This window comes from Ammospiza nelsoni, chromosome 18 (genome assembly GCF_027579445.1).
Source record: "Ammospiza nelsoni isolate bAmmNel1 chromosome 18, bAmmNel1.pri, whole genome shotgun sequence".
In the NCBI taxonomy this organism is placed as follows: Eukaryota; Metazoa; Chordata; class Aves; order Passeriformes; family Passerellidae; genus Ammospiza; species Ammospiza nelsoni.
The window spans coordinates 8,353,458-8,489,445 of NC_080650.1; the positions used below are offsets into that span (position 1 = coordinate 8,353,458).

Here is a 135,988-nt window from a genome sequence, read left to right on the forward strand (position 1 = left end):
GAGTGACATTTCTATTGCAGAGCACACACCACCGGGAGATTCCCTGACGCTGCAGCACAGCAGTGTAATGTGCATTCCAATGCACTGCTCTCTCTGCAGCACACACAGCCTGGCTGTGCTCTCCCAGCAATCAGCTCTCCTCCCCTAGAGCTGGGGGAAGATTTGTTACAGGCTTTGGTGGTAGTAAGATCAAGTACTAAATCCATGAGTAACAACTGATGTTAGTTGTATTCACTACAGCCTATTCGTCTTGAATAATCAGCATTATATATCTTGTGCATCATTCTGTCTCTGCAATCCTGCATCATGTTCACACCCCAGTCAGAAATGGGGGCATTATCTTTCAATTGTTGGATAAAACTGAATTATAACATCATTTTTACTTTATGGCTGAGATGTTCAGACACTTTAACATGGGATAAGTAAAGTGAAGGAAAGGCTCACATTGGTTATTTGGACTCCTGCAAAAATCTTAGCAATGTATTGGAATCTCTTTTATAGATTCCTGTCCTACCCACTACAAAGACTTCAGCTGTAAAGTATCATGTATATTAACAAACACAACAAAACAACGAGGTCAGATGCCCTTAATTACACCAGTTTAAATCCAGAGTTACTTTGATAAAATCAATTGGATTATTGATGTTTACAACGCTATACTGGGGAGCAGAATTTGACACTTAATCTCTCTCACATGGGTTGCTGCCCTGCAGCAAACTGCAGGTCCTAGTAAGCTGTTCAGATGCCCTCAATGTAATCTGTAGCAACTGCTCTGCATCCAGCAAATTAGGATAATGATCTAACACTGAGCACTAACAACAATTAAGCCAAGGCATGCACTGTTCTCTAGAGCAGTAGAACATGCCCAGATCCTCTGCAGTACATTGCACAAACCAGCTGTATATCAATAGAAGCATCAAAAGCAAGATCCTGTCCCTGCAATACCACTGGCTTTATTCTGCCTCCCAGCATTCACTGGGCCTGATTCTGCCTGTCTCATCTAAGGTATGGGCATGATGATGCACTCACTTCTCTCCAGCTGGACAATCAGAGCTGGCCTGGAACACACTGCTACCCACGGCTGTGGAATCATGCACACAAATGAAAATTGTGAAATGCATTCATCCACCTTTTGTGTCCCTTTCTAGTAATGTCATTTACCAAACTTTCTGAAATGTTCCTTGAATGTACATAGGCTTCATCTGTACCAAAACTTCTTTTTTTCACAATGACTATAGATTTTGAAACATAACACTTTCTTGCCTTTTTCTAAAAACAAATTATCAAAAACTCCAGTCTTTTCACTGTGACTCTAGAGAGAAAAAATTGTAAATCAAAGCCACAAAGAAAAAAAGTACATTCTAATAAAGACACTAAGTTCTACTTTAGATGCCTATGGCTTCTGATTGTCCCCATACCAGTACAAAGATGGCAGCAACACGTGTTCAACCAGAGCATACTTTAAAGCCATTCTGTGCCACAGTAAAAAGGAATACATGGTGTAAATCATAATCCCAAAGACTGATGCTGAAATTGCCTCAGATGTCTCACAACTGGATATAGCTCAGCTATTACATATTAATTTGGCTAAAACCCTTGCTTTCCTAGGATTCAAACTGCAGGCAAAATGCAGGGGGATGACTTTTATGCAGGTAGGTGGGCTCCTTTTTCATCCTGGACCTCTGCTGAGTTAAAGGTTTATAAGCCACAGCAAGCTTGCCACTATCACTATTCAAAACTGATGCCATCTTAAAATAGCACAAAGGCAGATCTCAAAGAAAATAGCACTGTTTCCTTTCCTGCAGTCAGCTGTGTATATGCCATTCTCATGTTACACAGATGGACTGAACAATGCTCTTGTCATTTATCTACAGATACCACTGCTGTACCTAAATGCTGTCACTACTTGGCTGCAGTGCCTCCATTGTAGCAGTTACCTTTTCAGCCCTTACTCATCATAAATTACTCCCTAAATGAGAATATGTTTGTTTAGTTTGTATGCAAGAGACTTGTGCTTTGAAAGAATCCTTCTCTAAGATATTTAGGTACTGGAAAAGGCTGCTCTGGGTCAGTGCAGATCTGTTTCGCTAATTATTGGAGAAGAAAAGCTTCCAGATATTCAAGTATTTACCACAAAACATAAAAAATTAACATCAACATTCTAACAAGTTCAGAAAAATAATTTCTCCTTCAAGTACTCTCAGCTTTCCTTCCCATTCCAAATCCAAGTCAGAGTGCCACAGACAGTGCAGCACAGCTCCACCTGTGTGCACAGTGGTGCCTTTGCCACACTTCTGAGCGAGTGAAGTTCTGCTCAGCAGCTCAGGATTTCATTCATTCCGAGATTTCAGTGCCTCATAAACTGCATTTTTGTTTGTTTGTTCGTTTTCCTTTTTGCTAAACAATCCCTTGCAAAGATGTAGATGTGTGGAGCTTCACAGTGGGCAAATTACAAACTCCTTCCTAGCAGGCACAAGGCAGAGGTCGATGACTTGACATACACGGTTCTTGTAGCTTTATCATTATATTTCACTTCATCCTTTTTTATCCAGCTCTTGATGTTCCCAGCATTTAAAGACAATGAGCAGGTATCAAGTACTGCAGCTTCAACATTCAATTGACTTACACAGGGAATTTGAAGCCCACCTTGGTTTTCCTGCCTTAGAAACTTCTCTTTACTTTGGATCCTGCTGAATTCCTTGCCAAGTGCTACATTTTGTCAAGACGTTCTGCAACACATGACTCTGGAATATTTTCTTTAGCTGTTTTAAAGATGTTACCTATCAAATATAGGTTTATAATCAGCATTTAAAATCCATTATCTCCTTCCTCTTCTACTGTAAAATGCAGAGAGGGGGGTTCCTTACCATCATCATGCTAGTCCTTCATTTCACATGCTTCTGGATTTTTTTTAATATTCTCTGCAATTGAAATAATTCTCCATTATTGCCCCCCTCTCCAACTTAAATAATCGTTTTTTGTGTAAGCTGCCTCATGTTTCTAAGAATAATCATTTCTCCCTGAACATTTTTATTTTTATAATGTTTTGTGAACACAGAATGCCTGAGAACAGACCCAGAACCCCCTGTGAAGGCTGGAGAGGAAATGTCCAGACCTTAACCAGGAGCAGCTCTGGCTGCTGAGACTGCTGACACTCTAAATCAGCAGTTATCAACCTTTTCCAGGTTGCAGATGCAAAAAAATTCCCATTGGCCATCCCAGGCTTTTTTAGCAAATCTAAGCACACTGTCAACAGGCTCACTTTCCTTTTGGCGCTTTCAGAACCTCTGGGAGCCTCCAGACCGCAGATTATAAATCATTAAATCAATTGTCTTAAAAAGAGGTGCAAATTTCTCATTCAGCTCAACAAGGTGTTAACAGCACGGTGCAGCAACAGCAACCCAGGTGTCAGCACTCCCAAACTGCCTGACACAATGATCACCAACAGAGACATTAGATAATTTTGCCATTGTGCAAGGATTTGAGGATCACAGCTGGTATCAACATCTGTATTTTTCAGCCCAACCTCTGACACTGGTGTCCTAATTCAAAGCAAAAAGTTTAGCGAAATTCTGTTTCTCTTCCTATGTCCCTGATTAGCATTAATATATGTAAATTTTTTATGCAAATACATGACATTTAAAGGTAAAAAACTCTGCTCTATATAATAATTACATACACTTTTAAAAGAGGTTTTTAAAGACCTATAATTATGAGATAGAAGAGAGAGCATATAACTGTTATATTTACACGTCCTACATAAGTTCAAATGGATATTGTAGCTAAGATAGATAAGAAAAGATTTATCTTCTTAAGTTCTGATTGAGCAAGACACTTTAATATGTAAGTAATTTTAAACATATAAATAAAACTGAGAAATACTGGTTCCTTTTCTAAAGAAAATTTTGGGGAAGTTTTTAATTTCCAAGAAAAAACTTCATTTCACTAATGATAAATCAGATATTTAAACAAAGAATTTTCAAAACTATCAAATTTCTTTCCCACAAAAGGAAATTTTATTTTCATTTTTTGCCTTCAAAAGGGAAGAGACAGATCAGAAAGTTTCAGCTAATAAAAATACACTACAAAATTATACTTTTTCCATTTTCCCCCTGCAAGCACAGCAGTAAACGTGAAGCTTAACCATGCTGAAGTGCTGTGCTGAAACAAAGGCTGGATGGGTTTCCTCAGACGGGCGCGTTCGGGCAGCTCCCCGCGGTCCGGGCTCTGCAGCCCAGCATCCCCGGGGCACTCGGGCCTTGCCGGGAGCTGCAGCCCGGCCGCTGCGCGGGGTCCCAGCTGCTGCTCCGATTCATTCGTGCCTGACCTAACCCGCGCTGGGCTCGGGGCTCGCTCCCTTCACCGGGCTGTGCCGGAGCCAATGCCCCGTGCTGGGTATCACACGGATAACGGGGGCAGACACGGGGGCACACCAGGCCCAGCCCAGCTGCGGATAACTTCGATTTGCCTAAAAGGATCAGTAAATCCATGGACAAATCACCAAGTAATATCCTAACAAGAAGACAATGATGATGAGATGGATGTGCTAAAGGCAGTGGAGAGTGTGACCAGCCTTGCCCCCATCGGCCCCAAGGAGCCTCTGTGTTTATCGGGGCAGCACAGCTGGGGCACCAGGCAGCCACAGAGCCGGCAGGCTGCAGAGGCTTCAGCCAGGTCACTCATCTTCCCTTCCTGGTTTAACACCGACCAGGCTGCTCAGTTTTGCTTTAAACTTGAGCAGAGAATTAGGCCATGCCCTCCTCAAGAAACAGCACGGGAAATATGAAAAACGTACACAAAATTAATCCAGGCCAGTGACAACCTGAGGATGGGGGGGAGGGAGAAGGATTTATTCATTTTCATGACAATAGCCATAGAGAAAAGAAATGCTCTCTTGCCTCTCCCCAGGGACTTGAATTGAATTCCCAGGGCTGCCAATCAGATCAAGAATTTAACACGATTTATTCTGTGGGGAGCCTGTCTGGAGCCAGTGTGTCAGCATCTGGATGATGCCCTGAGCCTGCACAAGCAGAGCAGCCAGAATCATGGATCTGCCTGGCTTGACATGCAGAGAGAGATTCTGGACACATGCACAGAGAAACAGCTTCTCCCTCATTTATGGCAACATAAAGCTGGAGAGTCAGAGAAGCCTGTATTATTTAATTAAAACTCAAACGGTAGAACACAAGTTTCAGACCAGAAATCATTGGTAGTGCTGTAGATGACACTCCCACAACCCAGGATCTTGGCTCAGGCTCAATGACTGGCAATAGACTGGTCAAAGTGGTTCCCATTTGGAATAGTGTTTTGGTACCAAAGAGGGCAGGAGAAGAGACCCAGCACATGATGAGGCTGACTTTTCTTCTGGGACAGTTTGCAAAGAGTTAAACTGCAGCTTATGTGACTTTTAGCCACAGCTTGCAAAATTAATTCATGTTTCAGGCTGCAGAGCACCATGAACCACTCAGAGTGCCATGGGGATGATAAGCTCTTAGGTCAATTACTGCACAGATGTGCCCCAGTTTGGCTGTCTCTCATTTTAGTAATAATGCTACATATATATTCCTATATATTTAGCCTATACAGATTCATTGCAGAGAAAGCTGTAATCTATGACCCAAATATTCCCAAGTTTGTATATTTATTATACAAAGTTTGCATGGCTGTTTCTACAGAAACAAACAGGACCATATGGGTATTTCTGTCACTAGCAGTTCAATCTTTCCCTCACTGCAGTTTCATTTCTTCTACTGTGGTTAAATGCTCAACAAGAAAACATAACACTGCAAAGAATGCCAAGTCCCCTTTTGTTCTTTCCTTGGGCATTTCTAACTGTGGCGTTTTCATATGTTGCTTAAAGCATGGCACAGCAAATGCAAGACAGTATATTCTACCAAAAGTTCTGGAAAGACTTTCTGCCAGTCAGAGACTGTTCCGAATTTCCTCAGAAACTGAAGAGCTGAGGGAAAGGATCTCCCACTGCAAACATGAAACCCAGTCTTGGACTGCAAAACACTCAGCAGAATTTCAGAGACAACTGGTTATCAAGAACTGGCTACTACAGCACACAGTGAATGATAGATGCATCATGTGCAAAAGTACCATTGGTGCTGCCTCATCTTTCCAGTGCATCAGCAAGAATACAAGAAGAATTCATATTCCATCTGTGCAGGAAACATTTCAGCTACTACCAAGGACTGCAATGAGTAGTACCAGTGATGAGAAGAGATGCCATCACTTATGTTGCTTATTTGCCTACATTGAGCTCGAATTATTTTGATAACATCTATAAATGGATGCATACCATCCATTGGGAAATCCTCATCTTTCTTTTTTAAGGGAAGAATGTTTCTCTATAGAAATTAAGAGTTGGAGGGGCAATGTTTCATTGAAAGCACCATGGAAAAGATTATGCAAATAACTGCCAGAAAGGCAGGCTGTATTTTCCTGCAACTTACAGAGTGATCCAAACTGAGAACTCTGTATTATTGTTATTCACCCATTTAAGGTCCTATTTTCACTTCAGTTTCCATAGAAACCTGTTGTCCTAAATCTGCAGCACTTATAGCCTTTTAGTGTCATGGGTTCTTTCTTTACAGCTCTAATTACACCATCATCCACAAGGGGAAATGGCTGGGATGCTTTTCCCACCACAGAAACATTCAGGAAGTGCTGCTCTGTAGATAGAGGGAATATAAAACCTAATCATAAACCTTCAGACATCGTCCTTTTTGGACAATTCCCCTATGTCACAGCTGTATGTTTTATTGTTTGGGTTTTGAACACGGGCCATGGCAGAAATAAGAATTGAATTGGCAGAGAAAAAAAAAGATTTGGGTTTTTGCCTTTTTTCTGTCTTTTCTGGTCTATATTAAAGAGCAATTATATACAACTGAAGAAAATGAAAAAAAAAAACTTGTAAATTAACTACACTGGTGTCACATGGATGTTAAATACATAAGGTTGAACAAAGCTGTCAAGGCATATGGTCCAGAAAGACCTCCCACTGCCAAAGGAATGAAGCTCTGCCCTTTTAATTTACTTCAGCTCTCAGGTCTGCATATAATTTTCTTCTCAGCATATGAGGGGTTAAGGTTCCCACCTATGCATTCCAGATAGACTCAATAAGAGTTTTTCACTGTGCTAATATAAAACACACAGAGACCTTTGTCTTCCTGCATGCTGGTAAAATACCCGTTGTGCTATGCAGATTATTATTGTTATTATTATTTCTGGCACTGTCACTTCCAGCTATGGTGCTTCAAAGCAATGATATTAAAAACATAAAGGCAGGCAGCCCTTTGGAAATAAGGAATTGCAACAGCAACGCAAAGAACTTTTTATAGCACCCATTATTGAAACATCTGGAGGAAGTATCATCTAATGGCTAGTGAAGAGAGCTAAAGAGCCAGGACTCCTATGCTCTGCTTCTAGGTCTGTCACTGTCACTGATTTCCCATAGCCCTGGGCAGGTACCTTAAAAAGTTCCATAAAAGTGGCATCTACCCAACCTTTCTCCTTTATGAGAGGTAAAGAAGTAATCCAAGATCTGCTGAAACTTTCCTTTATTAGCAATGACAAAAGATGTGTGTACCCGCAGTCAGTTTTCTGCTGTCACTGCAGAGGTACTGCAGAGGACACAGTGGCCATTATCACCCAGAGGCAGCACTCACCTCCCACACCTGCTACTGACTCCTCCCATCTCTTCTGTCTTTACTGGGGCTGTGTTTCCATCAGTTTGCAAAAGGAACGCTTCTTGTGAGCATTTCCCACTTTTCTCCAACACCAACAATTTTGCTGTGGCCAACAACTGAAACTGTTTAAACAGACACTCAGCTTAGCCTGGGGCTCTTCCAGTGACCAGTGTAGGGAGTAACATCAGTGGGTGAGGTATTATCTTTTACTAGAACAGCTCAGTTTGGGGTTTTTTTGTATTTAGGAGGTGCTCAATGCTCAGAGTGTGCCTGCTTCAGGTGAAAAGCAGGACAGAAAATAGAAGACAAAAAAAAAAAAAAAGACATCTGTGGCATTATCTGTGGCATTCCTGACATCAAAAATAGTAGCATCGTGTATAGGGCAATTGCAGTTCTGTTTACTGGCTCCATAGCAATCAGAAAACTGCCTAGATTTCCAAATCTTGTTCACCTGGCATCTCAAAATTGTTTTAAAATAGAAGCTGTTGAGACAAAGGTAATCCTAAGGTGGCAGGTGGAGAGGATACAAAACACAACCCTGTTTTTTTGCTCTATTCATAACACAGTGTGGTCCTCACTTACAGTTTATCACTGTACAGACCTCAAGACAAAAGAGCAGAAACACAAAAACCATGACATCCTGGCCATACACACACTGCTCCAAGCAAATGCAGCAAAAGAAACATCAGGAATATTTATTTGGCTCCTTTTGTCATTGCTGTGCTTTTGCCATAATTTCTGTGAATAATGAAGCTTCATGCTTTCCATGCTTGTCTACATCAGCAAAAAGCCACTTGCCTAAGATTTTTACAGAAACAGAACAACAAAACTAATCCCAGCAAAATCTGCACCACAACTATTTTCAGTGTTAGGGAATGTACATCATTAGTCATTTCACCACAGTGACTGCAGTTTACCAAGTGCAGGCAGCTGTTTAAAAGACAACCTACAACAAAACAAAAAAATCATTCCCTACCCTTCAAAATGGTATAGAAATTCAGCTTTTGAAAAATGAGCAGATTCAAGAAATTTACATGGATGGAGTAGAGCTACATTTGTCAGGTAAATTATCTTTTTGTTTGGTATTCTACATCCTGACACTCTCCAGAAGCAAGGAGCTGCCATGTTTTACCAATATTTCCTGAACAAAAGGAGCTTCCAAGCCAAACCAGAGGTCATGCTGACCCCACTAGCTAAGGCTTTTAATCCTCACAAGCCATGTGCAGTCTGATACAACTTTGCCCTCATCAAACTGTTACCTATTCCAAGTGTTTGCAGATGTTTTCCAGCTGTGTCAGAGGCTACCATTATGACTTTGTTGTTAATGACACTTGAATGGTTTCCTTTAAAAATAGTTCAGGCCCACTTACACTCCAGCTCTGGGGGTGAAGCAGAATGCAGGCTCAGTGTTCCAAGCCTGCTCTGCCAATTGTTGCCATGCAAAACAAAAGCAGCTCTCACATAGGATGAGCAGGATGTGGGAACCAAATCACTGCTTGGGCACTGGCAGCCCTTGCAAAGATATTTCCAAGCTATGCCTGGCGAGAAGAAGAGGCCACCAAATAGCTTGTTTCCAATCAGCTTATGCTTCACCATTGAAGCACTGTGCTGTGGGGTACATGAGGATACATCTACAGGGATAAAATACTGGCTGGAAAGCACTCAGGAACAAAAGAACAAAACATGCCTGTTTTCTCTTGGGAAAAGCAAGAATATGGTAGTAACATTTAATGCAGAAGAGGTGATAGATAAACCAGGTACTACAGGTATAGGCAATAGCTCATCCTATAGAGAGAGTGTGGGGGAACCCCTTGTCTCTTGTTGCTGGAGGGACAATTAACAAAACTGTTCTCCTTGGGGTCAATAAGTTCTGGTTTTACCCATGCTGGGTGGGGACATTAATCCCAGAATTAATACAAGCATGGGAGAGTTCTCTCCGCTTCCTTGGTCAACAAGTCAGCCTGAGCCTGAGCTCTGCACTGCACTGATCTTAGTACTGCATTCAGTGTTTGTGCCCAGGCAATAGACAAAAGACCAGTCACAGAGACTCAGTCTTCTTTCATTTGGTCCCATTTCCTGACATGACACACTGTGGAGAACACGGCCATGGACAGGGGTTAGAGCATGCAGGAGGAGCTGTGCTGTGGGTTAGAAGTGTATGTGAAAACATCTAAGACATGAGAGTTTCTCACAAGAGAAACTCAGCAGCTCCAATATGGAGTTTCTCCTTCAGAATTCAAGTTAATTATGGCTTACCTCACTTCTCCCCTCAGAAATCCCCTTTGTCCTTTCCACTGCCATGCTATTAAGTGTATCGTGCTCAGCAGTGACAGGTGACAAATGAAGCTTAAGTTGGTTCACCACACTGACCCTTCTTGGCAGCGTTTACCCAGCTGGGCCTGACCTTTTCCTGCCAGCTAAGCAAATTTCCCTTCTCTGAAATTCTGCTCACAGGGTGCTGCTTTGTGGCAAAGAACCAGAGTATAAGCTACTCACTTCCCACTGCGGGGTTCAGAGGAGTCCTCTTCTAGCACCTCAGTTAAAATCATCAAGAAAGCAGATACAGCAGAATGTGAAGAATATTCTTTTGATAAATGAATTATAATGATAAGATTTTTTTTCCAGGAGAAAGGGCCTGAGGGGAAAATGGACAATTGCTGCAATGCCATCCATCCCTCCAAGCAAAGGTAGTATGTCTCTCATTAAAATACTGAATTTTCTGTACAGCTGTCAGCAAGCACAAGTTTTCCAAATGAACTGGTCAGCAATAATCTGCTTTCATGAAAATGTGCAAAGAAGGGAGCAGGAGGGGTGATTTGTGCCCAGTACAAAAATAAACCACAAAGACATCCCATGCAGCAGACACACAAAGCTGAGCTCTGCACATCAGAACGCTCCCCAGAGAAGGAGTCAAAGAATCAAAGCAAAGAAGCAGTGATACAAATAGCCTGACTTTTTCAAACAAATCAAAGGCCAGAAAACAAGCCCCTCTCAACCCCAGGGACCAAGACAGAAAAGATCTAATAAAGAATTCAAATGCTATAATCACATAATCCAATAAGCTACAGTTAAACCAAAACACCTCTTTAGCAAACGTCTGTAAGTGGGACAGGAAAGGCTCCGAAATGCTCGGCATGGATGGCTCCCTTCACTTCTCCCTGTTAACACATCACCTCCTGTCACTGAGACAGATGAGAAAGGTTCATTCTTGGTTTCAAATCCCTGCACAGGAAAATGGGAAAAGGGAGAAGAGCATCTCAACAAAAACAGCCAGCACAGACTGACCAGTCACTGTGAGCTGAGCAGTGTAGAATGTGTGCTGGACTGACTTGCCACAGTGAAAGATGGTTAAGGTATCTGTGTGGGAAGGATGAGAAGGGGTAGAGGTTGAGACAGACAAAGAGAAAAAACCACCATGCCCTCCAGATTTCTGGGGACGTGAGTCCCTTTCTCTATCTTCCAACAATATTCCACCCCTTGTTTTCATTTTATTCTGGATATGTTCCCTCCTCTCTTCCAGTCCCACACAGTATTTTCCTCCTTGTAATCTCTGAATCTCTCCCTCTTGTATTATCTAGGACTCCATCAGTCATTCAGCCCAAGTACCTGCTTCCCCAGGTGTGTCTCTTCCATCACCTCCCTGCCAAGTCTGGCAAACAGGGAAATGGCTCACTTCACCATTGTACAGCAGTGGCAGCTGCACTGATTATTGTGAGTCTGAGGCAGGCTGACTCTGATGCTTTCATACAGCAATCACACATGTCACAGAAAGAAGCTTTCCATTCCACTTTGGCGTCAGTCAGGAACTCTGTCCCTCCTTTGACATGCTGGGTAGGTCTATCCCCTTCTCCTTCCATGCTCAGACATGTGGGCAGGAGTAGACTTAGGGGACAATTCTGACCTCATCTGAATAAGCAGATCCAGACTCACAAACCTTTCTTTAACAGAAGGGCCATCCTTGGCCTGACTGGAGTAATAAGGAAGAAAAAGTTTTGCTGACGTATGCATCCCTTAGGTATTTGCTCTTATACCAGCCCCTGAGTACAGTTAGTGAGCAGAGAGCAGTAAATCTCTCTGAAACACAGCAGGGGATGGCAGCACCAGAAAGGGTCATTTCCTCTTGCAGAGACTAGAGCAGGCAAGTGCTGTTCAGTGGGGATAAAGGCAAAGGAAAGGGGCCCCCGGCTCCTCTGATACACTTGTACGTACAGATGCTTCTGCAGAATCCCAATATTGCCCGGTGAACCTGTACTTTAGTAGAACTAACATTTGCAAATACATCAACCTTTTACTGGAAGAATTCCACTCTCAGGACTTTCTTTCCTGTGCAGCCTCCTGTCATTAGCCTCTCTTCTACAGCACAAGCCTTGTGCTAATCCCTGTTTTTTCTGAGCACAGTATTCCTATGTGATACCTTACAAAGTGCTTTGCTAAAATCTAGCTAGATGATGTCTGCTGATAAATCAAGACAGTTTAGTTTTCTTATTAAAGAAATACATTAAATCAATTGTAGACCTGTGAACAGTATAGAACTGGTAGACTCAAATGTTGCTGTAGAGTCTTAGAACACAACATGTATGCTCATGCCAGCAGCAGTTTTGGATATGATGCCTCAGTTTTCACAGCAAGTATAAAGTGTAGGCACCTACACAAAATTCTGGCAAGGCATGAGGAAGAATGCTGGAGTTCAGTGAAAAAGCACTTTTTCTTTTCTGTAAGTAATCATTATGGAGAGGAGCACAACTCACTGTAGCCATTACAATTTGAAGAGTGGGAATCAACTTACTGGAAAAGGTTGGGCACTAACCCAGACACAACTCCCATCTGGAACTAGGCCAAAAAGGGTCATCAGCTCTTTTGAACTCCTTGCTTTATGCTATATGAAATCACTTTTTGTTGATGCAAAACATGACAGTACTTGCTAGGGTATTCAAGAAAAATCCATTACCTTGATGTGCCACATACACATCTCTGCCACAGAGCAGAATGTGTGAGCACGCTCGCAGCAATTGTACAGTGAATTTCAGAAAGAGGGTTATAGCAGAAATGGGAGGGAAGTGCTGAATAGTTGTACATGATCTTTTACATGGTGAGTTATCAGTTGATTTATATAGCAAGTGCAACAGAATTAGTTCATGATAAATTCATGAGGCATGTGCTTTTGATCATGCCATGCTCTTCTCACTGCCATTTTCAGCTCCCTCTGTATTCACCTTCTGGAGACATTATTCTACCTCATGTGGTGAACTAGTGCTATGGACAATAAGGACTAGTCTGCATTGGTTGCCTCTGCTGAAATGTCACATTCTGGAAGGGAAGAGGTACTTTAAGAAGTCAGAAGTCCAGGAGATGTAAGTGCAAGTAGGCTGCTTGGAGGGGCTAAATCTCTCCTAACATGCTCAAGCATGCACATTCATATAAGGAAAAAAGAGCTGATGTGGACAAGTTTTCAATCAGCTGGCTTTAGTCAAAGGTGCTCTGTACTCGACATGCACAAAAGTACTCCCAGCTTCACAAGGCACTTCATGGGCAGATGACCTTCCCTGCTAAACTGGGAGAGATGAACTCTTTACTGAAAGAGAGAAGTCGATAGAAGTCTATAGATTTAAAAGCTCTTGTTTAAGCCTTAGATGTCATAAATTCCTCAGTCTACATTCATTCCCAGTTCATGATTACTCTGAATAAATATGACTACACCTAAGGCACTGCAGCCATGGCGTCCTGCACAGGTGGGCCATCAGATACCAACCAGACTTTGGAAAGGTTGTGCAGCCCACATAGTGGTACTGTACTGCTTTGAATAGACACCTTTGGATCAACATTAAAGATGATTAAGAGCACACTGGGGCATTCCCCATTCTCAGCCTTAGATCTGCTCCCATTGAAGCCAGCAGTAATTCTGGTGAACATTACATGTGAGCTCCATGGAAGCAGGGAAGATAACTCTATTCAAGCCAAATACTGCTTTAGAGTTTGGAATTGCTCAGTATCCAGAAATAATGTTCCATAGCTGGTTTTAGGGCACAAACGCATCCCTGGGTTATTTTTACTGGGACAACTGCACAGTAGGAATAGTCAGGATGGCATTACTACAGTGGCATGACAGTAACAGTTGCATGACAAAGTGATGCAACCTAGAGAGCAGCCCAAACCAGCATATCTAGAAATCACAGTCTGCTTCTTCACCTCAGCAAATAGTGACCTCTGGGAAGATTGCTGCTTTTCAGCACAAACAGAACTTGATAGGAAGAACAGAGTCATGGAAAGATCTCTGGCATCTGAACCAACTGCTGTGGTTTGAAGAACTGTCATGAGAGCACGTTTCAGAATCAAAAGGCTGTGTCCACTATGGAGTAAGGAGCACTGGCTTGGAGCAAGCAACCACACTGGAGCATGCATGTTTTAGTGAGAGAGTACCCAGATCTGATATGTCACAGAAAGGTCTATGTCTCATTTTCCCCATCTGTAAAACTAAACAGCCCAGACACGTAGTCAGGCAAGGAATTGCATGAGCTAAGGATTGTGTGTTAAGCTTGCACATTCTTGCTGGAAGGGATAGGCCAACCAGGAGGCGTTTCCTGATATCAAATATATGGAACACCTCCGTTGGTAAAGTGAGTCCAGGTACTCAGGTTTGATTTAGTGTGTACAGTATAAGAATCCCTGTACTTTTAAACATCCTCAGTAACAAAGACACAATAATTAGCATAATTGTCAATTCAGCCTCTAATAATGTACAATGTGCTCATTAACCCAATTAACCCCACACAGCACAACAACCATCACAAACAACACAACTGATGCAGTGAAGGGGAATGGCTGCTTGACAGCCCTGCCACATCCCAGCACGATGAGATGACACTGGCAAGGGCTGAAGGCAACTCCCAGAGGCAGGACCCCCAGCCAGCCTGGAGATGGGGCACGCTGCCACCTGAGCTGGTGCGTCAGCCATGTGCTCTGCTCCCTTCAGCCCTGTCCCAGGGCAATTGAGGAGTTTCTACTCCCACAAGGTTTTTCCTGATACATTTAATTAAGCAACACCCACATATGCACACCCCACTTCTCAACCCCCCCTCTTGCTGAAAGAGTCTCGGGTGGGATTCACTCGCCTGCTTTTGCTGCTGCTTAATTCAGTCAGGTTGGTAAATAATTCAGCAAGCACTCAGCCAACAAACAAACAGGCAGGCAGCACAAATGGCCAGACAGGGAGATGAAAGAATGAGAGACAGAAAGAAAAACCAAATGGGAGAGTGACAGCTTTTGCTGGAGCTCTTTTTCTACAGGCAGTACTTCAAGTTTTGCCTACTTCTTCATCCTCTGTGCTTACACTCTCATCCCATGAAGAATCAGGCAAGTTTGTGCAACTGACACTGCCATTACCTACTGACTGCTCACTGGTTGGGGCCCCACTGAATGACCACACAACCTTGTGATTAAAGTTTAGGAAAAGCTTCAGTAGTACCTTGCTTATGCTCTTCAGCTTTGAAACCTTTCAAGAAGGGGACCAGCAGCTCTTGGGCTACAGCTGGGCATGTAGGAATCTGCATCACTGACTCAAGTCTTTTTAGGCCTCTGTTTTTCCAGCTGTAGAAGAGAAGATGAAAATCGTTCCCTACTGGCATCCCAGCAGGCCTAACAAACAGAAGCAATGCTAGGGGTCTGAGAGTCCTTCAGATGAAATGCCAAGGCTTAGCAAAACCTTTAGAATTCTCTGACTGCATCAGTGAATATATCAAAAGACAGTATTATCAAGCACCAAAAATATTAATTCCAGCCTTCCATAAAAACTGATAACCATAAAAAATATATCCCAATCACAGCAAAGGTTTGGGATGATTCAAGGTAAACACTCCACTATCTGTCTATAAAAAACAAACAGTAAACCAAAACATGTGGAGTAGAATTTTCTGTGGTGCTTAACCTTACAATAATAAGGAAGCTTTAACAAATGGTATTTTGAAAATGTTTTCTACACACATAATAAATTAGCATAAGACAACCTTATTAACACAGCTAGTTTGTTTGAGCTAGATATGTGAGCACTCTGTGAGAAAATAATTTTATGAAGTGAATAAGGAAACGTCTATGCACCACAAGTTCACTAAAACAGAATCCAAATCACAAGCACTATTGGGAGCCACAGTTATAACAAGACCACCCATCTCTCAAACTGCTGGGACACCTCTAGGCCAGGACTAGTGAGAGACACAATGACAACCAGATTTAGGGTAGCTTGCACACAATGTGCTCATTAGGTAAATGTCCTGAGTCTTGCTGACTCCTTCCTATAAGGTATTTAACAGCTTTGCATGTGAGGATTGTCCTGAAGTGGTAGTGGAAAGACGTGAATTTCAAAGGAGACAAAGCATTGTACAAACATCTCTTAGATTATCAATTCTCTCAATCTATGCTCGGAGCCACATAATTACATGATAGTTGCCATGTTTCAGTATGCAGAAATGCCCTTGCAAGAGCATAAGACAAGCAGGTTGGTTTATTAACATGCTTCATGTGAACATACTCTGAGTCTCATGGAAAGGGACAAAAAAGAGCAACAGAAGGATAACCTCAGTAGGTGTGCATAGAAAGTAATTACAGCAGAATGAAATGTTTTCAGGCTGTGGAATAAAAAAGCATTTCCTCTACCAAAATAGAGAATGAGGTAGCAAGCAAGAGCCACAGCTCAATGACCAGCTGCAGACATTTACCTGCTAGACCCTGTGCAATTTAGGGTGAGAGCCCAGAAAGATGACCCAGGGAGAAACAGGTCCCTTCTGCTGGTGGGTAAGAGCAGTCAGTCAATGGTTAGAAAGCGACATGCTCCTGGAAAGAAGGCTGCCCAAATAGTGGCTGAGCCACCATTACACTGTGGTGACTGTTAAGCCAGGTATGACAGCAGCATGGCAATGTGTGCCAGCCAACTCCCTGGCAGCTCTTTAGTTACCTACCAGCCACAGAGAAAATGGGTTAAAAGAGAAGTGGGGCTGCTGCTGACCAGGTCTGGATACTGTTCTGGAGTTCATGCCCAGATCCACTTGGTGTAAGCTCTCAAGTCATGTGAAACCTTCTTATAGCAGTTCTGCACAGGGTTAGGCAAACCCCTTCTGGTTTTGACTCAAGGAGGCTCCTATTGCCCAAATCTTGCTCTGAGATTTTGTTTCAAATACACACAGGTGCACCAAGTGTAACTATGGCCAAAATCAGCCTGGTTGCAAGTCAAATGTTTAGATGGTTTCCACCCCAAATCATAAATCCCACTCTGTCATCTGGAAATGAGCCCATTCCGCTCAGACCTCAGCTTGCAGGGAAAAGCTGACTCCAGTTCACAGAAAGGGTCGCAAATCCAGTCCGTGTTCTGGGTTTGTAACCCCCAAAATAAGCAAAATCGCCTTGGCTTTGGGTTCATCTGGACCTTGTTGCCAGCGTCATGGTGTCATCTAGTGGTGACAGCTTGTACGGGCACACACACTGTACCCACCTCCACAAACATCCCCACGGAGAGTAGTGCAGTTGCAGTCCGGTAAATGTCTTCCAAAGTACACCACCTTTTCCAAAGGCAGAACAGCTCCATCATTTCAGTAAAAGCACCTCGAGGAGAGCTTTTTCGCAAAGGCTCCCAAATAAAGTGAAGGGCAAACTTTGCATCAGTTCTACACAACTAGAAGACAATCTCCTGGGGAAAGGTCAAGCCACAGTAACTTTAAGGGACAACAGCCAGAAGCAAATTCAGTTGTGAATATGTTTGATATTCAAAAGTAATTTTCAGTATAGAACTTGCATCTCTTGAAATGTCCCTTTTACCTACATTGTAATAATGCTCAAAAATCATAGTAATAGATACAAGAGGAAAAAAGGCTCCAATTTCAATTTGTACTTTGAGAGCTCTCTTGCACAGGCAGCCATACCCAGGTATCAAGAAAGGGCAGCTGATTTTTGGGCTCCAAGTTTATGTCATACAGGGGGCAAGCTCAAGAACAGTGCAGCTGAAGCAGCTCCCAAAGTCACAGAACATCTTTTTCAAGAGGTCAAGTGCCTTAGGTCTCACTTCAAGCATTTCTAGAGGGATTTGACCCACCATATATTCTGTGTCAGAGTTCTGGCAACATGAGTTCCTTCTCCTCGGTGAAGCTTGAAACTGATGTACCTGCTCTTAAACCTTGTCTCGTTTTAATTCAATGAAATTTAAGCCTAGGAGTTTTACCTTTCAGCTAAAACAAAGTAGGAACACAAACATGATTGGTTTTCCAGGCTCAGCTGATGAGTAGGAACAGAGACACCATGAGCCCCTGAGTTCCCATAACCTCAGGCACTGCACTGAGTCACTTGTCCCACAAGCTGATAAGAGCTGCATCTCAAAGGAAAGAAAGCTCTGTTCAAATTGGAAGAAGGATCACAGTGTCAGCAGAGAGGCAAGAAAAAATTGCCAATTTCAGCACTATCCTGGAAATGAAGTGGGTTTTCAGGTTCCTGAGGTCTATCTGAGGTTTCATCATGGATCCAGCTCAAGTGCTTCCTTGGCATGTTTGTCTTCTTACCTAGAGCTTAATCCTTCCCTCTGATCTGGTCTTTCTGTCTGCAAGCTAATGGGCTTGAAATTACTGTATATTCATGTGTCCCTCTGAGCTCTGATCTGTGACACAACCATAGCTACAGCTGGATTTGCTTCTTTCTTTGTTGTCTAGAGTTGCAGCCTAAAGGACAGGCTTGATGCAAAAAACAATGACATTCAAATGGCAGTTCACATGTGGGCTAAGAGGGAGAAAGCACTTTTCAGAACCCTGGTTTCTTTTGAGATCTATCCTGAGACACTGAATTTTAAGCTTGGTACCAGCACAGATGAGGGCTATCCTCATGGCAGAGGACTCCACACACCCCATTCCACCTTGGTCACAGACAGCACTGGGAAGAGATTTAACTACTACATGCCTGGACTCAAAATGACCACAGGAATTATCCAAAACCAATGAACTTTTTATAGCTGCACCAAAGTGCTTTCTTCTCTTGGATCGGTTTTCTTCCCCCATCCTATTACCTGCGTTCCACTTAATCTATGAAGCTGGAAGACTTCATTATGCCATCTACCCACTAGGTCTAACATGAAGGTGAAGCCCAAGGCAAGTTTCTCAAAGGTAAGAGAGAATGCTCAGCTACTGTTATGTGTGGCAGGTTTTAATTTTTAGTAAGTACACCAACCTAGAAATAACAGATAACTTACATCAGAGCCTGCATATAGAGTACCTTTCACTCCAGAGCTTTCCAAAATTGTGCATGCACAGCAACACAGAAATGCAGCCACCTCTGGAGCTGATTACAGCTGCTGCTTGTCCAATACAGTGTGGTAGCAACAAGGAGAGCCACCACAATAAACCTCTGGGTTTTTGGCAAATGCACTATGGATTTCTGCACATTTGTTATACCAGAGGACACCCATATATTTAAAGGCTTCACCTGACAGAGCCAGCAAAACACATTTCCTTTTTGTCCCTTGGAAGGTCAAAAACCTCCCCAGCAGAATACGCTGGAATACAAACAGCGAGGCTCTTGAGCAATTTCATATCTGATATTCAGGCACTCGCTAGCTCTACCGCTCAGTGCGTGCCGTGCCAGATGTGTCACAAGGAAAGGTCACGGCAAGGTTTTTCCTGCCAGACTTGCCCGCTTTACAGGAGCAGCAGCTTTGTGCCTGCTCGGTTGCTCTGTCCTGTGCTCCAGGCACGGTGCCTTGTTTGGGAGCGCCCTCTGCCGCCCGGCCCGCAGCCCTGCGAGCCTGCAGGGGGCGAGGCCGGGCCCGTGAGCGCGATCTCGGCTACGGACGGGCAGCAGCCGGCGCCATTCAGCTTCACGCGCCTGTCAGAGGCCCTCGCTAGAGCCGGGCCCTGCGTTCAGCACCTGGGTCTGACTGCCTGAGCTCTACAAGTTTGCAAAGCACTGCCACCCACCCGGGCTGCGGAGACAATTGATTTTTTCAGGTCAACTTTACTTCAGCTCATCTCCCACACTTCACAAAGCTCTTGCCCAGTCCTTCTCATCTGGGATGTGAGGCAGAAAAAGCAGCATATGCCCCTTGCACTGGAACTGCTGGGACTCTTCCTTTGCAGCCATGGGAGGCAGCTTACTCTTCACTTCCACCCAGCCCACCTCATCTAAGTGATGGGTAACTCCTGTCTCCAAAGGAAAATAGGAAAGCTGACTAGTCCAAGATCTGGGGAGCCAGAAATGCATTTGGGGGTCAGCAGGCCTCTGAAAACTGCACCCAAGGAGTTTCTATTTAGGTGGTAAGATATCAGGTATTCTAGAAGGTTCTATTAACTTACAATCAATATACCAGGCAAATTTCTTTAGTCACTCCATCATCTTCACAACTGCAAAAATCCTGATCCTACTCTTACCCCTTTCTGTTCAAGCTGGTGTAGGCAGCCAAACCTGACACCAAGACTGAAGTTTCTGACTCCCAATGCCAGAACATAATGTGATTTTCTACTTACCTAGGTTAATACAGTTCTTCCAATAAAGTTCTTTTAAGCACAACACCCCTAAGTATCTTTATTAGATCACTCACTCATGTCCAATCAGCTCCCACACAGGCTCAAGGAATAACTTTGCAGCATGTACAGGATGCTCTGTGCAGTGAGCTCAGGTACTGCAAAGCTGTTTGGTCTGTGCTCCAGAGTCCTGTGAAGCTCTCAGCAAGGAAATGGTTTGCAGGTGTGCATGCCAGGATGCACACATACAGCCTTCACCTGTGTGCTAACAGCAAGCATCTTAAAACTTTTGAGATGTTGCATCAAAATGTAACTTGCACTGGGGAAGAGAACTACATGAGAGTAATATATGATTTTACCTCTTCTTTTTGTCATCCAGACTCAGATTCTTCTGTGAGATGCTGCTCATATACAAGAGTAGAATTCCATGACTCTTCCCTTCTTACATCTGGACAGAAGTTACCACTTCAAGTGCTCATTCCTAATCAATACATACAGCTAGAATTGTCTCCTAGATTTGCTACAATTCAGACATTTTCTCCTCTCTAAGGCAGAGCACAATTTATTTTGTCAGGCTTGTCACTGCAAAGCTGGGACTACTTGCTTAAGAACAGACTAAGACACAATCCTAGCTCTGCCAGGAAGGGTTTTTAATTCCAAAATATGTATATGGAGCATCAGGGTATGTAGCAGTCTTTGTATGGGCACTTATTATTCTAACTTCCAATTCTCTTCCCCTTTTGGCTGCCATGCTTTCCTTGAGAAGAGATACCTGAATACAGTCAGGTAACCTCTCCCTTCAGTGAACTGCCAGCCTTTGTTGTTTGCCTGTGTGATTACTCATCTGTGTCACTGTGTCACCCTCCTGTTCTGCTCTCCTGTCAGACAGCAGACGAGAAACATTTCTCAGTGCCACAGTAAGCACTGAGGCTCCCATGGCTCTGCTGACCCTGGAGATGTCTGTGTTAGAGTAACATAACTCCCAGCAACACTATCACTGCTGTTAGGCCACTGATATTGTACCAGAAATAAACACAAAGGCATCACCTACAACTACAAAGCTTTAGACACAGGGCTGCTGCAGTGGCAAGGGCCCAGCAGAAACCCAGTTCTTCTAGGGAAGCTGTACTAGCTACTAAACCAGCTGTGCCAGGGCTGCAGGTTACCAGAGCTCATCTGCTCCTGCCAGCTAAGCAGCTTATCTAATAATTACACCATGTCACCCTACCCATCTTGCTTCTTTGGGAGCAGAACCCCTGTGGCCTCCCAAATGCAGAATCCTCACAGAAACAGATGAGGCACCAAAAAACTCAAAAAAACCAACCCACAAACTCTAGGTAACAGTGTGAGGCAGAGATCCTTTGCATCCTTTGCACATGTCAGTAACAAGGTTCTATCAGAGAGCCTTCAATTAGAAAGGGTATCTGTGCATGCTCTCATTTCAGCAGATTTTAGTCCTTGTTACATGAAACAAGCAAAACTGCCAGGTCTTAACACCAAACAGCACAGGCAAAATATTTTTCAAAAACTCAAAAAATTAGTCATGCTTGAATCTGTATGTACATTCAGGACAAATTGTTTTGTTTGCTGCCGTGTTTTTTTGTTTGATTGTTTGGTTTCTGTTGGGTTTTTTGTTTGTTTGTTTTTTGGTGGGGTTTGGTTTTTTTGGTTTTTGTTTCTTTGTTTGTTTTGGATAGCATTCATGTGGAAGCAAAGGGAAAAGATGGACATATTTATGATACAAAGGGAAAAAAAAGAAAAGTGTCATGCAAACCATTCCATTGGCCACAATCCCTTCCCCCTTCTCCAGCATTTTCCAAAAGGAACTGTGGCTTCTCTTCCTCTGTTGACTCATTGCATTGGCTCCTCCACCGGGCTCCCATCCCTGCCCACATGAGCCCTGATGCTTTGCAGCATGCGCTGGGTGCCTGCAGGGGGTACCGCGACCCCGCTACCAGCCAGATCACACAGGCACGTTGTGCTAACGGAGGTGCATTGCTGCGCTTCTGTCTCTCACACACATAATGAGATTAGCATTTGAATAGTGCTGATCAAGTTACCAGTGGCTCTGAACCCCATCAGATGCAAATGTATCACTATAAATTTTGCTCCTTTCCTAAAAGCTCTTTATATGTGTGGCCAATGCAGAAAGAACTGCAGCGGGCATTGGCCCAGGAAATGTCTCTCACCATGACTGGGAATTTCTGAGAGTGGACAAACCACAGGAGCATCTTTCCCTAGATTTTTAATTTTTTTTTTTTTTTTTTAATGAGCAGTTCCCCCCCCCCCCTTTTTTAATATGTCTTTTCTCCCAAGGTTGCACAGGCATCAGGACATATTCTGGCATAAAGTTCAGAGACAAAATCCTTCACAGTACCTTCATGTAGGTCTTAATGCTATCTGGTTTAATTACCTGAGTAACTTCTGAAAGTCCTGGCAGCCTGGGGAGTCTCCAACTGCACTGATTCAGTGTCTCAGAAGCACTTGCAGTATTGGGGGGGGGTCTCAGTATTCTCGCCTCCTCAGTCTCCCTGGAGGAAAATACAGCACACAACCCACTTAGGAGGAATCTTCAGGGTACTGCCTTGCATGATTAAATGTAAACAGCCAAAACTCCTCCTCAGTGGACACTCAATTACAGGGAGTTCTCCCATGTCTGTGCTGCAGGAAGGAACCCTGAGGGGAAGGGAAGAAGGTGCAGTCAACTTGAGAAAATGAAATCTATGGATGTCAGGTGTGCACCTGACACTGCAGTGAGAACAGACATCACAGGAGCCTATAATTTCTGCTAACATGGAGATTTAACACATTCACAACATTCTGCAAGATTCATAGCAGTACAAAATGATGCATCCAGATCTCAAATGCAGCCATTTGAGTATTTAGGACCATACTGCAAACAAGTTTGCTCTTAAGAGTAACTATACTCAATTGTCTTCAGCAGCTTTCATTTCTCTGAACAAACTTAAAAGAAACTAAGATCACATCAGCTCTCCAAACAGCCTGACTGAAGCAAGCAAGCACTGTGAAGAACACTCAAACTCATTCACTTCCTGATCCAAAACCCTGGATGGCCTTAATTGCATTCTGGCAAATTCTGGGCATTCTATGCTAGAATACACACAAATTGCTATGTGGTTTGAGATTTGCAACTAGGAGTGACTTTCTGATAACCAAAGGTCCATTTATTATTTCTAATGTTATTATTCACCAGCTAACTACTCACTTCTAGCCCTAGATATTTTTAACATGGTACATTGATTTGGAGGTACAGGAAAGCACATGCACATAAGCACTGACTTGAATTAACAAAATATTAGAACTCCTCACCACCTCCCCTGAGAAGAAGCCTTCACATCTCCTCACTCCACCTGTTCCTCGTTAAAGGAAAGGTGTGAGGAAGTTTACCACATTTGTAGTGTCAATCAGCTCCTTTCCTATGGAGCATAAATAGGTTCAAGTAGCCGCAGGCACAGAGCACCAAAATTACTCCATGTCCCAGTTGGTTATATAATAAATCTGAATTAAATCAATAATTAAAGCAGTCCTTGCATGCTACTTCTCCCTGATGAGCCTCCAAACCTTTTTAGAAAGCCAGTGGCACTTCCCCATAATGAGAAAAGGGGCTCAGAGCCTGCTTCACTGTGAGCCGCCCACTGCACGGGCAAGAGACAAGACCCACTTTAACACCCATGGCAAAAGCAGGTGTAAATTCTGAATGCAGCCCACAATGGAAAAGGGACAGGCCCTCCACTGCACCATGCACAGGACACACCCTGAAGGCAGAGCCAAAACACGCTGCCCTGGCTGCCCCTCTGAGGCTCCCTAAGCTGTGAGCTCAGTGACGCTCCCTTCTCTGCAGGGACCTCCTCAGTCACCCTGGCTTCGGACTGAGGAGTTCCCCCTGAGCAACTCCTGCTGCCTGGGCCCCAGAGACACACCGGGGGACTAAAACCTCACTTAAGAGGTGCTCAGAAATGCACACTCCCAAGGGGAAGCCGAGGACACAGCCATATCATCAACCTACCATCCCCTCAGACAGAGACCACCGTGATCTGCCGCAACAGCCCAGCTTCTGAGGAACCCCCCGGACTGGGCAACTACAGCCCCAAACCATGCTCCTCGAGGTCACAGCGCTGTCCCAGAAGCGTGACCCTCAGACGAATGGAGCTGGGCGTTCCTCACACCACAGAGCCCCACCTCAGGGCTACAGAGCCCCGCCTCAGGGCCGGGCCCACCCCACGGCAAGGCCCCGCCTCAGGGCTGGGTCTCCCTCACGATACCTCCGCCCCTCAGCGCTGAGCCGTCTTCGGGGCGCTGCCCATGACCCGCTCACCCTTTATGCTTCGGGACCGTGTGTCGCGTCCCCTTCAGCCCTCCAGGGCTCGTTCTCCCTCGCGACGTCTTCATCCTTCACCCCTGGAGGCTGTGTCTCCCTCAGCCGTCGGGGCCATAACCCCGTGTCGCCCTCGCCCCTCAGGGCTGGGTGCTCCTCAGGGATGAGTGCCCATAAGGGCGAGTGCCCCTCAGGGCTGGCTGTCCCTCAGGGCCGGGTACCCCTCAGGGCTGGGTGCTCCTCAGGGCTGGCTGTCCCTCAGGGCCGAGTACCCCTCAGGGCTGGCTGTCCCTCAGGACCGTGTACCCCTCAGGGCGGGTGCCCCTCATGGCTGAAAGCCCCTCAGGGATGAGTGCCCATTAGGGCGGGCGGTTCCTCAGGGCTGGCTGCCCCTCGGGGCTGCGTACCCCTCTAGGCTGGCTGTCCCTCAGGGCTGTGCGCTCCGCAGGGCGGGTGTCCCTCCGGGCTGGGAGTCCCTCAGGGCTGTGTCCCTCCGGGCTGGCTCTCCCTCAGAGCTGTGCGCTCCTCAGGGCGGGTGTCCCTCAGGGCTGTGTCCCGCTCAGGGCTGTGTCCCGCTCAGGGCTGAGGCCGGCCCCCGTGCCCCGCGCGCTGGTGCTCGCACTCGCGCAGCAGCCGCCAGGGGGCGCGCCGGGGCCCTGCCTAGGCAGGCACCCCCTTCCCTCCCTGAGGGCACGATCCGGACACGCGGGAAAAGCACCCAAAAGGGAAAAAATCCCCCTAAAGAGGGGAAAAAATCCCCTAAAGAGGGGACAGCCCCTGTGTTGAAGAGCCCATGTAGAAGGACAAGCATGTAGATAAGGAAAAAAACCCCAAAAGACCTATGTCCCAGCCCAGGATAGAGGCCCTTAGCAACACTGGGGAGCTTTACCTTGATCCTACATTCCAGCTCTTGCACCAAACATTTATTTTACGAATAAAAAAATGTCACTTGAGACTGAAAAACAGCTGAAGAATAAATCAGATTTCTCTATTAGAAAGAAAAGGCATAATATAATGAACAGTACACAAGTGTGCAGAGTGATGTATATACAATAAAAACAGCACAGGGTGAAACATTTGCAACAGACACGAAGTCTAAGGTATTTTATTATATTTTATAGATTAAATATATCTTCAGTAGAGTCTCTTTTTAAAACACACAAAAGGAAAAAATACATTCTTCATGTACATATGAAATACTGACCATGTAGCAGGGACCATGTACAGTGCAAAATATGAATACAGCTACACAGACATCACCACCCTGGATGATTATCAAGCTCTTTCTACAGTAAAATTGGAACAAGTTAACATTTCTGTTTCCAAAGAGAAATCCATACCCTTCCCTTCCATGGCATTTTGTGCGATTGTGCAGGAAAGGGTTTAATTTACTTTTTAAAGACATTATAAAATCCTTGCATTGCATGAAAAATTATCGAACTCCTCAAGCTTTACCACTTTCACACATTCACAACTGCAATACAATTTTTATTGTGATTGCAACCCAACTCCAAAAATCCAGGGAATAACAGTAATATATATAACCTGGTATAGAGAAAGGAATGAATCAGAACTGATTGTTGCAATGGTCAGGATGTACCCAACATGTACACACACATACACAGAGGGTAGAGAGCCAGATGTGACGAGCATCTCCTGTTTGTCACGAGTTTGGAGTGAGGGCACAGGGTTGCACATTTCACTTGGGCAGTGGATCTCTAGTGTCTAGTAGGGGATGTCATTCTGGTAGTACTGGATCATGTCATATGTTCTACTCCTAAAGAAGAAAAGCAAACCAGAGGTAAGGAAAAGTTTAAAAAAACACTGCACCGATTGTCAAGAAACATTCATCAGGATCCCACAGAGACAAAACATGGGTGAAGGAAATCAGCTGCTAATCAAAACTAGCCCTCCATCCTTTGAAGGCATTGTGAAGGCCTAGTTACTGTTATGGACAGGACAAAACATCCTGCTCTTGTTTAAACTACTTTAAAAAAGTATTTCCACACTTCCCACTGTGGCAACAGCATCAGCAGTTTGGATCCTGTGTTTGGATAAGCCACAAGCACATCACACAGCATTTGCAGTTTGTTTTAGGAGAAGGAAATGCATAATGAATGAATCAAGATCATCAGGGATGCATGGAGACAGCATTATATGGAAATAAAAGTCATCTTAATTAAGGGGAATGCCAATAAATGAAAACAAAAGTGCAGGGGAAATAAGAGCATTAATAGCAGCATCTCTGATGAGTGACTGAGCGAACAAATCCCAGCTTGTTACAGATAACTCAATTATCCACGGGTAGAGCTTATTCAGGTCACAGATTAACCATGCCACAGGTAGAAAAGCTCAAGCTTGTCAGAACTAAGCTGGTTCTGGCCATTCACACAGCAGTGTCACTGCCTTCACCCCCCAGTATCAATCTGAGATTCTGAGCAGGTGCACTAGGGAGCACTGGAACCTCCACTCTAGTGGGGCTGTATCTGAGCCAGTGAGTGGCACTGGTCTCAAGCTGACCCCACAGGGAACTACACAAGAGTTTGTATTAGACTCTCCAATATATCCCACAAAGTCTGTATTATCTAGCATAATAAAAGATGCCCTTAAGATATTTAACTATTACATTTATTTAGCCTAACCAGTCTTGCTATTTTACCATCCTGGACTTAAGTCTTCCTTCCCAGCACAAAACAGAGGAGATGCTGCACATTCAGAAACAAAGCTGCTGTCCTGCACTATCAATGACTCAAATATTTTTGGCACCTGACTGATAGAACTCTACTTTTCAGCTCTGCTCAAAGCCTGATGGTCTTCCTTTAGCCATAGGGAGAAAACATGCATAGAAGCCAAACCTGTTGCTGAGGAAACAATTCTGGATGATCTTGATGATGAAAGTTGCAGCCTCCCTTTCAGTCATGTTGGGACTGAACCTGTGTCTATATGCAGAAAATCACAATCAAATAAGAGAAAATTAGTGAGGTTTCCTTTGAACGTGGTACAAATGTGTCTTTGCACAAGCTCAGCCAGGTGTGATTTCACTTCCTGCAAGTAGCTACTTCTTGTGAAACCACTTGGTACAAATGACATAACATTCTAATAAGAAACATTTTCCAGTTCACCCATATTGCTGACTTACTTCAACAGCTTGATTGTCTGCCCTCGGAAACAGGGCAGCCCTGTGTCCAACATCAGGGTAACCAGTGAGACCACAGCATCCATGTAAGGCCTAGAGAAAAAGAGGACAAAACCAGAACATTCAGACTCCTGCAGCCTTAGCAGGCAAAGCAGACAAGCTGAGGAGTTCAACCTTCAAAGGTGGATCCCACCTTTTCCTGTAATTAAATCAACACAATAATCCTCTTACATTTGCTGGTGAAGCTACACCATTGCTTGCAATCTGTCACTTTAATTAAATGTCACTCCTTTATGCTGGACTGTCAGACACTGAGAATGCTGCAAGATGAAGTCTCAAGAAGGATTATGCACAGTAATGCTTTAGCAAACAACATTTCTTTGGCATCAGAATGGTGAAGCAGTGCACCAAAATAGTACAAAAGGCTGAAACCAGCAACACCACACAGGAATATAGTGTCTTGTAATCTTAATTACTCTGGGTAATTCTTTGCTACATCAGCCCAATTTTCCTTCTCCTTCCTGTCCTGTTGCTCAGAACATTTATTATCTACCAGGCTATTACTCTGCTACTTGAGTGACACATTTGCTTTGCCACAAGAACTTGTCCAGACTGCTTCCCCTCAAGGAACCAAAATGATCTTGATTCCAAGACAGTAATTTCTTATTGTATTAACAGTGCACTAAATTGTGTCATGAAATGTGTGAAACATCACATTTATATATTGACTATATAAAATATTAAAATATAACATAAGGACAGAAAAAATACAACAAAGATAAGATGTAAAATAGCATTATTATTACATTGTTTCAAAGTTTGCAAGACTATTGGGCACAGATTCCCTACAAATCAACATTTGTTATAAATTTCTTCTCATCTGGCTTTGGGCATGCAAGAACTTCCACTTTGAGCAGCTAAGAACACCTTACCTGACTGCCAGATAGCCTCTGACACACATCTCCATAAACCATTTGAATGGTGTTGCCTCCATTTTCCCTCCCATTATCATCACCATCTCATCAGTCAGTTTAATGTCAGGCTCCCAGCCCAGGTTTCCACCAGGTGAGCTCTCAAACATGAATCCAAAATCTGTGCACAAAAGATAAACTGCCTCATAAGCTTTGTTGGTTAATTTTGTGCTGTTAAAGCTGACAGAAGCAAGAGATGTGGATTGCATGTATTAATGTAAATATTTTAACTCCAACTGGAAAATAGATTTGGTGAAGTGTAAGAATACCAACAAAAGCATCATCCCCATGACATGAGAATACATGTAAGAATGGTGATATCAAATAAACTGCTGAAATATTTGTGCAGTTCCAGAAAAGTAAAGCTAAAGCAGAGGTTACAGCCTCACACAACTATATAAATTTACTTGTCGAGTTTAATTCATACCCTTGCAGTGATGAAGGGAATCCCAAGACACATTTCTATAATTAAACACATACACACAAGTATCCATGCATGAGTACATAAACATGTGACACCCATACATATGTGTGTATATACTTTCCTGAACCTGACAAAACCTTGCAGAGCTAAATTGACACAGAAGCAGCCAACACAAACACACAACACTTGGCATGAAGGCATGAAAACCTTCCATGAATGTTTACAAACAGTGAAACCAGTATACAGATGGATCTCAAAGGGAAATGGGTTATTGTCTGTTATCAGCAACACTTAAGAGCAGAAAGCAAAGGTAATACTGACATTCAGATGTGCATATGACTGACCAATATGAATGATGTGTCCCTGTTTGTCCAGCATGATGTTGCCATTGTGCCTGTCTTTAATCTGGAGCAGGAACAGGAGCAGACTATAGGCAGCCATGCTGCGGATGAAATTATAGCGGGCCTGTACAAACAGCAAGTTAAAACAAATCAGAACAACTGACAGAATTTAATAACTGTCCATCAGGAGATGAGACAAAGCTTTTTTTCTTCCATTCATGATTAATTTGAAGCAATGTCCAATGACATTCTCCATACATGTATAGCTGCAATTACTTCTTTAGCTAACTCACTAATAGCTAAAAATGGATTATCAGCATCAGGAACTAGATACGGCATTATAGTAGTCATTATGCAATTATTTGTCATTATTTCTTATAGGTAGAATGTTTCTCAGTTGATATTTTGCTATGCTTGCCCACTGATATTTTACCTTCTGGAATGCAAGGGTAGACTCATCTCCATATTGCCTTGTAAAATAATCATACATGCCAAAGTCTGTCTGCCTGCCCAGCTGGTCACGGGATGTGCAGTCAGGAATGCACTCAATAACACCACACTGCAGGGCAAGAAAAGGAAGAGGTTTGTAAAACATGCTCCCAAATATACTTTGTTCATGGCTCTTGGCAGTCATACAGGTTCTCTGGGAAATGTGGGGAAGCCTACAGATCACCAAATACAGAATTTCTAGTTTATTAGTTAAAAAAAAAAGTATATTCTCTCTTTTAGGATTTCCATGCAACTAAAACAAACTCTGTGACTTTCCACTGCTTTGGACAACATAGTCTCAGAAATCAAACAACTAACATTTGCAAGCAGCACTGTTGCTTGCAAACTAAATTTTGCAAGCAGCAAAATTTCAGAGCCAAAAGTTTTAGAAAAGCAGGAAGCAGGAGAGGAAAGACATTTTCAGTTGCTGGTACTCCAAATATTTGGCATAAGTGATGTGAGCAGTACTTCCTTGTAGAATGGAATTTTTATGTGTGCTGGAAGAAAGTATTTTTGAATTTTCTACAGCACTACAGTTAATTGCTCACTTACCCCAGGAGCTGTGGCCACCACTCTGTATGGAAACACAAAAAGATCCAGGCCTACCAGCTGAAATATGTTCTTGAAGAGATCGATGATTTGTAAAGCTAACATGTCCTGTCAGACAAGAAAATAATTGCATAAACATTACAGGGGTTACAGGTCATAAACTGGATTATAAACATGCTCTGAAGAACTCTGAAGTGCACATTAAGTTAAGCAGGTGTGCAGATGTGAGCTTGTGTATGCACTAGGGGGGAAATCAAAAAGGGAACTGATAAATGCTGTGTGAGTGGGCAGCAAGCAACACTGATGATTTAACTGCTGACCTAAGAATGAACTGCCTATCACCCTTTGATAAAAGGGCTATTAATAATTCCAGGGATAATAACCAGCATTCCCTCTTAATCAAACTTCAATGTACAAGATCCCACCTTAGGAACTAAAGCTATATTACCAATAGCTCAATTGAAAAATAAATTCTGTGAAAAATTTTTAAGGCTTGGTAAACCTGTGTTGACAGAATGGCCTTTACTTCCAAACCAGAATTTCTCTAGGGGTACCACACAGTTCTCCCTCTCAGTACATAACTGAGATTACCAAAGTTCCAAAGGAAAATACTTCTATATTAAAATTATTTCCTTCTTATGCATTATCACCTACAAATCTGTCCCCTCTAAGTGCAAACCCCAAGAGCTTTGTACCTGTCTGCAGTCATCGCCCACTTTAAAGATTGCAGCCTGCCAGCAAACCTTCTGAGTGTCCTCATCCTCCTCTTCACTCTCATTGATGGAGTCAGAGCGACAACGCAGACCTGCAACAAGGGAACCAAGCCAAACCCAAACATGCACTTGAATTAGTCCAGGAATTTAATTTAAACCTTCTGTCACGACAAGCCCTCTGCACTCAAACCCACAGCATTCCACTGCAGGTGCAACACAGATATTTCTGCCTTACAAAGCAATTATCATAAGATAGTTCCCTTTGTCTACTGGAATTAGAACATCTCAAACCACTGTTTGTGATTTATCTAATAAATGTCTGCAATGCCTGAGAGAAAATATGCAAAAATCTGGATTTTGCTACTGTCTAAAAACCCAGAAAATGCCAGTGATTTCTATTTTAGTCTAAAGTAAATGTTATGATTTCTTCAAGAGCCCTATGTGGCTTGCTTCTTGGGACTTTAAAAAAAATTAAGTTTTCAGCATTTTCTTCTCTCTTCCTTTGATCCAGTTTAATTTCTCAGCTGAATCATGGCAGACAAAGTTCAACACAGAAGTACTTTTTGTGCAGTGGTAGAGGTCACTAAAAGCAGGCAGTTTTAAAGGCATTGCTGACTATTAATTAGTAGTATCAATGATTAAGTTGCAGTTACCTTCTTTTTCAAGCTCACTGACTCCACATCGTTTCACTTTGAATCTGGCCAGATAGGGTGCTTTTGCTGCACTAAATTACAGAAGAAACAAGATGATGATGATGAGTGCAATTAGCCAAACAAAAATTTACAGAAAAATACTTGAATGTCATTAATTAACTTAAAAAATATATATATATATATATATATATATATATATATATATATATATATGTAAATAAATATAACAAGAGCATAGTACCTCTGCATAGGAGTTCCTGATTTGTAATCAATATCCAGAACGATTGCTTCAGGATTGCTGGGCAAGTAACAGCCTGCAAAACAGCAGACAGCTGAGGACAAATCCACTGTGAGACAATCAAGTTGGACAATAACTGATGTTAGTGCCCACAACTTCAGTACATAGTTTTGAATTTATGTTAGAGAGAAACTGGAGATTACAGTCTCCAGTTAATGTCAGAGAGAAACTGGAGATTACAGTGAGCCATGAAGGATGTGGCATCCTTTGCATTAGTGAGAGATTTCCAGAAATTAATAAAATACGGTTTTGAGCTAATACTGCAGAACCTGTACCACAGAAAGGTCCAGAGAGGACATCTCTTACAACAGTCCTGAATTAGATGTGGCAGCAGCCCCAGCGGGCTGTGCCCTCAGCCACCAACACATGGTACAAGGTCTGAGACCTGTTAGAGGTCAGGAAAAGCCTCCATTAAACTCCATTTTAAAGAAAAGATTCAGGCTGGGAAAATGCATGTTCAAGATTTGTGAGTACCCTCAGACAATGACATTTCAAGGGAATGGGAGAAAGGGGAGAATTAAAGGAACTGGACGTGCTTCATTCTTGAGATAACAAGACTTCTCAAAAACACCACGTCTCTTTAAAAAAGAAGGTGGTAGAAAGCAAAAGAGTTTATTTATCCTTCCTCTTCAGACACACACTTCTACTTTTATCCACTACATGCATTACCTAACTTGCTTTTGGGTAAGTTTTGATGCACCATATAGAAATTATTGGATGGACAAAAATATTTGAATTTTTTTCAAGAAAGAAATAATCACACAACAACAGCCACCAGCACCAAAACTGAAATCTCTACAAACAGCCTCTCATAGGGATTTCAAGATCTGCTTGCAGAAAATAAATAACCATGTTGAATGCAAAAGCCCACAATTTTATATGACTAAATGACATCTTACCAGGCTGCACTTTCACCTCAGACAGAGCACTCAAACAAGCTTTTTTTCTTTCATCTCCTTTAGGGAATGGCCTAGAAAGATGAATTACCTTTTAATTACCTGCATATTATACATTACTCTACACACTAGCCTCAAGTTTGTTTCAAACTTACACAAACAGAGCACAATTTCTGAAGTACAATTCTTACTTGATAATGGCTGAAACATTGGTGATTTTATTGAAGAAATCAAACTCCCGTTGGTAGAACTCCTTGGCTGGGCCAGACAATGAGCCAGTTATCTCCTCCACTAACTGCTCCAGAAGTTCCCCAATGTCAGCTGCATATGAAAAAAAGGAAGCATCTGTGTCAGAAGCTTATTTCAGAAAGGAAAATTACATGGCTGATGGAAATCAGCACCTTTGGATAGTATTCAGAAAAAGGTACTGAGGGAAGCAGCACCCTGTCTCTCTTGGCAGACTCTATCAGGCACTGATGCAGAATGGGCCCTACCTCTATAAGTAAAAGAGAATTTCCCAGCTAAAAGAATTCTTCCTGACAAGCAAGAAGCAGGAAGAAGATTTAGATTGCACTGGGGAAAGGAAAGGAGTCAAGTCAAATTACATTTTAAAGCACTCACGATCTTTTTGATGTCCTTCCTCATCCAGGTAGATGTTGGTTTTCATGTTCCAGATGAACTGGTGAGCCAGGAGCTGAGATTTGGAAGCTGCCCACAGGATGTATTCCCTAACATAACCCATCTGCAACCACAGGCAGACCAGTAAGGATCAAAGTTCTACAACTCTCAGACTCAATATTACTGCTTCTAACAGCTATTCTTCAAACACAGAAAGTGTTAAATGGATGAAAACAAGACCTCTGCACCCTCTCATTTTGCTAAAAAGACATGAATGACAGTGTATTTTAAAAGGTAGCAAACTGATCTTAAATTGTTTTCAGCTTTGTTACTGACCTATTCTGTTATTCTAATCAGCCTTTCCCCACCACTAGGCCATTTTCCATCTGTTCTTTTTGGATTTCAAATCTCTTTGAGCTCAGAGCATCTTCTATTATGTGTACAAAGCACAGTGTAACAGGGACACAGGTGTTGCCTGGCATTGCTACATGCTCCTGTAATACCAGAAATCTACACAGTGTCACAGGGACTGTACAGTCACCTACACCATGGGATGGGAACATGTTCACCTGAAAATAAAACACTGAGCAGAGTTCACTGCCTCGCTGGCAGGTAGAATGATCTCACATTAATGAACTCTGAACTTGGCTGTCAAGCTTTACTTTGGCTTCTGCAAGATAAGGCTGAGATCTGATTTCATACATGTGATAGAGCACAAGACACCCCTGGATGTCTTCTCTGGTTAACTCTACAGCAAAATGATTAAGGGTAATGATTTAACTTCATTTCTGGTAGTCTCATGCAGACCTCCAAAAGCTCTATTCAGAGTCCTCACCTGGGGTTTCCCATAACAAAACCTCTTTTCTGACAGATGAGCTACATAGCCTTTCTCAGGTTTTTGTGTTCATAAAAGAGGTGTATCCAAAACCAGCCAGCCTCTAGAGACAATAATTTTTCTTCTATGTATTAAAGATAGGATAATAATAAGCAGCATTAGATTACACCTAATTTTTGATTTACTGTTTTAAATCTAAAAGCTGCATTAAAAATCTGTTTTCTTCACATGTAGCTGATTCATACTCTCACCTTGTCATACCGCAGTGCCTGAACAATCTGTGGAATGTAGAATAAAATGGCATCCTGAAAGAGAAGGGATGGCAGGGTTTTACTGTTTTGTCAGAAGGGAAGATGAGTCACATACATAGAGAAAAGCTCCTTTCAGTTAAGTGATAAACAAAATCCCACTGCCTCTTCATTTTAAACTATGTATGCAACCCTCTCAAATCTAAGTATTACTCTGTATAGTTACTCCCTTCAAAAATATAATTAATAATCATGTACTTCATAATCCTAATAGAAGTCTGACAAGTGCTAAAAAACAGCTTTCTTCCGCCTTAGAAGAAACAACTTTGTCATTGAAAGAAGAGGCAAAAGAGATGATTTGAGAAGGGCAGTCTGAAGAATTCAGCTTGGTGTCATTTACAACAAAGCTGCAAATACATGAGCCAGGTTTACATGGGACAATCAGCTCCAAGTTTCTATCCCACTGTGTGCACATTCTGCAGTGTGCTATGCCCATTTAGCACATGCCTCTCCATGGCAATACAAAGAAACATTACAATGAAACTTGTGGCCACAGTGACTAGGGCCAGAACTTCCCCTGCAGTGTTGAAGCTTTCTTGGAACTCTTCTTACCGGAGGGAAAGATCTGAGGACTTTAACTCCGTACTGGGCTGTCAGAGGATGAGGTGGGTACATGCTGGAGAAGTAGGACAGGCCAGTGGGTGGATCTGTGGATGCCCAGCACAGGACGTGGCTGAGCTCAGGTGCATCAGCATCGATGGTGTGCCAGGTAACCAGGTACTGAAAAAGCAGGTCAGACACATCAGGGGTTTGTAGCACTCACTGATGTGTGGGTACTACACATTAGACAGGGCAAATGAAATATAGAACATTCTTTTTTACAAAACTATGGCTGTTTTATCTAATGCATTTTTTTTTGGTGGAATCACCTGTTGCTCCAGAATCACCTCACCTCCCAGAATACCAAATAAAGTTACTAAAAGCACAATCCAGGAGTTCTTGAACAGATAGAAAAAATAAAGGATGAATCATTTTGAGAGAGTCAAAAATGGTTCCATTTTCCTGCCATCTATTTTACAAGTGATGTACAGAACACAGCTCTGACAAGACTGTCCCTCACAGGGTAAAGTGCTCTACAGCAGATCAGCATGATGAGCCTTCCTCACTTCCAGACCTTGGCCTCTGGATACACAGAAAAGGTTATGCTTGAAATAACTTCAGCAGCAGCACTCATCATGGCTTGGCCCAGAGATCTTTTCACTTACTATGTCAAAGGAACAGAAATGGTGGTTGCAGTGCAAGCGATGAGTTTTGAACCCTTTTGTGTACAGTGAGAATACCCAGAAGTAAAGTGTACCACTAACTAACTGGCTACCTCCTCTTACTGCTGTGATTCTCCTCTCAGCATCCTATTTCCACAGCTGTTCTGTCATTCTCTCCTACCAGAGATATGGGCAGCACTAGCACATACACTGTGGTAAGTCAAGATGGTGTTTTCCAATATATCTGAGTGAAATGGGCCTCCTGGGGCCCTGTAACAGTAAAAATATTCACAGGTACCTTTATTGCCTCAGGAACATCACTAACAGCTCCCGGGTCCAACCGAACCAGACGGGTCACTTCTGTTCCAATAGCTTCAGTATTCTTAAACCTAGGTGTAACCAGGAACACAATAACATTATTAGAAAATGTTGATGGCTTCTTGTATTTAAGTGAAGATGAGAACAGCAGAAGGCAGAAAACTATATGCTCAATAAACAAATAGTCCAGCTATGAAGTAACATACCCCAATACGCTGTGGAAAGGGGACTCTGAAACAACTGGTCCTCATCCAGTGCTTTTGTATAAACCAGTTGTATTTCAGCCCACTTCCACTAGTGGATTCTTGGCTGAAATATTCTGTCTGGGATTCTACAGCAAGCAGTGTACAGAACTCTACTTGGCAAAAACCATCACTGTCGTAAGGGGGAAAGAATTTCCTTTCCCTTCTGGAGCCAACTATGCTAATTCTCCTATAATAGTAAAGCCAATATCTAGCAAAACCACTGCATTCCAAGATACTTTTAGCACTGCTTAAATGCTATGCTTGCTAATGGGCTGAATGGTATTAAAAAACAAACCTGATTTCTTCTGAATCAAACACTGTCTAAGCGCTGGCAAAGAGTAGATGGTAGGAAAGGCAGGTGGACTTCATTAGTGACTGAGCCAAGTGAGTCCATTAAGTAATCTACTTCTTTTCAAAGGTCTCAAACAGTTGTGACAGTATGCAAGAGGCTGCAACCAGCAGCAAGTGCTATCATTATTTACTGTAAATACACAATCAACTTCTAAGGCAGCAGTAATTGCTGCAGTTGTTTCTTTTGAAATATCTCACCTGGTAGGCAGCTGCACAGCAAGATAAGGAGAAATGCTCCAAGCCAGATTCACATTATCCTTCCACTGCTTCTCACTAAGACTGATGTATTTAGACCTCCAGTTTGCTACACTGCTCTCTCCAGTTTGATCCAACTCTAGCTCAGGGGTAGACAGTGGATTGTACCATGTGATCAAGCGTTCGATCTCAGTAGCCTGAAGGAAACAGGAAAAATAAAGGGTTTTCTGGAAGAAGCAAAACACTCCCAATCTCATCCTTTAGTTTATATATCCTGCAACAATAGGAGGGTATTAGAAATTCATGCATTAGCCCATCCTTCTGATAACTCACCAGCAATGAGAGCAGTAATGTCCTGCGCTTCATGTAGTACTTGTGCAGCTGTGTCCCCCTGTTTGTCTTCTTGGACATTCCTGCAGAAAAGGATTAAAAAGTTTTCAGTGGCTTTTGATCAGCAGGTGAAACTGTATTTTCAAACTGTCCACAGCTGGAAACATGGACACAGAAGAACTGAATAACCACAGGGCACCTGTAACTTAGATCAGAGTGGCAGCAGAAGTCAGCACTGCAGCCACTCATCATGCAGGTGTTCTTTGAATATATGAAGTACAACAGAGATATTATTGTAGCCAGCAGTGCATTCACTTTAGTCTTCTAAAAATAAGGAGCACTAGCTTTAAAACTGTATGAAAATACAGTCCATGATCTAATGTCACTCTGCTGTCTCCAAAAAGCACTAGGGGCATGTTTCCATAAAGCAAACAATTTCCTTACGGGATTTCAATACAACTTGATCTCTTCCAGTCTTATTTCTCCTGCACAACAGAACTGAACATTCTATCAAAAAAATCAGGTGACATCAGAACTTTCCTGCTTATCACCAGTGAGACTTTTTCTGCCTTTGATTTTCAGAGTCTGGCACTGGTAGTTAAACAGCCTGCCAGAATATGAGCCTGATGTTTAAAATAAATATTGACTTTAAATATCTGAACATAAACTATGCTGTAAAATTGGCTGTAATGAGCTGGTTACAATCAAAAAATACCTGATTTTTTAGATATGGTTGACATGCCACTGGACAAAGGATAAGTATTTATCCATCCTTGTGTAGCTTGTTGTCGAGATCCAACATTGATATCCAGGTTGCTCCTGGTGTCTTGATTATCTAAGAAGAGAGCACAGATCTGATATAGAAACCAAAGAAATGAGACACTTTTAAAACAGCACTTAAAGGAACTCACCAGGTGGCACAAGTTGGCTGGCAGTCAGATACTTCTTGTCTGAGAACATTGCTGTCCAAAACTTGATCAATATGCTGATATCCTCACGGAGCCTCTTTTCCCCTTGTGTAGGGAACTTTGAAGGACAGCTTGAAGAAATCACACAAATAATGTAATATTGAATGCACTGGGGGGGAAAAAAACTCTCAGCAGTCAAAACCCCTCACCAGCCTAATCAAATTGTACTTTTTATTCTGACTGAAATCTACAAGGATGAGACCACACATCACTACATTTTATCCTCGTGGCTTTATTATGTCTGACTGAAGAGCACAAAGTTCCAATTATAACTGAAAATTAGGACAGCAGTCTGTCAGCATCCTGGAATCACTTGAAAGTTATTATTAGGATTGAGTGACCTCCTCACATTCAGACATTCCTATCACCTAAATTTTCTTTTGTGCCTGTGTCAAATGTTGAAATAATCAGATTCAGTGTGTCTGTATTTTGAAAACAATAAAACCACATTTTCAGCCACACATACTATAACAGCAGTTCTTTAAACCTAATAAATCTAGATACAATTTTGAGCATTGAATAAACTTCAAAATAAGAAAAAAAGAAAAAAGAACAGAAACATTTCTGCTTTTTAAATCACACATAAAATCTGAAACTAATATCTAAGCCTCTTTGAGATAATTCATCAATCATACTTAAGCGCAAGACAAGTTTCTGTTAAAGTGGGTAAAAAAGGAAAGGAAGAAAAATGACTAGAGGATAAAATCAGCTGCTGCTCTGAAGTATCACTGAAGGTCCAGGAAAAACACAAACACATTTTCAGTGAGTTGTTTCAAAATAAAGAGTACCTGAAATAATCAAAGGCAGTTGAATAAATCTTTTCTCTCAAAACATTTCGGATAGTTGCATTTGGAACCACATCAGCATGCAGCAAAGACAAACCCAGGGTCAGCAACCTAATAAGCAAAATAGAGAATGGAAATGTTGGCTCTCCCAAAATGGTGACCAATACCCCACCATGCAAACCACAACTACAGCTGAAAGTGAGGCCTGAGAAGTGTCTGTTTCAGAGCTCTTAGCAACCTGTTCACATTATCACCAGTCTGCTTTAAAGCTGTGACTGCAGAACCACAGAAAGTGAAAGCCTTCAAGTCACAAAAGGTGAAAATAACTGATGAAGCAAAGACTAGATTCATTACTAGATCCATGATGTGGGCTATTCACTATATTAAATCATCCCATGAAATTTCCTGAAACACCAAAAAAGTACTTTCAAGCTGAAGTGATCAACTTCTGCTTTGAAAACAGAGCTTATATATGGACAGAGTCCCTGTAAGATCTAATTATCAAATAAGTGGGTCCTAGTTACTCCAAATGAGCTACAGCTGCGAAGTCCTTAGTTGGGCAGCAGCTGTAGCTTGTGAAGGTAACTGGAATAAAAAGGGGTGGGTCGAGAGCCCAGGAGGAGCCCCTGAGAAGACACGAAGAACTGTGCTGCAGAGAAGAACAGCTTGGTACAGTATGGGACTTGAGAAATATGAATACAACAAGAATACAACACTTAGACTGCATCACTGCAGGCTTTTAAAGCAATTCTCAGCACCTGAAGCCAAGTTAAACATGCAGTGTTCAGCTGTTTTCTTCCATCTCCCTATAACCTTATTTCCACTTCTGTGACTGCAGGAGCAAAGCCCAGAGCACTCACTTGAATCGGGGCCCAATGGCCGCCACGTGCCGGTTCAAGCTGCCTTTGGCGCCCCCGATGTTCAGGGACAGGGAGCGCTGGAGGAGGCTGGAGAAGATCTCGATCTGGTCAGAGCTGCAGTATTTGGCTATTTCAAACCTCTGCACCAAAAACTGAGAAAAAGAGACAGACATACCATGCCTCCTTTGACCTTTCGGAATTTCAAAGCCCAGCCCTAGACTTCTCTGCTTCAAACACCTTTCTCCCCCTCAATGATAATTCCCATTTAAACAGAGTGGCTCTCCTGCCTGTGAGCACATGACTCCAGTCCTTCCCCAAATCACAGCAACAGGAAATACAGACTGCCACAGGTGGGACATTCAGAAAAAATACACACCTCTATCCAGATGTAATGTGGGGTCACCTCTGGTGGACAGGGCCTTGGCTGGCTCTCCTCTGAGGCTGCTAATGGATCTGCTTCTTTCTGCTCTGCAGAGAACAGCCCAACTTTCTGCTCCACTGTCATTTGCCAGGCTCCTGCCATTTCCCGCATGAACTGCAAAAAGGAAGGTGACAGTGCTTCTTGTTTCAAGAGCATCTTCTTACATGAAAAGCACAAACTTTCCCCACAGCACACACAAGAACTACTACATCAATTCAAATTCACTGCAGTGCTGACAGAGAGGCAGAGACAAGTCTGTACATTCCACCTGAAAGAAAATGTTTCTTTCACATACTACATTACAAAAGGAAGGGAGACTCCCCCAGAATCTCAGCTAGTAACAGAGACTAAAGGCAGCAGCAGCCAGGCACTGCATTTTGCTGAGGAGACTGAACTGTTAGATCAGCCCATGACATCCATCCTCCTGCTCCACTAAAGGTTGCTGCCTCCCAGACGAGCCCAGCAGGGACAAGCACAGACCAGGTTCCTGTGACCTGCAGGACCTGGTTTGGCCCCTGAGCACACTGAACACACTCTGGCTGATCAAGCACAACATAAAGATGGCACCTAATTCAGTTTTGCTGATCCTGCTTTCAGGAGCAGCATCCTCTGTAGTAAGAGGGCTGAGCAACCAAGGGTGCTTCTCTCTTCTCCTCACTCAGATACAAAGACATTTCCCCAAATGCCCAATGGAAAAAAAATGAAACTGATGCTTAAGAAGTCAACCACTGAAACCTGCAAGCAAACTCAACTAAGTAAATTCAGATGGATGATTGTTTCCAGCGAGTGAAACACTTGGTGCTCCCTAAGCAAAGCAATTACCAGAGGCAGCTTTCTCACTGCACCATGCTGAGTTGCTTTATTACATTGATCCCATCTCACAAAATACAACTGGCTTAGCCTGTTACAGAATTAGGACATTTGCAAGCCTATGTTTTTATATAATGGTGCAATACCAGATACCAGAGGGTGATTAATGAGCAGGGACACTGATTTCTCTTTGTTTCAAAACACCATTCTATATAGTTTGTGATAGTATAGAGTCAATTAATTAACAGTTCATGCACCTCATCAGTAAAGTAAATTCTACAGCTGGGTTTCTAACAGGTTTCTTTTGCTGTAACATTTATGTTGTTGAGAAAGGTCTGCTTCCCACAGTCCACCTCGTGGGGGTGGCTCAGACTTCTACCAATACAGGAACTGAGACTTCCTGGCAGGCTAAAGTGACTAACAGTGCATTTAAACATCCTTGACACAGATTCACAATATCTGTGAATCTCCCAAAATCTTCTCTCTTCCCTCTCACAGAGGCAGAGAATGAGTAATTAAATCACTTCCTACCGGCACTTCTATTCCATTCTTGGCAGCCAGCAGCCACTCCCAGCAAGCAATTGCTGTTTCCATGCCATGCTCATTGAACATTCGCAGGGGTCCCCAACACAGATGATGAAGGAGCTGGGGATCACAGTCTGAAAACAAACATTCACTCAGATTTCTCCAACAGAAAAACTGCTTTCCACACCAGCGTGAAACTGGTGTCCATCATAAGTAATAATCAGTTCCTAATAATAAATAGCTTTTGGTTTAGGGAGACTTTTCCCCAGTATTAGCTTAATTGAGACAATTCAAAACACAGTTTTGCTGCAAGTTGATGCATACTGGGTTGGTATATGGATAGTTTTTGTAGTTTATTATTCTTGGCATTCACCATCAGAAAGCAGAACTCATTTGGTTTTCATTACCTTTGCTGCTTATTAGCAGTGCAGTCAACTTAAACATGGCCTGGGTGTAGGACTCAGTATTGCTTAATTCAAGAGCAGCATTCAGGTCTTTGACCATAAGTTTATTCAGGTCAGATGTTCGTCCTGTGGCATTTGAGAACTGAATCATTCCAGAAACCTGTAAAATTGAGGCGGGGGTTTCAACAAAGAACAATATTTTTAGGAATCCAGTTAAGTATTGGTCACATGCTGATTAGGGAACTCCACAAACAGAGCCATCTTTTGTTACTACTTTACCGAATCTTTAGCTTTAACTGCAATCTAATCTTTAGCTTTATCTAATCTTTAGCTTTATCTGCAAGACTAACACTAAAATGATCTGTTTAATAAGCTGGGAAAATTATACTCTTTATCCTGAAGGGCTTTATAGACTATGTTTCATGTAACATAGACTCATACACCAGTACAGGTTGGAAGGACATCATTCCCTGAGAAGTGATGCCAGAGCCTCTGGACACCCCACAGTCATGGAAAACCCTGTACTTACTTCTCCTGCGTAACGGTTGCGCAAGTTGAGAGAAGCCATGAAGTTGGAGTAGTCCTTCTTCACACAAGTTGGTCTTTCAGTTAGCTGGGTTGCCTATGGCCAGACCATAACAAGGTGTTTATACTGCTCACATCAAACCATTTGTCTCTTTATCTTTTTATTCCTTCACATATGTTTTAAATTTCCTTATGCTTATAATCGTAGTAGTATCACAATTGTTATATACACCAGGAGTGATCAAAACCAAGTAAGGATTATGTGTATTTCTTCCATGGATACAGGATCATAGAATATCCTGAGTTGGAAGGGACCGACAGGGATCGCTGAGCCCAACTGCTGGTCCTGCACAGGACAAACCCAACAATCACACCACACCATTGGGAGCATTGTCCAAACACCTCCTGAACTCTGTCAGGTTTGGTGCTGTGACCACTTCCCTGGGAAGCCTGTGCCCGTGCCCAGCCACCCTCTGAATGAAAGAACCTTTTCCTAACACCCAGCCTTAAATCCCCCCTGCCACGGCTTCATGACATTGCCTCCTGTCACTGGTCCCCAGAGAGAGATCAGTGCACATAGGAACAAACAATACTCACGCCCAGAGTGGTGTTCTGCCTGTTGTAGCCTGCAAAGTGCAAAACACTTTCTGTAGCCATGGCCAGTCCAGTGTGCTGGGACAGCCCTGATACCCAGTTCTGGTGTTTGTTTAGGTACTCCTGAAAAAAAAAAAACAATCAAACTCCAAAATACTTCATTATCCTCAAAACAAGACAGATAAACAAGTGCTGCATCACTGCAAACCATAGGAAACTAGATTACACACAACTGTGACTTTTGACTGTCTCTACTCATCCCTTCCAGGCATTGTACCCCTGGCAATAAGATTTTCTGAATGCCCTCCTAAATACACAGAGTAAGACACCTTCTGTACTCAAAATAAATAAAGCTATAGAGATAAATGCTTGAAGGCCGTGATCTTCTCTTAAAAGAGTCACTTCTGACAATAAAACTCTTATGAAATGAAGTGGTTTGGACTACATGGAAGAAGGGAAAGTAATTAGTTGTCCTTTCACACAAGGATGGAAACCCTTGAGGCTCTTTTTTTAGGGAAGGAAATATAAACCTCAGGTAGATTTGCAGTGTCCAAGATGTGCAAAAATCAAATTTTTACAGAAGCAGGCCCATTACCTGTAGATGAGATTTTGTAACAGAGGGAGCCCATTTCATTGCCTCTTGCAGAATCATCCCACAGCGTGCAGCAAAGTCCTTGACTATACTCTAGAATAAAAAGCATCAACACAATCAGTAAAATACAGGATATTTAACAAGAGGAACTGGTCTTAAGGGTGTAATAAGTAACATAGGGAGCAAGACAGTTGTAGCAACATGACACAGTTAAAATTTTCTGTAACAGTTGAATGTGCCCTTGATTAGCAAAGAACTGTCACGCTTTAGGTAAAGTAAAATAATTTAAATTCAGAAAAACATAAATACTGTGTCATATCCTATTATAAAAATCTTACCTAGTGAAGTACTTTTAAAAAATGACCATTCAGAGTCGCTCACCAATTTATCTCCAAGCTATGAAAGAAGGCATTATTTCATTCTTTGATAAATCAAGGAGGGCCACTCACCTCTCTGGCTTCATGTGTGTCAGGGACTGTTATTCTGTAGGGAGCATCAGGAATGTCATAGTATGGTTGGTCCTTGTGAATGTCCTAAATAGAAACAATTATGAACTCTCAGTAAGTCAGAATTCATCACCACCTGCCATTAACACTACAGGTAGCAAACAAGAAGCCTGATTACCAAACCTTTTTTGCTGACACTTGGTCTCAATTGGAACACCTCTAAAAGAAACTGTTTACATTCCAGTTTGATTTTTAGAATATATAATTTCAAAAATCCAAAGCACTTTCCTCAACATTTAGTATTAAAATAAAATTCTATAAAAGCATTTCCATCTTCAAAAATTCTAGTATGTAACAGATTCAGGAAATATGGATACACACACACAGACTGGAGAGAATATAATCTGAATTCCATAATTCACAGAAGGCCAAACAAACCACAAACCAGAAAAACACCATCGAAATTTTATTTCAAATGAGACATTTCAACAATTGCAAACCACATCTGGCAACTTCTTAGCAGTAGTTTTACTACTTATGAAATAGGGTTGCAAAGATAATTCTTGCTTCACAGAATTTAAAATTAAGATTTTATCAATCTTAGTAAAAGGAAAACCATATTACAAACTCAATTAAGTATCAAATAAATGCAGAACAAAGCAAAAAAAATTCTAGGAAAGAAAAGCACTTACTGCACTAAGAGACAGAGACAATGTCTGCAGAATATCTAACATAGTCTTCAGCACAGTTCCACTCCACAGCAAGTGAGGAAATCTAGAGCAAGACAGAATTCAGAAATACAACAACCATGGAGAGCTGAGGAAGGCCCTTACTGCATCAAGGGAGCTGCTCAAAGAGCCAGGTTATACATCCCTAGGTGAGCTCATACTCAACAGAAGCCACAAAGCCTCACAACAGCCTGGCTTTATCCAGAGCCAAAAGCTGAGGAGAGCCATTGCACAGGAGCTCAGACTGCATTTCTATCATGGGCACTTTGCTTTGCTCCACCCATGGCAACACTGAGCAGACACACATTTTAACCAGGGGTTTCTGAGCTCAGGCTAAAAACACCACTGAATGTAATTTTTCAAGGAGACAGCATGGTTTCAGCAGAAGTAGCAGCCAAGAAATCCACTTGACCAGTGTCACCAAGTGCCTAAGCAACCGCTGAACAGTCATTGTGAAAAGAGAAACGTGAAATCTGTACTCACTTGTCTACCAGCCCAGATAAGTATTTGTCTGCAACTCTCCTGATCCTCTTGTGAATGTGGTTGAAATTCACCAGCAAGAACTGAGCATGTCTCTCCAGCTCTTCCTCATTCTCCTTAGTTTTAGGCTAAAAAACATGCCAAAGAGAAGTATGAAGCTCCTAAAGGAACAGACAAAATCACTTTCATAAACTGAAATGAGAACATTTATACAAATTCAAAATTTTAGTTGCCAGATAACCTACTTTATCAGCCATCATTGTCAGGAAAGCTTCAAACACCTTATCAGCAACAGCTATCACACACTGCATCATGCCTGAGGAATGGAGAGAAGTGACAGGTTTCATTGTAAAAATTACATTTGTTTTATAAACCAGGCTTAACAGTTAAAAGTGTTTATGTTTACTCAGCCAATATTGAACTTGTTTCAAAACAAAACCAGTGTTCTTGGCAAGAATGAAGCAGCAGCAATCTGGTGAACATGATTCATTTTGTTATATAGCTGCTTGATTTGTTTCTGCTTTGCAGGCCTGGAGATAATTGCCTCATACCTCAAGTTGAGAGGAAACCTAGACAAATCTTACCAGATTTGTCCTTCTGAATTGCTTTATCTTCGAAATAGCAAAACATGACTTGGAAGCGATCTTGGTCAGTTGAATGCAGCACCCTAGGGAAGGAGAGTTTTTTTAAGTTGGCATGTTTGGGGCTTTGTTTATTTGTTTCAGGTTTTGTTTATTTCCGATTTTATTTGTTTCAGGAACTTACTGATTGTTTTGTTTTAGGGTTTTTTTTGCTGTTTCATAAGTGAAAAAATGAAATATAGATAAACACAAACCTCATATACTCCAGGCGGTAAACAGAGAGGAGATAGGTGGACATGGCAAAATCCAACTTATTGATCAGTGCTGACACCTCTGGAGGAGGATCCAAGAGATTGATGATGGTGCTTCGTAGTTCATTTAATTCAGCCTAGAGATGAATACATGAACTTATCTGAAGTGGGAGTCCTGTATCAGTTTGTGTCCTCAAACATTCATCCACCTGTTCATTAATATTTCAACCTTCACAAACAATATGGCAGGATGCTTCTGCCTGCAGACTCAGACCAAACTCCCCTGACTCAGCAAGTTACAATGCTTCAAAACCAGAACAGAATTAAATCTGGAATCAAGCTTCTGGCAGAAATAATTGGTACTTCCCATGCAGTTATTCCAATGAAAAAATACAATTCCTACACTAAATGCATGAAGTTTGACCAACATCAGCACTGTCCAGCTCCTGAGACCTCATGGACTAGTGCCAGTCTTTGGTGTCACAGAACTATGTATCCAGGCACAATGCAGATTTCTGTATTATTTGGGAGCCAAAGAGATTTCATCAGCCAAAAAGAGCCCTTGGGCAAAATCTGTCCTGCAAAATCTGCCCTACAAATTCTAGGGAGAGAGAAGAATACCAGTATCAAGCCAGAGCAGATGTAACATTTCTTTGAAAGCCTGAATGTGCTGTTTCCTTTCAAACTTTGTTCATTTTCTTTTTTCAATCAGTGCAAGTTTTGTCAGGTACAAAATGGATGAAAAAGCACTAAGAGACTTCCATCTCCACAAAGACTTGGTTTCTACACCTAATCAAGGTGGTGTTGCTACTCTCCCTAAACATTTGTATTAACACTCCATAAAACTGACCCCAAGTCACTTATGCACCCTGATGTGAGAAGAATAGTGTAACATAGCTGCTTTTCACTAATAGGATGCAGGTTGAAGGGGTGTGCTATTTCAATATATCACAGGTACCATGTCATTTAACACTGGCAGACACTATGGAAGGAGGTAATAGAAGAAATGAATTCCTACAGAAGTCACGGTGTCATTCTTCATGGCAGAATTGTACTGCAGAACAGATCGGAGTGGCTCTTTGCTGGGAAAGGTGAGTAATGGAGACTTGGTGGCAATTTCACACACACCTTCATACCACTCTTCTGGCCAAAGACCTGGAACAGAAGTAGAAAGAGGAAGGTAGAATGAGGGATTAAAAAAAAAATCAAGTTTCACAAAGTTACCTGCATTATCAAGTTTTGCACTACTTCTAGGGCAGATTTTTCATGCTCTTAAGCACAGACACTCAACATGCATGATCCACGTTCCAAACTTAGTAAGTGTACTTAGGTGAAGCTTCTACTTAGTTACCATTGTACCCCATGTGTCTTATCTTCCATTTCAGGAATCTGGCTATCAAAACCCATAACTAAAGCTATTAGGAAAAAAACTAAGTACAAATTGTATTGTGCTGAATCTGACAAGAAAACTGCAAAGATTTAAAGAAATCCCACCATAGAACTGTCACGTAAGCTGTTTCTTTTGAAGTCTCTATATGCCTGTAATTTTTCTTCCAGCTACTGGGAATGGTTTGCAGAGAGTTGTATTTAGATTCATCAGAAGTTGAAATGTGAGCAGCAATGCAGGGTACCTGAGCCTTCCACAGCAAACCCCATCAGCACCGAATACAACCAGAAATCGCGGAACAGCTTCTGCAGCCTGGGCTTGGCCTCCTTGATGGGCGGCAAGCGTCTAGTGAGCTACCAAAGAAATAAAAATTAACATCAGAAAATGGTGGGAGTCAGAATAAATTAATTCCACACTAAGGAATCAACTCATGTACCTTCTTTACTATGATTTACAAAGGTAATATTCTTTGTCACCTATGAAAACTAGCATTATATTACTATTGTTATATTATAGAAATTAAGTTCTTTTTGGAGAGCGGAAAGGCTAACTTTGAGATGCCTGAAGTAAGAATTTCCTTTGTTTTACACAGGAATAACACCATGCTGATACAGTAACCTCTGAGGAGAATACATAATATTAGTATACTATGCACTGCAGGGAGGAAGAGACCACATGGTCCTTTAAACTGTCCTGAAGACAATGCCATGCAGCTTTGCTTCACTGTAAAGGAACTCCAAACCAAATAAATATTAGTCAAAACCACTTCTGGTTGCTATTGTTTATCAGTTTTGTGGAAATACATTGAGGCACCAATTGGGGATCTTTCATTGTTTGCACCCACGCACAGAATTACATCAGTTCTGAAGAATTTTTTATCTAAACAAGCAAGTAAAAGAGCATTATTTTCAACACACTTACTAAAATTCTCTGGTTCTTTTTGCACAAACAGCTGCTACCATTGGAGGAGCAGTATATCCTCTCAGCCAACATGACTTACAATTTTAGATAAATTTATATAACAAAGACCATAGTGTGTTATCCTAAAAAGAGTTAAAGCACAAGCAGTATATAAAAAGTAAGAGAAACTGTCCATTAAACCACAAGCTTTATTCAATATGACTGTATTTTACTACTGTAAACTTTATTAACAAAATGTTACATTCTAACCTAGCTTGAAGAAGTTTTCTCTAACCACAATAATTCTCTCCAGATATGAGTGCCAGCAGTACTTCAGTGAAACCTTACATAAAGCCAACTTCGGATGCATTTGTAAATCATGAGGGAGATTAGTCATTTAAAAAGAAAAAGCATGAAAAAATCTCTCTATTATAATAAAATCAGTCTGAGTTTAAGCTGGTGGACAACACTATGGGGTAAATAGCTGTTTGTGCAATGGAAATCTTTGCACCAATACAACACCAGCTGAAGAAACCCCACCACAACCACAGAGGCCTCAAACACATTTGCACGAAGATGCTCCCCCGTCCCCCATTTCAGCAAAAACAGCACCTACATGGCTTTTCCTGTCATTAACAGTCAAGTTTATGTGCGTGCTTGACTTTGAAACTTTACATACACACTGATTTTTGCTCAAAGACCTTCCTCAAAAGGGAACAAGTACCTGCAAAGCTATAAAAGTAGTTCAACAAACAACAGAGAATTCAGCAGAGATCACTAGGCAAGGGAGGGAATTTGGCTGACGAAGTAGGTTTAGCAGTGTTTGGTTTAGAGAATGTTTACTTTGGGAGATACACAAAAAAGCAGCGTCAAAGTTCAGATTTAAACCCTGCTGTTCCCTTTACTTCAGCTTTTCAACACATCCTTCCCTACAGTGGCATAAAGGTAAGCTTCATTTACCTCTTCTATAATTTTGGGAAGATCTCAGCAAAGACATATATATTGCAGAGAAGGGAGAAGTTTTGCCTGTGTAAGTGCAGCTGAGCAATAACTGCAGTTTGGTGAAGATGAGAATGTAAAGTTGGGAATACAGACAGCAAATTCTGCTGTGCCAAGAGAGAAAATGTTTATCAATGGTTACTGGACAGAGTATCTCAGCCCTAAGGGCCTGACTTCTGGGGGCGGGGAAAAAACAAATGAATTTATGGAGAAACAATAAGAAAAACACTGACTCGAGATGCTCAGTCACAGTGTAAAACAAATTCTTATTTGGATATTTATTTGGATACTTTCTGCAAAACAATGTATTCTTTTATATGGGAGGATCATCCTTAAATGGTTTTAGGATTTAAAGCAAATTAGTCTGGACGAGAGTTTCAAAAACTCATCTGTCAGCTCAGTTATTTCAATCCTGTTACAACATGTTTGAAAATATTTTCTTTCAAGGTTTTATTCACTGATATACAGGTCAGTGAACAGGTACAGGTATGTGAACGTTTATACTTGCCACAACAACTCTCTTTCCTCATTTAAAAAGCATTTTAATCAACACCTTAGTGAGATTTTTGTTTTAATTGTATTCAGCATTTTGTCCTGTATTATATTGTAAATAACTGTCTTTTACTCAAGAAAGTGTATCAATTGAGATTAACGTTATAAATTTGTGAAATAACTTTACAGTTAAGTCTGAGTTAAACCCCAGGCCTGGCATTCAGACACCCATTCAGTTTCAGGTAACAGATCTATTGAACACCTACATTTTGATCTCTGACAGTCACAGAAGGCAACTATACTTTTCCATATATTTTTAAGAACACTTTACTGCACTCAATATTATGGTGAAAAGTCTCTCAGATCTACTTCTTGGTGGAGGGTTTTACAGCTGAGTAAGTCTGATGGATTCTCTTAAAATATATACTGAAGAAAATTCTTGATTTAAAAATAATTTAAAATGCAGTAGTCCAGTACTCTGTAGATGAAGAGATTGATTAAGCTTTCCTTAGAAAAATGCAGGTTCTACTTAAATGTAATCTCAAACAAAAAAGGTGAGGTTACAAATCTAGAACTGGGATCACAGAAACCCTAGAGAAACAAAGCTCTGAAGGGAGCCCACAGAGACTTCACACCACAAAGAAAACAGAGAGCACTACGACTTCTGCAGAAAAGTGAAACAAAACATAACTAAGCCAAGAGCAGAATCAAGCCAATCCATTACAAAAGTAGCAGATGAGGACACAGGGCTGCAGAAAGGGTGCACAGACATTGAGAAACACACCCAAGTAAGGCCATGAGCAGGCCAGGAGAGACGTTTATGCCCAACTGCAGTCCCACTAATGGGGCTCAGTGCAAATACACATATTTCTACATGCCCAGATCACCCTTATTCACCAGACTGCTGCCTTGCTTTTCCAAAATACTCCCACAAAACTTCCATTTTTGTTGTAGCTACAGGATGTTTGTTTTTCAAATTTTTCAGTACATCTCAGCTTTCTGGTATGTTTCTGCAGGGGATTGCATCAGGAGTCCCTGTTCTTCCTACCAAGCTCAAATCTTCAAACTTAACTTCACATTGTATTTTCAGCACACACTACTCACATAGTTAGTGTACAGTTTAAGTGTAACAGTTTAAAATAAAGGGTCCCACATATTCTGGGTAATGAGATTGTAACTGTTGAAATATGCCAGTAATGACTATTTGTATGGGAGGAGGTCAACCAACTCTTTGGCAGGCTGGAGGCATTGTGTAAGCAAAACCAATTACCCGTAAAACAGACTTACCCATCTAACTGACATCTGTTCCACTAAAATACAGTGCTGTCAAATAAGGTTAACTATAGATCTGCTGCTGCCACAGAAACCAGCATGAACCTAAAATCAGGGAACAGATAACTAAAATTCAATTACCCTTGACTCTCTCAACTGTTATGTTGTTTTCCAGGCTTTCACCAGTCAGAATGAAGTTCCTATTTCAATTGCTTGCCTTTGCTGTCATCATAACCTCCACATTTTGTGGAGTCAAGGATGTCACTGAGCATTTTGAAAGCCTTAAAGGTGCACAGCCACACGAAAATGGGACTTACATGCCCAACCTACCACTCGAGTTTCACAAAGAAAACACCATCACTAATGACTTGATTCCTGAAGAGGAGGAGGAAGAGGACTACCTAGACATTGATAAGATACTGGGTGAAGATGACTACAGTGATGTTATTGATGCTGCCCCACACGTGGTTTCTGAAGTTCAACAAGGAAATATTCTTGAGCTATTCCAAGGCAAAACCAGAATCCAGCGCCTCAATATCCTCAATGCAAACTTTGGCTTCAACCTTTACCGCAGCGTGGCAGACAAGGCCAGCTCCTCAGACAACATTATCATGGCTCCTGTTGGTATTTCCACTGCAATGGCTATGATTTCCCTGGGTCTGAAGGATCAAACCCAGCAGGAAGTGCTATCAGTTCTTGGCTTTGAAGACTTCATTAATGCCAGCAGCAAATACGAGCTCATGACCGTTCACAACCTCTTCCGCAAGCTCACCCATCGGCTCTTCAGGCGCAACTTCGGCTTCACGCTGAGGTCTGTCAATGACCTTTACATCCATAAAGACTTTTCTGTCCTCAATGATTTCAAAACCAACCTGAAAACATACTACTTTGCTGATGCCCAAGCAGCTGATTTCTCAGATCCCAGCTTCATAGCCAAAACCAATGAACGCATCTTAAAGCTGACCAAGGGATTAATAAAGGAAGCTCTTGTGAATATCAACCCTACAACACTGATGATGATTCTTAATTGTCTTTACTTTAAAGGTAAGACTCTATTATTTCAATCTTAGTGATGGATTTTCTCAGTTTGCAATGCACTGCCATATGTCATTAGAAATCCCAGACAGAATTAAAGTCTAATGTACACTACAAAAAAACTACTGACTCCCTCATTAGGAATCTGTATTATTAGCCCATTTTTGCCTGTTTCTGTAGCACAACAATGCTCTGAAGTTATTGTATACATAGAGCAAATGCTTACTACCTCCAAAACCTTCATTACTCACAGTGAGACAGAAAAACAACACATGAATGCGGAATAGCCCCAGAAAGCATAAGCTTGGTAGAAGTATCAGATGAGGAGGTATAGATGCACATGCAAGTCATTAGTCACATTCAGTCTTGGTGTCACCAAAATGCTACAGGTCGATTTCAGTTAAAGCACTTAACATCTCTGAAGTATTTAGGACTCATACAAATGACTGCAAAGAATTTCAGCTTGAAGGAAGAAATTTTTTAACATGATCAGAGCGTGATCCTTGTCATCAAGTCCATATAGGGAACCTAAGAGAATAACCAAAACACTGCTCTTCTACAAGTAAAACCAAATACATTCACTACATGGAATATCACAGTGAATTCAGCATGAATGGTCTGCTGATATGGGCTCCTTCATGCATTAGTAAAGGCTGAACAGTTAAAGAGGCTTGAAGTAAAGACTCTACAATATATTGTTATTATAAACACTTATTTTCAATGTCTTTACATTTACACTAAGTTATCTGCCTCAGGTTGAAAGTTTGTTAGTTTTTGAACAAGTTTTTAAAATTACATTAAATGAGCAGAGGTGGGAGGTGCCAATGAAAAAAGAAATGAGGAAAAAGGAAATCTGTTTCTGACTGTTTAAGATGAAAATCAAGTGATTAAAAACACAGGTAAGGAAAGAAAAATCAGCCCAAAAGGGTAACAGTGTTTGCAAGTACAACACACTCCTTTCCAAAATTCATAAAGGAGTTTATTTTTCCCCAGTTATGTCCCTGCTTCCAGGAAACAAAGGCCTCTCTTACAGCTGCCATCTCAGCAGGTTATAGAAGCAACACTCCTATAAATGTACCTTTTCCCACTCACTTGCAAGGAATTACATCCTTGAAAAATGCCACTTACCCCTAAAAGAATCTGAAGCAATCATTAGCATTAAATCCAATAATCTCTTATTCTCAGGTACCATCCAACAGGCCCTCACTTGTATACTTGTCTACATCCCTGGTGATCATATCATATTAAATACAGGGTTTTACTGCCTGTTAAACCATCCTAAGAAAAGGACTATACAAAGTGAAACAGATACTTTTTTTTTTCATAATTAGGTGAAATGTGAAATACCCTTTTGTTTAATTCTGAAATTTTTAAATACTTGTGCCATCTCAAAATAACAAAACCACCACAAAAATACACTGATATGGTATTGGAACTCTTGAGCCATCAAGATTAACAAAACTTCAGGGTTTTTCTTCTGTCCTCTTAGTCCAAATTATCTTGGTGCCATCTGCTGAAGGCTGTAATTTCTAACCCTCAAAACAGAGATCAATTCTCTACTGCTCTCATTCTTTTGTCTTACAGTGACAGTCACCTGGGAATTATGCTTTGAGTGGAACTGAACTTTTTAAAAGCAAGTTCTGCACCTAGGTTTCTTAGTTTCCACAATACTCCTTCTAACATGCCAAATTTTGTCCACATCTTTCCATTTGCACTGTTTGTGCCACTGCAGAAAAGCTCTGTTAAGCCCTCTGAACTAAGAAACCTGTAAGCATTTCCAGATATACAGAGATGCTCAGTACAAGTGAGACTGAGTAGTGGGATACTTGACAAACACTGTGAGGTTTCAAACTCCTTTTATATTAAAGACCATCAAGAAACTATTTATGTTGGTAAGAAGCACATTTTATCTTGTACAGATGTCCAGCCTACTCCCCATTCTGCACAGCTCTGAGTAATCATTTTTGAGCTTTCTACCAAGCAGGATCTGGTTATTTTAGCCATGACAGTTCTGGTAACTGACAAATGGAGACAACAATGGACACAACATCTCAATGGAGACATCTGCCACCACAGATGGATCCAAAAGACGTCTTGGGGGAAGATTCAAAACAGAAAGTCACAGAAGTCAAAGCACGAGCTGGTTTCAGCTGGCCACACAGCTTCTGCTGGGGATCAGTATTCTGCCCCAAGAAAAACACATTTGCAAAAGTGAATCCAAGAAAGATGTTCCCCAGCTCCTCTCTTTCACTAGGAAGAGCTGATAATGTCTCCCACCCCTCAGTGGATGGCAGAGCTACTGAAGCTCCCCTGGCCCACAGCAGCCCCATGTCATTGGACAGCTGAAGTCCTGCATCTGTAAATTCTGCTCCCTGAAAAACAGCCAGATACTGGGTATTCCTTGGAAGTGACACTATTTGTTTGGGAATAGCATAATCCATTTTATACCCCATACCTTTCAGACTACTAACCACAGTCTGATCACTTCTCAAACTGGTCCCCATCAGCCTGACCTGTGCAGGAACTTTTAGAATGAAAGATGGACTTGAGGCCTTTCTTTTCTTATTCACAGTAAATCTGGTAAAGTCAGACTAAGGAACCAATTAAGGTTATATTGTAGGCTCTCCACACAGTCACAGTCACATTGCTCACATACTTGCTTGCCAATGATGACATAAATTCCTGAGTTTTTACAGGAAATACTGGTAACCCGACTTCCACTATAATCTTCCAGCTTTGTCTGCCCTTTAAGAAATGATGTTTATTCCAGAGCTACAGCTCTATAAAAAGACCAATAGAACATTGCATTTAAAAAACCTTCTTTCCAACAGTTAATAAATACTTCTGGTATCCAGAGTATCTCCACATAAAAAGCTTCAAACCTGGAGGGCAAAGTTTTCTGGGCTGCAAAATGTGTTGGACTGCATTATTTGGGGATAAACTTGTCAGATTTCAGCACATCTACAGAAGCCTGTTATCCCATCAAACTGGACCACAGAATTAAGCAGTCAACACCCCAATTCTTCAGGTTATAACAGAAAATGAATCATTCTGACTGGACTAAGGTAATATAATGCCTTCAGCATAGCATCTGCATGCAAAACAAATACAGCCCTTGCTTAGCTTGATACACCACTAACATTCTCCAAAGAGGTGCCTTCAGAAATGGATTCAAGCATCACAACTCAGAAAACTCAACCATCAGGTCAGCTGTTCTTCTAAAGGCAAACCCATCTGTTTAAATTTTGAGGTTCCTCACAGGGAAAAATAATACACACCAATCAAATTCTTATTTCTGGTTTGTGTTCACCTGCTTTTGTAATTCAGAACACTCAAATCAGACCCATGGTAGGTTGAAAGCCAGGAATTTCAAAGTCACTTTAAAACTTGTCTTCTAATTCAGGCTTCACTGAAATCAACAATCTCCTACAATAAATCCCAATCCAGCTGACTTAAAGCTTAGTGTAAACCTATTCTGGGAACATTTCATTAAACAGCCACCTAGGGGTTTATCTGTCTTGTGCCTTGCATGAACAGGAACCTGGGAGAACAAGTTTCCAGTGGAGATGACCACGAAGCGAAGTTTCCGGCTGAACGAGAAGCAGACGGTGAAGGTGCCCATGATGCAGACCAAGGGCACCTTCCTGGCTGCTGCTGACCCCGAGCTGGACTGCAGCATCATCCAGCTGCCCTTCGTGGGCAACATCAGCATGCTCGTGGTGCTCCCACACAAACTGGCTGGCATGAAAGCCCTCGAGAAGCAGATCACACCTCAAGTGGTGGAAAAGTGGCAGAAGAGCATGACAAACAGGTATCTGCTGAAAAGCACATCTTGGTAAAGTCTTTATGTATTTTCTTGATGAGACTGATGAGGGTAAGTAAAGCATGCAGAGGATAATATATTTTAGTAAAAAATATGGTAAAAAAACTCCAAAAATGGATTTATTGAATTAAAAATCAAGACTGGTGATCTCTCAAAATTTAAATACTGACAAGAAATCAAGGATGGTTGAGGTAGAAAATTGTAATAAAGCCTCAAAATTCTTTCTATTGAGTACTTAATGATGTAGATTTAAAGAAAACGTTCTTACTGATAAAGTTTACAATAAGAAGGAAAAACAAGACTGTGAAAATAACATTCTGCACCAATAATCTTGGTCACATCAGTCTATGTTCTCTTCAGCACTGAGCATTTCAACAGAGCTGGGTGTAAAGGAACACATTCCAAAATCAAAGGACATCACAATTATGGGAGAGGAAAAATAATAAAGCCTCCCTTAAGAAAGATGACAACTTAGGTGTATCTGTCTTCAGACTTGATAAAAGGAGATGGTTTGATGTGCTATCCAGGAATTCAACCTATTTCTGTTGTACACAGTAAGTGACAAATCTCCAGTTTAGTACTTCAGAAAATCTGACAGCTCGACACTTGTTACAAGCATGCACTGAACTGCTCAAAGTCACACACCTTATAAATAATGCAAATCATTATAAATGAAGTATCAAATTGGCAAACAAACAGTTTTCACAGGGGAATTAATTTGTTAAAGCACAGTTTTAAAAGCTCAAGTTTTCAAAGCAAAAGTACAGTCCTGTATATCTGTGTCCTGCTTGCTGAAAACAGCAAAAAATCCAAACCATACCAGGTCATACCAGTCATGCACATAAATATCTGCTCAATGATTTTTCCTTTTTGTGTTTATTTTTACTAGAACAAGAGAAGTGGTTCTGCCTAAATTTAAGCTGGAGAAGACTTATAACTTGATTGATTATCTGAGATCCATGGGAATAGAAGAACTGTTCAATGGAAACGGAGACTACTCTGGTATATCAGATGAGAAGATCACCATTGACAGGGTATTTACTCCTCATTTCACCTCCTCTCTGATTAAACTCTATCACCCAAAAACATGGCAGCTCAGTAATGATAGTACACAGTAAGCTAAAACAAGATTTTTTCCTCATCTTTTCTGGAGGACATAGGAGGGAGGATTGTGGGTTTGTCCTTACCTCCTTGCATAATGAAGCACATGTTTAATCAGATGCAAAGGCACTAAGAGTGTTGTGGTCAGTCAGGAACAGGCTTCTCCACAGAACAAACCCCAAAGGTTTTTGGTGCTGTGTAGGGTGACCAGAAGGGGTGTGGGATATGGGGCAGGGAAGGTTGTGAGCAGATCATTCATTTACTTAGGAGAGCCTCAATTTCTCTGATTTGTTTTCCTGTTTTGTTTGTCTGACCAGTTCAATCACCAAGGCACAATCACAGTGAATGAGGAGGGCACAGAGGCTGCAGCAATAACCACGGTGGGGTTCATGCCTCTCTCCACCCAGATCCGCTTCGTGGTGGATCGTCCATTCCTGTTCCTGATCTACGAGCACCGCACCAGCTGCCTCCTCTTCATGGGCAGAGTGGCCAACCCAGCCACATCTTAAAAACAGAGAACACCCTCCAACACTCTGTTACACATGGGCTGTGTAATTATATGTTAAAATACCAGTATCATAAAGGAAAATTTATTGTTGTATTAGCCAATACAAAAGCCACTGGTATAAAAAGAAAATGTATTATCTACAGGTAGTTTCTCATGAGTGGACTCACAGCAGCAGATAATTTGTCTGCAATTAGTGCCATGTACTGATACAAGTGTATTACTAGAAAAAAAAATAAATCACAAAGTACCTTACACTTTGTGTTTTGCAACAGTGTGTAAAATGTAATCAATAAAGTATTTAGACTATCTGGAGTCTTGAAATCTAGCCCTAAATTTGTGCTAGGGTGTCTGTTAATAAATAGAAGTAAGGAAATCCTGAATACCTGACCAGCCATAGACACCTAAGTCTCCCCTGGGCATTTTACACAATCTAACTTGAAACGGATCAAATGTCTCCATTCTTTCTTTTGCTGGCATCATTTAATGTTCAGTGAATACACAATGTGTGTTACTGCACACAATGAGCCTCATGGACCAGTATGAGGAGTATGAGGAGACAGAAATGTCTTGGAGGAATGAAATACTAAGGGACTCACTTCTTCTCCCTGATCTAACTTGTATCACTTCAATACTTCCTCTGATCTTCATTGGTACAAGAGGTATCAGAATTATGCCAGCCTAGTAAATGATATAAATATCCTCAGAATACCCTTTAGAGTGACAGCAGTCAGCAAAATGCTCTTTTTGCTAGCTCAGTGTCACCTAATCGTCTCTAGAAAAAAAAGTCATTTATAGCAATTACTCTATTAATATTCCAGTGCACTCTCCATGCTTGATTCAATGGATGAAACCTTTCAAGTCACTGCAAACTTTCTGAATTGTTCTGGTAACAACACAAATTCTGCTCAAATGTGCCACATTTGAAAATGAGAAGATTTACCCACACTTTGTAGAATGTCACTGCCTCCCTAATACAAGGAACAGAGCTGCACCATACATTCAAATTATTAAAGATAATGAACATACTCACCTTACTTTACACATCATACCTTTTAAAAAAATGTGCCTCATAATCCAGTGAGAGTATTTTTATGACTTTCTCTAGTATCAAATACTGTATCAATCTATGTAGTACATTATAAGTTTGTCTTATGTTAGCAAAAACAAACAAGTAACCTTTAAACAAACCATTATTTTAAGAATTATGAATTTTCTTAAAAAGGTGTTTTTCTAATATTAAGTTTAACTTGTTGATTTAATTTCGACACTATATACTGCTGTTTGTAATTTTGCATCTACTCCAGTTATATGCTCCATACACAAAGCTTTTCAAGCTGCCAGCCAGGGAAATACTGGTATTAGCTGATGATGAATGATGAAGAGCTGACATTGAAGAGGAAACTCAGATGTTTTCCCCTATTCCTGTCTTTTAAGTCCATCAGGTGATAGACAATTTTCAGCACTGGAAGTGCACAACAGAAATTAACATTCATATACACATTCTATTGTTTTATCTGTATTCAAAAAGGAAAGCATATACAAAAAAGAAAAGCATATGCAAAAGCTTAAATATTCATGCCCTAGGTTTAATTAGTCTCTCAATGATTAAATGAGCTGGAGCATCTGCAATATGGGTTTTGGGGGACTTAAGTAAAGACAATTATTCAAGGCAAAGAGGTCAAGCAGAAAAGCAAATCAGCTACTGCTCAAAACTCATGATCTTCATACATTGTGCAAGAAAGTCAAATATTTGCTTCAACAACCATAATGTAACCATTAACTCTTGCTTCAGATTCTGGCACTCTCTGACTGCATTTAAAGGTCACATTGGTAAAGAAAAATGCAGTTACCCACAGCTATTCAGAACAAATATACCATCAATAAAAACAGAAAAGTACTTCCATAACTTATACATGAAGTCTCTAATAAGCACTAATCTTCTTTCAATATGCAAGGAATGGTCCTGCTTGCACTCAAATCTGACAGCTGAAAAATGCCACCCATGAGAACATCTCAATGCAGGACCAGCCGGCTTGTGCAAAACCTGAGCAACTATTGAATAAGAGTGACCCAAGACATTTATAAACACATTTCTTTGAAATTAGGAACTGGTCCTTGTGATCACTGCTGAATTTGGGGAGGGCTGATGTACAAACCAGTGGAGAGGAATGGGAAAGAAAGGAACAGTGCTCTGATCTTTAACTAGTGCTAATTTTAGACTCATCTCTGACAAACTTCACTGAAGGGGTTTGAGGGGCAGAGTATAAAATGAATGCTTTTTTCCCGCCTGTTAATGGATAAGCAGTATGAACAAACTACAAGCAGACATCCCTACTGCAAGCATGGGATACGTTTTTCCCTTTTGTCCCAGCAGCTGTGCAGGAAAAGTTCCAGAGAATAATTCAGCTTCAGAAGGGAAACAAGCAGCATGATGCCTTTTGTCCTCCAGGAAGTTTGTCTATGAATCTTTCAGATGTGACTCTTTTTTGTAAAAGCTACAGCAGTTAGGCAAATAGACCTACTGACCTGGTAATGAGCCTTGGACATATTGAATTTTCCACTGGAGATCTAGATCTACAATTTTTTCCTGAATTAGCACTTGTACTTTGTTAAAAGAAATGTTTTTTTCCCCAGAAAAAAATGACATCCAAGAGTGAACACAGATATGCTTCAGAATAAATGAGTCTGGCACGGACATCAGTGTCCTTGCACATTTCCTAAAATGCTTTCAGCCTGACAGTCAATTCTCATTTTCAAGAGATTTGTCATTATTAAATGAATGCTTCCCTCCCTTAGAGCTAGGTGTATTACTTTACAGTAGTACTACATTTCTCCTGGATGGTAACCTCTGCACTACAGTCAATCAAAGCATTTTGCTTGAAATAGCAGCAGTATTTGATAAATGCAAGAAAAATTATTGTTTGCAGCAACTGATCCATTGGATACTCACCACAGCAATGACAGGAATGAGCACACCCAGGTTCCCTGCACTACTGGAGGCCTGAGAAGAAAAAGGAAATGTTCAAAACATCTACAAAAGCATTTCTAAAGAATTTGCTAAAAGACTTATTTCAAGCATCAAACACTGCAATCACAACTCTGTATCTTGCAAAGAGATGTGCACCAGGTGGTCAGGAGATGTCTCTCCACAGGACTGAACACATCCTGGAATCTTTTAACAAAGCTTTTCAGGTTTTTCTCATGCACTACTGAAGGGATTTTTTCCCCTGTTAGCACACAGTCTACAGATATTCAATAACTGCTAGGAAAATGATCTCATTAAATGGGTGGCCACAAACAAGTATCAAATGTTTACCAGAAGTTTCATTTTACTATCAAAATGAAGCCAAAAATAACAAGCCTGTAAAAAGACAGAATCTCCAAGAATTTATTTAAGCAGGAGGAGCAGCCTTTTCCATTGAAATATAAGAAGCATAAGGAAAACACCTATTTCCTTTGGCTTTTTAGGACTTTTTAAACAGCAGCTATACATGTGTGTTTGCTCTTGGCAAGTAGAGTATTAAAAAACTGAAAACATTCACTGAGCACAGCACATCATTTCTCACCTTTTCTGATCAGGCAAACAGTGGTGGCACAGACACCACACTGAGACATCTCTCTGGAGTATTTCCCACTCCCATGTCCCTCCACACTAGATTTGGGAAAGGGGGAATGCTCCAGTTCCCTCCTTACAAGAGGGAGTGCTGGCCCCACAGGGATGAGGCAGGGAAGATGTGCTAACAGGGCACAGCTTTGCATGAAGTGGAATAAACCAAGAGGAAACAATTTAAAAAAGCAAAAACAAAGAAGGAAAGAAGAGAGCAATAGAGAAACAAAGCCAAATAGTCTTCAGATGAAACATTAATGGTACAACCCAACTAAAACAAATTTCAGTTATCTTTCCTGGAGAGTCAAGATAATACAAACAAAAGATTGGTCTTAAAATATTTTTGAAGGGAAGAAAATAATAGCACAGAAGATACTCTAAGGGGTAGGGACAACTGGGAAAAGTCACCATGGTTTTTTGTTAACTTCAGGACAATCCACTGCACCTGACTCACTGCCTCAGGACACTCAGAGTCAGAGCAGAGACACAAACTAACTGCAATAGCCAGAACCCAGCAGAACTACACAGTTTCTGTAGAAAATTCATTTTTCCAGTAGCCTTTTTTGTTTAAAAACTGAAAATATCAGCATATCAGCCTCTTTATGATAATACATGGCACTAAGGGTGAAAAAGATGGACTGATTTCCAATCTTGGGCATACTCAGAGAGCATCCATGTCAACTATCAGCAATAGCAAAAGAAAGATATTTTTTCTTCTCCTCACAGAAATCACTTTTGAATGGTTGAAAATAGAACAAAAAAGTCACTGAACATTTTAATGGTTATCAAGCAAATTTTAGTGTGTTGAGAAGAGACACAGGCAAAGTAATGAAGAAAAACTTGCTTTTGTTTGGGGACCACAGCATGTGCAGTGCTTTACCCTCTTTATCTCTTCTTGAAATGAAGTCTTCAGAAAAGCTTTCATAACTTGTACTCTGCATTGAGTGGAATGTTCTAGTGAGAACAGCTCTCAGGATCTTCACACTAAAGAAACACTGCCTCCTAGCTCAATCCATCTGCATTCTGTCATTTCTTCATGTGCAGAGTTGCACAGCTTTCAGTCAGTGCAGCAGTTTGTCTCTCTCACTGGTTCCAGAGCATCCCTTTGCAGCTCTGACACTGTGGGCAGTCTCAGCTGAACTGCAGCTATTCCCTGTTTTATCTGGGACACTCCACAGTCAGTCAGGCACCCCAGACCTGCACTCACACCCCACCACCAGAATACACTCTCAGGCTTAGCATAGCAAGGGTGTGTTCAGCAGTGCCACCCACATAAAGCACAGCTGCACACAATTAAAAACCAGTGCATTTCTGACCTTCAATGCTGGTCCTTTTTCACTTGCTCTCTCACTAGCTCTCTTTCCTTCGAGCCCCAGCTGAACAAAGAGCTCCAGCAAGTTCATCAGCAGCTCATCCACAAGGTGCTCCACCTGGATGTTGGCAGCGATGTTGGCCAGGGCGTTAATGACTGCTAAGGAGCAGTGCCTGGGGAGAAAGAACAGCTATGAACAAGCAATCCCTCAGGTTTTATACTGGCAGTGTTTTCTTCATAATACTGACAGTAACTGTTGTAATATGGCTACTGACATATTCCCACCCAGTTTTTTTCCTTGCTTTTTTTTATGAGCAGCACATCACTTTACTAACAATTGAAATGCAATTGGTATTTAAGTGAAAAACAATTTTTAAGTTGTGCCTTTGGAGGATGTTCCATTTATGATGCTGTCATGGCCACAAGGAAAGGACTTTTAAGTACTTTCCTGTAGCAGACAAAAAGCAGCCAAAGGCAGTGTTTCTGTTTTGGGAAAGCTCTTGAGCAGAAGAATCACAACTCAGATCGGTTGCTGAAGCTGAGACTGCATTGTTAAAACACACTGACAGGAACAGTCCTCTCAGCTGCTCCCATTCTGCATTGAAAGGTATCCAGCCCACCCCAAATACCAACAGAGTCAGTGACCATCTTTACTTCTAGTGGGGACAACAATGCATAACTTACATACAAAGAATTAAATTGTTAATGGTTTGCATTTAATCCCTAACAAGTACTAGCATCACATTAAAAACAAAACAAACAACACTCTCAGCTTTTCTGGACTAAGAGATGTAGTAATTAATTACTGTAATTTAGTAATTAATTACTGTAATTACAGATAACATAAGTCATCAATGCCAATTATCTTTCACAAACACTGACTCCTTACAGAGGTAAAAATTACCAATGCTACCTGTAGTGAAAAGCATTTTCAGGAATCTCTGCATTTTGAAGGGCTATTATTTCTAAATTAACATATTTCTTTTTAACATCAAAGAACAGTATAATTCCAACCTTGTAATAAAACTTGATAATGGAAAAAGTGAAAAACCCCAAAGCAGCACAAAGAGTATTTGATATAGTTTTCACACATTAAGAGACACAGCTAAGTGTTACCTGTATCCATGGTCCTTATAGTCTTTTGTGGCAGAGTAAACAACTGAGCTTGCTTTAACACTGATTTGCTGAAATAGATTCCACACCTCACCATAAATGTATTGCTGCAAAACAAAACCAAAAAAAAAAATCCCTAAGTAAAGCTTACTGAATACAATCTCTCTAAAGATCAGCCCTGTAAAATACTCCAAGTATTACCAAGCTCTTCAAATAGATGTGCAGCCACAGCCTGAGCAATGGTTTCAGCTTCCATGAAGCAAACAGCATAAGTGCTTTTGTGAATGCATTTAATGGATCAAATTTTACCAAATTTATGATGTTTTTTAATTCTGCCTTCCTGATGGAAACCATTTTTTCAGGCTTCTGAGTTCTGGCAATTAATTGCTTTTTCAGATGCACAAATAACATTTGGGAAAAGTCAGTTAATCTTTATATGACTAAAGAAGACAATCTTCCATTCTTTTAAATGTATGAACCTACAAGACTTTGAAAGTTAATTACCAATACAAAAAGAAAATACCCTCCACTTATTTGTGATAGGCCAAGTTTAAAAACTTAGTAACTTTTGAAAACATTGAGCTTGGTAGGCTTTATAGTATGTTTTTTTAAAAAGACTCTTATTTTCTGCGGGGATTCATATTCTTTACAGGAACAGCACTTTACACATTATCACAGCTTTTGTTGTCTAATATCACAAAGTCTGTACAAGTGTCTGTCTACCTGTAATGCAGAAAAGAGAAGCCTTAAAAGCCTACTGCAAATGCACCTCTAAAATATATTTCCATTTAACTAAAGGAAGGAATCATCAACTGGCATTCTCTTGGCCCTTTCTTTCCTTACATTTCCAGTGATGACCAAACAGCCAAGTTGATCGATGATGAGTACATCAAGATGAGAAGGTGGCTGGCAAAACTTCTGCTGTAAGATCTGCAGGATGGGTTCCATCATTTTGGGGGTGTCCCTCAGTGCCACTGCAATGTGCCCTAGAGCACGAATTGTGTGGTCAGGAATCAAATGAGCTTCCCTGTTAAGGAAAACAAACAAAAATCCCAACTTGATAAATGGAACTGTTCAACAAGTTATCAAGACCTCAGTTACATTTCAGGTAAGTAACAGTTCCTATACTAAATTTAAACATCACCAGCAGCTTTTATACTGCCACTCTATACATCCCCAGCATTAGAGGATATACTTGCACAAGCTGATTTTCAAAATAAAAAATAACCTCTCCCAAAGTCATTCTTGAGGAAGTCCACACTAACACATGAACAAGCTGTTCTAAAAACAACATTATAAAAGGCAAAAATGATGGACAAAATACTAAGACAGTCAGACCAGCTACTACAGAACCTCCCCCATGAGACTTCTTGGTTAGTGAGGCTCTTAAAAGCAGAGCAAAATACCAAAATGACAAGATGTGTCTAGCAAAAAGAAGACAGCTGAAGCCTGAAGAGAAAGCATCACTCAGCTGAGGACTCAAAATTGGCTAACATTCACCAAAGACTTGCTGATCCAATCAGCTAAAACTGAGTCCATACATCTCAGTATGAAAATGGGCTCAGCTCTGCAAAGACTTGGCATGGGAAGATCTTGACCCCATGCACAAGCCCATTCATCACAGAGACATTTAGTTCTAAAATAATGCTGCCAGTACTTGTATCTTAGAATAAGTCTCAGATTCACTGAGTGAAGAAAAAATTGGTTTTATGATTGACTGACCACTTACTTATCATTCTCCTGAGAGATGTACAGACGGTTGGATAGACTGGCAAGAAAGGCCTCAACAATCACTGAATCTATGGTCAGGCCAGCTTTCAAGCACCTGCATTAACAATGGACAGAAAAAACACAATGCATCAATAAATCCTATCACTTTCAACTACTGTGAACTCATGCTATCTATATATTAGGGAAGCAGGTTTATACTGAAGAATAAGAATTGATTGCCAAGGAACACTGTAGATACATTTTGAAAAATGAGCTGAGTTTCTACTTCTGCTTTCTCCAAAAACAATAATGATGGGAATATACAATAAGGAAAATTCAGAATCCACTGGTTTGAAACTTTAATTTCTTGTCTCTAGAAACCAACTATGTCTTCCCTCCAGCTCTCTGCAGCTCTCTAAAAGGGAAGAATAATCACTGCCCACACGGGTGTGTGACAATCCTTCTGTTACATGAGGCTCAGTCAATGCGACAACCCAAGCTAAAAACAAAAAAAAACCAACCTATTGAATATCTGCAAAAACACCTACCTACTGAAAATGGTGACTAGCAGACATGGGAAGCAAAACAGTAAGACTGAATAATTTTACAGTTAGGACATAAACAGAACCAAGAGATGCCTGAAGGAAAACAAAGTCCCGACCAAAGAAGGCACAAAGACTTCATGGCAGCACAGAGCAGAACCTTCTAAATGGACACTGTGCCTTTCTGCCAGGGAAGCAGCACATGTCCAGCATGGTGCCAGGGAAGCAGCACATGTCCAGCATGGCACCAGCCCCCTCTTACCTGCAGATGTTGTCTATGGCAATGTCACGCAGCTGCTCATACATGGATGGCTGACCCTTCTTGCAAGACATTACATTTAGAGTGGACTCTGAATGCTCGTTGGTGACACTGATCTTAATGTCATTCCCACCTACTGAGAACACAGGAGTACAGAAATCAACACCACTTGATGAGCTAGACAAGCCATTATTGCATTTGACTGTTCCTAAATTATTATTCCTAAATTTAGCCACTTACTAATTTACTGTTTTGCTCTAGCATTACAATACTGCTTTTGCATCAGCAAGTGATTTGAATTGAACATTTTTATTCAGGAAATCATCACTCAATATTAAAATCTAAAAACAACAACAAAAACCTGCCAAATGCCAAGACAGTCACGTGGCTGGAGCAGAGGATGGGTATGGGGAGTGTGAGGAACGTGACCTCGTTCACTCTGCAGAAGCAGCAGCTTTGGACAGAGCCAGTGGCTGCCTCCCAAGCTGCAAAGTAGGCTACAGGGCAGACAAGCAGCCTTTGTAGGAGAACTGGACACAACAGCCTCAACTCCAAACAAGGGAGGTTCCAACTGGGTATGTGATTCTTTTTCCTCATTATGAGGATAATTATGCACTCAAGACACAAGTGCTCAGTGTCAGCAGAAGAGACACAGCAGTCCTGCTGCTCACCCTTAGATACACTTCTACCAGAATTTCATTGGTTTCCCTCCTCCCCATCTCCAAAAAAAATTACACAATTCCATCTCCATTTCCACCTCCAGCTGTATCACCACAAAATACCAAAAAGTATGAAAAAGCCACAAAAGTTGGAAAACAATGATTCTGGACATAGGTTTTTTCCCTTTACCTGAATGATACTGGCTGTGATATTTGTAAAGTTTCACAAGAACTGGGGAAGGTATCACAAGAAAGTCTCTCAGTGATGGATTGACAGAATGAACCACAACAGGGAACCTCTCACACAGACGACCCAGACCCTAAAAGGGGAAAGAGAAAAACAAAAACTAAGACAAAACCAACAAAACATAGCTTTAGAATAAAACAGCACTATTTTTATTTCAGCTGCAAGCTTGCAACTTCAGCTCAATACAAACAAACAGAAAACAAAACAAATCCTACACAGTTTTGAGAGGTTCATTTTTTAGCAGAAGATTTAGATACTTTAAGGCTCTAACTGTTTTGGGTTATTCCAGAGTGTGTCATATACCACTCAAGCCTTGCTGCTCTCTTCCTGGGCATTTTCACAGGAGTTCCATGAAATGAACTGCATTCTCCAAAAATAAATGTACTGTACAAGTGCCAACATTTAGAGGAACCTGATAACTTACAACTTATGTGGTGAGAAACACCACATTTGTAAGACTGGATAAGTGCCCAATAAGAAGACAAAAATTATAATAACCAAGGCTTAATCTAAAACCTCAGTGTTCTGCCAGTCCCAGTATTTTAATTATTTATGTAATGGACTAAGACGCTAAATAGTTCAAAAATTAAATCCTGGCTAAAAACCCCTCATGAATATTATTCTTCAAGAAGTAGCTGAGCTAAGAAAATTCTAAAAGCAGTTCCCAGTTCTCACAGCAGATCTCTGAAAAGCAAATATAGAACGCAGTGATGGAAAGTAATGAAAAGAGCAGATCAAGTGTTCTAGCAACCTGTAAAAATCCCCCAATTCTCATTCACTGACACAGTGACTAACTGCAGTAATTAATGACAAATACTGTAAAGACAGACCTGCAAACAGCAAATCAGCAATGGCAAGTGAGCAATTATGACTTTGCTTGAGGTTTTTGACTGCAGCTTCTCTGATAACTTGATGCACAGGTTTTCTGCACCTTAAAAAAAAAATCCAACAGAAAAAAATTTTTTTTTTTATTTGTTATTAGGCCACACACAACCCAAGCCTTACTAGAATTTCTAAAATAATGGAGATGATTTATAAGCTTCAATCTTGTACTGTAAGATTTAGTGCTGCTTCTGCAAAAACAGTTTTAGAAACTTAGCACCTGCACCAAACAGCTCTGTCAAATACTGTGACTGAAAGAATGACAGCATTTAAAGCTGATTTTGAGCATACTTCATACTGAACAGAAATCAAATATTGCAATGTCCAAAGAGAAAAAATCCTCCACATATTCAGCAGATATAAGATTTAGACAAGAAAGAAAATAGAGGAAAAGTAAGAAAGAGTCTCCCAGTCCTGCTAGCAATGAAGAAAAAACATTTTCTTTAAAAGAACCACTGAGAAATACTCATAACTGGGTAAGAGGAATAAATAAAACAGAAACTAGAAAACAAATAGCTGCATGCAATCAAGCATTTATAGCATCCCCTGGAGATAAGTAATGGAAGTTTCTGCTTCATTTCTATAAAGAGATGTCTAACTACGCAGCCAACTAATCTGACAACCTTTCGATGGAAGTTTTACCCTTGTATTTCACTGAAATTTAATATTTCTCTGAGCACCATCTACTCCATAAGTATTTCTACAACTTAGAACACAACAAACAGACACTGCAGAGACCAAGGAGCATTTTTTTACTTTGCTCATCCTTCACAGCCCACACCATGAGATCCACACAGGCAGCGTTGGCCTGGCAGCGCAGTTTTAACGGGCTCAGCTCGTTGTGCAGGCGATCCACATCGTGGAGGATTTTCTGGAGTTCTGACTGGCTGCTGTTGAATTGCTCCAGCACAAAATCATGGATTTCCTTCACAAATGAGGTGGGAAGGTCTAAAAAAAGAAAAGGAAACAATATTATACTGGAAGGATGAAAGTCAGTGTTATCAGAATAACAGCATATATAACAGTCATTGCTACATTATAAATTATATTATTTAATCAAGTTTATGTCCTGTCTAAAAGATAAATATCATAACAAAGTCCACCACTGAACAGACAATTTAAATGCCACCTATTAATCCTTTTAATGGTGGCCAAAATATTTTTTCTACTTCCATAGTACCTTTTTAAATTGGAAATATTTCAAAATTTATTACCCTAAGCAGAGTTCCCCGGAAATGCAAACCCAATGCTCAAGCACTCAACACAAAGCAGATGATGCTTGGGATCCTAAATATAATGAAGGATAAATAAAAATAAATAAATACCTTTCATATAGTATAGTGTGTCTCTCAGCATTTTAAACTGAGCAAGGTAAAGAGGGTCACTGAAGGTTTTGTAATAGAGCTCTGAACTACAACAGGTCTGAAAGACAAAAGAAGCAATTTCCCAGATTCAAAAGGAAGCCTTTCCATTATACAAATAAGTAAATCTCACTCCACCTCCACAAAGTAAACAAGCATATAAAACAAGCATATAAAAGAAATAACCTCACAGCTTTTGCCCTCTCTACTTTTTATTAAAAGTACAGCCATTCAATGCATTTAACAAAATTCAGGTGCTGTTTGATTTGAAGAGTGTGTCTGTTTCTGTAACAATGGGGCTAAAAACAGAAAAGGGAGGACTCAAAGCTCTCACTTTACTGAGATGGCAAAAAGAAAGAGAGGCTGAAGTTGTCTCCACTCAGGCCTACATTTTGAACAGGGCAGTGCTTGGTGGGAGGCTGAGAGCAAAGCAGAGTCATTTCTGCACACATTTCAGCACACACCCCTCTCACCACAGCTTTATGCTCTGAGGAAATGAGGCAAACTCCAGAAAATGTGTGGAGGCTGTGACAGAACTGCACCCAGGGGAGGGCAGAAGAAGAAACAATCCTTGTTCTGAAATGAGGACTCACAGGCCTAAAGAACCAAATCTGCCACCTCTGAGAGTCCATGAGCTGCAGCACTGACAAACTCATAGAAATGGCACCTAACAGAGCAGCAGTGATTTCCAAGCCACAAACTGAAAATAAAAAATTCATTTCATAGATGTGAAAAAGACAGTGTCACTGCAATATGCAAGACCTTTGTCTACAATAAACCAGCTTTGGGCAGCCAGTGCTGTAATTTATTAGGACAACAGAGCCAATGTAGGAAAATAACTACTTCCTCCTATGTTAGTGAAAAATATCACCACTCTTCACCCTTTTTACACAGTCCAAGGCTAGATTTAAACCACTGAAAGAACTGTTCAGAAAGGAAATTAGTACCATTTTGCAAAGAGAAGGCATACCTTACATAGGTAAAATATTAATTTTGCAAGTAATAGGGCAAAAAATGAAGTATTAAAGTCATTAAAGGAAGAAGGTAAAACCATACCTCTGCAACTTCAGCTAGAACTGCATCTAAGGTCTTCAGAAGAGAATCCTCAACTATCTGCTTTACCTAGGGAGGGAAAAAACCAAATTAAAACAGGATGTTTCCTGTTAGTGACTCTAGATAGGAGCAGAATATAATTTAATAAAATTTTGCTTATGCACAGAAAACAAGTCACTTCACTATGAAGCCTCTGATGAAATTAAGGCTGCAACAAGAATGTTTGAGCCTCTCTGCTGTTCCAGAATAGCTGATGCCAGAAGCAGACAGGGCCTGCAGCTTCTGTCACTTGTGTGAATTCCCAGCAAACCCTTCAGGAAGTCTCACAGCAAAAGCCAATCTTCTATTTCAGCCACTAGCAGTATGCAGGTTACACCAGAACCAGTGGTCTGCAAGGCTAAGCAGGAATAAATTGACATAAACTTATTTAAGTTTACAAATTCTGCATGGTTATTATGAGAGTTTTCCAGAATGCTATTCAAGCATGACATTAAATGTCATAAAAATAAAATTACACAAAGCTTGAGAGACAAAGGCTGTTGTTTTACTTGCAATTCCAAAAGCTTAAACTGCATCTATTTCTAGCAAATATCTAGAGCACAGTGTCACTGCAATCTTCATAAGGAGCCACCACCTACCATGTCCAACAGCTGTCGGAGCATTTCCAGTGGGATGCTAAACTCTTTATTGTTAATACCATTGAAGAGAGGAGAAACTGAAAAGCTGGAGCTGACTCTGGAGAAGTAATAATCAGGATCCAGTGCACTCCCATCAGGAAGATATGAACCTGATCAGAAAAAAAAATAATGGAAATACAAGTTTTAAGAGAGAAAGGATATTAACTGTCTTTAATGGAAACATTTAGACACTACAAGAGTTCTTTCTAACACAGTCTTTACCTTGCCAGAGGTGCATTTCAGCTCATCTACTGGTAAATTAGGACAGAAAACTATGAAACAATTGTCATTAGATGTTTACTATCACAACAGAGAATTCATTACAATAACTTGTGATACTTCTGAGAAACCTTTCCACACTACTGATGTGCATCTACCTGAAAACATTTGTAAATGCCCCTTAAATCAGAAGCACAGAGATGCAAAGAACAGGTTAAATCAAAACTATCTTGCAAGGTTTTCCCTTGTATGAGATGAAATGAACACATGGCACAGTGTTCATCTTAGGTTAGGCACCAGTTCACCACAGCAATTTGAAAGCAAAGAGAATCAAATTATTTTTCAGATTCAAGTACTCTATTAAGCAAACAACTTGCTCAGCAAACTGCTCTTGGCTCTGTTTCCTCTTGAGAAATTACATCTCATGCCTTTCTGAAGTGCTCAGCTGGCTGTGCTAGAGCAATGCTCTTGTGATTAACAGGCTTTTAAGCAAGACTATTTATTGACAACAAAAAAAGAGGTCCTCAGTTCTTTTTTTTTAAGCTGTTAGCCTTGGCCAGAATAAAACCAAGGTCACTACTCATCTTCTTCAGAAGGCAAGACTATCATAAACTATATCAACAGAAGTAATACAAGAACTGACTGCAGCTGAAATATTTGTTAGATGTTAGTACTGAGAATAAAATCCTGATTAATAATCCTGGAATAATCATAACTCTACCAGAGACAACTAAAATAATCCAAAAGATTTTACAAAGTTGTCCACCTAAAGATTTAAGATTATTTCTGTTCTACTACAATAGTAACTCTCTAACCCACAACCTTTGGGTTTTATTTTTTTTAATTCAAACCATGCAGACCACAACATTAAAGAATACATTGCTTCAACACAGTAGACAGAAGATAAACAGGTCTGCTCCTACTTGGCAATTTAAGAATTACTCTGTATGATTGAGGAAGAGATGTCTCTAGAAATAGCAATATGAAGAAAAAAGAAAAGCAATGTGGAAGAAATTCATTTAAGCCAGGGCTTGAGAGAGGAGAATGGCCCAGAAACAGAGAAAGCCCAAATTGTTAAAAATGTGAAAGGGTCAGACAAAACCAGCGACACAAAACAGCTCAGATGCAGAGCTAGTCCTCCACATGGTTCATGAAGGAGAGTTTATTTTTAAGCCCTCCTTTGACTTAGAACTCACAGATGGAGCACTACCACAGCTCAGGAGTTTAGAGTTTGCATGTTAATTCATGAAACTTTCTCAGGTTTTGGCCTTTTATGATACAGTAACCAATGCACATCAGTGAACACTCCAGTGTCTTCTTTACTATTTCTGGCTTCAGAAAATGACTGGGTCTTCCACAATGGCCCACATCACACTCACTCCAAATGGGGAAGTGGGTTTGGGTTTATACAATGTGCCACAAGCCTCAAAATTCCAGACCCTAGATCAACAATGTAGTTGTCTACTGCAGCACAATATTAACTCTTGTTCCTCAAAGTTACTCAGCCTAATCTCCTGAAATCTTTCTGGCCTAGTTGAATTAAGCTCTTCAGTACTAGGCACTGCCTAGCAGGAAGGGAATAAAGAAACAAGTGAAAAACAACTGAGCCTGGAAATTACTGCTGGTAATAATTACTTCCTACTGTCTTTAAACCATAATTTTTTAAAAAGTCCTACCCAGCACATGCCACTGAATTCCTGTAAGAATTCTAAAAGGCAGAGGAAGGGGTCAAAAGGTTTTTTGTTTTAAATTTTCTATAAATAGCAACAAAAACCCCAAATCACAGACTGTTCCTTAAGGTAATCTACCTTCACAGTAATGAATTCCAGCAGGTCCTCCAGGAGAGCTGGGAGCGGGAAGCCCACGTTCAGGACTAACCTGAAACATTGCATAAAAGCTGTATTTTAGGAAATATTTATAAAACATTTAAAAACCTGTCAGGGAATAGATTGTACATTTTAAAATTAAACACAGCTTCAAGAAAAACTAACAGGAACTACATATTGCTGGGTCTAACAGCTCAATTCCAGCCAAATAAGGGAAGTTAAAAAATGCCAGTTCAGTGCTTTTGGCTAAAGGGGAGAGATCAGTGATGACTCCTCTACTGTATGAAACTATGCCAGTAACAAACTGTAGTTTCAAACCACAATCTGAATTCAGTCTTCCCCCAAGACAATGAGCATCTACAGTTCCTGGTGAAATCAGGAAGAGCTCCTGTACCCTCTTTGAAAGCTTCAGCCATTAAGTGCAGCTTCCCAATTTTACAGATATACATTACAATGCCTTTTAATGATAATAACACAAGGAATGTCATTTGCCAAATGCTCCATGTAAAGATTTACTAGTACAGTTTCTACTTCATCTGTCACTGCTTGTTCTGTAATTCTAGAAACTACAAAACTATTTTGAAACTTAGCTGTAGAACCACAATAAAGACATTTGTATCTGCTCAAACAATGTGTTAAGAGACTCTCTGGACATCCAGGCTTAAGTGTTAACTCCAGTGAGCCCAAGAAATCATCTCAGTGCTGACTCCAACACAGAGCAAGTCATACAAACCTGGGTGATGCTGCACACACTGCCGGCCTTTTTCTTCAGCGTTCCCTCCTGGCAAACAGTGAGCAGAGAACTGGGAAGAATTGATCTGAAATCATTAAAGGATCGACGGCGAATTCCTTCGAGCTCTTCTGGAACTCTCAGGGAATGTGGGGGAATTTTAGGAAAAAGCTTTGAAAGGAGAGCCTCCTCTGAATTGCTGTAGCGACCAAAGGCTCGAGAAATTCCTATCAGGCAGGGCACTGCATACTTGCATAAATATTCTGGGAAAGGAAAACACATATAACAGCAATTAACAGTAGAACTTCCTCTTCACGCTTTTGCTACTACTTCACTAAACTGTTTTACAACTACTGATTTGTACAAGCAGAGGAAAAACGATGAAAGCATCACAAATGACTAAAATCCTGCTTCTGTATTTTCCAGTCAGCAACAAACAAAACAGAGAAGTGCTAAGGGAAGCTGAAAGACAAAACTCACTTTTCAGGATTGATCCTGATAACCAGCAAACACACACAGGAGAAGTTCAGAGGACAGGAGTTACAAATACAGTAACAATTTTATCACTACCTTTATCATGCATTTGTGGTGTCTGGCACATTCCCAACAGGAACTGCATTACTTGTAGGACTGTATCCACGATCTAAAGTCATCAAAACAGACATACAAAAATATCTTTGGGTAAAGAGATATCATTATCTTACACCAGATCATTATAATAAATGAAACTTGTAAACATTAATGTAAGCACCTCTGTGAAGATTTCTTAATGTTGTGTTACTAAAAGATTACCTTGCCCTCACTCGGGCCACAGAGTTTCTCCTGTAAAGTCTGCAGTGAGCTGCAAGTACTACACAATGGAACTGCAGCACTCCCAACCTCAGTATCAAAACTGGAATTTTAAAACTCTGGGCTCAGCAACTGACACCCAAAAGTAACTGCAGACCTATGAATATCCTCTAGGCACTTGACTATTAACACAAGCAAATTAAAGCATCAGTGCACACACTAAAGCAATCAGTCCCTTGCTGACAGGGAGCAGCTGTGCTCTTCTCCAGACATTTGCCAGGATTGCAGTGTTGGAGATCTGGGTAATACAACAGCACAAACTCAAACCCCACCTGCTCTCGGAAAGATGCATCCCTGTAAGCCACGTCAGATAACAAGGTCACTAAGCAGAAGCTGAAGTTTTCTGCCACTGGAAGCAAACCTGCAAAGTAATGGAGAGAAAATCAGCCACTTAAGCCTTGTTAGAGAGAACCAACATAGAAAGAGCAAACTATAATAAAGCAAGAAGACACAAGTGACTCCCATGTCATAAAGTTCTGAGGCAGATTGTAGACAAAAATGGTATTACATACAAAATTTAGAAGCACTCTAACCACCATAATTTCAGCATAAATGTTAAAACAAAAGTCAGAATTAAAAACCTTCCCAGGTTTTCAACTTATCAGAAATAAACCTTAATTATGTAATACTGTATGAAAGTATTCTTACATTAAGGGAGCAAAGAATGAAGTGGTTTAAACAGCAACTAAGCATCAAAGCTAAAAGCAGAGCAACAAATCTCATGTTCCACTCTCCTACTCTAGCTACTACACAATCTTCTCCAGTTTAGTAACAAAATAAATCGAACACAGAACTATTTGGAAACTGCAATTCATCAAAAGCAGCAAAGCAGGAAAACAGGGATCTATTCAACTTCCTTTGGCTTCTTAAGAAAATCCATATTAAAAGCTGTCAAGCCAGGAGCTAAGTAAGAACATAGCAGGACTTCTCCCCTCCCCTTGAGTCATGTCCTGAACAACCTTTGCTATGTCTATCTCCTAGCTGGCATTCCATGACAAAGATCAAAACCTCCAAACATCACCTCTGCCTTTCCGTGCATTGCTTTCTTCTATCCACTGCACTTTGGGAAGGCCCTTCAGGAGTCGCAGCAGGTAAGGAACCACATGATCCTTGTGCTAAAGAAAAAATATTCTATTTAAAAAGGGGAAAACAGCTGAACCACATAATGTCAAGATACTTTAGAGATATGGTAAAATTTCATTAGCACACACAGAACTTGCTTCTAATGATTACTCCACAGGCTTCTTGACTATTGCAAAACTGATTTCAAAACAAGCAAATTAAAGTAACTCAATTCAGTGTCTTAAATCCAAGCCTTTCACTCCAGGCAACAGTTCATTCTCTGTCAAAGCTGGAGAAGAAAGTTCCAGAACAGTACCTAACCCTAAACACTTTATTAACTGACAGTAAGCTCCCAAATTAAATTTAAGACAGCTAGAAATTCAGAGTGCCAGTGCCAATTCAGTACATGTGATGCATCCCAGGGCCTTACACAAGCCACTTAACACATCCATGTAACACTTCAGCTCCCTCACCTGCAAATCAAAGCACAGCACAGCTGCCTTATATAAAAAAACCCAACCAAATGCAAAAATAAAAAAGAACAAGGTCAATAATATCCATGCAAGCTGTACCATAGCACATGGGTACTAAACAGGAGGCAATTCAGGCCTGATGCAAACCTTAGCAATATGAAAGAATTTAAAGTGAGGTCTAAGAGCATTGGACCTGGGACTCTGTGAATGCCTCCCCTCCTGTACACAGAACAATACCAGGCCCAGCAGTCAAAGGGAAGAGAAGCAGCTTGTGCTGGCCCTGCTGGCAGACACAGAAGGGATGCTTGTGTACAATGCAGCCTGTGTGCCCTGTCTGTCTGTCTGTTTATCCTGCCATGAAAGGGCCTATTGCAAACCTGGCCTTCAGGAGTGCATCCCTGTCAGTCAGGAGCATGTGGGGAAGAACATGCCATGACACACCTGGTTTGAGTAAATCCTGCTGGATACTCTTTCCTTTCTCTGCTTTAGCCCATGATGACCAGAAAACACAGCAGCAGTCTGGCTGTGGCAGTGCCATGGCTACTGCCTATCACACCTACCAGTATTGCCTTGCTCTCCTGACAGCATCCATCTCTTATCTCTTATCTTTTTATCTACTTTTATGAAGAGCAAATACCAACTTTTCATTAATTGAACAACTAAATTTAAATTAATCCAGGATCTTTGAAAGTAAATAGGTAGCCTAAGTGGGAAAAATACCTGAAGATCAGATTCAACTAGAAAGATCCCTAAAGCAATAACAGCATCCCTACGACGTTCATCCAACTGGAAAATCCCATGGAAATCCACTGGACACATACAGAGCAGCTTTTGTACCTGAAAAACAGCAGAGGGAAAGAACAGTGGAACAAGATTGGAAACCAAACTGAAGCTTGTTTGAAGTGCACAGCGGTATCTCCACCTTCTGGAATACATTTGGCAACATTACCCTCCTTCAGTCATCAATCTCACTAAGAACATCCAAGGGCCAGGAAAGAGTGAGGAAAGACAGAAACCAGAAAAATACAGAAAATCTCAAATAGATGTCAAGCATTTTTACTATAACGTGTGTCAATTTAAAGGTTTTCTTCAACACTTGAGCAAAGTACTGAGAATTATAAAGCCTTCATTCCACTACTTCACTTACAGATGTGCAGGAAATGTGCAGCAGGCACTTTTATTCTATTTACTCAATTCTTGTAAACAAAAAATAAGTGGATGGAGCTTTAATTACAGCTGTAACAATGCCTCCTACATATACACCACTGAACAATTAACTGTTACCAACCTGTGTATGACTCTTGCTCAAATCCTTTTAACATAACAGATTAAGTATTCAGAATTAATATTTTCACACTATTCACCTATTACTTTACTCCATATTTAACAAACACACATTTAAGGAATACATCAAACTTTGCAAATACTTTGCTCTTCAACAGAATTGCTAACAAATGGGAATGCAACAAGCTTGTTGTCTTTTTACAAATTTCCTTGATGTTAATATTCCTTAATGTTAATAAATGCTATCTAGAAAGGCCCTTCATAATAAATATGATTGACTCACCTATGTTTGAATGCCAAGTCACTTCCTATTTAGATAACTCTCTGAACATCCCACCTCAAAACTTCTAAAGCAAGAAACAAAGTCCCTAGAGGATTAGAAAAAATTGACTGGATGCTCAGTGGAATTCAAGGTTCTGGAGCTTTAACCGCCAGACCTTCTAATTTCAAGACCTGTAGTACAACACAGATAATCCTCTTGCTCACTTTAAAATACAGTGGAGGAAATATGAACTTTGGAAGATGACTGCTGATGCATGTGTTCCACATCAGGTTACGTTTACAATAACAGGAGTGAGCAACTCTGGCTAGATATGAGCTGTTACTATAATTGAACTGCTGTATTGTCAAATTGGAAAAAAAAATAAAATCCCCGGATATTTGTGAACCAAGAGCAGGGCACAGAAAAATTATTCAGCATTGGCTGCCACCCCAGTGGAACATTTCCAAAACAAGAAATAAGAAGGCTGCAACAGCTGGCCCAGAACAAGCACTATAGTTTTCATCAGCACAGAGCGGTGATTTTTTCAGCTATTTAGTCACGACTGCTGCCTGAAGCAATTCAGACAGGCTGTCACTTGGTGCTGTCACAACAGCAATTTGGACATGCTGTCACTTGGTGCTGTCACGACAGCAATTTGGACATGCTGCCACTTGGTGCCAAACCCAGCACAGCCGAGTGTGCATCCCTGCCCGGGAGCGGGGGAGCCCCTCGGGGGGAGGGCACTGCCCTCACACGGATGGATCCCCACAGTTCTCCCCTCAGCAGAGCTTCATCTCACCCACATTTCACCCGGCACTGATTGCGTCGTCTGGATTTAACCAGATACGTGGAGGAAAGCCAGCTCTAATTAGGTTGAGACTAATTATTCCCACAAGACTATATTCTACAGATTTGGGGGACACGCAGCAAGATCCAGTTCCTTGCCCCGAGGGTGCGCCGCTGACCCGAATTTTTGGGTCAAGCTGGCCCACAGGAGCATCCCTGAGGCCCGGCTGCCCCGAAGGCAGGGACAGACAAAGCGGGGCTGACAGAATCCCCCAGAGCCCACAGACAGCCCCGCCCAGGCAGGGCACAGCCCCCGGAGCATCTCCCGGCCCGCGGGCACGCACACCGCCCCCAGCCCGCTCCCCACGCGTGACAGCTCCAAGGGGCGGCCGGACAGCCCTCACGGCACGAACAGTGCCCAGAAGGGGCCACGAACGGCACCGGCCGGGCTCCTCGGGACTCCTGTGCACACAGGGGCCACTCCTCCCGCGGCACGGCCCCCCCGCCACACGCGGCTCCCACGCGTGACAGCCCTGCAGCCGGCACACACGCAGCGCCCCACGCGTGACGGCCGCTCCCCACAAACGCCCCTCACCTTCTCCAGAGGCGCCGGGTTCTGCACCGCCAGCGACCGCGCCAGCGACAGCACCGTGTTGAAGTAGAAGCCGCGCGCGGTGGCCGCGCTGCTCCCGCGCCCCGCAGGCCCCGCGGAGGGAGCCGCGGCGGTCCCGGCCGTGGCGGTCCCGGCCGTGGCAGCCGCCGTCCCGGCCGCCGCCGCCGTGGCCGCCGTGGCCGCAGCCGCCGCTGCCGCCGCCACCGCGGCCGCCATGTTGTGCGGGAACGGCGCCGGCCAGCTCGTTCCGCCCCGTCCGCGAGATCAGCGGCTCCCGCGAGAGCACGGCGCACCAATCACGCCACAAAGATGGCAGCGCCCAGCGCGGCTTCACTTCCGCCCGGTGGCCCGCCCTCCCCGCGCGCGCCCCTCCCTGCGCAGCCATCTCTCCGCATATTTCCCCCCTCCCCGCCGCAGTGGTTCCGCCCAGCAGCCGCCTGTCCACCAGCGGCGCTGCGGCGCGCTCACCCCGCCCCGCGGGGGGAAGGCGCTCGGTGGCTGCCCCCAGCGCTTCCGCCCGGTGTTCGGTGCCGTGGGCGGAAGCAGCGGCGCGGCCACGGCCGGGGGCGGGGATTCGGGGGGTTCCGTGAGGGGCGAGCGCTGCCCGCGGACACTCTCGCGATCGGCGGCGCCATGTCGGCGCTCCCGAGGAGCTACAACCCGTTCGCGGAGGACGAGGAGGAGGATGTGGCGCCGGCGGCCCCCGGCGGGGCGGGCGGCGCGGAGCGGCAGCGGTACCTGCAGCAGGAGGTGCTGCGCCGCACGGCCGCCACCGCCGACAGCACCACCCGCTCCCTGTCGCTGCTCTACGAGTCCGAGCGCATCGGCGTGGCCGCCTCCGAGGTGGGTCGGGCCGGGAGCAGCCGCGGGGCCCGCGCGCTGCCCTGCGCTCCCCGCTCCGGGAGGGGAGTCTTGTTCTCCCTGCATATCTCCCTAGATAGTTTCCTGAAATGCCTCTTTAGTCGGGGTTTTCCAGCCAACCTGCCCCTGTGTGTTCAGGGTTTTGAGGGAAAGATCCCGGTTACAGCCGGTGTGTCTGGGCACTGCTGAGGCTGGGACTGGGCCGTGTTTTCAGCTGCTTTCAGCAGTTCTTACTGATTTTTAGCTGACTAAAAAGTTTTTAGCAGTTCCTTTGGTTAGATGAAGGGCCTTCCCTGTTAGTTGTTTGTGATGTGCTTCAGTTCACCCTGATTAATCATTTCCTTCATTCCTCAGGCCCTGTTTCAGCACTTTATGCTCGGGCTCAGCTCCTGTCCATTGTGTCACCTGCTATAATGGGGTGTTCCTGGGGTGATGTGGTTGACTGTATTAACCCCAGAGCATCCCCGAGCTGCAGCCAGGCCTTATGCTCAGAGGGCTCTTGGTGGGACTTCTGTGAACTTTCAGACTCGTGATTGGTTTGCCCAGGAAATCACAAGTGAGGAATCAAGAATTCAGGCTTGACACAGGGCCTGTGGTAAAACTTAAAGTCTATGTTTGTGCTTTATTGAGAGGGGGGAAAAAGAGAATATTCAACTAAAATTTCCCAGACTTTAGCAAGAATATGAACACAAGTTCTTTGTTTTGCACTGGTGGTGGCTACAGGCAACTTTTCTGCCAGCATTAATCTTTGGATTACTTTGGAATAGTGCTTGTGCTGCTGAATTAGAAAATAATGTAGTTCTGTATAGGAAAATTCCTAAATCCTACTCTGCTCAAATTAACTAAAATATTCCTGAAGTCCGAAGAAATTCTGTTTGTGTTTATTTCCTTTGGTTATTCTATTTCTAAATTATCAGAAACATCTTAGTAAGGTGAAAATACAATCCTTCCCAGTTAAGGTGTCATTCATTAAAAATTTTCCTGCTTGCTCATTCCCCTGCCATAAACCTGTGCATTTTCACCACATCACCCACCTGGTGGTCAGCCACAGATGAAAATGGCAGCTTGATAAGAGGCTAGTAGAGAAAACTCCTGGACTGTTGGGATAGGTGCTAAGAACCCAGCATGTCACAGGGATGAGGATTTTACAGCTGCCTAATGCCATGGCTGACAAGCAACTGTTGAGTGAAATCCCTGGAGGAAGGGGAATGAGGGAAAAAGCTGTTTGCCCTCAGAAATAACCTGCACAGGTGAAGGAATGCTGTTATTTTTGTTCAGTGTTAGTTGTTTGGTGTCTCAGCTTATCCTGGCTCTATGATCTGTTTCTCTGTCAATGTCCAATGTCAAATCTGTTCCCTCTGTCACTGCCCCCAGGAGCTCGTCCGGCAGGGAGAGGCTCTGAAGCGCACGGAGCAGATGGTGGATAAAATGGACCAGGACTTGAAAACGAGTCAAAGGCACATCAACAGCATCAAGAGTGTCTGGGGGGGCTTGGTAAACTACTTCAAAGCCAAACCCCCAGAGAGCAAGCCAGAGCAGAATGGAGCCCCTGAATACTATGCTAACAGCAGGTAAGTGACATAAATTTTTTATTTGGGACTTGTCTCTCACAGCATCTCTGAAATGTCACCAGAAAATCAGAAAATAAAACATCTGGTGGTTCTTTCAAACTCCTGACAAATCTCCTGAAGATTTGTATCCCACCCTTCATGTTTTGAATTCTAGGAAATTGTTTCCATTTTTTCCTGAGGTGGTCTAGCTGCCTTTTTTCTTTAATGCCAAGGTCAATAGTAATGCTTTCTTTTTTTATTCCTAGGTTAAAAGAAGCAATGATGTCTAGTAAAGAACAAGAGTCAAAATACCAGGAAAGCCATCCAAATTTAAGGAAGCTAGATAATTCAGGTTTGTTAACTTTATTTTACACTGAATGCCTGTCATCTATGTGGGGCAAATTTGCAGTGATAAAGGCAGAGACCCTTCAGCCTGCCCAGCTGCTGACTTACCTTGCTACCTAACATCTGGAGATTGTATCCTAGCCTTCATCCTTTGAATTGTAGGGAATTGTTTCCATTAAAATTTTTATCTCCAAAGTGAAGATGTTATACCTGCTAGAGACTAAAAGGACCCAGTGCTTGTATTTGGAGAGAATGCACAGGGTGTACAGACAGGGTTTCCCTAAGTTTGCCAAAATTTTGCACGCTCAGAGGTTCTCCTTTTAACCATTATTTGTCACAGTTTTCAGATACGGTGTCCTTGTTATTTCAGACATGGATTCTAACCCTTCATGCAGAAGCTATTTCTTGATTCTCAGAGGGTGGTGTGTGGAGTTTGGCCCCATTCCTCCTCCTCTCAAATTGTTAACTTCTGTGAGGGCTTTTCCCTACTAAATAACTGCTTGTTTATCGAGTGAGCCTGGGTTATTTCACACAGTAAGAGTGGGAAAGCAGCAGGATATCGATGATGGTGTGTGAATAAGGGAATGAAGGCTTTGGGAGCTCGGGGTCCGTGCAGTGCCGAGCTCTGTCCAGCAGAGGGCAGAGCGGCTCCGGTCACGGTCCCAGCCCTTGGTCCCGCTCGGGTGGGCGCTGGGGCTCGGTTTGCTTTTCTCTCCCAGCTCCCTGCCAGAGCTACAGGTGGCAGCCCGAAAGAGAGTAATTGTAGCTTAAGTGTTCATCTTGGCCTACAGACAATGGTCTCGCACTACTCCTGGTACTCTGGTTCTGTGATTTCCTGGCAGCTGTGTGCAAACTAATTTTTCACAGCCTTACTAAAACTTCAAAACCTCTTCTCACATGCTTTATTATATAATATTCTGTACTCTGTACTTTTAACAGACAATGACTTCAACAAAGCAGAGTTAGTTTCTTCAGTGCAAAGTGATGCCTACCCAAAGAACCAACAACTGCGAGCTTACCACCAGAAAATTGATACCAACTTAGGTGAGTGAGGAAACTGAAGCTGTTTGATGTCCTACAGCTGGGAATTTTTGACTCCTAAGCCAGATAGAATTAATAAGTGATATATTGCCAACACTTTTTTGTTTAGTTAACATGTAAAATTTGATGACAATTTAAAAAATCATTTGCTTGTACTTGCATTTCAAAACTATCTGCATGGTACATCAGTTTAGACTCAATTTAAAGCAATGCACAGCTTTTGAAGTACATGTTTTGTTAAACGTTGCTAGGAATTGAAAGGCACTAAATATTTGTGGATTTGCTGCAATTTTTTTATTACTTCTCAAAGCCATTCAGCTGAGTTTGCCTTCCTTTGTTCTGTAGCATGTAGACAAAGCGCCTGTTTGCTTACATGTTGCTGTGTAGTTGACCTAGAAAGAAGAGGTTGGGAAAAAATCAGAAAGGAATAAATCAAAGAAAAATAGTTGGTCATAAGAGCTAGTGGAAGCCCATTTCTTATGTTCACAAGCTGTTGAAAACTTATTGACTTCAATTAGTATTTATACCAATCAATCATGCAACGAAATTGTCACCTTTTGGTCACTTAGAAAATCTAGAAATGGGAGTTTTTCCATCTGTGATAAACAACTGCTTAAATTTTCAGTGCACTGGTATCATCTCTGCATGAAGTTTAAAGAAAAACAGTTGAGGTGTAGTGAGCATACTGTGTATGCTGAGCAGAGAATATATGTACCAAATTTTCTATGAGATACATTTTTTTAAAAAGGTAAAAACTACATTACAGGCTATGTCATGTGATAAAGATCCAGTCTGGTGTTAAGCATTTGCTTAACACCAAATGTAAAGTGTAAAAAAGGAGGAAGTGACCATTTCTGGTCGTAACAGTACAACTATGAACATGCCAGTGCTTCCTCTATTTCAGAGGAACACTCACACTTGAGGAATTGTATCTAACGTTTTCTAACCCAGGCTTTTGGAGAAGAAGGAATGCTGATAGTATCCATGTAGATAATCTGTGTTTCAGCACTTTGATTCCTGATGGTCCCTCCCTCCCCTGACAGATGAGATGTCCTCTGGGCTGAGTCGCCTGAAGAGCCTTGCTCTCGGCCTGCAGACTGAGATAGAGGAGCAGGATGACATGTTGGATCGACTCACAAAGAAAGTAGAGACACTGGATGTCAACATTAAAAACACTGATAGGAAAGTCCGACAGCTTTAAAGGATTTTTAGAATTTCTTTTGTTCAGTGTTGGTTCATCCTGAATGCCTCATCTCAACCCAATCTCTTAAAAACCATCTTGGGCAGTATCTGTTTCTCCTTTTTTTCTGCTCTGTTACTGGTTCTGTTGTCATTAAAATTACATAGCCTTAAGTCAGCACAATACTTTACATTTCCTCTTAGTCTACGTGGAAAAAATGCATGTCAAGTGGAATCCCCCAGCACTGGGTCAGGGAGCCCCCTCAGTTGTGTAACCACGTTGTGTGTGTGGAGGGATTCACACTCCATGGACCTGCAGTGTCCTTGGCTGGGAGTGTGATGAGAAAAGGAACTGCACTTTTGCCTCTGTTTTGGGGAGGGGGCAGGGGGAACAGAATGTGCTGCTTTGTTCAGAAGAAATGTTGCTAATTCTGTTTACCTACAGATATGTTAAATTCAGAAAAAAAATGCTGATTTCCAGCTGCAAAAATATTTTTAAGTGACTGTTCTGCAGCATTTCTGGGGCTTAAGGAATGGACTGTTCTGTGGAAGTTGTAAAATATCAAGGGTGTCATGCAGCAATGGTAATATCCTGTGTGTGTTCCCTTTCCTAAGATGATTTTGCCCAAATGGTGCATCCACAAATTGTGGTTTTTATGTTTGGGTAACTAAATGCTTTTGCTTTTACAGTCTTGTCAGTAAAATCTCTAAGGGTATCTTCTGGTCTGCAAGAAATGTTTATTGACAGTGACCCAAAATGTTTGGGTAACAAAATCAGGACTTAAATGTGTGTGCTCTCAAAGATTCTTTTGCAGAAATGGTCACCATCTGTTTTTAATTTTCTGCTGTTTCTCACGTTATTCATTTAGGTGGTTATTTGAAAAATCAGCTTCCATTTCAGAAATGGAGAGTTGATCTGATAGCACAAGCAGATTGTAGAAAACTATTCTTTAGCATTTATTACAGCTGTGATTACAGCCGGAGCAGATGCTGAGCTTTGCTAATTAATGTGATTGTTAAGAAACTCCACTATGGTTCACGTGCATCTGCATTGGCTCAGCAGGTATGAATAATTCCTGCAAATGAAGAAAAACCCAAAACCATTTTTTGAGTCTTCCAGATAGAATTTGGGCTTTCACTTTGTTTTGTCCTTTTGTCAGGGTCACTTAGAACAAAATCACAATTCTGCTCCAGCCTGAAGACATGACAGCGTGAACTTGCTGTCTGCCAAGGGACCTGTGTCAGTATTGGAACATCACAGGTGACAGCGTGTGGCCAGTAAGAGATTGTTACTTCTTTTGAACTAGTGCCACATTGCCTTATGAATTACAGAAAGATTTTGGTGTTCAGGGCTGTCAAGCTTGTCCCCCTCACAGATGTCACATTCACATCCCACTCATTCCTTTTTCAAGGGATGTGTTTCCTTGAGCTCACTTGCCACAAGGTGCATCCAGTTGTTAAGGAGATAAGAGAAACTGAGCCTTTCTTGTTTTACTGTGTCTCCAGAAAGTTCACTGGTAGAAAAATACATCACTAAAAAAGCTACACTTATTGGACATAGTATTATGGGAAAAATACTATTTCTGGCATAAAGTTGTGAATTAGATTTAAGGTGAGCGTCTGTTCCCTTTGTTACTGATGACATTTATTTCAGTCCCCCCCACAAAACATCTCTTTTGGAGGGTCATAAAACTTCAAGAGCAATTGAGTACCTTTAATTGCTTTTTAATTTTTCAGTTTGTATCATTAATGCACATAAATAATTATAAATACCCTATTAATATTAATATATAATTTTACTGTTTGGGTTTATACCGTGATTAATTATCTTACTCTGTTAGAATATTTATTAATTATATAATTTGATGTCTCAAGATAGCTGATACATTTATTTTGTAAATTATATAGTTGCTAGTGTTCATATGTTCAGTACCTCAGTGAAGGAAGATCAAAATTTTGATTATACCTGGTTTAGTTTATTTGTTTAATTAACACTCCTTTTCGTGTGAAATCTGCCTTCACCTGTAAGCAACTGGGTCACAACTCAGTGTTTGCTCTGATAACAAGGGTGGACACTGAGTGAGACTTTCTTGACTAAGTTATGGCACATGAAGGAAAAATGTCACTGGAGGATCTGGTTGTGTTATGTGTAGTGAGAAGTCTGGAGCTTGAATCCAAGCAAAAATCTTTGATGTAAGGGTGAACTGTGCTGCCTTTCTCATGTAAGCTATTCCATTTTTAGTCTAAGTTACTTCACAGAATTAACTCAAGTTTTTGAGCAAATGTTAATTGTACTGGCCTTATGAAATAATCAATGCATCCTGGATATCTCTGATGCCTTTAAAAACACAGGCAGGGAAGGGAAATAAAAAATAAATCCCTGTTTGTCCTTTGAGAATGCCCTGATCCCAGCAGAGTAGAAACCCAGGATCTCAGCCATGTGGAGTCTATACAGAGGTGTAACTCCTCCTAACAACCCCATCCACTGCTCAGTAATGTATGCCTGCCTTTCCTTAGGTTTTCTTGCTCTATTGATTATTTTGGTTTGGTTTTAATGGCCTTGTTTTAAAGAATCATTTCCCACACTGGGTTTCTTTTGCAGGAGGAAAAAATGGTGCATGGATATAAAAGAATTTCTGCTACAAACTGAATTGCTTGTCTCTGCTTTCATATTGATTTTTGCTGATAACAAACTTAAGTCCAACTGACATGAGGAGACACCACTATTTTATAGTAGTGAAGATGTTTTTTATCTCTTGGAATAATTTTCCATCCTACAGGAGAAAGAAGTTTAAAGGAAAATAACCACATGATTTTTGCTTTTCCAGGAAATGCCATTTTGCATGTATAGTGAAGGATTTACTTCAGTAGCTTTTCTTACTGTTTCCTCAGATGGACTTTTATTTCTTCTTGGATACTGTTGAAAAACTTTAACTGTGTAGAGTACAGGACTTTCAGAAGAAGTTTTATTTGCACTCATGTGCTAATTTTTGATAAAATAAATTATTTTGCCTGCATATTCATGTTGGCATATAAGCTGGTGTTCTTGCAGCAAAATAGCTCTGGTAAATTTTATTGGCTTGGGTAGAAGTTTAATAAGGTCAGAAGAAGATGGCAAAAAAACCAAAACATTTTAAGTATACTTTATGAAAAGCAAATTTCCAGTTTCTCAAAAAGTTTGCTAATTAATTTTGAAGAGATCTAAAACACTGGGAAGCAGCACATGCCCTTCATAACTCAGATATAAAATTCTAAAAGCAGCAAGGAAAAGGAATGGGAATAACCAGTATCTTGATTACTGGACTCCTAGGTGTATTTGATTTTTAAATTTCCTGAGCATTGAATTAAATCTTGTAACAAATGATATGTAGCTGAATTTTAGACTGTACTACACAGATTTTTTTTTTGCTGTGCTGAGCTGTATGGGCCCTACCAAAATCATTGGGACATGATGATGTCAGGGATTCTTCTAATGTGTGAAATTCACCTGAAATATTTTGCTGCTTAGTAGTCCTTGTGAAGTGATGTCATTTGTTAAATGATGAAATAGAAAATACTTTCCAACCAGTCTGCCTTCTGAACAAACATTTTTGTAGGCATTTTTACAAGCATAACATCATATGGAGGATATGTGTTAATTTTTACTTTGAAACACATAGGACTTAATTTTCAAATCACAGGTAGTGATTATTTGTGTCTATGGCTTTTTTAACTAGAACTTTAATTCTGTGCCACCCAGGTATAACACTTTTTGTACAAGTCAAATTGCATTATCTTTTATTTAAATGCTAAACTGGACTGTAGTTCAGCAGTTGAAGAGATTGAGTGGAATGAGTGTTGAATGGCAAGACAGTCAATAAAGGTGCTTATTGTTCATGAAGAGTTGTTGCATTTATTTCCCAAATTTTTTTATTACAACTTCATTGATGCTATTCCCCCTTAATATCTATTAAAACACAGGACCTACTCTATTAAATTTGTACCAGCATGGACATAATTTTGCAGCTGGTGGGTTTTGTTTTCTGAGAATAAAAGAGGGTATGACATTTCTATGTTGTTCTTGAGTAGACTCTCTTAGATCCTGAGAGAGGAATGTAAACAAGCATTTATTTTTGCAAAAGAATTTGTGATGATAAAATCATTCCAGATGTTGCTTAAAAAGTAACCTTGCAACAGTATTTGGTATTATCAGGAATATCAGTAAGTGGATGTATGTGTGAACATGGGACAGGTGAAACAGGAGTAAGGCAAAAAAAGATACAAACCTTTTTGAAAACTTGTGGTATTTGTGTGGTCCCAAACTTGGTGATGGTAGAAAACTTGTGAATGTCTTGACCTTCAGGTAGGTTCTTACTTGTATGTGAAGGGAGGAACTTGGCTTCTGAATTTTTTGCAGTCGAGTTTAATTTTACCAGTACTAATTCAGTACCATACCAGTTCTATTTTCAGAAGTCCATATAAGCTGTGGTCCTGCTCATCTCTCTGATCTTTTGTCACTAACTTTGGAAAGTTATTTTCCTTAAGCCATATCCCTCAGCAATTTTCCATGCCATCCAAGCAATACATTAATTACTGAAACTTGTGTGATTTAATAATTTCCTGGCACAATAATTTCAAAACATGTGGGAGGAAAAACGGAGAAAGATTTTTCCATCTCCAGGTATTTATTTTACTGCATGAATCCTTGCTCTGACCCTTTTGAATGGCTTTCTGTTGAGCTGGATTTCAGCTGCTTGTTGAGCACTTGTCTGAGAGACTTTCATCCTTGCAGCCCAGGTGGAGGGAGGGAAGCTCATTCAGAGGAATCCCATGTACCCAACTGCTGTAGCATTTCCAGCTTTGGATTCCTGGAGCTGTTTTCTTTTCCAATCCCCATAAGCTAAACAAACACCTTTTTTTCCAGTCACCTCCTTTACTAATCAGTGTTTGAAATGCAATATTGAGGCCTTCCTCTCCACTCAAGCCAGCTGTGCTGGGTTTACAGTGGCAGCCTGCCAGGAGTCCGAGGGCTTCACCTGTGCCCAAGTGAGGCAGCGTGAAGAGCACAACCACAGCAGCTCTTCTGTGGGACACAGCCCCACACTGCTGGTTTCCATGTGTTACTGGACACCAGCAGCTACTGGGAATCACAGAGCAGTGGGGTCTGGGTGCATTAAACAGCAAGACACTGGAGCCTTAAATTAGGAATGTACTTATTTAGGAAATAGGTGTGTATTTGTGTTGAGCACCACATTAAAACCATGAAGCTTCCTTATATCTTTGCAGTTGGGCACATGCAGATGCACTGCTGAGTCAGCCTGGCTGTGCTGATGACCCCAGGAGATCTCCAGGGAATGTCTCTGCTTCCCCACATGTCTCAAGTGTCAGGGTTATGAAGCTGATTCCTGTGAGAACAATTTTCGTTTGTTATTTGAGAGAATCATTAATTCCAACATACTCTTCCCTGGAGTAGTGATAAATAAAGGCATTAGATAACATTTCAAGATACATTTGTTAAGCTTCTACCACCTTTTTTTTTTTTGTACCTGCCCAAAAGTATAAAATGAGAAATCAAGAGAAGGAAGAGAACTTCTGCTGAGTCTCGGAGGCTCTGTTGCCCAATTGCTCAGTCAGCTGTAGGCCCTGTAGTACCACATAATGCAGTTTTATTTTAACTCTCATCAACTGCTCTGCTGTTTTAGTACCTCTGTAGTACGGAATGACTGGAAGGTTGCCAAGTAAGGGGAAGTCTGTGTGTGAACAGCCGGGAGGGATAATACATAAATCTGCTGGAAAGAGGCAATTAAAGGCAGCATTGAGATAGAATGAAAAATAGACAATATTGAGCCTCATCAGAAATAGCAACATAAACAGCAGCTACTGTACTGTGAAGTGAACTTTGCTGTAAATAACTGCATTTTACAGAAAACAGATGGATTATGAAGTCTGTGAGCAGATGAACAGAAAGCAGTTTGGTCTTCAGGAACACACCCACATTGATGTTTGGCATGTCCTCCTGGCCCAAAGGGACAAAAGGTGACTTCTTCCTGCTGCTGTATCTACAGAGTCCAGAGGAGAGCTGCAAAGTTGGATTACATGCAAGCCAAGTAGAGCTGAAAATAATTCTGCATGTCATATGTAACTATGAATGGAGATGACAGAGGAAGCGATATCTGAGATCAGCAGTGAAATAGAGGCTGCCTTGTTTTGTAACCCAGCAGCTGAGGAGGTAACACACTTGTGAAAAGGTCTAACACACAGGTCTCTGCTTAGGCAGGACTTCAGAAAGCCCTGCCTAACCAGACCTTGCCCACAGCTGACCATGACCTTGGCATCATCAGCACATCCAACCACATCATTTTTTGACATGAGTGGGTGGACTGGGAAAGGACAAACCATTCCAAAATGTTTATGTCACAAATGAGAGTGGATTCGGGCTGTGTTTTAATCCTATGGCCTAGATTTGACTACTCTTGTTCTAGAATAATTGATCAAAAAGCTTGTTTCCTGTATTCTACTATGTATTCTGCTATTTTGCTGTCTTTGTGAAGGAGTAAGACCAGTCACAGCCCAGACATAGCAAATCAAGTCCCTGTTTGCAGACACAGACTTGGCAATATGCATTAACTGAACATAGTTCTTGCATCAGGCAACATATCATGTGCTGTCTCAGCCACATTCTGAGCTAGAAGAGAAATATGCACATATTTAAAGATCTTTGGGGCCCATGACAGTGCTTATTTCTTAACACTAAACTTATTTCTTTCAATTCTTTAGTTTGTCTCTTCCAGCATGACCAAAGAAACAGAAGAAGAGCTGCTTATTATTAACATGTTTCAGTCTTCATTATATGGGTAGAAACACACAAAGGTTACTCACTTTTGGTGTGCTGTAGCTCCAGCCTTACTCCATCCAGAATTTTGAGCACTGGACTCTGGTTGAGTTGGAGCAAATGACTTGTGGAGAGCTAAGATGAAAGAGGGAAAATTCTGGCACTGGGGCTAGAAATCATCCCTTTGCTTCCTGGATGCAGTATGACTTGGTACAGAAAGGAGGAGGCAACTAAAAGCTACTCCATAACAACCTTCATATATTATTTTTGAAATTAGTACTTAATTAGATCACATTTTTTCCATTATAAGAACCAAAAATCTGCAAAGAAACATGACAACAAAATGCTAAATAAATTATTTAGCTAGCAGTTCATATGCTTCCCCTTTCATTTTTTGTGTTAGCTTAAGATACACTACATATCTGGAACAGCACAGTTTGCCAAAAATATGATGTAATTTTTTATGTTTCAGGGCATCCCTCGGGCCTTTAGAAAAGTAGAAAGTACCAAATACCCTTTAAATTCAGGAAGATCTTTCTAAAAAGATTAATTATACTCTAAAAAGACAGCATTGTAAATTCCCTCTGGTGCTTGTTAAGGCCTCTGCACAGGTTTTCTCCCTTTTTTCAACATCCCTCTCACAAGTAGCATCAGTTACAGTGAAAGCTCTGGCAGAAAGGGGCACGGCTGCCTTCATCTTGTGTCATCTAAATTCATGCTAGTGATAGGGCTGCAAAGTGCTTATGTATTGCTCCTGCCTTTTAGGCACTGAGCACTAGTAGGATTTTTTTTTAGCTAGACATTTCATTATGAGGACTTTCAGCTTGTAAGCCTGTGCTTGCCTACATTTCATCCCAGCTCAGCCATCTTGTTTGCTGTCAATAATCTAAAAGGTAGTAAGTGTGTGATTTTCCAACCTCTCTGGGAAATATCTTTGTGTTATGTTTGTATCTTGAATGTTCTAGTTAAGACTGAAGTTCCAGAAAAGCCAGTTTGTTACATTCAGGTTGTACATGTCATTAAGAAGCAAGAAATGCAGAGAATGTCCATTAAAACCTGTTCCAGAAACAACTCCAGGCAAAGAAAGCCAGGAGTGAATAAAAAAATGAGTGACTTTTATCTTCAGCATCCTGAAGTCCTATAAGCTGATAGAAAGAAAGCCTTTGTGTTACATAAACCAGCATTACATGGTCTAACAAAAACCTGTTTTTGAAGGGGAGAACGCAGTTCAGAAAATAATGGTGGTTTTGGGAGAGGATTTTTGAACCTATATTTAAAGCTAATGCAAAGGTACAGATTCATATAAAAGCAGGAATTTGGGCATAAGGAAAGGGAACAAAAATATTTCATGAACAATAAAACTAATTCAAGAAGGTACTGTCCTTGGTCAAAGATTTTTTTTTCATGATTTGCACCAACTGCTTCATAAATTTGCAAATAAAAGCTGAATTCCCACTTCAGCCATTCCTTCTAAATAAAAGTGTCTCCATTCTGGCTGCCTGTTTTCATGAAACTTGCTGAAATCTGGTATCTTTGAGCTCATTCCTCTCTATCACATATGGTTGAATTTAGCCAATGGTCTCCAAACTAACTGTGGTGGGGAAAGGACACAGATAAACACAGCAAAAGCACACTCATAAAGACTTCTTCCTTCTGAGGATGGGGGAAATTCACAGATGATGAATTTATAAAGTACTTCTTTCCAGAAGTAGGAGAATGGGAAATATACTGTAAATACCCTTTAGATAAAAGGTCTGCTTACCATCCCTATGGTTTACCAGTACATTCTCAAATGTAACTCAGTTTCTGCTTTTCTTGGCTTCATTCTCTTTCCTGGATAATATAATAATGTTAAGAAAATGAACACTGAGGTTTTCCCTCTCAAGGGTCTATTTCAAAGGAAATAGCCAAAAGGCCCTAAGAGCCAATATATTCAGCATTTCTCAAACACCCTATTAATCTGCAATTGGACAATACTGGCCTGGCTGTAGGACACTTATGATAACCAGAAGACCCCTCCAGGTCCTTTGCAGCCCCTTCTCATCCCCTGTTTATGCACACTAACTGCTCCTAAATGTTAATTAAGGATCAGATCCTTTAGGCTAAAATTTTACTTGGTCTATATACAAACATAGCTTGGTTTCTGTTGTTCCAAACCTAGTGAAATTACCAAGAGATGCACGCTGGATTTATATGGGCCACCTCCTCTCTTGCCATTGCTCATACTTCCAAAGAACACATTCACTCTCTACCTGCTTGATGAATGAGCTGCCAGAGAAAACACTCTGGGGGAATTCAGCTTTTAAAAGGTTGATGTAGGATGCAGCCCTGATGCATTTGTCAGGATTTTGAAGACAGATGTTGACTCCCCTGCCCTTTATCCAGCTTTGCATCACTGACCACTGCACCCCTGGTTTTACAAGGCTGGGCTGGAGGAGTTGCAATTTCAGCTAAGAAACTGCCATGCAAGGAATTCAGCACCTGTGCTGCAAAGCCTGAAGAACAACAGTGCCCAGGGAGGAGCAAACAACTCCACAAATGCACAGAGAACACCAATGCTGGTGCTCTGTTCATGAACAGAAATGGCTCCTTCAAATGGAAATGCTCCTGGAAGGCAAGAGAAGCATTTTGTTTGCACATTGCAGGTAAATTGTGTATCACCATGGCATTCCCTGTGGGGAACCTGAAGACCTCCAGCCTGCACTGCTTTAGACACTCCTGTTCATTCTGACATTAAATGCTATCAGATTCTGCTGATGGAGAGATGGAGAAGACAATCTCCAGCAGAGCTTTCATGTGCAGGGAATACAGGATGGAGTCTCACATACTGAAGTAAATTCATAAAGTGATACATCAAGAGTAAAATCCACCAAAACAGGACTGTCTTGAAATGCTAAGCATGTATGACACCATTCTCTTGTCAAAGAATGAATTAGACATTAAATAATTACATATTAAACAACTCTACAACATAATCTTTACATTTCAAATAACTACTTCAAAAACATCACAATTTTTACCAGCTTGCTCTCAGGAGCTTGCACAATGACTTACAAAAACCACCAAAGAAACTCATCCAGAGCCTCAGAGTGCTTGGTATGACCCAGAGTTATGCATTCAGTAAGAACAGATGCAAAAGGATAATTGAATTCCAGGCCAAAAGAGCATGATTTGAATGGAGCTTTGCAGTAAAGTGAAGGACTGTGGGACATGTACAGGAGTCAGTTGTGGAAGGGAGACAGTGATAGAAGACAGTTCTTGACTCAGCAGCAAGAGTGCTGGAAGGAGAGAGGAGACAGAGGGAAGGAAAGGGGCAGGCTCCGCCGTCTCCAGGAGACAGCTGGAAAGGAGTCCAAGGAGCAAGGGTGTGGTTTGAAAAACAAGGAGTACAATTTCAAACTGATCCTCAAGCAAACAGGGCAGTCAGTGAGAGCCTTGAGATGCATGGAATGCAAATTTTCTCCACGAGAGACCAAATCAGAACTTTATGAGTTGTGACACGCTACCACTGCTGCACCAAAACATCTTTGTGCTGACCCAGCATTCCCAAGGTTTGCATTTATCTGTTAGGCAAAACATCGATACTCTGACAGTGCCAGGCAGCACTCACCAGCTGAGAACAGATGTGGATCAGCATCCTGTGTTCAGTGCTTTGCCACATGCAGCAGCTCTCCAGCAGTTTGCAGTGATCATGCACAAGGATGTGCAAGTCCAACCCACAGATTCCTTGTTTCTTGGAGCTCCAATCTGAGGAACACTCCAAGTGTTTGGGTGTTCCCACTCATGCAGGTTTCTAGTAGTGGATGCTTTCTCATACAGGCCAGAAGATATGCCAGTGACTTTTTTTACCTTCTTGAATCAAAACAGGAAAGTGGCCAAACATTTGGAAATTGAACACTTGTGTAGTTAAGCAGTGATTTGAACGGATGTTGTTGAGCAAGAACCTGAGAGAAACATTTAAGAGAAATGCACATTGCTTTTTCAATGAGACTTCCTTGGCTGATTCTGTGGGAAGGAGACTGGGAACATGCATACAACATTTTTCCATGTAAATAACAGCCCCTCCAAGACAAGAATGTAGCTCTTCTCAAACACTGGAAAAAGAGCATCAGGCTGCCATCCATAGGATGAGCCAGAAACCCAAATATTTGGATGAGAGCAACTTCTGAAAAAAGTAGAGAAACATTTACCAGGAGCTTTTCAATTTGCATTGTTAAAGGATTGCTAGGGATTACACCCTTCTCAGCTGCTGAGTGCCGTGGCTCTGCCTTGTGTAAAGGAGCAGGGGAGTAGCAGTCAGCTAATCACAGGGGCACCAACACAGCAAACCATTAGAGACCTTTTACATTCCCTTTTAACAGACTATAGACGATAGGAAAAATACCTTAAATAAGGCCAGTAGTGCCTTCTCATTGAGAGACCCCAAACTAAATATAGAACACAAGGTTAAAAGGCTCAGTTAAAACATCCATGCACACAGCTGACAGTACAGAGGTCAGTTTCTTTAGCTGTGGAATCTCAGCAGGCTGCAGAGTGGAGAAAAGATGGCAAAATACTTTTCCTGGTTTTTTGATTTGTGCTAAAATGTCCAACACGTTCAGCTCACTCTTCAGAGCCAATCACACTTGCAAAGAATCCAACCCTTGGGACCAGCAAAGCCAGGTCTTATCAAGGACAGATATTTAAACACAGCAGGGCAAAGAAAGTACAAATGAGAAAGACATCAGCAGACAGAAGTGTGGCAAAGCACTTTTACATAAAGTGAGATACTTTTTTTACTACAGAAATTATGGGATGTTGTAATTAGGATTTGGCCAGCTGGGAGTGGGCATGAAAGATTATATTATTAAAATTGGAGTGAAGAAATATATCAGACCTTTAATTTTAATTATACTTTAAAAGAGCCTCAGTTTCCTTAGCCAGTGATCTTTCCAGTTCATGGCAGCAGCCTAGTGCCAGACTAAGACTGCACACAGTACACAGTGACTTTTGTGCATCTAATAAAAATATTTCAGTGAAAAATATGTTGCTTCTTTGTCATAATTTTCTTTAAAATATTAATGATATAAAAATATATCTCTTATAACTATGTACACTACTTAAGAGGTACTACTTAATTTGTGCAATAAATGATGAAAATATGTGATTTGGTTTTTTGGGGTTTTTTTAAGAAATAGATATAAATTAGCAAAAATAGGAGCTCTAGATGTAATTAATTAGCATCCATAAAGTGAATGTGAGGGAGGGAAGCTGACAGACACACTCACTGTACCAAAATGGGCTGGTGACAGTCCTGATGCCCCACTGGTAGTCTGTCTCTGCAGCACTCCTCACTTGCCCTCATTTACAAACTCATAACCCACCAAAATTAAACTGCAACTCACAAACCTACAGAGCAGATGCTACTCAAACCCCTTTGGACCACATAAAGGTTGTCTCCACTTTACCTCCAGTTTTTTTTCCTTCTTTCGAGACCAGACTGTGATGTATAACCCCAGTCCTGAGTCCTCTGGAGAGAGCTACAGATCCCAGATTTCTGCAGGGCTGAAAGGCTTTAGCAGCATCTCATTCCTACCTACCTGTTCAATGGGCTGCTCAGTGTTTCCTCAGACCCACTGTAGACCATTCTTCACCAAGGGATTCCCATGGCTGCAGGCTGTGACTGTGTGTGCCAGTAGGAACCCAGGTGTCTCAGCAAGCCATGCCTATTATCCCTTTGGAAACTTAACCCAGTTTTGGTAATTCCCATGTATTAAAAATGAATGAGGTTAAGTGAAAATAATGAGGTTTTAAATTGTATATGAAATTGTTTTAATCTGCCTCTGGTTTTGAGTCTTCAGGGGTCCTTTGTTCAGCTTTATATTAGAGATCCTCCTATAATCTTGTGTTTCCCAGAGCTGAGCTCTCTGGGAAAATGTGAACAATACAATGCTCTGGATAAAAGTGCTGGAGCCAGTACACTGCAGCTGTTTCCACCTCAAAGGATTACTGTAATTTAGGAGAAGTATAATAGCACTAACATTAACTTCACTTCCTTCATCTAATGCTAATGGGCTGACTAGGAGGCAGAGTTAAAAAAAAAAGTGTTGATGAATCTCTTACATGTTGGACCCTTCGCTTCTCGGTTATTGAAGAGCTTCCAGCTCACAACATCAACTCTTGGGGAAGGAGCCCTATTTCTATTTAAAAATTGAACAGGGCAGAACAGTTGGATGGTTTTCAGGGCTGGTAACTGGCCATAAACCCCCTCACCCACCTTTGGGCATGTTTGCAGGGAGTAAAGCCCACATGGTGCTGGGATAAGTCGGTGGGTGGTGGGCCAAGAGCAACCATCTGACCTAGTCAGAACCCAGTGCCTTTGGGGTTCTGGGGCTGCCAAGGAGGACAAGTGCCACACTTTGGGAGAGCCAGCCACGACGGCAGGTGCCAGGCAGGCGGCTACTGGCTTCCAGTGCCAACCAGGCAGGTCCTGGGTGTTCCCCGTCTTCCTCACCTCCGGCGGGAGCTGAGGGGAGCATCGCCCCGGCACCGCCGCGCGGCTGCGGGGAAAGGAAGGGAGAAGCCCTGAGGGCCGGTGTGAGGGTGGGTCGGGAGGGACCCCGGGGGCTGGTGTGAGGGTGGGTCGGAAAGAGCCCCGGGGGATCGTGGTGAGGAGGGGCCAGGAGGAGCCCCGGGGGATCGGGGTGCGGATGGGTCAGAAGGAGCCCCGGCCCGGGGTGAGGGTTGGCCGGGGGCAGCGCCCGAGGGGGCCGGGGAGGGGGCCGCGTCACGTGAGCGTGTGTGGCAGCAGCAGCGGAGGGATACCTGCACTCTGACAACCCCTCCCGCCCCTCTCCGCTGGCCGTAGCCGCGGCGGGGACCACCCGCTCCTCACAGCCCGTACCCTCAGCGGGAGTGAGAGATAGCGGGGCAGAGTCAGGCAGGAGGGTGAGGGCGGGCGGGAGGCGGCGGCGATGGGCGGAGGAAGAAGCGCGGCAGGGAGGGACTATTTGAGGAGACCCTGGCAGGCTGAGGTGCGGAGTGATTTCGGCGAGTGAGCGGCCCCGCACTGAGGCCGAGGATAGCGGCGGGCGCGCCGGGCGCCATCCCAGGGAGGGCTCCGCGCCTGCGCCGCCTCCGCCGCCGTGAGGGGAGCACCGGCGGCTGCCCCGTTTCACCGCCCGCCCCTGCCCCGCGCCCCTGCCCCGGGGAGCTCGCCCCCAGCCATGGCCCAGATACTGCCCATTCGCTTCCAGGAGCACTTCCAGGTGAGCGCAGGGGGGCAGCAGAAAAGGCACGGGGTTGGGGTCCCCCTCTTCTGCCTCACCCCGTCTTTAGGAGAGGGGGGGCCGCGGCCTAGGCGGGCCGGGGGCGCGCTGAGGGCGGGGAGAGGGGGCCAGGCCGCGGGGGGATCTCCTCCGTCCCCTCCTTCCTTCCCTGCGGAGCGCGGCCGCCGTCCCGCTGCGCGCCGCGGGAAGGCGTGCGGGGCCGAGCCCGCCCCCGGTGCGGACTCTGAGCCGCCGCTTCTGCTCATCCATCCGTCCGTCCGTCCATCCTTCTATCCCCGGAGCTGCGTCCCCGCGGCGTGCGGAGCGGCCGCGATTTGTGCAGAGTCACTCGTCGCCTGAGGGACCTCCCGCTCCGGGGAGGGGGCGGCGCCGCGCCGGAGCCGCGCTGCTCGCCCCGGGCACCGCGGGCGCTCCCCCGCCTCGGCTTGGACGGACGCCGCAGTCTTGCAGGCAGATTGTGGTTTTTCTCTTTCACCTAAACGACCATCAACCTCTGGATCGCGAAGGTTCCTGGGAACCTCTTTTTGTGCAGCTGTGAGGAAATTGGTGAGATGAAGTGCAAGAAACCGTTTGGACTTGGAAGCTGCACAGCCGCTGTCCCTCCTTCCAAACATAACAATATTAAAAAAATCCTCCCCCAGAATGACATGGTTCTGTTCTTAATATCCTGTGAAAACCGTAACGCCAGCATTGGAAAAGATCCATAGCTTATGGATGCAGCACAGACAAACCGGTTTATGTGTTTCCTTGTGACCTGGTGGTGAGGGAGGCTTGTAAATGGAGTGAGAGAACAGCAGTCTCTGAACGTGCAGTTTGAGGCAGGAATTAAAGGAATTTGCTAAATGAATGAGAGAACAGGAAGTGGACTTGGCAAGTCATCCTTCTGTCGCTGTACCGCCCCTTTCTGTCAAGTCAGGCATCCATTTCAAAATACGAACTAGGTATCATCCCCCAGTGTGGACTGCGTGCCACTCTGGGCATTTCAGCTTGGGAAATGGTTATGGCCACTTCTAGCTCCCTTTGGTATGTATTTTTTTGCTTAACTGGAAGAACTGCCCTGGTGACCCTAGAAGGAGCTCTAACTGGAAAAAATCCAGTAATTAGAGTGAATTCCAGAAATATCTAATCTCTGTCCAAGGGAAGAGACAAACCTGTGTCCTCTTAGTTTTCATGGGTTAGGAGAGTTTAACATGGTGAAGAATTCTACCACCCCTCCCTGGTCACTATAGCAGTGAATATAGTAATCTCAGGTTTGTAGGAGCTGCAGAACAGCTGTCTGAGTGAGAAACTTGGGATCAAAGTGATTTTGTTGTCAGACTCTTTTTAGAGAGCATATAGTTCTTGCCATTTAAAACTGGCAAGCATAACCAATCCTGCTGATTGTGCTTGATCTATACAATAGCAGTGTGAGGACATCCCACTTAATATGCAGGAGGTGTCCTGTGCTGCTTTGCATGTTAAGTGACTGTTTCTGTGATTACCAGTGTTGTGTGTCTTGCAGCACTGCCAATATCAGCATTGTGCTACCTCAGGTTTGGGTGAGGGGCCTGCCCACCTGCTTTTCAAGGGTTTTGTACTGAAGTCATACTCTATTTTTGCCCTTAAGCAATTTGATCTTATTGAAAAGGCTAAACCTGTGCTTGAGTTACTTTTTCTCAGCATGAAAGCTGCATGGAGGAGCAGGGAGAACCCTGGGGTGTCCATTGCTAGCATGTAGGAACAAACTTCTTCAGCATTCACTCTTTGCTGTATATTCCTTTGCCTCTTGCCCAGGCTGAGTGCAGAAGCCCCAAAGCAGTGCTCTGCTGAAGTCAGACTGAAATCAGTGGGAGCTGGGAGGAGGCATGCAGGAGCCTCCTCATGCTGCTTCTGCAGTTGTCCCTACATGGTGGGATAAATAGGGAGGGAAAATGGAAGGAATGTAGGAACTCTTGTGTTTGCTCTGGCTGGATATCTGCAGTACAGTTATATCAGCTTTAACTCACTGGATGTTGTAAACTAGAATCAAAAGTCATGAATTAATGTTACATGGTGCTTGTTGTCTGGTAGAGAATTTGTGAAAACATTAAGCCTTCTTTTCATAATACTACACTGTCACACATATTTAGCCTTATCAGATTAATCTCTCTCCCCCCCCCACATTCCTTTCAAGTAATTGTCTTGACTATGGTTAAATTATCATATTTAAAATTGATATGATAAATCTACTGTGCTGCTTTATGATAAAGCCAAAAAGTTAAAATTCCATGTAATTGTTGTGTGTTCCAGTGATTCAGAGTTATAAAATCTTTCTGTGCCTTAATTCAATCTGTGTACTGTTTCTACCTGTAGCCTTTTTAATTAATACAGCTGTAAGTGATTAGAATATCAGTTAGTGCTATAATTAATTCCAAGTTCAGCCTGTTGCTGATGAAACATTATTTCCCTTAAGTTCAGTGTCTTCCCGAGGTAGTTGTATGTATGTAAAGCAGAACTGAACCGTGCAGAAAGTGCTCTCCAGAGGAGCTAAACATAAGCTGCAGTGCTAAATCCTGAATGCTTCTCTCCCACTCTCTCTTGCTGGAAGTGGGTAACTGGCAGTGTGAAGTGAAACAGGCATCCTGGTCCATGTAGAATTGGAGGAGTGCTGGGGATCAGGCAGACTGTTTACATTCTTTGTGCAGCTCATTTTGTCTTACATTGATCATCCTTCTAACTGTAGTAGCTCCAAGCCTGTGCAGGGGGAGTGACTGCCAGTCACAGGGCACGTTGAATTTGAAGTTGTTACAGCTTGTGTGTTCAAGTCGTGTGTGAGCTGAAGGATAGAGAATGGTTGCAGTGAAAAAAAGATATGCAGGTCTTGATGTGGTAGAAGGAATTCAGTCTGTTTGTTTAGCTCCATTTGATGCAATTGAACAGTTATTTTTAGATATGAACTCTGTCACTACAAGTCTTCACAAATTTATTAAGAGCTTTCATCTTGCTCATTTTTTCCCCAGAGGATATTGGAGTTTTAGGTTCCATAGCAAGGGAGGGGAATAAGACAAGGACTCAGTTTTTATCTGTCTGGTGGCTGCCCAGCTGCAGCAGTGCAAACTATGCCAAGTCCTGCTGCACTGAGTTACTCATGCATACTACTTAAGCTAATGTGATTTAATCAGGTTCTTAACTCCAGCATTTCTGTTGGAGCAGTGAATTATGAATTATTTGCCAGATTGACCTCTTCCAAGGGAATTGTACTTTACAATGGAAGTGCAGTAAAAGACCAAATATACTGGTAGATAGACTGGAAGCAGTACTACTGGAATCCAGTGTACAAAGTGTTCCTGATCTAAAATTAAACTTTTCCTTCACTTAGTCATTGCTTTTGTCTCTTTGTGCCTCTGAGTTTTTTTCTCACTAGCAAAAATCTTTGCTTGTCTATGGGGAAAACTGTTGCTTAAGCAAGATCTCGGGTTCCAAGATTGGAACCTTTGATGCACAGACACAAAGTTCTGCTGCCTGTTCAGTAACTGATCCAGCCTCTTGAGCACAGGCAGCTACTGTGAGAAAACTGGTGTGCATGGCATGCTCTCAGTGTGGAAGTGCTGCACATCTTGGTGCAGCACTGACAAGCTAAAATATCCTGGTTTAAGCATAAAGGATGTAGATTGATTTCCATCATTTTCAAGACAAAACCACTTTCTGTTTGGATAGTCTGACTTGTCTTATTAAGAATTACTATCTGTTGTGCAATAGGCATGACTGAGCTGGATGGTTTTCGTAAGTTGGCTTTGGTTGGACGTGTGCACTTAAGAAGCACTCAGGAATATTTGCAAGCTGTAAGTGACTTTTTAGATTTGTTTTCAAAAGGTAGGGCTAAATATTATGACTTGATTCAGCTATTCAGTGATGAAGAGCCTCAGTTTGCTCATTGGATTCAGAAGTGTCCTTCACATGGTAGTGATAACTCATTTGATAGATGATTCAATCCTCATCACAAACATACAGAAATAGATTTTTGTGTAGGGAGTAAATGCCACTGTAGATGAAAGCCTGATTGCAGCTGCAGCTCAGATCAGTGGTCTTGCAGGTTTTAGGTCTTCCATACTTCCTTGGTGTCCCTCAGCTGTCAGAATGGGAACTACAGCAGGAGGTGAGGTGAGGGTGAGCAGTTGAGCAGGAATGTCCAACAATTACATGCACATCCTTACTGGGGATGATCAGAGCTTTATGTAGTTACATGAGTAAGAGTTATGGGAAGCTATTACTGCATTCCTGGTTTGTATTAAGTTTAAAAAGATGTCTGCTCACAGAGCTTTTAACAGGCAGTTTTTATTTGGGTGCATACAGCCTTTGTCCAAGCCTTACTCTTTTCTAATGGCCTTAGAAGCAATAGTTGATCACCTCTAACAAGCATTTATGCTAGAATTATGTGGCATGAAACTGAAAAGGGATATTCACACTAAACTCTGAAGAGATACTAAATTCACAGAGTTCTGACTCCATTTAACTGATGGTAGGTCCCAATTACTGGAGTGGCAGTATTAGACAGTAAGGGTTAATTATTTCTCAGTAGAGAAATAGGCTTAGTTTGAAGACTGGAGGTGTCAGTATCTGAGTTGGTCTGTGCTGGCTCAGACCAACTGTGCAGCTGGCCTGGGTTGCTGCACTCCACATAAGGGAAATGCATTAGAATGCTCAATATTTAGTAAAGCTCTTGTGTAAGAGACATCTTGAGTTAATTTCTTAGCAAATGGTACAGTGCTGGTAAAGAACAGAGAAAGACTAAATATCATATTAATAATGGTCTTTCATCCTGAATATCTTTGTGTCTTCATTCATGTTGAGAAACAAATAATACATCTTAGTTTAATCTTTACCATGTCAGTAAGTTCTCAATATCCATAAAATGCTTGAAGGTTTTATGGTATCTAATCCACTCTGTTGTAGTACTAGATATCTATGAAGCAAAAATCCCTGTTTATCTGGTTCATTCAGCCTGATAATGAGAATGGTTCTGTGCTCTGTGTGTAGCTAATGGGTGTTAGGGCGGGAGAGGCATTAGGGTGTTACCTGTGGAACAGAATGTTGCCCTTTCCCCTACAGCAGGGCTTGCTGTAACCTACATGGGGCTGCTTGGTAGGGCTTAACTGGATTACCCAAAAGTAAAGTGTGGGTGAAATAATGGAAATTATGGTAAATGGAATAATGGAAATTGTAATAAATAACTCGGGAATGACTGTGTAGTGGTGAATCTTTATTTTCAGAAGAAAACAGCCTTAGTTTGAGAGAGGGTACTGCTTGACTAAGAAGCATAATAAAAAATGAAAATTCAGTAGTAGTTGAGAGGCCTGTTGTTCACTCCTTTATGAAAATAAACTGAAAATTCGCTAATTAATATATATAAGCCTCAGTAATGATCTGTAGCATCTTTACCTGAGGCCTTTTAATATACATAGCTAAGTGCTTGCTACCTCCTGTAATAAAGTTATACTCATTTTATTCTTGAGGAAGGGAGGGAAGGTGCTTTAGAACAACGTTGTTCAGATCATCATGGAAGATTTGTCCCATCCAGGGTAAGAGTGATGCTGGCTGATGCACGTTATTTGATGGTGGAGGGATTCTGCTCATGTTCTTCTGTATAGTCAGTAAGAAATAGGCTCTTACAGTGCCTCACATATCTCAGGGGGACACATACCATTCCCCTGATGGTAGGAACAGTCTTCAGTGTTTTCAGACTGTTAAACTGTGAAGTGCTGTCATCATTGACTGAGGCTTGCAGTACTCACATGACCGTCCTTTAGGGAGTACTGGCATTTAGCCTTTAAAAGATGTGATGGGTTTCCCTAATAATAACGATGGCAGTGATACTCAAGCAGAATTTAGCATTACCTTTTCTGAAGTCTCTGCTAGATTTTATCATATGTTAAAGCAGGAAATTTTAATACCAGAGTGTGTTGCAAAATCATACTTGCCTTAGTAAAGATACCCAAAATGTTTTCTTAAACAGGGAGCAGACTTTGAAGTGAGTAATGGTGGGTTTAAAGCTGAACTTCAAGGAAATGCCTCAAGGTTCTCACTTTGCAAAATGAGTGTTCAGGGGCTGTCTCTTGAAGAGTAAGTCAGACTGAAGCACACTAATTGAGAAGAGACCTTGAAAAAGCTGTGTTTCTGCTTCAATACTCTGGAAATACATCTGAATTTGGATTAATTAAATCAAGTTAGGAACTTAGTTGTGCTGCAGTTAAATCTCTTGACTACTCTTGTGACTCTTAATGAGTCTCTTATAATGGACTGTACTCTGTTGGCAGATGGACTCGGAACAAACTCAGCATCAAAGTGCTTAAGTGTCAAATATGTGAGCGTGTAATTTGTGGCAATATGTGGACATTGTCTGGTGTAGAGCAAGTGAGCAAGAACAGAGGAATTAAGAGCCTGTTATTTATTCTTCTGTTGTCCAAAGCCACAGAAGTTGGTGGAGCTAAAACTTGCATGTTTATTGGGTGCTAAAACATTGTGTGTTACATATGAAAGGTACACAGGTTATCTTGGTATGAAAACTTCTTTCCTTCCTGACACAGAAGCATGTATTAGCCACCTACCTGCTAGATTTGTTTTCAGAACTCTGGGTGCAAGCATGATCTGATAACCTTGTGCCTAAACTTTGATTCTCTTTTGGAATGAATGGCGCCTGCTGAAGTTTACTATTGTGTGTGAAGTATTTACCCCTGAAGTGAGGAGTTAGCTGAATGGCTCACAGTTCTGCTGAGAAACACTTATGGGAGTGAGTAAATGTCTTTTTATGCATTCGTACATTTGGCTTATATTACATTACTGAAAGTTGAGTCTGTTGAGATTAGCAATTACTGAGCTGAATAGCTCTTCATTAGTCAGCTCAACAGAAAACAAACAATTCCTGAGGCATTCTTGGGCACAGTCCCAACACATCACACTTTGAGGTATCTCTGTTACATACCCAGTTTACATTTTAGTGAGGAGCATTACAGAACCTGTAACAAGCCATGATCAGCCAGCTCAAACACACTGAAACAGTGTTTGTGATGCCATCATGGGACTTCTTGCCCAAGGGATTTAGTCTATTGTGTGAGGCTCCTGGTGGTGTGTATCAAAGGAGTGTAATGACTCAGTGATGCTGGTGGTAGACTGTGTTCTGTCTCCTTGAGGGCAATAATTTTTCACTTGCAGTGCCCTGAGAAGCAGTATAGGTTAATCCTTTGAGAAGCTTCAGTGAAGCTGATGCAGTTCCTGTGCTTGAAAAGCATTGCTTTGGGGCATAAAGCAGGTGCTCGGGCTTGTTACAGTTGTAGAAGATGCAGCTTACTCATGTACTAAACCAGGCTGTGCTGCACAGGTGAATCTGATTTACTGTGGACCAATGGAACAGTGACATTTGTTCACTACCACCTCCTCCTGTTAACTGAAATTGAGAGTGAATGGAAATAAAGTTAACACAAAAGGATGAAAATTATATATATACATAGGTGTCTTGTTGGGTAGTCTGTTTGGCAGCTCAGAATGACTCCAGGTGACATTTAGAGTACCTACTTTGGTTTTACTGTTGTGTGGTTGAGCACAAGTTATGTTTTTAGAGCTGGATGTATGGCTGGAAGGGGCCTGCATCACAACCCTTGCCTTTGTTGTTGGGCCTCATGGCATGACATCTTGGGCAAGGAGAGATGAAATGATTGTTTATTTTAACACATCTTTCTTACCTTTCACTGGTGAGAATTAGGTGTGAAGCAAGATGAACAAGTCCACTTGCAGGCCAACTGAGACCTGCTGTGTAGACTTCCTTCTACACTGTTGCTAGGAGGGGGTTGCATTTGGGTAATTGATTCTTTCTGTACTGCCCTCTGATGCTGAACATTGTCATTCTGCCACTTAAGTTTTGTACATCAAATTTACCAGCCTTGATAAAACTGGAGTAGTGGTGCTACTGCTGGTGTAGTCTTTATCACATACTAGAACCATGTTAAGTAATAAACACATAAGTTAAAACTCCTTTTAGTTTGCATCAATAATGCAACTTCAGAATGTTTTTAGGACCTGAATGCTGACAATTGTGTAGTTCTTTGCCTGTGGAACAAAGAGACTCAGAGTTCAGTAGTGTACACTTTAATCAGAGAAATTCATCAGTCTTGCATTTCCTTCTGGAGGAGATTTTAGACGTAGAGGCTTGAGTTAGACCTTCAACATGGGAAGGATAATAAAGTACTCTTCTTTTGTCTTTCTAGCTCCAAAATTTGGGCATTAATCCAGCAAACATTGGATTCAGCACCCTAACAATGGAGTCTGACAAGTTCATCTGCATAAGGGAGAAAGTAGGAGAGCAGGCACAAGTAGTGATAATTGACATGAGTGATCCAACAACACCCATCAGACGTCCAATTTCTGCAGAAAGTGCCATCATGAATCCAGCCTCTAAAGTAATAGCACTCAAAGGTGAGTCACCCTTTATGACTGCAGTATGAAAACTGCTATTTAGCTCTACTACTTATTAGTGCTCTTAAATTCTATATAAACTTTCTAAGAAGAATGTATATGAGGACAAGAATTCTTGCCTGAACTTGCATGCTGTATTTTTGGTAGTAGATCTTTCAGTAATCTATGGATGATTTGCCTCCAAATGGATGTGAGTTGCTTGGACCTGGCACTGCAGCCTCCTATCCTCACTGAGGACCAGGTCAGCCTCTTGTATACTTTCCCCTTAAACAGGTATTGTAAACATAATGGACACTAGTATAGATGAATAGGGGTGTAAAGCCCTATTCTGTTTTCTGCCCTGTCCTGGTCCTTTCTTGCAGCTCTGAAGTTTTTACTACATAGTGACAAAAATGTCATAAGGATGGCCAGTAAGTGTAAAAGTCTGAACATAACAAACATGTTAAATTTGACAGTTATGAGGTCTTGCAGCTGGAAGACCTCTGCTTACTGCTACCTGTGGTTTTGTTACTGCTTTTAAGTAGCACTCTGAGATCAAAGTAGTAATTTTTAATTCATGTCTGGCTCTTTTCTCAAATGACCAACATCTGGTATTTAATGGCAATAACTGTTACTGACTATGTACTTTTCTTCCTGCATCTTATCTAAACAGATGGTGAGTGAACTCTGTCCTGACATTGTATGTTTGGTAGTACAGAATGGTCCCATCTCATAAAAAGTACTGAACTTTAAGGTAGCCATTTGACAGTTCACTTCATGGCCAGGTGGGGGAATCTTAATCCCCAACTGGTATTGCAGTGATCATGTTCTCCATTGGCTTGTTTCTAACCATTTGGCTCTTTTGACTATTGACTGTACCGAGTGAAGGAGAAGAGTGTGCTTCTCATGTTTGTGTGTATATGTGATGGAAGTACAGTTGATAGACAAAATGAAGTTGCAATATTTTTATGAGAGACCTGCTAGCATGTCCTGTGTGCTGTTCATTTCTGCTTAAGTGTGGTTTTTATTGTGAAAAATCATGGTGAAATTACTTGGGGGTCCAAGAAACCATCCTTAGAACTGGTGCAAAACCTGCAACTTCTCTTTGATCTCAGACTTATACTGACATAAGGTGAGAACTAAAGTGAATATTGACTTCACTTGTAGTGATAGTTATGCATCTTCCAAAGGACTGCCTTACCCTGGGTATGGGTAAAGGTAATAATAATAAAAAAAATCAGATCTGTTGTGAGTTTACTGTCCTTTATCTTGGACCCCTTTAAGCAAACTGTATTGGCAAGGAAAGTGCCTTCTCTACACTAGCAGAGCTTCATCTACCTCTTAAAAGGAAACTACATAATCAGGTTTGAAAACTAATATACTAACTAAATGGATTATCATCAGCTTCAAAGAATATAACTTTACTCTTGCCAGTTAAGACTTGTTCAAAAGGAGCATTATTCTGTCCATTCAGAGTGAGTAAATCTCTCCTCTGAACCAACAAGGTTGAGTTAATGATGTTGACATGCAGAGTTGTGTTGTCAAGTGTTGCAAACTTAATGATCTCTTCTGTAAATAATCTAGTGGTCAGAAGGTTGGGTAGAAAGAGGGTTAATAGAGCTACCTAACCAATATGTTATCCATGATAACCTGAAGACGTGGATTAAGTCAGTCTGTCTCTGCAGACTTCTCCCTGCTGATTGACTGAGGCTTCAATAGTCAAAATGGTTACATATTGTGACTCTGTGTGCCATGATGGGCAGTTGCTCGTAATCCCAGGATTACTGAGCAATAAATGTAGCAACTCACCCTCAGAAAAAGAAATGAAATGGGTCTTGATTTTAGCTGATGTACAGTATGCACAATTTCATTTCTGGATTGCATGTGGCATTCTCGTGGTGTACCAAGATTTATGCATCGTCCTTGTGTTCTTGGTCCTCTTGCACTGCTCTGTACTGGGAGTGCTCAGCAGTGGCTGTAAGTGGAGAATGCAGCATTTGAGGGTGCTTCCATTCTTTGTGTAATGGAGAAATGTCATGCTCCAGTCAACTGTAATGTAAGTTCTTGTGCTGATGTTCAGAAATCTAATCTGCTTACTTGATTACACCTGTGTAGTCTAAATAGATTCACCAGTTTGGTAGTTTGATCAGAAAAACCTTAAGTCTTTTTGTCTAGAATCTTGACCTATTAAAGTGTTCAAGTAGACATAAGACTCAAATTCACACTTGGCCTCACTATGACTGTATAGCAGATCCTGCTTCTCAATCCAAATAACAGAATTTTCAATAGTTTAGTTACTGTGAAATTTGAATATATGTTGCCACATTTAGGGAGATGTAAAGCAGTGTTGTCTGCAGCTCCCAACATCCAGGGCTAAACTGCCTAGTGAAGCTTGTTGAAGCCATTTCCATCTGTGATATAGCAGTCAAATTTAGTCTAGAAAAGAGGCAACCATGAGCTCTTAGTTGTTTGTCAGTTTCTCCTATGTTCTTAAACCTAGGAAAGGCATACTGTTTCCTGTTCAGGAAGTCTGTCCTTAAGAGCAGTTCTTCTGGGATTGTTGTTTAGATGGTGACCAGAGCCCTTCCAGAACTCATGTGTCCTGGCTGCATGTGAGGCTGCACACTGTGGCAGTTGAAAATCCATCTTTTGATAGCACCGGGCCACTGCTGAACAAAGTGTTGTCCAAGAGAGTAAATACACTGTTTCCAGCTATCAGTTTACTGGGCTTAGTGCATCTGTCTAACACAGAAAGTGCATGTGCAGAGCACAGTGTTCATTAGCAGGCTGCTTTTGGTCCCAGGGAAGCTAGCAAGCTCTCCTGGGATGCTGTTGATCAGGTTGACAGTTCTCAATGCTGTTAAACCAGGCAGCAAATGCTGCATGTGATAGCTCTTAAGTCTTGCATTGTCTCTTGGCACTGCATTCAAGTAACATGATCAATTTATGTATAAATTATGCTAAAACATTATAGAACAGTTCAAGATACGTATTAACTTGGGATTAGTAACTCCTGAATACGATTTCTCCATGGCCAGCAGCCTTTATCTATCAGCGAACATCTCCCAGTTTGGCAGTCACAAGTGTTACTAGCAGGAAACACTTCTGAAATGGGAATAGAAATAATGGCATTACAAGCCAATATTTCAGCAGTCTGAGTGGGTGTCTTGTGAACAGAAAAGAATATTCCTGGAGCTGAGTTGTCTCATCTGCAGTAAAATAAAACATCACTTTGACTTCATGAAAGGAGTGGATTCCCTTATTCTTTATAATTTGGTTCAGTTAGCATTGGTTTTATGTCTGCTTAGCAGGGTAGAGTTCTGGTTGTTTAAAAGGACTACTGAAATCAAGCTTAAACCTGCAGTGTAGTTTCCTAAATCATGAAGAGGTAATCTTAACTGGACCTAAACCTCCAAACCTTCCTATAGCTTTTCTGAGCTTTTGACTGCCCTCTCTAGTAGATACTTGTTGTATGAAGCCCACCTAGTCCAGTGTGCAGTTCATCCAACAGGAAAACAAAATGGGAGCTGTGATCTTTGGCTGTCTGAAGCCATTTCAAGTCTCATGCTGTTTGACTCGGTCCAAGTCATCTACAGCAGCTACTAAATTGACATAAAGTGGAGCCATTCTTTCTATTAATTATACTGAGTGACATCTACTAGGCATCTGTAACTTGGCATAGCAGTGCTGCCAGCTGGCAGCACAAGAGTTTACACAAGCTCTGTAGCTTAGACTGTTTTTTACTGCAGCTTACAGTAAATTGAAGTGTCTGTGCTTGTCAGTTGTTGGAATGTCTGTGTGAGTGTCCATAAGGAGATTGTGTTCGGTTTTGGGATGGTACAAGTGTTGGGGGTGGAGAGGGGATTCTGTTCAGAGTCAGGTGTCTAAGGAGACTGAGATGTGACAGGACACTAACCCTGTCTGTAGCACCACTGCAACAGTGGCTTAAACTGGGTGCTTGTAAATGGGCACTACAGGATGGCCATTGTGGTAATTGATCTGTGATGTTTCTTGGATTTTGTCATACTAGCTGGGAAAACACTTCAGATCTTTAACATTGAGATGAAAAGTAAAATGAAAGCCCACACAATGGCTGAGGAAGTGATCTTCTGGAAATGGATATCTGTGAATACAGTTGCCTTGGTGACAGAGACAGCAGTGTACCACTGGAGCATGGAGGGAGAATCACAACCCCAAAAGATGTTTGATAGACATGCTAGTCTTGCAGGCTGCCAAATCATCAATTACAGAACAGATGAACACCAAAAATGGCTGCTGCTGATAGGAATTTCAGCACAGGTAAGTTCCCTGGCAGCAATATGTTATGAAGGTAATTGGGAGAGACCTGGTCCCACTTCACTTAATAGCTGCTGTAGTTTAACCTTGGTTTCTGTAAATAAAAAATTCAAAGCTATCTTTTGTGTAGAAATAGCCTGACTTCTAGTTTGGTTCAAGTGTTGGAGGAGGGGATGAGAGGCATTTGCTGCTTTTTAGTTTACTGTCCCAAGGATCTTGCTACTAACATTTGAAGTCTTCTCTAAAAGCTAACCTTTTCTTTTTTCTAGCAAAATCGTGTGGTTGGTGCAATGCAGCTGTACTCAGTTGATAGAAAAGTCTCCCAACCTATAGAAGGCCATGCAGCAGCATTTGCAGAATTCAAAATAGAGGGAAATGCCAAACCTTCTACCCTCTTCTGTTTTGCTGTGAGGAGTCCTGCAGGAGGCAAGGTAAATTCTACAGCTATGTTCCTGTAGTGCCATAGGTAGGTTGTTTGCATCAAACTGAATGTGAAATTCATTAGCATTGGATATGCTTACAACTGCTGAGCAGTCTGTGCTGGGCTGAGGTAACACCACAGTAAATGCCTTGTCTTTACTAGTCTTGTCCTCCAAAACTGATGAATTGACAAGTGTGACTCAAAATATCTTGAATGGGTTGGCTTGAATAGGAATAGTCACTTTCATAAAAAGAGGGGTTGTTTTGGGGGTTTTTTTTTGTTCTCCTCCCAGGTTTTAGTTTATCAGGTTCCAGAAAATTTAACATTCTGAATATGTGGAGCACAGCTCCCCAGACTGTGTTGGCCAAATGTGGCAGATGACTTCAGTAGCATATCTGAGGAAAGGAACTCCTTTCATGTGGCTGCACTTGCAGGCAATCTTGTGACATGAGCTCTTTTCTTCCTAGCTGCACATAATCGAAGTAGGTCAGCCAGCTACTGGAAATCAGCCATTTGTTAAGAAAGCTGTTGATGTGTTTTTCCCACCTGAGGCACAGACAGACTTTCCTGTGGCAATGCAGGTAAATGTTTGACCCCCCAAAAAATGAGCTTTATAGCCTGGCAAGGAGCTGACATCTGCTGCAAAGATTGCTTTCTATAGTGCTTTGCTGTCATTCTTCCTAGTTCTGGGGAGGGGGTGTAATGGGTTTGTGGGAGGTAGCATGGACATTAAAACAGTAACTTAAGTATTTAAACTGCTCCTATATTTTAAAAAATAATAAACAAAAAGCCCCCACAAAACTTCTACAAAAAAAAACCCCACCAAACCAATTAAACAGACAACAGAAAAAAACCCATGAGAGTGTGTTCAGGGAGAGTGTATCCAACATCACTTCGGCTATTCAGCTTCCTACTAATGTTCCAAGTTCTGGATAGGAATATTAGCATACCTCCTGTAGTAGCAGCACAGAAAAGGCAGTTTGGGGCATAAGTGTGAGATTTTTTAGGAAAGAATAGAGCTAGTTGCTATCACAGACCAAATTTACCAAGCATGTCTCTAGGACTAGAAATGTGTCATAAAATCAGACTATCTTGGAGCCTAAGACTGCTGATAAGTCTGATAGACCAGCTTTGGAAATAGACCAAGAGATGCCCATAACTAAGGTGCATCTGTGGCTCTATACTTCAGCTTAAGGTTTAATTAACAAAACATCCAGAGACTTGTTCCAAGGGGAGAGTACTTTTATGTCTGAGGACCCTTTTGGCTTGAAAGCCTCCCCAGTTTCAGTGACTTGACAGATAAACTGGAGTACTCAGTAGATGAGCTTGGTTTAGATTCTGCTGGTGCTTTGGGTAGGCTTTGCTGGAAGAGAATGGGATTATCTCATTAATATTTCTGAACATATCTAGACTAGAATGCTAATTATGCCCAAACTTTTCTCCTCAGCTTGGCTTATTAGGATGAGGAGTATGTTCTTTGCTGCAGATGAATTTTAATTTCCCTTCAACCTCTGGAGCTATGGCTGCAAATGGCCAGCAAAGCTGTTCATTGCTTTTGAGTCTTGAAAGGAAGAAGCCTGAAGCTATATTTGTTCTTAGTGTCAGTACAAAGGCATGTCTCTGCAGTGCTTTCTTGTGACTAGGATAAAGGCAGCTGTGTTAAGTGTTACAATCTTACTAGTTTTTACTAATGGAAACCTGTTTTTTGGCAGATTGGAATTAAGCATGGTGTGATTTATCTGATCACGAAGTATGGCTATATCCACATGTATGACTTGGAGTCTGGAGTGTGCATCTACATGAACCGTATTAGTGCTGACACTATCTTTGTCACAGCTCCTCATGAACCTACCTCAGGCATTATTGGTGTGAACAAAAAAGGACAGGTAACAAATCCACCATTCTGTTTCTGAGCCTTCTAAAGTTCAAATGGAATGTAACAAACCTAAGGAGTGATGCAACAAATGTCATGGAAGACAGCAAGTGACTATTTGATTAATCAGTTTTTATGTCTAATCGTGCAGAGCTACTTGAGGAAGAACTTGGTTTTTTACTAATCTGCTCCTTCACAGATGAGCTGCATAGCTATTTTGTTGTTATATTTCATAGTAGTTGTGGAAAGGACAGTACTCCTCAATATGCCTCTTGTCCTTTGCAGGTGCTTTCTGTATGTGTTGAGGAAGACAACATTGTGAACTACGCTACGAATGTTCTCCAGAATCCTGACTTGGGACTGCGAATGGCTATACGGAGTAACCTGGCAGGGGCAGAGGAGTTATTTGCCAGAAAGTTCAACACGCTGTTTGCTCAAGGAAACTATGCAGATGCTGCTAAAGTAGCTGCATCTGCACCAAAGGTAAGTAACTCCAAAGGTAAAGCTTAGAAACTTGCCTAAGCTTAGTGGATTGCTTAGGTCACTTACATTTCAGAGCTTGACATTCAAAACATAAAGAAGCCGTAAGGAGTGGCTGCTATGCATTTCTAACCAGACTGGACTTTCTGTGGCCACTGACTTCCTGCTAGAAAGTCATTGATTTGATGGTCTCTATCCTGAAGGTTTAACAGTAGATGCTTCAGTTTATTCTTCAACCTGCTTTTTTTGCTAATGCTATTCAGTCTCCACTAGTTAAACACTGCTTCTCTCTATCTTGTGCCTGTTCAGGGAATTCTACGTACCAGTGATACAATTAGGAAGTTCCAGAGTGTACCAGCTCAGCCTGGGCAGGCCTCTCCCCTGCTCCAGTACTTTGGAATATTGCTTGACCAGGGCCAGCTGAACAAGTTTGAATCTCTGGAGCTCTGTCGCCCCGTCCTGCAGCAGGGCCGCAAACAGCTTCTGGAGAAGTGGCTGAAGGAAGACAAGGTAGGCTCGATCGTGACATTAGCCTACTTCTGTTGCCTTTAACAGTTGAGTGTGAACAACACTTTGTTGATGCTACAACTCTGAATTGTTCTGCTTGACCAAATACCACTTCTGACTTCAGCTGGAGTGCTCGGAGGAGCTGGGAGACTTGGTGAAGACGGCTGACCCAACCCTTGCACTCAGCGTCTACCTTCGAGCTAATGTGCCAAACAAAGTGATCCAGTGCTTTGCTGAAACTGGCCAATTCCAGAAAATAGTGCTGTATGCTAAGAAGGTAAATCATTTATTACAAACTGCAGGCTCTGTCTTATGTTTAATGTGTCCATTGTGCAAATCATGGTGTATTACTATGGTCTAAAAAATCTAAAAAATAAACTTCAAAGCATCCAGAATTTTATGAAGTATTAATTTAATGGACTGGCTTAAGCTTATTTGACAGAATAAAAATAAGATTCTTCCAGACTTCCTCAGACTTTGTTTTGTAATTCATAAAAAAAGAAAAATTGCTTAATGCCTACTTTTAAGTTTAGGACTTGATAAATAGGCCTGTAGGACTGTTGAAAAATTTATTCCAGGCAGTTTTCATACATAGCCAGAGAACTGCCCTGGCACAAGTTCAGTTACTAAGTAGGTGAATACTGAATTTCTGTGTCAACAGACTAGAAATGCTTTTGTCTGAGAATTCCTGGAAGGTGGGGGATGGGCACTGCAAGCTCACAACAGTTTATAGTCCCTATGCTAAAGAATCTGAGGGCTTAACAGAAGTGTAAAGCTTCCTAAATATGCATGACTGCTTCTGAAATCTCTAGGTTGGCTATACCCCTGACTGGATCTTCCTACTGAGAAGTGTGATGAGAGTCAGTCCAGAACAAGGCCTGCAGTTCTCTCAGATGCTGGTGCAGGATGAGGAGCCACTGGCAAACATTAACCAGGTGATGCCTACAACAAGAATACTGGTCTCTTTCTAGGCAGAGGGAATAGTGTAGTACCGTCCTGGGGACTGGTAAGGCTGGTTCACATCTCTTGTCATCTTTATTAGAGGAGTGACTAAATAGTCTAGTTAAGTTTGGTTGTCATTGAGTCTTTAGAGGCTAGTATGTTTTCAAGTTGTTGGTTTATTGATAGTAAACCTACCACAATCTTAGTCTAAGCAATAAAGTGTTACTATCCTAGTGTTGACTTTAATGGAGCATATATCTCCTCATGCAGAGAATTTACAGGAAGATGAGCAAATAAACCTAAGTTCAGTTCTGGCTGCCATTGACCACTCTTGGTAAATGGATGAAGAAATAAGGGAAGATTGTGCATTATTAAAGAATGAAGCTACTTGGAAAAAGTCCTGGCTTTATTTCTAGCAACTATCCCAGCAGGAGAAGGGATGAGCTTTCCGTGTTTTCTTAGAACTAAGTAAGAGTGGGTGGTAAAGTCTGGCATAATAGCTCAGAGTAATGCACTTCTTCCATTCTAGAGAAAAGGGAAACGTGAAACTTGTCTCTCTGTTGCCATGATAGTAAGACTATGAAAGCAAGGCAATGCAGCATGGTAGGTGCTGTGATAGCCTGTTCTCTCAGTTTGAGACAAGCTAGAATCTTGTCATAAAGCAGAAAATAGGGGATGCATAACATCACCCCAGGACACCTCTAGCCAGGCTTTTTGTATACACAGAAAAATCTACATGTGTGTATATAGACCTCTCTTCTGTAACTTGTGCAATCTCAACAGATTGTGGATGTGTTCATGGAGCACAGTCTGCTGCAGCAGTGCACATCCTTTTTGTTGGATGCCCTGAAAAATAACCGCCCTGCAGAAGGCCACCTTCAGACCCGTCTCCTGGAAATGAATTTGATTCATGCCCCGCAGGTACAACCCAGTTCCTCCAAAAAGGGAGAGAGAGTACTGGACTAGCATAAGAATAGGATGTCTGATACTGTTATCTACAAGTTGTTTAGTAACATGAAAGTTTACTAAGTCACTGCTGTGACTTCTCAACAACTTGTAGGCTAAGCTGCTGTGATTCTCTTGGCAGTTTTGATTTTTTGACAGTGAATATGAAATGTAACCTCCTAGGTTGCAGATGCCATCCTTGGAAACCAAATGTTTACACACTATGATCGTGCTCATGTTGCCCAGCTGTGTGAAAAGGCAGGCTTGCTCCAGCGAGCTTTGGAACACTACACAGATCTCTATGATATTAAACGTGCAGTTGTACATACTCACCTCTTGAATCCTGAGGTAAGTGTTGTCCAGAGTAAGAAAGTGATGTGAACTGTCTTTAGCACTGGAGCTGCTGTAAAATGGGTTGTAGGTACTGAAGTAGCATGAGTAACTGTGATTCAAGAACATTTGTCCGGTTAATGATCAAATTGTAATCTGTACATTCAGTGGCTTAAATCTTACTTCAGTTCCCCAGGTGGGCGTTTCAAATATAGTTTCCAAATGCATTTTTGTGATTGTAAATACAGTGAGTGTTTTTATATCTTTGGTGTTAGTTCATGGAAGACTTCCCTCTAGTGGCTGGGGTAGTAACTGTTTAGTTGGCCCATCTTAGACGTCAGTCAAATCCTGTGTGAGTTACTGAGTAAAACTTCTGTCTCTTTGCAGTGGCTCGTGAACTTCTTTGGCTCTCTCTCAGTTGAGGACTCTGTGGAGTGTTTGCGTGCCATGCTGTCAGCCAACATTCGGCAAAACCTACAGCTCTGTGTGCAGGTTGCTTCTAAATACCATGAACAGCTTGGCACCCAGTCTCTTGTGGAGCTTTTTGAATCTTTCAAAAGCTATGAAGGTACAGTATTAGTGGGAAGCAGCTTACTTGGAAGCTGACTGATTAAAGCGAATAGTAAGGATTGTAGCTTTTATGGGAAAGGTACTTTTCACATGGCTGGATCTTAGGATACTTTTATAAAAGTGAGCTCATCACAGTGAGTTCTAGGGGTAGTTTTGTTATAGATGGTCTCTTAACTTTCTTGAGTAAAGACCAGAAAGAAAGATGAAATCTGAAAGAAGGGAAAAAGAGTCTTTCTGGTACTCCCTGTAGTTGACTGAAAGCTACTCTGTCAGCAAGGCTGAACTCTAAGTCACAATCTGAGGCCCATACAGCCTTCACTTTCTTCACTTCTAACAATGTTAAACACATGTGACTCTTTCCAGGACTGTTCTATTTCTTGGGTTCCATTGTAAACTTTAGCCAGGATCCAGATGTTCACTTCAAGTACATCCAGGCAGCTTGCAAGACTGGTCAGATAAAGGAAGTGGAAAGAATCTGTCGTGAAAGTAACTGCTATAACCCAGAACGAGTGAAGAACTTCCTGAAGGTAAATATTCTGCCCAGGAATTGAAGAGTCTTCTGTATGTTTTGCTTAGCAGCAGAGCTACAGCTTTCTAGTGGAGGGAAACACCAAGAAAGTTTAGTTGGCATGGCTGTGAATAATCTTTTGTTGTTTTTTCTCTTTCACACAAAATACAGGAGGCAAAGCTCACAGATCAGCTTCCTCTGATCATTGTCTGCGATCGGTTTGACTTTGTTCATGACCTGGTGCTCTATTTGTATCGCAATAATCTGCAGAAGTATATTGAGATCTATGTACAGAAGGTAAGGGCTTGTTCTTTACTTCATTATAAGGAACTACAGCATGGTCTGCTGCCTCTTTTTTCTCACTCTCCCAGTGCAGAGATGGCTTCATTAAGCCTTTTGTCTATCACAGAAACATTATTCCTGGAATGTATATATGAATGTTAGTTACTCAAAGTTCTCTGCTTTGAAGCATAATTGAAATTGTTAACTAGAACTTCCCCATATGGAAGACTGGGGGTGCATTATTAGTAATGCTAATAACTAATTTCAATGATGGTGGCTTATTCTAGGTGAATCCTAGCCGTATACCAGCAGTGGTTGGAGGGCTTCTTGATGTAGATTGTTCTGAAGATGTCATCAAGAACTTGATCATGGTGGTGAGAGGGCAGTTCTCCACAGACGAGCTGGTGGCTGAAGTGGAAAAAAGAAATCGGTAATGAAAATGCATCTGTAGGCACCAATGTGGGGCTTCCCTGACCCTGCTACACACAAATTGAATTGCATGCAGTTTTGTTAAATGATGAAGTACTGATATTGTTTTGTGTTTCTCTGTAGAAAAGCAGTTCAAATTTGCTGGTCAGTCTTTTGATTGATTGGGTCATGTAGAAATGCCTGACAGCAGTGCATCATGTATAACCTGGCTTTTGAACACTGCCATACAGCCAGCCATGGGATGTGCCTTCGGAGTAAATTTGGATCAAACTGTCCTGACAGTCTTGCTGCAGGCCCACAGCAATTCTGTAATTAGTTTCTAACTAACCTGTAAAACGAACAAATGGCTTTAGACCTGAACTGCATAATAAAATAGGAGTTGAAAGATTGTAAAACTAGGAGTATCTGCAGATCTGTCTTCCACTCATTTAAGACTCATTAAAAAATAACTGTCTGGTCTGTGTTTGCTTTTAAGTTTGACCAGCAGACTTGTTTGAAGAGAAGGCCAGGCACTGAGTGGTAGCTGTAAAACATACCTCAGTCTGACTTATAAACCTAAAATGTTTGCTTCTTCAAAGGCTTAAGTTGCTGTTGCCATGGCTTGAATCAAGGATTCATGAAGGCTGTGAAGAACCTGCAACTCATAATGCTTTGGCCAAAATCTACATTGACAGTAATAATAATCCAGAGCGCTTCCTTCGTGAGAATCCTTACTATGACAGCCGTGTAGTTGGCAAATATTGTGAAAAGAGGGACCCTCATCTGGCCTGCGTTGCTTATGAGAGGGGGCAGTGTGATCTGGAACTCATAAAGGTTAGCAAAACTGCATTTATAAGCATGCTTTAAAGAACTGCTTGCTGCCTGAAGTGGAAGCCTGTCTGGCTATTAGTCTAACACTTGCAGAATCCTGTCTTGCAGTCTCACTCAGGAGTTGAGGCAGGTGGGATTCTTCTATGTGGAGACAGTAATTTTTATGTTGATGAGAAGAACTTATGCTATATGTCCAAACTGGAATTGTATAACTGGAACTGTGAAGTACAATCCATGTCTTTCATCCACTGATTCTGCTTGAAATTCATTTGTTTATTAGGCCCAGGTAATGACTAGGCCTACCATTAAAGCTTTGGTAATTTGGTTTTTTTGAGCCTTGAAGGCTCAGCAAGAGGAGCAGGCTGTCATCTACCCTGGCCCTACCATGAAAGAAAAGTTTTCCCTGAAACTAAAACAGGCTTTGTAGTTTTCCTTTGTTGTGATTGACCCGTAGACTTGCTTCAATACTTAACCAGAAATGAAGAAAATAAATGTTGACACTTTAACTACAAGGACTTACTCCAATAGCATTCCTCTCCTATCTTTAAGCTTGTTGTTCTTAGAACATCCGTCAGAATTTCAAGGGCAGGTGAAATTCTCAGGGTTCTCAGATAGTTTCTGGTCTCAGTGGGAACACCAGAGCTTAATGTCAGATGAAGCCAGTAGTGCTTGTGGTTGCTGAGAAAAACATTCTCCTCCTACCTGCACTTCCATATTGGTATATGCAGAGAATGTCAGCTATGAGCATTAGAATGGTAGCATACTTGCTACTGGATTAAAGTGAATGACTTTCCAGCCTGAAGTGTTTAATTTTTAAGTAATAGTTCCACTGTAGCTGTTAGAAAAGGGCTGGCTACGTTTGTCTCCTTTATTTCAGGATATGAAGGTGGCTTTGAGTTGTTGTTTGCTAGAAGGCTTCTAGGATAAACTTTACCATTGGAGTTAGCCATTAAAACCTGTCTGTACCAGTTTCTTCCCTGAACTGATGTTCTGAGAAGGTGTTTCTGGTTGTGGAATAAAAGATCTTCCTGTAAGAATTACTCTTGAGACGTTGTTGTCTCCTGGAAGAAGGGTCAACTCCTGCAACTGATAAATGAAAAGCATAAAGCAAAATTGTGTTAGTACTGATTTGCTCACAGCACAGTAATTGAAATTCCACAGGCTTATTTGGATACTAGCAATGTGAGCTGTTGCTGTAAGATGACTTAGGCCTTCAGCTTTCTACTCTTCTAGCTGGAAGTTGAAGCTAGTGGTACGAATAGGATCACAACTTGTAACTCTCCCATAGTGCACTTCTATAAGGAATTTCACACTTATTCTGTACCCTTAACACCTTAACAAGAGAATCCAAGCCACTTGCTATTCTGAACACTCGTAAGCACATAAAGCTAATGACACCAAACACATAACCTACTTCTAGCTTTAAACAACTGCACCATTCCTCAGTTCACTACTTAGCACTGCCCAGGCAAGTGGCTCCCCTTTCTAGATTTAAAACTTAAGTTCTTCAGGCTTCTGCAGGTCTTCACTTCAACCAGAAGCAAATAGTTACTGTGAAGCCACAGTCAGAGTGTTTGTGTTGGGCAAAACCAAGAGAAGCTCTAGAAATTCTGCTGGAGACCTTCTCCATGAGCCTTCCAGATCAGAGGTTGGGTAAGAACTTGTCTGTGGCATTTAGCATTGGTCAAAAATTAGTTCTAGTCAGTCTTCTAGACTGTCTGGTTCATAGCTAGCTAAACTTGTCTTGTGGTACTGACCCTTAACAGTAATGCCAATAATTGTAACTTCTCCTTCAGGTGTGCAACGAGAACTCCCTGTTTAAGAGCGAGGCTCGCTACCTGGTGCGCAGGAAGGACCCTGAGCTCTGGGCAAATGTACTGGAAGAAAACAACCCATTCAGGCGGCAGCTTATTGACCAGGTACAGCAAAAAGGCTCAGCTTCCATCCTGAAGACCTCAGGATGTCTCAGAAACATTATGGAGCATTAAAGTATCATTCTTCCCCCACAAGGTTCCTTAAAGCCCCATCTCACCATATGAAAGTTTGTAAGAGTTGGAGTGGCAGGTATTAATTCTGACCTTCATGGTCAGAAGATCTAGCTACCAGTAAGATAATTTTTCTGTCCTGGAGAATGACATTTTTCTAGGGAATTTGTTTCCCATATAGATGTAAGATGTGATTTTACTTCTGTATAAAATACAGCTAATAGCAGTTTCTTGCTGTCTTTATCAAAATACTCTCAAAACTCTGAAGCTTTAATTTGTAGTTCACTGGACAAATAACTTGACAAATGGACAAATACTTAATTCAGCGAAAACACTTAATAGTTTCCTGCCTTTGAATCTAGGTTGTCCAAACAGCTTTATCAGAGACACAGGATCCAGAGGAAGTTTCTGTAACTGTGAAAGCTTTCATGACTGCTGATCTGCCAAATGAACTGATTGAATTATTGGAAAAAATTGTCTTGGATAATTCTGTATTCAGTGAACACAGGTAAGAGGAGAGCTTTGTCCTCAAGTTTAGCCTATTCAGTACCTTTGTTTAGGTTGTGAATGATCCAGATTATCATGGGCCTCTTGGTTGCAAGACCTAAACACTCTTCAGTGTTTATAATAAGGTGAAAAGCTAGAATTTGGAGTGCTTTGTACTTGAAGAACAGAGCTAGTTCACACTGTGCAATTTGCAGTGATGTGTTGAGGCCAGAGAACACTAATACTGGTAAGCAAATTCTTTTTGAAGCTAAATGTCAGTGGTTCTCAATCTGGCGATGAAATGTTGTTTCTAGTGACAGTAAGTTGTTTCTAGTGACAGTTTATTTTTTCATGTGTGCAATCCATGATACTTAAGCAGGTGTTGCTGTGCACTGCTTATAGTCTATGCCTTCTGTTAACCAAAGGAATCTGCAGAACCTGCTGATCCTGACTGCCATTAAGGCCGACCGCACCCGAGTGATGGAGTACATCAATCGGCTGGATAACTATGATGCCCCAGATATTGCCAACATTGCCATCAGTAATGAGCTGTATGAGGAGGCCTTTGCTATATTCAGAAAATTTGATGTCAATACTTCAGCAATTCAGGTGAGGTGTGGTTCCTGCATGGTGGTGTAGAATGCTTCCCTGGACAGAAATGGCTGTTCTAAGAGCAGTTAGCTTCATATTGCTTACACAGAGCAGTGTATACACTTGAAGAAATAGTTCTGTTAGAAGGGACAGTGTTACAAAATTTAGATTTTTAACTTGGAACTTCAATTTCAAACAGGTGCTGATTGAGCACATTGGCAACTTAGACCGTGCTTATGAATTTGCAGAGAGATGTAATGAACCAGCAGTGTGGAGCCAGCTGGCCAGAGCCCAGCTCCAGAAGGACTTGGTGAAGGAAGCCATTGACTCCTATATAAAGGCAGATGATCCATCTGCTTACATGGAAGTTGTTCAGGCAGCTAATAGAAATGGTAAGGCAAAGCATCTTCAACTTCAGATTGCTTGGATGTGAGCTAGGTTATTGCATTTACATCAGGAGCTATTGAGACTTAAGAATTCTGTTTCAGAGAAAATGGGAACAGTCAGTTCCCATTTAATCATGTTGAGATTCCTGTCACCAAGATTGTCTGTCTTGCTACACCAAACATAGACCTCTCAGTAGAGATAATTTGGACTGTTATCTAAAGTATCACTAAGTATAATGTATTTATTTGTATGTGGCAGAATTGCTTGCCAGTTGGATTGCAGAATGGTAGCAAGAAGTCCAGTCTTACCTGAAGGTGACTTGATGTTGACAGGGAATTCCATAACTCAAGTACAAATGGCTTATTATCGTGGTAGAGGAGAGATTTGAGCCTGCTTGTGAAAACTGTCCCTAAGGTGGGCAAGGTAAACAATACAGAATGACTAAATAAAGGATCTTACATATCTCTGCTCTCTTCCAGATAATTGGGAGGACCTAGTCAAGTTCTTACAGATGGCCAGGAAGAAGGCCAGAGAGTCTTATGTAGAGACAGAACTTATTTTTGCTTTGGCAAAAACGAATCGTCTGTCAGAACTGGAGGAGTTTATTAGTGGCCCTAATAATGCCCATATACAACAGGTATGTCTTGCTCCGCAGTTTCCAGCTGTAACTTTCTGCTTTGCTGACCCCTCATTCTTACTGCTACCTTTGTTTACCTTGGACTCCTCTTTCAGGTCGGTGATCGCTGTTATGAAGAGGGGATGTACGAAGCAGCAAAACTTCTCTATAACAACGTGTCCAACTTTGCTCGCCTGGCATCTACCCTGGTGCACCTGGGGGAGTATCAGGCAGCAGTGGACAGTGGCCGCAAAGCCAATAGCACAAGGACTTGGAAAGAGGTAACTTAAAACTTGTGGGTTTTAATAGATTTTAATTCTAGAACAAGTATTATGGAAATACCTATTTGGAACGCTTAGTAAACCTCAAATTCGGTAAAGCTTTGTTCTGTTAACTATTTGCTGACTGTCATGACAGGTCTGTTTTGCCTGTGTGGATGGAAAAGAATTTCGCTTGGCACAGATCTGTGGCTTGCACATAGTCATCCATGCTGATGAACTTGAGGAGCTGATCAGTTACTATCAGGTAACTGTTAATATTCTAGAAGACTTGTACAACATACTTGTATCTGCTAATAAAGTGGTCACAGGAAAAAAAAGATACTCTAGGAGCTAATATTTAAATTCAGTTTTCCTCTATCTTCATTTCTTAGTGGCAACGCACATTTTTTCTGTAGTAAATGGAGAGGTAATAGTTCCCATTGTGCCTTCTTTTATAATTCTCTCACCTCACTGGAGTAAAAAATCTAAGCACTTTCAATGGAGAGAAAGTGAAAGCATGTTGTATTTAGGTAAATATGCATTTTAGCAAGCTTTATTAATCCTTATTTTCCTAACATCCAGGATCGTGGCTACTTTGAAGACCTCATTGCCCTTTTGGAAGCTGCTCTGGGCCTAGAGCGTGCTCACATGGGGATGTTTACTGAACTTGCCATCTTATACTCCAAATTCAAGCCTCAGAAAATGAGAGAACATCTGGAACTTTTCTGGTCTAGAGTTAATATTCCAAAGGTATGCAGTAAGGTAGCTGCAAGTGAAGGTGGGAAGCTGCCAGTGAATCAAACATGGTGCATTTTTTTGTTTTTCTTATTAGGTTCTCAGAGCTGCAGAACAGGCTCATCTCTGGGCAGAACTTGTATTCCTGTATGACAAGTATGAGGAGTATGACAATGCAATAATTACTATGATGAATCATCCCACTGATGCCTGGAAAGAAGGCCAGTTTAAAGACATAATTGCCAAGGTAAGTAACTTGGTAACTGAAGCAAAGAGCTGAAGGCTTCTTTCACGACAGAGGCAAAAACGCACAAGAGAATTGCTGTTTAGAAAACAGTTTGGTTAAGTTACTACTCAGTTTTTCTGCTGTACTTAAAACAACTTCCAATCAGTTTAGCACAAAGAATTAATCTGATCTTGCACTATTTCTTTTATGCTGTGCAGCACATTCTGTTGAGTGGCAGCACCTAGCACAGAATGTTTTCAGAGGCTGCGCAGGATCATAGGTCACAAGCAAGAGGCCTAACCTTCTTAATACCTTTGAGCTGACTGCTGGTTTATAGTGAGGATGTTGCTGTTCTTGGAAGACTTCTGCATATGTTTCCAGCTGTTTTGGTGTGAGAAGAGTGGTGGGCAGTCCCATGAGTACAGCAGAGAATAGTGAATTGAGAAGTAGTTTAAATGAAATATAAGACTGAGTACACTTCTACCGTTCTTGGGGGTTTCAGGGAAACAATTTGAGGACTTTTTAAGGCTACAGTCTTCACTGACTGCAGAAGTGGACAAATGGTCATATTAGCTGTAATGGCTGCCTGTGCCAGGACCTCTTCAGTGGATGGATTAGAATTGGTTTGTAATGCCCCTGGTAGCCTGTGATTTCACTGTCTGGAAGCAGATGGCACAAGAAGCAATCATAAGATTGACCAAGAATTCTGCATCAGTTTAAAACTTCCTACCTCTGGAAGGAAACTTAAGCTGTTGTTTAGTAGGAGTCAAACAAACTTTGTACTGAGTTAGTGGTCTGAACTAAGCACCTTAGGCTTACTTCTGTTTAAAGTACTAACTAGTATCTGATCATGCAGGTGGCCAATGTAGAGCTGTACTACAAAGCCTTGCAGTTCTACTTAGACTACAAACCTCTGCTGATCAATGATCTTCTGCTTGTATTATCTCCACGACTGGATCACACCAGGACAGTCAATTTTTTCTCAAAGGTGAGTTTGGGAGCGTGTAGGTCAACAAAAAGTCCTCTTGCTCAAGTTAAGATACTCTAGGCTCTGGCTGGAAAAGAGTTGACATCTGTTGAGTAGCTTTGCCACCGTTATGAAGGACTGAGAAGCAGCCCAGTCCTGGCTTGATAGGGGAAATGCAGAAGAGTTGCATAACTGGCCTTGGAGACTGTTTTATTTTACTGCTGGCAATACAGGATACCTTGTCTGAAGAGTTTTAACAATAACCACAAATTCTTGTAATAAAAAATGGGAACCTGTTTCAGGAGGATGCAGTGTCAGGATTGCTATACATAATCTTTTATTGGAAACATCTTCTTTCCAGGTTAATCAGCTATTTCTAGTAAAGCCTTACCTGCGTTCAGTCCAGAACCACAACAACAAAGGAGTTAACGAAGCTCTAAACAACCTTTTAACAGAAGAGGAAGATTTCCAGGTGAGCCCCTGAAAACAGATTGCTAAGCCTGAGGGATGGTTCTCTGGCAAAAATGCTGCTGACACAGTAATGTCCTTGAGTAGAAGATAACACTTCTCCAGTGCAGCAAAGAGAGGGCATGCAGTCAGGTCTTTAGCAGGCAGGAGTCTTGAGATGTCAATGATTTGCAAAAAAGCAGGTGCCACAGGTGTTTTTCTCAGAGCAGACCTCTCAAAGGTCAGTATCAGGTATGTACTCAGTGGGACAGCACTTCAGTAAATAAATTTGCTTCTGGCCGGCTGCCATTTGAAGACATGCTTTGTCTTTTTATGGTAACGAGCTCTTCTAGTCTGGAGTGGGTATGACCAAGTTAGCATCTTGCTTTGTTAGAAAGTATCCTTTGGAGAGGTGCATGAAACGCTCAGGTAAATCAGTAGTAGCCATGGTATCAACATCCAGCTGGCAGAACTGAAGCACTTGTGCACTAGGAATAGATGCTTCTTTACTCTAGTTTCACCTACTGCCATCTGGAAGCACGTGTAACAACTCTCTCTCAAACAGGGTTTGAGAGCTTCCATTGATGCCTATGACAACTTTGATAACATAACATTGGCTCAGCGTCTGGAAAAGCATGAACTAATTGAATTTAGGCGTATTGCAGCGTACTTGTACAAGGGTAACAACCGCTGGAAACAGAGCGTGGAGCTGTGCAAGAAAGACCGTCTGTATAAGGTGAGTTAATGACACTGCATAAAGCTCCTGGGTACTGAATGGTAGTTTCAAATCTGGAGTTTTAATCAGTAGTCCTTCACTTGAAGGAAAGACTCTTAAAGCAGAAGTGGTTGGAGTTTCAAATGCATGTCTTAAATCTAATTTCATAATGTTGTCCTGTGGGATGTGTCTTTTCAATCATTGGCATCTCTACAGTTACCTGTATCAGTATGGAGCATTCTCCATAGGCCTCAAGTCACAGGCTCTTGTAAGGGTACAGATGAAATGCAATTATAGTGGTATGCTCTTCAAACCTGTGGTGAGTTCTCACAGGCCAATTTGTATGTAGTCTGTAGGAAGCTTGTTGGATGATGTTAATAAAGTATTTGGCTTACCTCAGAGTTGTTGTGTGTGTATCTGGCCTCCTACAGAACATGCCTGGTGTTAAAGACTAACTTCATGGTATGCCAAGTACTCAGCTTATCTGGCTCACAATAACATGGATTTAAGGTGTAGGGCAAGATGTTGACAGGCAAGGGTCAAGTTTAACTGTTCTTTTCTGTAGGATGCTATGCAGTATGCTGCAGAGTCCAAAGATGCAGAGCTGGCTGAGAAGCTGCTCCAGTGGTTCTTGGAAGAAGGCAAGCAGGAGTGCTTTGCAGCCTGCCTTTTCACATGCTATGACTTGCTGCACCCAGATGTAGTCCTTGAGTTGGCATGGAGACATAACATCATGGACTTTGCAATGCCTTATTTCATCCAAGTGATGAGAGAGTATCTTACCAAAGTGAGTATTGCATAGGCTAAAAAGCTAAGACTTTAGTCTGCTGTATGATTAGCATTATGTAAACCAAAGCTCTTTGCATATATTTGGAATATTACCATTCCTCATGGAGGAAGTCTTCTTGAAGTTCTGTAGGTTTCATCACTCCAGGCTAGCTAGCAGAGTTAATGAATAGATGCCTTGGCACTTGAAGAGGTCTAGTTGAACTTCTGCTTTTAGCAGTAGACATAAGCAACTGTGCTTCTCACAGCAGCTCCATAGCTGATGAACTGAAAACTTGGTGAGGACAACACATATATCACTTTTATCTTTGTGTAACTATGAAAGTAAAGTCCCCATATTTCCTAGAGTAAAAAGAGCATAGGGCTTTTGAGTGCAGATTTTTCCTATATCAGCCATAGGAGTAGACTGCTCAAGGTGTTTGGTTTTTGAAATGGAAAACAGAACTTGAGATTCATAGTCTGGTTGCACAATACTGATACTAAGAGCTGGTTCTCAACTGAGGGAAAAGAGGTTCTGATCATGTGTGGTCCTGAAATGCTTGTCTCAAACAGCTCTAAGATACTAAGCTAAGATCCTACCTTGGAAGGCTGTAGGATTGCATAGGGCATCACAGTAAAGAACTTCATTAAAATGAGGAATGTAGAAGTGAGTGCTTCAGGTTGCTGCTAATAAGTCATGTTAAGTATTCCCCTCTGAATTTTCTTGCAGGTTGATGGACTATTCTATAAGGTGACACTCTGATTTCAAACTCTTTGTGTTTATTTGTGTCCCTCAATATTCTAGGTTTCTTTTACAGGAATCTAGCTGTAGCTTCTGCCAGAAGAGCAGTGTAATTTAGCTCTAACTCATTTCCTGTTCACTTTCTAATGCTAAAAGGATAACTATTCACAAACAACTTGAAAATCCAACCAGACTCTTCTCCTCTTCATGGGACACAAAAACAAGTGCTTGAGGAGGGCTTTACTTTGGGCTCCTTTTCACTGTATTACATATTTTGTGGCAGGGAGGATGCTGTTCATAAACAAAGAAAAGCAATTGCCATGTAACAGGATGTGTTCCAAGGGCAAATTGCTTTTTACACTGTAAATTACCAAAGTGTGGAATAATTCAGGCATGATGGTGAGTTTGTATAGTGCCATGAAACTTCTCTAAACTTCTTGCCTGTTGGTGTGATGAAAGTACTTGCACAGATCTGAAGCATCTCCTACTCCTGTTTCACTCTGGAGAAACTTGCCACACAAGTTTACCTGAACTCCTCCATGTGAGGTTTAGGTCTAAAATCATTAATCTTAAACTGCTGGTTGGATTTACAAGTAATCATGTGTACTAAATATGGGATAACTTGCCAGAAGGAAAAGCTGCATGGTGAAAGTGGTTTACAGTGAAACTAATTTAGTCTGTTGAATTAACTGCAAAACATGAAATTGGAGAATGGGCTTTATAAATGTGGTATGTCTAAAATTGTCGTCATGTAACTAACTTCAAAAGCACAAAAGAACAGACTAGTTTTGGTGGAGTGTGTACATATTCCAGAACTTACCTGTCTTTTCTGCATAAAAAAATGTTAAAGCACAGAATAGCCTGTCCCAGGAGTCAGGCACATGGAGTATAATGACACCTTGGAAACCTTTTGAACCAGTTCCAGGCAGCAGAGCCAGTGTGATCTGGTTTTCCTAGGGCTGCTCAACCCTTGTTGGGGATGGCTGCTATCGGCATTCCTGCTGTGCCCAGCTGAGGGCAGGACTGTGCTTCTGGCCAGAGCCACTGTAGCTCAGCCCCAGGGAAAGGCAAACCCAAGAGAGCTGAGGCTGGGGATAAATAGAGCAGGACAGGTAGTTGGAAATGGGTATCTGTCAGTTGCTTTGATCCTTAGTAAATTGGATAGCATTTTTAACAGCAATATTTGGTGTTATGCTGGAGAGCTCTTAGGCTGACAGCTATAAATGAACCAGTAAAAGACCTGCTGCCACTCAGGTTGTCAATTTGAGTTGCAAACTTCAAAATGTTGAGGAAACTGTTAAACACCATATCTGTATAACATCTCTAAAGTTTAACAGAGATCCCTCTTGAAGCAGTTCTTAGACCAGACGTGATCCTTGCAGTGGGAAAGGAAGATGAGGAACAGCTGAAATACAGCAGTGGGCCAAATGTAGGTTTGCCCACAATGTTAGTACTGCCTGTACCAGGATGTGAAGTTGTGTGACTTTCATGCCTTGTAGTCTTCAGTCTCAGTGGTTCTCTTCTGGAAGGTACAACTTGTTAAACCTGAGAAGGAAGGTGCTGTTGCTCTTCAGATTGCCCTCCACACCCACAATCTAAAGTTGTGTTTAGGGCTCTCCTGCATTGCTGTAGTGCTTACACAAATTTGTTTAGCATGAACAGAGCTTTATGTGGCACAGCACTAAGATCTGTATAAAGTTGATACTACTAGGCCACTTTCCATGATGGTTCTAGAGTTTCCCCTAGAATAAGTCTCTTGTGAATATCATTAAACCAGTACCTTGCAGCCAGGTTAGACTGTAGTCCTAGATTAGATCAAACTTCATGGGCTTGGAATATTTGCAAATATCTGTGAGTTGTCACTGAAGGGGAGAGGAATTGCAGGTTAATAGGTAAATGCACATTAGGCCTATTTGAGATGATGGATGCTCTGTTGGGTTTGAGTTCTGGATCATAGTTAGCAGTGACTAGAATAAGACCCCAGAAAATGCTTCCTTTGAAGGTAATGAGTTCCTCATCTGCATTTGAGATCTGCTGCTTATTGCAGTACACCCAAAAGAATTGGGAAGTCAGTTTTACAACAAAGCTTGCTGGGAATAGGCAGACTTCAGTATTTCCAACTTGGACTAAAAAGGAGCACTTGATAGCTGAAGTAGCAGGCATGAAAAGCTTCACACAATGGTGCAATTCCTAGACAAGGCCTTCATAAATCTCCTGTTCACTTCAATGTAGGTGGATAAACTTGATGCTTCTGAAAGCCTAAGAAAAGAAGAGGAACAAGTAGCTGAACCCACTCCAATAGTATTTGGTAGGTTTTAATTGATTACCTGTTGTCACTCTGGTCTCTCTTTGTGGAGGCAGCTTACATGATTACATTGTATCCAAGAATACTGGTTTCAACTGGATAGTAATTGAAATGGTTGTCTCTGCTCAATGAACTGTGTAAGTTGTTGAAGTGACATCTCACTCTTACAGTACTTCTGCTCTTCAGATTAAAGTATTGCTCCTCTTACATGGCTCAGATCTCTACTTTAGGAATCATGTTTCAGTATGGTAATAGGACAGGTGATACCAGGATGTTTCCAACCCCAGTAATAACTTACAGAGCATGAAAATTCCTCTTCTAATTCCTGTCTGAGGAATGTGTCTGCTTTCTGCTCTTCCAAGTAGAAAGGCCGACTGTCTTTTTAGCTCACGCATTTTAAGACATGTGCAGCCACCATGGCTGTCTTCAAGTGTGGTGCTATTATAGAAGCCCTTCTGAAGAGGCATTCTGCTAACAAGCACCTAGAAGTGGCTGGTAAGGGAAGGATGTGACTGGTTCACTGTCTGATATAAATGTTAACCTGAATTTAACAGATGCATGAGGCATGTGTGGGACTAGTGATGAAAACAAATCTGTCAAGGTGTGTTCAGACCCTTTGCAGCACCCTCCAGACTGTGAGACCTAACAGACCTAACAATTTGCTTGACTTGCTTTATTCTCTAGATCTGACCATGCATGGGTTAAATAGTACCAGTTTGGCTTTCAGTATGGTCTCTTCAAAACAAGCCATGTTTATTATGACCTCAAGATCACTGGATATTCATCTTCCCTCTGCATCCTGCCTTGCTCTTTTGTAGCTTCCTGGTAGCAAGAGCAGATGGCCTGGGTGCCTTATCCATGGCACATGTTGGATAGTGTGACTTGCTGGTGTGTGCTTGCACAGGGGCTGATTTTTAGCTAAAGCCTAATAGTCCTATCACACTGTACAGCTAGCATTGGGGAAGGTTGGGATCTTAAACTAACTTTCTTTTTGTCTCACACTTTCCTAGGCCAGCAGTTGATGTTAACAGCAGGCCCCAGTGCAGTACCTCCCCAGGCAAACTTCCCATATGGATACACAGCACCAGGATTCACCCAGCCGCCTGTTTATGGTTTCAATATGTAACTAGCTCTCTGACAGACCTTCACTGTCTCTGTTCTCTTCCTTCCCGTCCCTTTTTAACTTCTCCAAGAAGTGTACAAGGCACAGATGACCTTCTGTTGGCTGAACACACTTGCTGCCCAGCTCAGTGAGGAGACTTCAGCAGGATGCCTGTTACTGTTATTTATTGATTATTGTCCGGTTACATTTCAACCTCTGAAAGGCAGCTTTTGTTAATGACATTGTGAGACTCTTGTCTGAAGTTAAGGCACTATTTCACTAACTCATATAGCAATAACTACTTGAGGCCAGGGGGGAAGAGAGCATAATTTTCTTTCTTTGGAAAAGCCCATTGAAGGCAGCTGGGAAATTGCCTGGCACCAAGTTGTTAAAGCTTTAGCTGAAGCTACTGATGTAGCAGGGTTGTTAACAATTCAATGAAACATCTCTTTACTAGTGAATTGTTGAAAGCTTGTGTACATCCGACCACCCCATTTTATTTGCATTCTTATGTGCAAAAGAAAATGGGCTTTTCTAATATTTGTGCTCTGAACGTTTAGAGGAATATTGGGAAAGTTTCCTTTTCTGGACAATAATGCTGTTGGAGTTCAATACTGTTGGGGTTCAATACTGTTGGAGTCTGTTCTCTATTTTCTGGAGTAGATCTGAGACTTGAAGAAAATAAATCTTCTCATGCCAGAGAGCAAACACTTCCCAGATGCTTTTTGTTTAACAAGAAGAGAGAGCATGTTACTTATTGACGTTAAATGGTACTAAAACAAACCTCAGCTGTGTGTGGCAAGAGAACATGGGAGTGTGCATGGGCTGCCAAAGCACTGGAGATGCAAGAGCACAGCGTCAGGGTTGGGGATGGGGACGTACTGCTACCATCTTGAGGCAGCAGGGAGGGCCATAATCCTGACTTTTTATTTGCACCTTTAACTGATTCTGGCATTGGCTTCCTGCCACACCATGTTCTAACCCTGTCTGGTGGGCAGAGTCGGCACCACCTGAGTGACCAGGCTGCACTGACTCGGTTCTGCTATGCTGCAGTGGATCAACAGCGTGTCCATCGCCCACCTCTTCCTTTGAGAATGCCAACAGGGATATATTATTATTTTGTGCCACTTCAAATACATGTATCATTAACGTTTTATGTACTTAGATAACAATGTATAATTTATGGTTATGAATCTTGTGCTAATCTTGAATATTATAAAAGTTCAATTATAAATGTAAAACTGCAGTATCCACCGTGTGGTTCTAGTCTTACTATCTTGGGTGTGGGGACTGGCTGGTAGTAACACACTGCCACTCATAGCATCAGGTTTCTTAAGCTGACAACTGAGGATGCCAGGCAGGAAAAGGGAGATTTGTGTCAAGGCACGGAACAGGGAAGGCCTAGTAAGGAACTTAGGGGAGTTGTGGTCTCTTCATTAGACACATCAGCACAGGCTGTCACATGGGGAGGGCATGCTGCAGGAGGCAGTCACATGTTCTCATGCTTTCATTCATGGGCCTGGGAAAGCTTCAGTCCTGTGTGGAGGGAGGTGCTGCAATGAGTCTTCTCTGCTGAGATACATCAGCATAGCAGTGGTTTTGGTAAGCTGAACCCTTTCATACTGAGTCCCACTTTGAACAGGGCAAAACAGCTTTTAATGCAAACCAATGGAGATTGTCAGGGCTGTGGAATCAGTAACAGCAGACTCTGCTTTGGCACAATTTTAATTGTGTGTGTTTAATTTTAATTGAGTGTATTGTCTCCTTGGTCACCACACCATGACAGCATTGGTAAGGGGATGCAGCCTTCCTTCCTGATGGATGCCAGAATACCCCAAGTGTTGCTTTGTACGATCAGCACTCACAGCTCGGCTTGAAATGCTGAGCAGATAATGAGTTCAGGAACATCTCCACTCTGTCCAGACTTACTCACTGCAGGAATTAGCCAGGTAGCTTGCCATTTTCCAGGAAAATGGTACTTCTGTTTTGTAACCACTTCCTTGTCAGTTGAAATAAATTGGGGTAAGTCAGCTGGAACTGAAGACCAGCTCTAGGATTAGTATGACTGTTGGACTTTCCAGAATCCCAACTTAAAAATGGGCTCTGACTTTATAGCAGCAAGTGCAAGCCAGTGGTGGAACACAGTGAACAGCTAGATCAAATACTGGAACAGCTCCTGACTGTAAGAGAATTGAGGTAGCCTGGGGATCCTTAATAGCCTCAGTCTAGAAATCTAATTACAGGAGTGACTGAGCTCTCAAGGAAAGCAAAGCTGCCAGCTCTGATCAACAGTCTTGCTTTAGTTACTCTCCTGGTATTTAAGCTCTTGCTAAGTAAAATGGTTTTTATGAATTTTGTGATCTTGCATTCTGACATGCATTCAAAACAGACTCCCTGCCAATACAGTGCAGCTGTACCTAAAATGTGGAACAAACTCTTGTTTGTTACTAAGGTATTTCACTGCTTCCCTGAAAGTAAAGTCATTCACAGCAGGAAATAACTCCTCTTTTAGGGATTAGGTGAAGAATTTACTTCATTCCATGAATTTGTGATGTCCAAGTTTTTGAAAACTTGGATAAGATTGTTTTGCTGAGAATCTGCTTTAAAGCTAAGCTTCTTGCTGATTCCCACCCCAGTGACACAGGGCTGGTGCTGTCCTGTAGAATGATGTGCTCATGCAGAACCTGCTGCAGCCTGCAGCATCTGGAGAACAACTTCCAGACTTAGGTCAGAGGGTAAGTTGCTTGAGACTACCTACAGGCTTTTACTGCCTCTTGCTTTCACTGTGAGAAACAGAGTATGGATCTCCTGTGTAATGGTTCTTGCTGTTTGTCAGACCTTAGGGGAATCTTCCCTGGTCTGTCCAACTCTGGGCATTTACAGATCTGGCATCAGAGAAGACAAGCAATTCACAAGGAGAATTCAGGAGGAATGCATTTCTGGGGTAAGTCCTGTTTCTTATTTCATGTCATGGTGTGGTATTTTACAAGACTTCATTTCCTTTCCCTGCTTTTTAGGACTCTCTAATTAAATGGTAGCATAGCAGAAGGAAATGATCTGGAGTAACTTAGCTCCTTAAAAAATAAAAATTCTAGGCAGATGAAGTCTGTTGAAGTTTGTGCAAATAATAGGCATGATACAGTAAAGACAGTAGTAACTGTAGGGTCAAAAACTTAATTCTGATTTAACAGGCTTTTAGCAGCTGCAGTGCTGAGAGCTGGCACTTCCAGCACAACATGGATCCTTAATTGGGCTGTGAGAAACAAGGAACAACCTTTTTTTTTTTCCTAGCAAATCCAGCAGCAGTTACTCAAAAGCCCAAGCAATTTCCTTGATTTATTGAACTCTGAAACTGAAAAACAAACCTCAGATGCCTACTTAAATGAGTGTGAGTAACTTTAGTACTTTGGCAAAGCTGACTGTCAACTGCTTGTAATTAATGCTTATGCTTGGATGTGTGATACCCTAATTGGCAGGCTAGGACTTGGCCTCTGAGAAATTCTTAGTGTGACTAAATCAGCATGACAGTTTTTCAGTCAGCTGGAAAAAAATGAGGTGAGAACTCTTGCAAATCTTGGTACAGGTAGCACTGTATGTACCAGGTTCTCATAAAGCAGTTTATCAAGTGTATGCATTACCTTATGACAGTGTTATTTCTCATCTGTAAAGCTTCTTGCAGTCTTTCTGGGTCCCTTCTGTTGTACTGTAAATAGTTTGGTTTTGCACTTGGTTCCAAGCTGACTGTATTTCCTTTTTTGCTTTGCAGAGTACCCCAAGACTGCTTCAATCTCATTTGTTTCCAGATAAGGACATAAGGCTGGAAAATGCTTGACGACACCAAAGTGCTTTGTGACACTGGTGTGTAATTAGGCTGGGGTTTGCCAACTGAATGAGCCTTGCTATAGCAACCTGCAGGTGCACCAGTCCACTTTAATGGACCTGGAGCCATTATTGTGCACCTTCAGCATGTGTCCAGCCTCCAGAGAGTTTGTCACTAGTCTAGCTTTCTCCTTTTTCAATATTGTGCATTTTCTGTGGGCACCTTTCCAAAGGTACTGACAGATCCTGACTCATGTTTTACTAATACAACACTGCAAAATTCTTAGCATAGATGTGTGTTTCAGTCTGGAGCCTTTGCAATCTTTCAAAAAGGCAACAACATCCATCTGTTTTCTTCCAAGCTAATATAAAGTTGACAGCTTTTAAGCTTAAGATGAATTTGAAATACAGTCAGTGAAGTCCTGTCTTCTATGTATCAGAATTTAAAAGTCCTGAGTCAGGTTCTGAGCTTATTCAGTTATGCATTTCCTGTGTGGTTCAATGACTCATGATTTTTTTTTTGTCTGTTGTTTTTAATCAAGATTGTAAAATTTATTTGCCTAAAAATCTCCATTTCTCCTTTCCCCCAGTG

At 41.7% G+C, this 135,988-nt stretch overlaps 4 protein-coding genes across 8 annotated transcripts; 3 read left to right on the forward strand and 1 right to left on the reverse strand.

Annotated features, from left to right (window-relative positions):
• Window positions 1-25,588: 25,588 nt before the first annotated feature.
• Window positions 25,589-79,613, reverse strand: PI4KA (phosphatidylinositol 4-kinase alpha). 2 transcript variants are annotated; one of them, XM_059484952.1, is made up of 55 exons: window positions 79,380-79,613; window positions 77,173-77,289; window positions 75,939-76,032; window positions 75,190-75,278; window positions 74,639-74,711; window positions 74,072-74,331; window positions 73,321-73,390; window positions 71,255-71,403; window positions 70,620-70,685; window positions 69,528-69,624; window positions 68,959-69,150; window positions 68,151-68,251; window positions 67,264-67,393; window positions 66,418-66,550; window positions 65,633-65,728; window positions 64,747-64,930; window positions 63,907-64,010; window positions 62,795-62,963; window positions 60,822-60,872; window positions 47,986-48,094; window positions 47,373-47,509; window positions 46,358-46,491; window positions 46,107-46,189; window positions 45,768-45,838; window positions 45,526-45,650; window positions 45,007-45,088; window positions 44,318-44,401; window positions 43,872-43,961; window positions 43,280-43,399; window positions 42,687-42,779; window positions 42,161-42,317; window positions 41,760-41,887; window positions 40,374-40,532; window positions 39,998-40,149; window positions 39,141-39,248; window positions 38,296-38,423; window positions 38,100-38,219; window positions 37,388-37,467; window positions 37,058-37,251; window positions 36,244-36,334; window positions 35,296-35,463; window positions 34,687-34,740; window positions 33,604-33,724; window positions 33,174-33,303; window positions 32,986-33,056; window positions 32,030-32,102; window positions 31,789-31,859; window positions 31,118-31,227; window positions 30,426-30,530; window positions 29,818-29,943; window positions 29,388-29,508; window positions 28,581-28,740; window positions 27,652-27,741; window positions 27,368-27,451; window positions 25,589-26,289 (listed from the first exon to the last, which is right to left on the reverse strand). In XM_059484952.1, exons 1-55 carry the CDS (start codon window positions 79,611-79,613, stop codon window positions 26,238-26,240), a joined length of 6,390 nt encoding a protein of 2,129 aa, XP_059340935.1. In that variant the 3' UTR covers window positions 25,589-26,237. The 2 variants fall into 2 exon arrangements, with proteins under 2 accessions (XP_059340935.1, XP_059340936.1); XM_059484953.1 differs by having other exon boundaries at window positions 66,418-66,547; window positions 79,380-79,549.
• SERPIND1 (serpin family D member 1) lies at window positions 49,431-58,183 on the forward strand. Its single transcript, XM_059485300.1, has 5 exons — window positions 49,431-49,586; window positions 51,580-52,448; window positions 55,977-56,250; window positions 57,152-57,296; window positions 57,681-58,183. Exons 2-5 carry the CDS (start codon window positions 51,596-51,598, stop codon window positions 57,870-57,872), a joined length of 1,464 nt encoding a protein of 487 aa, XP_059341283.1. The 5' UTR covers window positions 49,431-49,586; window positions 51,580-51,595; the 3' UTR covers window positions 57,873-58,183.
• A 378-nt stretch (window positions 79,614-79,991) lies between the features above and the next one.
• On the forward strand, window positions 79,992-88,253 carry SNAP29 (synaptosome associated protein 29). The gene is made up of 5 exons (XM_059484855.1): window positions 79,992-80,240; window positions 81,633-81,829; window positions 82,075-82,160; window positions 83,093-83,197; window positions 84,238-88,253. The coding sequence occupies exons 1-5, from the start codon at window positions 80,031-80,033 to the stop codon at window positions 84,393-84,395; spliced, it is 756 nt and encodes a 251-aa protein (XP_059340838.1). The 5' UTR covers window positions 79,992-80,030; the 3' UTR covers window positions 84,396-88,253.
• A 9,953-nt stretch (window positions 88,254-98,206) lies between these two features.
• Window positions 98,207-132,826, forward strand: CLTCL1 (clathrin heavy chain like 1). 4 transcript variants are annotated; one of them, XM_059484946.1, is made up of 34 exons: window positions 98,216-98,431; window positions 106,669-106,876; window positions 110,886-111,154; window positions 111,421-111,582; window positions 112,040-112,153; window positions 113,285-113,458; window positions 113,731-113,928; window positions 114,235-114,435; window positions 114,557-114,709; window positions 115,245-115,367; window positions 116,158-116,295; window positions 116,503-116,667; window positions 117,037-117,217; window positions 117,583-117,746; window positions 117,899-118,024; window positions 118,297-118,439; window positions 119,017-119,251; window positions 121,045-121,167; window positions 121,596-121,741; window positions 122,145-122,328; window positions 122,510-122,702; window positions 123,177-123,334; window positions 123,430-123,594; window positions 123,731-123,838; window positions 124,156-124,323; window positions 124,406-124,555; window positions 125,391-125,522; window positions 125,863-125,973; window positions 126,514-126,684; window positions 127,229-127,450; window positions 128,159-128,179; window positions 130,403-130,478; window positions 130,887-130,970; window positions 131,486-132,826. In XM_059484946.1, exons 1-34 carry the CDS (start codon window positions 98,390-98,392, stop codon window positions 131,599-131,601), a joined length of 5,124 nt encoding a protein of 1,707 aa, XP_059340929.1. In that variant the 5' UTR covers window positions 98,216-98,389; the 3' UTR covers window positions 131,602-132,826. The 4 variants fall into 4 exon arrangements, with proteins under 4 accessions (XP_059340926.1, XP_059340929.1, XP_059340928.1 ...); XM_059484943.1 differs by lacking the exon at window positions 130,887-130,970 and having other exon boundaries at window positions 98,207-98,431; XM_059484945.1 differs by lacking the exons at window positions 130,403-130,478; window positions 130,887-130,970.
• The last annotated feature ends 3,162 nt before the right edge of the window (window positions 132,827-135,988 follow it).

What these genes read in the sequence shown, in the direction of transcription:
- SERPIND1 (XM_059485300.1), top strand. Translation starts at nt 51,596, where the DNA reads ATGAAGTTCCTATTTCAATTGCTTGCCTTTGCTGTCATCATAACCTCC. An exon ending in TAATTGTCTTTACTTTAAAG is followed by an intron (nt 52,449 to 55,976) that starts GTAAGACTCTAT and finishes TTGCATGAACAG; the next exon opens with GAACCTGGGAGAACAAGTTT. An exon ending in AGAAGATCACCATTGACAGG is followed by an intron (nt 57,297 to 57,680) that starts GTATTTACTCCT and finishes TTGTCTGACCAG; the next exon opens with TTCAATCACCAAGGCACAAT.
- PI4KA (XM_059484952.1), bottom strand. Translation starts at nt 79,613, where the DNA reads ATGGCGGCCGCGGTGGCGGCGGCAGCGGCGGCTGCGGCCACGGCGGCC. An exon ending in GGAAGGACATCAAAAAGATC is followed by an intron (nt 33,304 to 33,603) that starts GTGAGTGCTTTA and finishes TTTCATATGCAG; the next exon opens with CTGACATTGGGGAACTTCTG. An exon ending in AGAGGCTATCTGGCAGTCAG is followed by an intron (nt 27,742 to 28,580) that starts GTAAGGTGTTCT and finishes CTTTTTCTCTAG; the next exon opens with GCCTTACATGGATGCTGTGG.
- SNAP29 (XM_059484855.1), top strand. Translation starts at nt 80,031, where the DNA reads ATGTCGGCGCTCCCGAGGAGCTACAACCCGTTCGCGGAGGACGAGGAG. An exon ending in TCGGCGTGGCCGCCTCCGAG is followed by an intron (nt 80,241 to 81,632) that starts GTGGGTCGGGCC and finishes CACTGCCCCCAG; the next exon opens with GAGCTCGTCCGGCAGGGAGA. An exon ending in GAAAATTGATACCAACTTAG is followed by an intron (nt 83,198 to 84,237) that starts GTGAGTGAGGAA and finishes CTCCCCTGACAG; the next exon opens with ATGAGATGTCCTCTGGGCTG.
- CLTCL1 (XM_059484946.1), top strand. Translation starts at nt 98,390, where the DNA reads ATGGCCCAGATACTGCCCATTCGCTTCCAGGAGCACTTCCAG. An exon ending in GAAGTGGAAAAAAGAAATCG is followed by an intron (nt 118,440 to 119,016) that starts GTAATGAAAATG and finishes GCTTCTTCAAAG; the next exon opens with GCTTAAGTTGCTGTTGCCAT. An exon ending in TCTGTATTCAGTGAACACAG is followed by an intron (nt 121,742 to 122,144) that starts GTAAGAGGAGAG and finishes TGTTAACCAAAG; the next exon opens with GAATCTGCAGAACCTGCTGA.